The sequence below is a fragment of the Trichosurus vulpecula genome, chromosome 7, assembly GCF_011100635.1.
Source record: "Trichosurus vulpecula isolate mTriVul1 chromosome 7, mTriVul1.pri, whole genome shotgun sequence".
Taxonomy (NCBI): Eukaryota; Metazoa; Chordata; class Mammalia; order Diprotodontia; family Phalangeridae; genus Trichosurus; species Trichosurus vulpecula.
The window spans coordinates 49,432,402-49,576,580 of record NC_050579.1 but is presented as its reverse complement, the minus strand read 5'-3'; the positions used below and the strand labels follow the sequence as shown (position 1 = coordinate 49,576,580).

General features: G+C 40.0%; 2 protein-coding genes and 1 long non-coding RNA gene across 8 annotated transcripts; 2 read left to right on the top strand and 1 right to left on the bottom strand.

Annotated features, from left to right (window-relative positions):
- Positions 1–30,456: 30,456 nt before the first annotated feature.
- On the bottom strand, positions 30,457–57,709 carry LOC118857368. 2 transcript variants are annotated; one of them, XR_005010916.1, is made up of 3 exons: positions 57,626–57,709; positions 45,802–45,913; positions 30,457–30,740 (listed from the first exon to the last, which is right to left on the bottom strand). It is a non-coding gene; the product is annotated as an uncharacterized LOC118857368 (long non-coding RNA). The 2 variants fall into 2 exon arrangements; XR_005010917.1 differs by lacking the exon at positions 30,457–30,740 and adding an exon at positions 42,579–42,626.
- A 1,370-nt stretch (positions 57,710–59,079) lies between these two features.
- On the top strand, positions 59,080–103,667 carry HAO2 (hydroxyacid oxidase 2). Of its 5 annotated transcripts, XM_036766799.1 has the most exons (9): positions 59,104–59,267; positions 76,257–76,456; positions 76,609–76,752; positions 78,363–78,514; positions 82,120–82,403; positions 86,070–86,279; positions 86,714–86,872; positions 90,814–90,883; positions 103,249–103,667. In XM_036766799.1, the coding sequence occupies exons 2-9, from the start codon at positions 76,377–76,379 to the stop codon at positions 103,302–103,304; spliced, it is 1,155 nt and encodes a 384-aa protein (XP_036622694.1). In that variant the 5' UTR covers positions 59,104–59,267; positions 76,257–76,376; the 3' UTR covers positions 103,305–103,667. The 5 variants fall into 5 exon arrangements, with proteins under 5 accessions (XP_036622697.1, XP_036622696.1, XP_036622694.1 ...); XM_036766802.1 differs by lacking the exon at positions 76,257–76,456 and having other exon boundaries at positions 59,080–59,267; positions 82,123–82,403; XM_036766801.1 differs by lacking the exon at positions 76,257–76,456 and having other exon boundaries at positions 59,091–59,267.
- A 14,790-nt stretch (positions 103,668–118,457) lies between these two features.
- HSD3B2 (hydroxy-delta-5-steroid dehydrogenase, 3 beta- and steroid delta-isomerase 2) lies at positions 118,458–126,450 on the top strand. The gene is made up of 3 exons (XM_036766797.1): positions 118,458–118,640; positions 121,346–121,510; positions 125,251–126,450. Exons 1-3 carry the CDS (start codon positions 118,484–118,486, stop codon positions 126,060–126,062), a joined length of 1,134 nt encoding a protein of 377 aa, XP_036622692.1. The 5' UTR covers positions 118,458–118,483; the 3' UTR covers positions 126,063–126,450.
- Positions 126,451–144,179: the final 17,729 nt, after the last annotated feature.

Here is a 144,179-nt window from a genome sequence, read left to right as displayed (position 1 = left end):
GAAAGAGGGAGAGAGAACATAAGAACTGAGCCAAATTTCTGCTGCTCTACTCAACCTGAGAGAATAGAGTAGTTCTAGGGAGAGAGCATAAGAGTACAGCCAAGCCTCTATTTCTTTGTTCAGCCTACAGAAAAATAGGTAAGGTCAAGAGAAAGACCCCAAAAGACCTAAGTCTTGAATTCAAGACTACTACTTCTGGTTGAGTCAGGTCACACATTCCTAGTCAAGTTTCTTCTAGCTAGTACCCATGCCTACTCCCCCAAGGGTGAAGCAATATCTTGTCTTATAGTGTGGTTTAGTGAAACGAGCAGTGGAGCTGGAGGGAGAAGACCTGGGTTCAAATCCTCCTTCTGTTATTTCCTGTATGATGTTGGTCAAGTTCCTTCTCTTCTCTGGGCCTCATTTTCTTCACCTGTAAAATGGTGGTGGGGGGATGGATTTCTGGCCCTTCCATCTATAACTCTATTCTTGCATTCCAATTTCTGCTGTCAAGGAAGGTCGTGTCCTTTCTTTCAAAGAATGGATTACTTTTTAATTGAGGCAGTCCTATATCATGAATAAACAGAAAACTGCCTCCTCAGTCAAGTCCAACTGGCTCATTTGGGATTCCAATCTTTAATCAAGGGTGTCTTGCTCTAATTCGTAGAAGAAAGTTGGCCCCCTCAGCATGTGATCCAGTTTAAATCATTAAACTAAAGTTAATAAACAAAGTTTTACTATTACAGGAAGAATTAAACCAAATGCCAGAAGGGAAGAGTCTGGAGTAATTTTTCAAAAAGAAAGGAAAAATGTTATCAGTAACAGAGTAGAAAAATATATCATCAGAAGGGTTAGGAAAATTGAAGGTGAGGTGGGGACTTATAAAATATTGCCTTTCAGTTTCGTTTCCTTAAGGGAAGGGGGAAGAAGCAGAAAGGTTTAAGAGGAGATCATATTTGCACAGGGATCAGAAGCAGACTTTGAAAGTGTATCCCAAAAATTAGGTCCTCAGCAGCAGTACCTACACCTGGTTTTGAGTGACAGAGGGAGATCTTTTGATACCAAATTAAGTTAGATGAATGAAAGGGGCTTACTCTCGCTTTAAAGCCAGAAACAGGGAAAAATGAGGAAATAAGGCTTGAGATGAAGATCAGGAATAACAGTTGAAAGCCTTGAGAAGAAAGATGCTTTAATGAACCTTCAAATTTCAATGCTTTACACCTTGGTATCAAATTCTTTGATTTTTTTTTCAATGTTGGTTTACTCTCATCTGCTTTAATAAGGAGATTTAATATGACATAACAACTAATGGCTAACAAAAGCAGACGAAAGCAGAGAGTGCTAGCCGGATCTCAGGCAACGTAGGCATCTTTTATTTCAAAGGGAAATTTCGGGGACCGTTCTGTGACCATACCCAGGTTTTTCTGAGTGCATGTCTTTGTTTTGTATCCCCAGTACCCGGTACAGTGCCAAGCACATACAAGGCACTCAGTAGATGCCTATTCAATTGAATTATGTATTGTAGGAATTTGTATATTATCATAGCCTCCTATGGGAATGGAAACTCCATGAGTGCAGGGTGAAGGGAATTATGTATACATATATATATATGCACACACACACACACACATATATATACATATATATACACACACTACATACACACACATATGTATATATATATACATATTATATATATATATATATATATATATACATAGCACCTACTATGTGCTAAGCACTTTATAAATATTATCTCATTTGATCCTCACAACAACCCTGGGAGGTAGGTGCTATTATCATCCCCATTCTACAGTTGAGGAAATTAAGGCAGACAGATTAAGTGACTTGACTGGGGTAACACGGCTATCTGAGGCTGGACTCAAACTCAAGTCTTCCTGATTCCAAGTGCAATGCTATCTATTGTGCCATCTAGCTACCTCAGGAGTGCTAGCACTAGTCTTTATTTGGGGCATATATGGATTTGGAGTGAGGAAGAGTTGACTTCAAATCCTACCGCAAGCATTTATTAGCTGTGTGGCCACATGCAAGTCACTCTCTACATCTGAGCTCTCTGGTCTGTAAATGAGGTTGATAATATCTATAGTAACTACTTCAGTAGGTTATTGGGCTTGAATGAGATTGTGTATTTAAAGGATCAAAGCCTCATTATTAACTCATGAAAGATCATAAATAAATACCTATGCACTTTTCAAAGCTAAAACACTATATAAATTTGAGTTACTCTTATTAAAGGCCAGAGCTATAACTAGGAACTGTTTGTACCTGGGACAAATTAAGTTGGGCAGGGATCAGAGAGGTCTTGCAAAAAAAAGGACAATCAGAGCCAGGTGCAGTCATGCCGGGAAAGAAGGTGATCCATCCCCCCAGGGAGTCTGCTCCATGATGTCAAAGCATGATGAATGGTCCCCAACCCCACTACCCTAATGGAGGAGGCAAGATAGTGTGGCAGTGGGGGAAAGTGGACCCCAGAAGAGGGTCTCCACAGTGTCAGATGTGTCCCAGGACTAAACAAGGGAGCATGGTCAGTCATGCCAAGTCCAGCCAAGGAAGCATTTATCCCCCTCCATCTCCCACCCACACCCAGAAGTTAGTGCCCCGAGACAAAGTCTGTTGCCCTACCCTCCTTATAGTTCTGTTAAGCTCCCTTAGAGCCTCTAAAGGGCTCTAAGCTTACTTAGAAACATGAGAGAAGAAGTTGTACGCTGTATTTGCACCCAAAGAGAAGAGAAGACTGACGTTAAAAATATGTGCATTGATAAGGCAATATTTTTAATGTCCCTTATGTTCTCTTCTGCATATTATGTACAAATGAATTGACTACTTTGCTTACTCCTATTTCTAGTTCTCTTCCTTGATCCTGGACAAATCAGATCATGTAAACAAGATATCATTCCACCTAAGCCTAAGGTTTATCCTTTGATCCACCTAGCCCCCTCCCACCTAAACAGAGACTTCTTTCTCTCTAGGCTTGCAAGTCTCTGATTCCCAAAAGAGACTGAGAAAGGAAAAGCTTGATGGACTGGAGCCTGCTAGAATTTGCTTTTTTAAAACCAAATCTCTGAGGAGCACAGATTTATGTCTCCGAGGTAGTATGGCATGGTGGAAATGTCATTGAACTGGGAATTGAAGAGATCTGGGTTCAAATCCTAACTCTACCACTGACATTTTCTTTTCTTTTTTTTTAAACATGCAGTTTTAGTTCAGTATCAACTACTTTAATTTTCAAAATGGGCTTCTCTTCTTTTTTGTAGCTCTTGCGAAGAGACGTTGGCACAAGTCTATTTGCCTCCAAAGTTTACCTCCTAGCTAGCCCATTCCCTTTTCCTGCCAACACCTTTGATCCTCCTATCTTCCCAGACCCACTACAAAAGTTGAAGTCATTTCAAAACTTCATCCTCTTCCCCTTATGTGATTACTTAAGCCTATAGCACTTCTAGTCTAAGAATATTTAGAGGGCAGCTGGGTGGCACAGTGGATAGAGTTCTGGCCCTGGAATCAAATCCAGCCCCAGACACTTACTTAAATGATCCTGAGCCAGTCAGTTTCCTCATCTCTAAAATGAACTGGAAAAGGAAATAGCAAACCATTCTAGTATCTCTGCCAAGAAAACCCCAAACGAGAGAGTCCAACCTGACTGTGAGGGGTCGGCAACAGACAGAGATTTTGAGGGGCAGCTGGGTGCAGTAGATAAAGTGCTGGACCTGGTATCTTTGCCAAGAAAACCTCCAATGAACTGGAAATGGAGGGCACATTCATCCATGGGGGAACGGTTAAACAAGTCATGGTATATGATTGTGATAGAACACTACTGTGCTGTAAGAAACGATAAGCAGATTGATTTTAGAAAAAACGCAGAGAGAGAGCCCTCCATAAAATAATGAAGAGCGAAATGAACAGAATAAAGACAACACTGTATACAGTAATGGCGATATTGTCTGAAGAATATTGTGAACAGCTAAACTATTCTGAGTATTATAAATATTCAAATCAACTTTCCTATCCACCTCAAGAGAAAGAACTGATAAACGAAAGTATGCATAGTATGGTTGTGTGTGTGTGTGTGTGTGTGTGTGTGTGTGTGTGTGTGTCAAATGGTGGCCTTTTCTAGTGTGAGATGGGGAGGGAGGGAAGGAAGCCAGTTCAGAACTTAAAAGATAACAAAAAATAAAAAAAATTAAATTTAAAAAACCTAAACAGCGATATTATGGTGATGATCTCCTGTGAAAATACACTCTGAGACAATTCTGAAGGATTCATGATGAAAAATGCTATCCACCTCTGGAGAGAGAATGGATGAACTCTGAGTGCAAACTGAAGTATAATTTTTTTTCACTTTCTCTATTTTTCTTGTCTCTTTTGCAACATAGATAATATAGAAATATGGTTTGAATGATTTCACGTGTATGATTGAAATCATATTGCTTGTCTTTTCAGTGGGTAAGGAGGTTCTGGAGGAAGAAAGAATTTGGAAATAATCAAAATGAACAATTAAATAATTAAGAAACAAAGAAACAAAAAGAAAACCTCCAATGAGATTGTGAAGGGTTGGACACAACTGAGCAACAGCAACAACGGTCTTTAGCATTAGAAATTATATGAAAACACCTTATATACTCCAAAGTATTTTAACACCACCTTTTGTGGTAGCAAAACAGTAGAAACAAAGTAGACGCCTACCAATTGGGGAATGGCTAAACAAATTGTGGTTCATGAATTGTAAAGGACTATTTCTGTGCTGTAAGAAATGATGTGAGTGATGAATACAGAGAAGCATGGGAAGAGCTTTATGAACTGATACAGAGTGAGAGCAACAGAGCCAAGAAAACAACATACTCAGCAACTACAATGTAAATTGAAAGAACAACCACACATCAAAAAATAAAAAATGAATGCAATAAAATTACAAAGATCAAGCAGGATTTGAATGAAGAAATGTGATTCATGGAGGTATTACACATTGCATGTGTTTTCAGACTTTCTCTAAGTATCAATCGTGTTGACTTTTTTTCCTCTTTAAAATAATACTGTTTGTCCTATGAGATGGCTCTTTGGGAGGGAGAGGGGGAATATGTGGGATAACTATGGTGATAAAAGAAGCAGAAAATATCAATAAAAATTTATTTTTTTTAAAAAAATTACAGAAATTATATGAAAACATTGGGTAAAAACAGCAAACCAGGGAAAAGTCACCAAATTAGAAGAAGTCTTAAAAACATTATCTAAGAAAAATGATATCTTTCCTTGGGGAAAGAATTGCAGTGAGGCATTGGACTGACAAGGTCTGTTCTTGTGTCTATGTCCAGGATCCAGAGATGGACTGCCCTAACCACAGGATGACCATAGAGCCTGACTAGGGGACTCCCTGACCACACTCCTCCAAATGTTTTACAAAGTTCTCAGAGGCCAGGACAAGGCACAAAGTCATTTCTACTGTATCTTAGGCAATGTATCCCCAAATAAAATTGTGGAATATGATTCTCATTCTGCATATTAATCCCTTACCTCTAAGTCATGAGGTACCAGGGTTCTCAATCAGTCCTTTGATATCATGGTGGATCATTTTGTTGATCCAAGTTCTTAAGTCCATTATTTTATAATATCGATGTTATAGTATAAATTGTTCTCCTGGTTCTGCTCACTTTACCCTGTGCCAGTTCACACAACTCTTCCTAGGTCTCTCTGATACTGCACAACGAAAAACATATTTTTGGAAGTGGCCAACTTGGGAATTTGTTTTGCTTGACTATGAGTATATAATACAAGCATCCTGTAGTTCTTATTTTGCATCTTTCTTTTTTCCCACTTAATAATATTTTATTTTTTCCAATTACATGTAAAGATAGTTTTCAACATTCACTTTTATAAGATTTTGAGTTCTGAATTTTTTTCTCCCTCCCTCTCCTCTCCACTCCCCAAGATGGCAAGAAATCTGATATAGGCTATACATGTATGATCATATTAAACATATTTCCACATTAGTCATGTTGTAAAAGGAGAATCAGAACAAAGGGAAAAACCACAAGAAAGAAAAAACAAAACAAAAATAAGAGAAAATAGTATGCTTTGACCTGCATTCAGACTCCATAGTTCTTTCTCTGGATGTGGATAGAATTTTTCATCATGAGTCTTTTGGCATTGTCTTGGATCACTGTAATGCTGCGAAGAGCTAAGTCTGTCAAAGTTGGTCATTGCACAATGTTGCTGTTACTGTGTACAATGTTCTCTTGGGTCTGCTCACTTCATTCAGCATCTGTTCTTTCCAGGTTTTTCTGAAACCTTGCATCTTTCTTTCATCATCCTTTTTTCCTGCCTTTCCTCTTCCTTTATTTTTTTTCTTTCTTTTCAGGGGTGGAGGGACCTGGGGGGAAGAAAAGAAATAAATGCTTAATAATTGAAAAAATGGAAACTGGCTTTGGAGTCAGTGAACCTGGGTTCAAACTCTGACTCTGATGCTTACAATCTGTGTTTTCTTAAACAAATCATTTCCTTCTTTCTGGGCCTCAGTTCCTTCATCTGTAAAATGAAAAGTTGGTCTAGATGACTATAAGCTTCCTTCCAGATCTAAGTCTTTGAGTTCTCTTAGCTTCCATTTCCTCATCTGTAAAATGGGGATAATAATCCTTGTATTATCTACTTTACAAAATTGCTGTGAAGATCAAGTGACAAAATTTATAAAGTTTTTTTTCTAGTATTCATAAAGCATCATATATCAACAAGTCAAATCAGCAAACATTTATTAAGTACTTACTGTATACCGAGCACTGTGCTAAACGCAATGAAGAAAAAGAGAAGAAAAAAAAGACAGTCTCTGTCCAAAAGAAGTGTGCAGTCTAGCAAAGGAAAAGACAAAGCATAAAATAAAACTGAAAAGGGAACGAGTGGGGAGATATTTGAGGGCATGGAGAAGGGGAAGGGGCGACACGGCAGAGAAAGAAGTCTAGAAATTAAGGATTAGAGCCAAAAAAGAATGAAGGAATAAACCAGCCTGAGTTCTTTCCTTAAAATGACAGTTCCAAGAAGAACCGACTAATCAAAAGTGGAGGGGGATCTTCTAGGGTGAGAAAGTGGTTGGGGAGGAGTGATCGTATTCAGATTCCTGCGTTTATGGGAAAGGCCCAGTTGGAACCTGTTTCTTCAGTTCTTGTTGAGAGAGAAGGCTTCAATATTTTTCTGGGAATGTTACATGAAGGGAAGGCATCCTGCTCATCCCTAGAGAGCTAACTACAACCATATTGGGCCCTCCCCACCCCACTTGGGGAAGCAGCTTTTCAAGGAGTGAAATGTTTCATTGAAGAAACTCCAAGGAGGGAGGGAAGGAGCCCAGGAGAGGGGCTGCCTGACAGGTTAGCAGATGGAAACAGCCTGGCTCTTGCATGTGGCCAAAAGCTGAAAAGCAGCCCGCCTAAAGGCAGAGCAGTAGTTTACATATCTTGGTGCCTTTCATCTGGAGCTTTCTAAGCATTTGACTGATGGGAACTGAGTAAGATTCACCCCAAGCCTGTGAAGAATGAAAATGGTATTTTATCCACTTTAAGAATCTATAGTCACTGGTGGATAGAACAAAAGACCTGTATGTAGTATACAGACTGCCTTGTTTTCGTTCACATCTGCTACTTGCATCCCAAGTAGCCACAGACAAATAACTTTTCCTTCCTTGAACCTTATTGTGCCACCTATAAAATGGGTGCAGTAATCCCAGCCTCACCAGTATAATGTAAGGATTTGTTAGGAGCGCTTTATAAAGCACTTTGAATTGTCTGGGAAGTTAGCCAGCTCAAATCCTTACCCTAGTGCTTCTGATCACTCCCTTGATGCTGGATTCATCCAAGCCAATCCTTAGTGACATCTGCAAACACCACTACACAGAAGAGTCACTCGAACCCTACTACTAATGATAATAATAATTGATATTTATATTATGAGAGGCAGTATGAGAAAATAGAGTTCTGACCATGGAGCCAGTAAAACCTGGGTTCTGGCCCCTGCAACATGACAAGTCACAACTTTTTGGAGCTCTAGGTGCTTCTCCAAGAATATAAGTTACAAAGAAGGTGATGGTGTTCATCAGTAGAGAGAGTTTCCTCATCTGGGGAGTTCCATATACTAATCTATATTCTTATCTATATTATGTTCTATGGTCATACATACTTTCTATACATTATAGTACAGGTAATACTGTCCCCATCTTACAGAAGAGGAAACCAAAGCTCAGAGACCTTTAAGCAAACTGCCCAAGTTAACAAGTGAGGAAGCAGGGTCTCTCTGATCCAGATTTTCTAAATCTTTCCACTATAACAGCTCTTCTAGAATATAATTGTAGAGGATGCACACAGGTGTTGCCCTGGATCCAAGTATGAAATCCCTATGTAGGTACAAAAGACCTTTCTGTCCACAGATAAGATCTTTGTTTAGGAGGTGACTTGATGGGGCTTCTTAACAAAGTATGAAATCTCCTTGACAAGGTTACTTTTTGAAAAGTCTGAAGCTTGCCTCTTCCTGGTACCATTAACCATTGTCCTGGAGCATGTCCTTGAACTTTAAGAGATGTGGAGGATGCAAAGAAAGGGGAGAGGAGCTATACAGAAAGAGGGGATTTGGGCTTCTGCTCATTGACCTTAAAGAAGCTTTTGTCACCAGAGATGACAGCAGTATATACTGAGTTCCTGGATCAAACAGGAACAGAGGCACAATGTGGAGTAAATACATGGTTTTCTTGGTTTTCCTTGGTTTTGTGAGTCAGGTGTACTGTATAGGTCTATGGAAAGGGGTGAGGAATCTCAGTCCTAAATTCTCTCCCCTTCCAGGGAAAGATCTCAGCTTCGGTATTCTGGAGGTGACTATGGAAGTGGATGAAGGGAGTCAGCTCTGTTGTGATGATAAATTCTTTGTGGAGTAGTCCTCAACCTTGAGATAGTTCTGTAAGTCTGGAAGACTGTGCAGGTCTTTGAGGAGAGGTAGGGATCCACCAGAGAGAAAGGGAGAGTTGTCCTCCTTGAATCACCGAATCTCAAGATCTCAAAGGGACCTCAGAAGACACTTAGTCCAACCCATCCCTATGGAAGAATCCTACCTATAAAAATACCCAAATGTTCATCCAGCCTTTTCATGAAGGCCATGGGAAGGGAGCATGTTGCTTTATACAGATCTGGACAGTCCAAATTGTTAGAAAGTGTTTCATGTCAAGATGCCCTGTGTTTCCAGGTTCAACAATCGACTTTCCAGGGAAAGAAAAGTGTACCAGCACACACTAGTTTAATCTGGATGATTGACATTTTTCTCCATCACCTTTTTAAGTCTAAACAATCACACAACAGTAAACCAAGCCCTGATTCATAGCATTTTCTGGTTTCCCAGATGTAAATAAATGCTCACACTGAACATTGAACGATCCCTCCTCTTACCCTTGGCCCCTCACCATCTTTCCCCCTAGTTGATAAGTTGCCCTATAAAGGTATTCTCTAGTTACTTCATTGTGAAGTCTGCTCTCAGCCAGCCTGAGGTAGGGACTATGTTGTGTTCTTTGCATCCATTTCCAGTGCTTAGCACTGAAGCCTGTTCACTGACTTACTGGCCAGCACAGGGAGAGGAGTAGGTCTCCCCAAGCTGCACATATGTGCCATGCCACAGCCCCTGGCCCACAGCCCATCCTAGGGGTGTGACTGGAAGAGAGGAGAATAGCATTCATGGCTGGGATTCTATAGGGAGAATTTTCTAGCAGCTGGTTTCCCTGCATAGGGCTCTCCCTCTGCACAACAGCTGTTCACTCGATGCTAATCTTCTACATAGCAGGAGAGGAACGCCTTGGAGGAGAGCCAGCTAATTCTTCACCCTCCCAGTCACTGCCCCCAAACAGAATGAAAAATGCAGAAGGGTGGGAGAAGGGTTTTCTTCCTTCTGCATCCAGGGAAGAAGTAGTCCCAAGTATTTTGCACATAGTAGGCACTTAATAAATGTTCATAGAATGAATGAATGAATGTGAGAACTTGGCTCATTAATAATATTTTCTGCTCTTGATCTTCTGAAAATGAGCGTGGTGGAGAGCCATGACCTAGGGAAGAGAACAATGAGCTAAGGAGGTCAGGAGATTTGGGTCCCACTCACAGTTTTAGTGCTTTGTGACTTAGAATAAGGCATTTGTTGGTGGGAGGTTTGGGGGGGAAGAGGACAGGTAGAGGAAAATGATACAGGAGAGAAAGAAAATAAGTTTGTGTTCCAGATTCCCTATTAGTGAAACAGACCTGGAAATAATGACACTGTGTGATACACATGAGAAGCTTGAATAGCAGATAGCAGGTTAGCTTTGGATTCAGGGAGATTTCTGGTCAAGTCCTATCTCAGACATATTGATTGTGCGGGCAACTCACTTAACTTCTTAGTGCTTCAGTCATGAACTACATATCTGGAAACCATCCATCTTTCTATCTGTCTATCTGTCTGTCTATCTATCTATCTATCTATCCATCTATCTATCTACCTGTCTGTCTGTATGTACGTCTATCCAACTATCCATCTGTCTGTCTATCTATCTATCTATCTATCTATCTGTCTACCTGTCTGTCTGTATGTCTGTATGTCTATCCATCTATCCATCTGTCTATCTGTCCATCCGTCCAGCTGTCTGTCTATATGTCTGCCTATCCATCTATCTATCTACCCATCTATCCATCCACCCATCCATCCATCTACACAGATACATGTTTGTATACACATATGTATGTGTGTATGTGTGTATTGGACTGGGCTGCTGTGAAATCTTTCTTCATCAGATAATCTTTATATACACCCATTCTGTCTTATACAAGTCCCCAAAGCTTTAACATAACCCTGAACAAAGACTCTGGGGAAATGTGTGTGTGTATGTGTGCAGACACACTCACCTTTGGGATACGTATACACACATTGTATGTATACATATATGTACTGTCTATATAGACATATGTGCATGCTATGTGTGTGTAAACCTATAGAGATATGCCCATACATACAGGTACATGTCATGCATGTAGACATAGGTGTGAACACCCTCACCAAAGCACTCCTCTACAGGGATCTGGTGAGGGCTAATAGTGTGACTGACATGAGCCATTGTTGTTGTTCAGTCATTTCAGTGGTGCCTGACTCTCCATGACCCCATTAGGGGTTTTCTTGGCAAAGACACTGGAGTGGTTTACGGTTTCTTTTCTCCAGATCATTTGACAGATCAAGAAAAAGAGGCAAACAGGGTGAAGTGATTTTCTCAGGGTCATACAACTAGGACATGTATGAGGCCGGATTTGAACTCATCAAGAGGAGTCTTCTTCACTCCAAACCCGGCACTCTATTCACTGCACCACCTAGTGGTCCCTTTTATGAAATACATAGTGTTGCCTAAAAATTAGCGAGCGGCCAGGTGGCAGGAAGAGCATGGCAGACTGGAGGTTAATATGGAGGACTGACGGGAATGTAGCCTAGGTGTATTGCTGGCTGCTGAGCCACTCTATTACCATTGATTGGAGAAGAAATGATCGAATCATAGCGCTGGAAAGGGACGTCAAGATTATCCGGGGCTTCTTAACCCGGGGAGGCCATGGGCTTGTTTTTCTAAAAAGTATTTTGAAAATTGCATTTCAACACAATTGGTTTCCTTTGTACTTCTATGTTTTTTATTTCATGCATTTAAAAACCATTATTCTGAAAAGGCATCTGTAGTTTGGACTGCTAAAGGGGTCTATGTCACAAAAAGATTAAGAATTCATGCTTTCGTTCCTTCATTTCATGGAGAAGGCAACATAGGCTGGAAGAGACAAAATAATTTTTTAATTATTTTCTAAGGTCTCGGAGCTTTGGAAGAGACAGAGTCAGTCAGGACTGGAACCCAAGTCTCTTGACTCCCAGCCCAGGACTCCTGCTGCCCAGCTAAGCTTTGTTCAAGATGGAATAGCCTTGGAGTGAATTCTCTTCCATATGACTCGTGTTAATAGGGAGGCCACAGGGGATATCCTTTACATGCTAAACTCCTCGTAGAGATCTCCAAAGAAGAGGCGATCTGAATACTAGCCGGCCACCCCCCAGTGAAGCCGGATCAGACCAGAGAATCCACCTCCGCGTCAATCCTGAGCCCAGCCCCAGCCACCTCCAAGCTTCAAAGGGAAAGGGGAGTCGGCGAAGGGGAGGAGGTGTAAATTTTCACTGCTTTGCCTCCAAACTGCGAACATCGGCCGAGGACTCTCTCCCCAGCTCCCCTCCAGGTGGCATTCCCTTTGCTCTCAGATCCCACTTATTCCTTGCCCTGTTTCCCCATCCCCCTCATTCCCTTTCCCTCCCCCCGTCTCCCATTTCTCCATTTGCTTTCATGTGGATCAAGGTCTAGGAAATGACAAGCCTCCTGACTGATAGATACAAGGAGACGTCTCTGATGATTTATCAGCTTTCTGCACCTGACTAAAATCACTAGGCCGACGTGAGGAGGGAAATATATGGGCCTCCCTGACTCCAAGTGGCAGCCCCAGGGCAAGCATGTGATCTCAAGCTGGGCAGGAAAAGCCGGAGCTGTTCACCGGAGCTGCTTTTTCTAAGAGGGGGCCTGGGTCGTAAAAGTGTCAGCAGGTGATATATTTCTTGAGGGGGATCCTCTCTGCTTTATGGACAGAGCCTTCTCCACGGCAGCGGGCCCCGAAGCCTAACCCATCTGAAAGGCCGGTGCCATCTGCGTCCCTCTGGCCAGTTGGTCCCCTCCCTCCCATGATCCCCGGTCCATGAATCACAGTTGGATTAAGCCAGGGCCAGGGCAGCCTCTGCCTCAGGATGCCCCCATAGCCGCATTCTTCCTTGCCTATTTCTCGTGTATGTCTTCTGTCAAAATGGGATCTAAGAAATACCAACGGGGCATTGGCAACTATGTTCATGCCTTGGCGAGCCGGTTCTGTAGCATTGCATTTGACCCAAAGTTCTGCATGTAAACCCAACGTTATAGCTGGGCATCCTCCCCTCCCCTTTACAATGTATATATGGATGCACATGTTTGTGTATCTATATATAGATATATGTATGTGTGTATGTACTTGTATGCATGCAAAGGGGTGTGTCCATATGTTTGTGAGTGAGAATATGTATAAACCTGTGTGTTATGTATCGTAGGTGTGTATTTATGGGTTATAGATACCCACATATTGACATGCACGTACATATGCACAAACATCTACATATACAAACATGCACATGCATATATTCATATACAGACACATATATGCGCATATTTTCTATTGTCTTCTCAGGGCACCAACAACCCCATTATTTCCTTCCTCTCCAGTCTGTACTCTGGACCTTCCTGCCTTTTTCTCTACCAAGAAATACTCCTACTACCACCAGCCCCGCCATACACACCTTTTAGATTCCTTTATATAATGTCTTCCCTCACTAGAATATGTGCTTCTGGGGGGCAAGGACTGCCTTTCTGCTTGTATCTGTATCCCCAGCACTTAGCAGAGTGCCAGGTACATCATCATCCTCATTATTATCATGAATAATAGCCAACATATAGCACTTAACTATGTGCCTGGTACTGTGCTAAGTATTTTATGGTCTTTATCTCATTTGATTCTCAGAACAACCCTAGGAGGTAGGTATTATTTTTATCCCCACTTTATAGAATAGGAAACTGAGGCAAACAGAGATTAAGTGACTTGCCCAAGGTCACACAGCTAGTAAGTGTCTGAGGCTGGATTTGAACTCAAATCTATGCTGACCCCTGGAGCAGATAGGTGCCACAGTGGATAGAGTGCCAACCTTGGAGTCTGGAAGACCTGAATTAAAATCCAGCCTCTGGCACTTACTAGCTGTGTGACCCTGGACAAATCACTTAACTCTTCCTCAATGACTTCTTGCTGGAGGCAAATATTGTCCATGTCTTCTGCAAATGGGAAATGATCTCTCTCAGAGACTAGAAAAGGTGAAAGGGTTTAAGGATTGCCTTTCTATAGGTTAGCTTTTTAGAAAAGATTAAAAGTTTTAAAAGTTTCAAAATATATTAGAAGAAATCATCCATAAATCAAAGTCTTTGTACTTGTAAAGATAAATAGATATAGACATATATGCATATATAACATATATGTGTGTATATACATATAGAAGGGGAGAGAGAGAGAGAGAGAGAGAGAGAGAGAGAGAGAGAGAGAGAGAGAAAGAGAGAGAGAGAGAGAGAGAGAGAGAGAGAGAGAGAGAGAAGGAAATTATTCTAAACAGGTAGAGGAAAACCAAAACTAGTATAAAGACACTGGTAGGAATAACAGTAGCTAGTATTTATATAGCGTTTTAAAGTTTGCAAACATAAACATCATCTCATTTTATCCTCACAACAACCCTGAGAGGTAGGTATTGTTATCTCCATTTTATAGATGAAAAGACTGAGGCATGGGAGCTTTTAAAAATTCTTTTTTTCAGTCCTTGATTCTGGGTATAGCAATCCCCAAAGAGAAGGAGAATTCCTGGGCAGAAGCAGGCTCCTGGGGGAAAAGAGTGTCCTATCCATGGCTTTATAGCTGGAAGAACAGGAGAAGAGTTTTTGCTATGATATGGGGGAAGAAAAGACTTGTATTTTGCCTTCTTCTATTATGATGACTTCTTTGTACAGATCATGGTCAGCTAGGTGGCGCCATAGTGCGTAGAGTACCAAGCCTGGAGTCAAGAAGACTCATCTTCCTGAGTTCAAATCCAGCCTCAGATGTTTACTAGCTGTGTGATCCTGGGCAAGTCACTTAACCCTGTATGCCTCAGTTTCCTCATCTGTAAAATGAGCTGGAGAAGGAAATGGCAAACCACTGCCAAGAAAATCCTAAATGGGATCATAAAGAGTCAGACAGGACGGAAAAGGGACTGAACAACAACAAAAAGGACTTTTATAAAAGAGAGTTACTTCTCATTTATTTTATGAGGGAGCCCAATCCCTCAAACTAGTACCATAAGGCTGGATGACTGGATGGGAGTCTGGAATGAAATAGATTTGCTGGAATGTTAGAGAATTGTCTCTCTAGAAACCCCAAGTTCAAGAGAAGTCTATGATTTTAGGATGATACCATAAGGCTTAATCCTTCTGTGGCTTTCTGGGATGAAAGAGATTACAATTTGGTGAGGTTGCCCCCCTAGAAACCCCAAATTTATTTGCCTTCTCACTGGAGTCCAAACCCCATACTAGGAGTATGGGAGACTTTAGGACTCTGGGGGGAAAAAAGGGACTCACTAAAGGGAAGAGAATTTGTTTATGAGTCTTTTATGTGTTTTATTCACTTTCTATGTGGTGAAACTTGCATCCAATATAAGTGTTTGTTATCTCAAATGCTTGTATGAGATCTTCAGACTATTTGCCTACATGAATGAGGGTGTTGATACAAGCCATATTTGAGGTTTTCATACATTCATTCATTTATCAATCTATCTATTTATTTATTTGCTTATTTATTTATTTCTGAGATTTTCCACAAGCCACTCTGAGTAGGGATAATATGAGCTAAATAGTTGTTGATTCGGGTGGGTGGAAGTCCAATATTGAACCTGGTCCGTATAATTTCAGAAGTTCAGGTGATGGGCCACGGGTTATACAAGTATGTTGAGAGAGAGAGAGAGAGAGAGAGAGAGAGAGAGAGAGAGAGAGAGAGAGAGACAGAGACAGAGAGGTTAAACTACATGGTCCCTTCCATCTCCTAGGTTTGGGATTCTGAGGTTCCATGATTATGAAGTCCTGGTCAGGAGACCGAAGAATGAAGGTACAAATTTGCACCATTTCTCCCATTTATAGGTTGGAACTTTGCAAGGGAAAGGAAGAAATAGCAAATAAATACCTGGCTAGCAAGATATTCTAGCAAGATTTTGTTATAAAGATAGATCTTTGCTGTCATGGGAAATTTGGGTTCAGTAAAAGATCTTTTCGGTTTCCTGAAAGCGATCCAGTCCATTCTCCTACTGTTGATAAACTCTAGGTCCAACTCATCATCCATCTGTCTTGTCTATCTGAGATATACTTACTTTTGGAGGAACTCTAGAGAGTGTCCATCCCGATGCATGCTGGGCAACTGTCTTCCCTGTGTGCATGGAGAAGCCAAACTCTCAAGTGAATACAGACTTCTTCCAGAAATTTCTTCAGTATCTTGGGACTTGATGCAATCAGCAGAATTTTCATCCATAAACAGGAACCTCTGATTAATATGATGAAAATGGAGGAGGAGGGAGAAAACTACAAAGCTAAACCTGTCAAAATACAAAGTGAACCTGATATGATATTGAAAGAATGACAAGGAAGGTGGTTAGTAACTCATAGGATAAAATAATTGGCAAAAGGGAACTGGATAATATGTACATATTAATACATAGAGCATGAGCAATAAACAAAGCAAACTTGAGATTTTTTTACCCAATAAGGTAAATACACTTTGTAGGTATAGCCAAGATTTTATGAGGTAAGATTTAAGATTAGGTTAAAGGATTGGGAAGATATGCTGTGACATATCTTTATGAAAATTCACGAACTTAAGGGGGTGTGGTACAACATCATAGACGTCATTTAGATGAGAACAAAAGAGAGAAAAATAAAAGCAATATCATTACGGTATTGTGCTATGGGCCAAGTAACTAGAGTGAGGAAACATATAACGAGTTCACAAAGGAAGTAGAGAGGCAAGATAGAGTAGTGATGGAAAACTTCAATTATCCAGACATCTGCTGGGGATCTGTTCTTGAGACAGAGACTGAAAAATTCTTCACTTGTTTGGCTCACTGTTTCATTTTTTTTAGAAGGAACAGGAAGAAACAAAGGGACTTCCTCTATATCTAATTATAACTAACAGGATCAAACAGGTGATATGAAAATCATAGGAACCTTGAATTTTTTCAGAAAGCAGATAGGTCATCATGATTATTGTTTGTGAAAGGCAAGGAGATGAACCTGGTGGTGGTTAGGTTTACATCTTAGACTTAAGGAGAGCAGATTTCAAAAAGATCCTCAAAAAAGATCCCATGATCAGAGATTTGAAAAACAAAATTCAAATTCAGCAAGCTAGTGGATCTTAAAGAAAAAAAATTTTATTAATTTATTTTAAACTTAAATACACAATAAGAAAAGAAAAAGAAACATATTATGAACTTAAATACTAACACTTAAATACAAAATAGAAAAAAGGCATTGCCATGTGCACCACAGAACATAAGAGAGGATTCAAAATATAAAGCAACAAATTTCCATTTCAAGAAAGCTCACATAATAAATACTACACATTGTGTTCCTAGTTTTCCATCTTTTCTTTGCTTCCTTGTAAGTTTTCTTTTGTTCTTTGCTGTGTAATTTTTACTTTGTTCTTTTTTTCTCCCTTCTTCTCACCCCTCCCCCAGGAAGGCTACAACTAAGCATGGAGATATATATATATATATATATATATATATATATATATATATATATATATATATATATATATGTGTGTGTGTGTGTATATACATATATATGTATAAAATCCCTCCCTTATCCTCTCCCTTTAGCCTTTTATTTCTTTCTGAATTTGAAAACTTTTATACCCTTCTAGGTATACATGTATTGATCTCTCTTTAACCCATTCCTGATGAGAGTAGGGTTCCAGAACTCCCAGCCCTCTTCCCCCTTCTAATTCCTGTGTCAGTTCTTCCTCTCTCACCTCATTTGTATAAGATAATTGCTCTTTTTACCTTTTCCTCAACAGTATTACTTTTTAGAATCCTGTCATACTCAGCTCTACCCCAATCTGTCTTTTGAACTACCTAATTACTAATTACAATCTTAGACACACAATTTACATGTCCTCGCACAAAAAGTAAACAGTCTGTCCTTATTGAGTCTTTTGTAATTAGTCTTTGGTGTTTATCTTATATTTCTCTTAGATCTTATATGTCAAGTTTTCTATTGATTTCAGGTTTTGTTTTGGGTTTTTTTTGGCAACAAAATCCTGAAAGTTTGGCAATGCATTGAATATCCACTTTTTTTCATTCAAGATTATGCTTAGCTCTTCTGGGAATGATATTTTTGGCCAGAAGCCCAGTTCTTTTGTTCTTTGCTATATAGTGTTCCAAGTATAGCCACTGCTAGGTCTTGTGTGATTCTAATTGTGGCTCTGCCGTATTTGAATTGGCTTTTTTTCCTCATTTTTCATAATATTTTCTCCTTGAGCTGGGGATTCAGAATCTAACTATGATATTAAAAAAAAACTTTTGACAATATAATTCAATGAACATTTGCTAATTATTTAGTATGTATGAGGCACTATGAGGCATAGGAATGCAAAGATAAAAATAAAATCTAAAAGAACTACTGGGGGAATGCACATGCCCACAGACACATAAATAATTTGAGGAGCAAGAGACAATTTGGGGAATCTGAGGAGATTTCACAGAGGAGGTGGCATCTGAACTGAGCCTTGAATAAAGAAGAGTATTTTTAAAGGAGATGAGGATGGAATATAGTCCAAGAATGCACTAATATGAATGCAAAGAGGCAGGTGGTAGAATGCTGAGGTCAGGAAACAATAGCCAGTAGTCCAGCTTAGCTGGAGTATAAATGGGAGGGGAGAGTAGGGGTTAATTATGACAGCTGTGGAGGAGGTAGAATTGGTGAGATTTGACACCAACTGATTACATGTAGGGGTGTGAGAGAATGAGAAGTAATGGGTGACCCTGAGTGACTAAGAGGATAATGGTTCCCTCAATGAAAGTGGAAAAAGAGTGGGTTCCATTTTGGCTATATTGAATTTGGGACCCTGATGGGACAGTTAAGTGGATGTGTGCATTGAATAATGCTGATGAGGAAGAAGTCAGGGGGAGGAGTCCAAAGACATCGATGTAGCTTCATAGAAGCCCACTATGGAGCTCAAGGTCAAAAAGGTTACCAACAAAGTATTAATGCAAAGGGCATGGCTAAGGAACAGTATTAAAGAGTGGCAAGGATGGCAAGAACAGTGTCATCAGCCAAAGCCTTTGAAAAATGTTAAGAGCCACAAGATCACCCCCTCCCCCTTGAAGGCAAAAATGAATTAAAAAGGATTTGCCTTCTGCTTAGGGTTGAAAGGTGTAATCTTCATGACTTAGTGAAGGGGTGGGGAACCTGTGGCCTCGAGACCACACGTGGCCTCAAGGGCACAGGTTCTCCATCTCTGGCCTAGTTGATAAGGCACTGGTCTTAGACTCAGGAAGACCTGGGGTTGAATCCTGCTTCAGATATATACTAACTGTGACTATGGGCAAGCCAACGAATCTCTCTGAGTCTCAGTTGCCCCATCCATAAAATGGGGACATTCATAGCATCCATAAGGTTGTTATGAGGCTTAAATGAGATGATGGACACAGTATAAAGCATTTTATCACTTTTTCCCTCTTCGGTGGTCTTGAGGAGAAGTGTGGTGTAGTGGAAAGGTTGCTGGACTTACAGTCAAGAAGATCTGTATTCAAATCTCAGTTCTGACACGTACTAGGCTCTTGGAACATTAGCAAGTTATTAAGCTTCCCTAAGTCTCAGTGACTCTATTCCTTACCTGTAAAATAGGGATTGTAGTATCTTTAAGGTTATTATGAACAGCTTTATACATCTCAAACCTTCCAAATGTGAATTGATGTAAAGTTCTACACTTACATTCAAAAAAAATCAATCATAACCCATTCTGGACCTCACATGCACTTTGTTCTAGAGGTTTATAATGGCTTTATCATATAGAACTGGGTATTGGAGCTTTCTGTATTCATATTTTATCTTCTTATTATTCTGTGAGAGCATAGACTATATGTAATATAAACTATATATTTTCCCCAAACCTAACATACTTTCTCTCTCTCTCTCTCTCTCTCTCTCTCTCTCTCTCTCTCTCTCTCTCTCTCTCTCTCTCTCTCCCCTCCTCTCCTCTCCTCTCCTCTCCCTCTCTCTCAACATATATATATATATATAAAATATATATATATATTATATATATGTATATCTTAGATGACATGTTTGCTGAAAGACTAAATGAATGAATGAGTGGATGGAAGGATTATTTATTATTTGTCAAGAGTTATAGCCTGAGCTTTAGCCTGGAAAGGGACTTATTGTGTGTGTCTCTCTGCTAAAATCCCCTGCCCCCAAATATTATGTCTGATATATGCTAAGTTGCCCATACTCCTGTCTGTGGTAGAAGAGAATCCTCTAGCTTTTCCCCGTGGCCACTTTAGTGTTATATAGCCCACAGGCCTTTTGGTTAGATCAAAAGGAAATTGTGGGAAAAGTTCCATTTGTTTCAAAGGCCCCCAACTGACCAATTTTTGCATATATTTCTGTGCAGTTTTTCCAGGGTTCTGACCCAGGCTTCTCAGTTCTCACTTTCCCTTTTATATGTCCTTTACTGTAGAAGGCTTAGGGAGGTTTTAAGTTTTAGGAGCTTAAAGTACTTTCTATTTATACATAAACATAGAGAATAGGAGGATATCCTTAAAATGCAATATATATGCATGCAGTTGTTGTGGTGGCTGTTTGTTGTGTTGCCCATGAGTTGTTGAGACAGCCTGACAGAGTAAATAGGGATCCAGCCTCAGAGGCAGAAAGTTCTGGATTTGAGTCTTGTCTTTGACAGATACTGATTGTGTGATCCAGTTGTGTGATTTTGTAATCTAGTTGTTTGCCCTCCCAGCATCCCCGAAAACTCCATAAGATTGAAATTCAGAGAAGGTGCCGATCTGTATTCAATACAAGGTGGTTCTGTACACACGCACGTATATGCATGCACATTCACACATACCTAGACACACACACACACACACACACACACACACACCCATTACAGGACTCAAGACTTCCTCTGGACCTGGGATTAGGTACTTTTGTGCTTATGTTACTCTGTGCTCCAGTCTCTAGCCTCATCACAATGTCTTTGGCAGAAGGCTCTGGGAGCTTTAGACCAGCTCATTGAAACCTATGGAGAAGGAACTTTGTAAAACATAACGAACGAGAGAAACGCGAATGATTCTGAGCATAATGAATTATCATTGCCGTTGTCATTGTTATTTTTAAGTCTATTAGGGAAATCAGCAGGGAGTGGGGAAGACATGTCCAAGCCGGTCATTCACACTCTACAATCTAGCCATACTGACTCCCTTACTATTGCTCACACATAATGCTTCTTATCCCACCTTCATGCCTTTGAACTGGCTTTCCCCATGCCTGGAATGTGTTCTCTCCTCACTTCTGACTCTTAAGCCCCACCTCCTTCCTTTGAACACTCCACTTAGGTGCCACCTTGTACCTGAACCCTTTCTTGATATCACTAGCTGCTAATGCCTTCTTTCCCCCAATTACCTTATATTTTTATATTTTAAAATGTACATGCTGTCTTCCCTAAGAGAATGTAAATTCCTTAAGAGACTATCTTACTTTTAAAATTTGTATCTTCAGCACCTAACCCAGTGCCTGGCACAAACAAGTACTTAACAAATAAATGCTTACCGATTGACTTCTTGATGCCACTTCCCAGTTTTGGTCTAGTATCTCATACAGGGCTGGCAGCGTACTGAAAGGGGCCAGAGAAGATAAACTATAGGGTCTCCTTTGTCTTCTCAATCCCCATCTACCCAGAAAGGAAGAAAGCAGGGTAGATTTCTGGCACTGCCACATATTTTCAGCGTTATCCAATGTCCCCCACTTTAGGGCAGGCTCTTTCTATCATGACTTATCACCTGTGACATGACACGTTCTACACATATGGGCATGTTGTACACATTAAGACACGTTTCCTGCATTAAGGGATTTTCCCAGACCGGGCATTTTCCTTGTTCAGAATTGAAGATGGATCTCAGCATTCAGATGTATGCAGGGGATACCAGGGGGAGAGAAAAGATATTCCTCTCTTCAGAAGACACTGTCACTGTTACTCCCACCGTAGCCACTATTTAATGAAGAATAATGGTCATCTGTGTTTATATAGAGTTTTAAAATTCACAAAGTGTCTTACATGCATCATTTCATTTTATCCTCACAACAGCCCTACAAGGTAAGATTTACATTTTGCAAGAAACTGAATCTCAGAGGGGTTCAAGAGTAACTCATCCACAGTAGCTGCATTTGAGAGAGTTTTGAACCCGTATCCTCTGAGAGTGGCATTAATGAGAAGAAACAATCGTTCTGTGTCCACTTTATCTCAGAGCATGATGCCCCCCATGTGTGCTCTCCCACCTCAAATCTAATCCTGGGCATCCCTACCGAATGTTGTTCCATCCCAGCTTCTAAGGTCCAGCCCCCTCTCCCTCTTCTTCCAAGTGGCAGGCTGGGGCAGTCTATCCCCATGCTTGCAACACACTCAGCTCACCTGGAATGCCTCTGTTCACTGATGGGCTGGCTAGAGATCCCCAGACAACCTAATAGATCATCTCTCATAAAGAGAGCCTCCAGGAAGGAAAAGAACATTACACCAGCAGAATGCACTTACGAGAAATAGATATGTGCAGCCGCGGGATAAAAAGCTTTGATATTAAAATTTTTATAACTTAAAAAGGCATGAAAAATGATACCGACCACTAACTAATCAACATTCCTCTGTGAATGCAGCTTCAGTTCCTAACCAGAAACACATCTCTGCTATTGTCTTGTCTGAATCCAGATGCAAACATGATTAATTAAGTTTCAGGCAAGGAAAGGGAGGGGGAATGGCTCAATATATCATTCGATGAGGAACATTCCTACAAACAACAGCTTGGGCAGATCTTGCAGCTTGGCTCCTTGTTTTTCTTATGCTGAGGTTGTTGTTATCTTTGTTACCACGTCAGCCTCTTATTTTTTAACCCAGCCCAAAGGACCAAGAGGTTGAGTAATAATGCAGAAGGGAGAAAACTCTGGTGCCCCCAATAAGTCTGGAAAATGCCTAGGTTTCCTATAAAGGAGCCCAGGAGACGTGGGAATGGATTGTCTCAAAGGCAAATAAATGTAAGCAATATGAAATCAGTGGGAAGGTCATGAGGCTGAGAGTCATGAAACCTCAGATTTGAGTCTCAGCGGTTCCTTCGTGGCTTTGTAAAGTGCTTAGCTCAGAGCCTGATATATACTAGGTGCTTAATAAATGCTCATTCCCTTCCTCCCCTTTTTCCATTTGTAAAACTGAGACAAGAAACTCTTGTACACCTGGCCTCTCAGGAATGAGAATGGAAATAGGTGTTTTTCCCTATTCTCCAAAGGAGATGATCAGGCTGTAAGGGACCCAAAAAAAAGATGGTCCAAAAAGGAGCAATGACTTCATTCCTGGGATCCATGGGTAACAAAGGACCGGTAGGGAGGGAGGTAATAGGGAAATGGCATCTATAGATCTTCTGCGGGTATTGGAGGCATGTTGAGGAATGGCAACATGGTTAGTCATACCAACAACCACTGGTAGCAAGCCAAGGAAATCAGGTGGCAAGCTGGGGACTTGAGCAGAATCTGACAATCAGTGCAATTGGCTTATCCTTTGGAGTTCAGAGTAGATCTAAACTCTGTGTTGGTGAGAAATATCACAGAAGCCTAGCTTTAGAGGGGCCTTCCTTAGAGGTCATAAAGCCTCTCATTTTTTTTTACAAATGAAAAACTGATACCTAGAGGGATTAAGTGACATCATGTCTACAACAGAATTCAAACCCAAGTCTTCTCGTATCCAAGACTAGTGTTCTCTCCACTCTGCCTCACTGCATCTCTTTGGAATCATGGAAATAAGCTAGGATAACACCGGTGCCCAACACAAGGATCATCACACTGTCTATGAACCCACACATCATAAGGACAGCACAAGGAATTGGACAGTATAAGTCCAAAGCTTAGGAAAGTGCTATTTAATGGGGTCTACCTATAAGACCTTTCTATTTTCTCTGTTTCACCATTCAGCCACTCTATTCTCCTAAGATTTATCTTCTCCTTAGTGTTGGCTGTAAATTACTGATTTGTTTTTTAAATCCAAATTTATATGCCTAATCTTGGGATTTTTTTTATTCCAGAAGTATGAAGATAACTTGAGTTTGGATGTATGTATATGGGTATACCTGAAATTATATATACACATATATATACATACATATATACATATTCACATGCATGTATGTACACATACATATGTTGTTTTTCAATTGTGTCTGACTCTTCATGACCCCATCTGGGGTTTTCTTAGCAAAGATACTGGAGTGCTTTGCCATTTCCTTCTCCAGTTCATTTTTACAGATGAGGAAACAAGGCAAACAGGGTTAAGTGACTTGCCCAGGATCACACAGCTAGGAAGTATCTGAGGCTGGATTTCAATTCATGAAGATGAGTCTTCCTGACTTTAGGTTCTAGCATTCTATCCACTGTGCCACCTAGTTGCCCCCCGCCACACACACACACACACACACACACACACACACACACACACACTTACATATACATACATATGCATATATGTATACATTTTATGTGTATATATATATGAAATCAGAATCTTTATTCCCTAAATGTCAATTTACAAACATTACTATGAATCCTCTACTCTTAAACGTTTCTAGGAGGGAGTTTATTATCCCCATTTCATGGACTGGGGCACTAAGAACCAGGGGATAAAAATATTTTCCCAGGGTCAAAAAATGAGCCAGTCAATGGTTAAGCCAAGTCAGAACCCAAATTTCCTGACTCTCAGCCTGTTGTAAGCATAAAATGACTCACCCCCAACCCATCCCCCACCAAAATTTGCTGACCTATTAGATTAACGTGACTAAAATTTTGCCCTCCAAAGGGCAAGAGGATTTACAAAGGAAGAAAGATATCCCTTGGAATGTATCCATGGCACTGCAACAAATGCCTCTGCTTTTGTGAATAACCCACTAAAATATTACAGGTTTTCCTCTCAAAAAATTCATTTCCAGGTAAGCAATCACACATGTATATATCAGCATCCAGACTTCTACCAAGTGCTGGAAGTGGGGATGAGTTACCTGAAGAAGACCTGATAGCATCCTATAGCCTTGACTAAAAAGACAAGGCCTGAGCAGACTTCCTCCCTTCCTAACCATAAAATATCCTGCTTTATCCATCTCTAGCCCTAACACTTAGAATGGCCTTATCTCCTCTGCTGTCTCCATCTCTGCTGGTTGATATTCTACCATTTTTTTAAAGTTTTCAACATTCATTTTTTACAAGATTTTGAGTTCCAAATTTTTCTCCTTCCATCCCTCCCCCTCTCCTCCCCAAGAGAGCAATTTGACATAGTTTATACAAGAGCAATCATGTTAAACATATTTCCACATTAGGTATGTTATGGAAGAAGAATCAGAACAAAAGAGAAAAAACACGAGAAAGAAAACAAAAACAAAAAAAAAAGTTAAAATAGCATGCTCCGATCTGCATTCATACACCATAGTCCTTTCTCTGGGTGTGAATAGCATTTTCCATTGTGAGTCTTTTGGAATTGTCTTGGATCATTGTATTACTGAGAAGAACTAAGTCTACCAAAGCTGATCATTGCACGATGTTACTGTTACTGTGTACAATGTTGTCCTGGTTCTGATCACTTCACTCAGCATCAGTTCATCTAAGTCTTTCCAGGTTTTTCCAAAATCTGCCCTCTCATCATTTCTTATAGCACAATAGTATTCCATTACAAATATTCACATAGCACAACTTGCTCAGCCATTCCCCAATTGATGGACATTCTTTCAACTTCGAATTCTTTGACACCACAAAAAGAGCTGCTCAAAATATTTTTTATACATGTGGGCCTTTTTTGCTTTTTTATAATCTCTTTGGGATACAGACCTAGAAGTGGTATTGCTGGGCCAAAGGGTTTGCATGGTTTGATTCCCTTTGGGGCATAGTTCCAAGTTGCTCTCTAGAATGGTTGGAGCGGTTCATAACTTTACCAACAATGCATTAGTGTCCCAATTATCCCACATCTTTTCTAACAATTATCATTTTCCTTTTCTGTCATATTAGCCAATCTGATAGGTGTGAGATGGTACCTCAGAGATGTCCTAATTTGCATTCTCTAATCAATAGTAATTTAGAGCATTTTTTCATATGACTATAGAGAACTTTAATTTCTTCATCTGAAAACTGCCTGTTCATATCTATTGGGGAATGACTTGTACTCTTATAAATTAGGCTCAGTTCTCTATATTTCTGAGAAATTGGGCCTTTATCAGAAAAACTGGCTGTAAAAATTGTTTCCTAGCTTTCTGATTGCCTCCTAATTTTGGTTGCATTGGTTTTGTTTGTGCAAAATCTTTTGTATTTAATGTAATCAAACTTATCTGTTTTGCATTTTATGATGTTCTCTATCTCCTGTTTGGTTGTAAATTCTTCCCTTCCCATAGATCACACAGATAAACTATTCCTTGCTCTTCTAATTTGCTCATGGTATCACCCTTTATGTCTAAATCATGTACTCATTTTGATCTTATCTTGGTATAGGGTGTGAGATGTTGGTCTTCACCTAGTTTCTGCCATACTATTTTCCAGCTTTCTCAGAAGTTTTTGTCAAATAGTGAGTTCTTATCCCAGAAGCTAGAGTCTTTGGGTTTATCAAACAGTGGATTACTATAGTTATTTCCTATTGTATCTTGTCTACCTAATCTATCCCACTGATCCACCACTCTGTTTCTCAGCCAGCAACAAGTAGTTTGATGATTGCTGCTTTGTAATATAGTTTTAGAGCTGGTATGGCTAGGCCACCTTCCTTCGCACTTTTTTCATTAATTCCCTCGATATTCTTGACGATTTTTTCTTCCAGATGAATTTTGTTATTGGTTTTTTCTAGCTCTACAAAATAATTTTTGGTAGTTTGATTGATATGGCACTGATATTCTACCTTTCTTTAAGGTTCAATTCGAATTCAGCCTTTTTGGTGAAGCCTTCCCTGATTTCCTTCTCCACCACCAGTCAGGGGAGATGCTAAGCTCTCCCGTGAACTCTTGTAGCACTTTGTTTATATTCATCCTATCATTTAATCAATAAAAATTAATTAGGCACTTACTAAGTGCCAGATATTGGGGATATAAAGGCAAAGGTCAATCAGCCCCTGCCTTCAAGGACCTTATAATCTTTGGGGAGAGGAAACATACATTCATATAAGTATATTAACATCCTAAATGAATACAAGGCGGTTATTACAGAAGGGTAGGCACCAGCAACTGTGAGACTCAGAAAAAGGCTCTATGGAGAAGGTGGGCAGCCCCCAAGCTGAATCTTAAAGGGGACCAGAGACTCCAAAGAATCAAAGAAAATTAGAGCTGGGAAAGATCTTTTCATATGCTTTCCTCACCATCTTTGTTTATATTTTCATCTGTGAGTCCATCTTATCTCTCTTACTAGATTGTGAACCCCATAAAAGCAGAGAATAAATCTTTTTTTTTGGCAAGGCAATTGGGATTAAGTGACTTGCCCAGGGTCTCACAGGGTGTCCAATGTCTGAGGCTGGATTTGGACTCAAGTCCTCCTGACTTCAAGACGGGTGCTTTATCCACTGTGCCACCTAACTGCCCCCAGAGAAAGGATCATACCCACACAACTGGAGAATCTCTAAATTGGAAGGAACCTCAGAGGCCATATAATCTCAACTGTATTTAAATAACCTTCCCCTCCCTTCCCCCATGAGATCCTGCTCATCCTGTGTGAAAATATATTTCCTGCCAGCCCATTTCCACTTGAAGCCAGCTCTAGTAATTACTCCCCCATCTTGTATACATGTCTTTTAATAGTCTAAGTTGATGGAGTTCACTCTGCATCTACATCAGTTTTTTGAGATAACTCTCCCTTTCCTGATCATCTGAATTATTTTTTAGAATTCTATCTTTAAGGACTTCCTGTCCCACCCGAGCTGACATCCTTTGTGGAATTTTAAGCCATGATCTTTTCCTGGCCCCTTTGAAATCCACTCTCCCCAAATCAGGCAGCAGCAACACCAATAGATAGTAGCAGCATTTAAATAGTGCTTTGGGGTTTGCCAAGTACTGAACACATCTTATCTCACACTTGGCTTGACTTTTCTCTCCTCCTTCATCACAGATTCTAAGATGGTATCTTTCTCCTGACTCCCATCATTCTACCTCAGTAACCGGTTTCTCCTTGTTAGTGAGAAAATCCAAAATAGCACCTCTTGCTCTTTGGTTTCTCAGCCTTTTGAAAGCTAAAATTATTATTCATGCCAGACAAGAACTTCTGAGCTGCTCAGCTCTTGGTAGAGGGAGAACACCTGTAGCTGTCCAGCAGGCAAGTGAAGTCTTCTATTACTACCATATCAGAGCAGTCAGAACCACGGGCTCCCATTTGGGCTGGGATCTCTGCCCTGCTTAGTTCTCTGCAGGCTTTAGGCTGAGGTAGAAGCTGGAATTGAGAGACCTCACTCTGTTCCCAGGGTCTGAGCCACATGGTCACCACTGCCCTCTGGACTTGCCTCTCTCTTAGTACATTACTGAGGGCTTTTGACAACTCCCTAGCCCAGAATGCCAACCCTGGGCACACATCACCTTCTCAGTACACCCTGGATCTGTGACCTGACACTGAGTAGTGGGAAACAAAAGGGCCCATTGGCACATGTACCCAAACCCTGCATGCAGTACCCCAGAACAGGTTTGGGACCTCCTCTTGCCCTGCTATACAGCCTTTCCCTGCACTGGGACACTCCTCAGCGTGCTTCTGGCCCAGTGCCCATAAACCTGTCTATCTCCCTACACTGACCTGAGCTGGGAAAAAAAAAAATCATTCATTGTGACTCCTTCCTGGGTTTCCCAATCACGATTCAGTCTGGTACATTTTCCAGATCAGTTCTTAGGATATTTTTGAGGGGAGGTTGGACTCACTATACTGCTTCTTAATTTCCATGCTATATTGGCTCCAGTTCAGTTAAGTCCTACTTTTTGTAGAATTTCATTATTTAAAAATTTTCCTTTTTTAATCATGAACTTGACTAATTTGAATATTTCAATATACGTATAATAGGATGCACGAAACTCTGACTTTCTATTACATATGGAGGTCTTCTTTTCATTGGAGTACTTTTTTGAATTCCAAAGACCCCACCCATTTTCTAACCTGGACCGCACCTATCTCTCCAGCATTCTTGTAGTTTATTCCCCTCCACATACTCTGCTATCCTGTGACACTATTGTTCTTCATAGAAGATCCTTCATCTCCTGACTCTGTGAATTTTCACTGGATATCCCCTAGTCCTGGAATTGTCTCACTCTTCATCTCCATCTCCTGATGTCCCAGTACAAAGCATTGTGGTAGGTGCTATAATTGATACATTGATTCATTTGTATTCAGAAACACACACATACACACAAGAAAAGTGAGAAAGAACTAAACATTTGACCCAAGAAGATAGGAAACTGATTTTCAAATAAGGAAAATCCAGTGATATTAGAATCTGTACCCTGCTCTATTCAAGAAGACATTAAATTGAATTTGAGTACGGTGGTTGAAAAGAGAAAAACTACCATAAACCCTGGCACCTAGGTGACATAGTGGATCGAGTGTCAGGCCTGGAGTCAGAAAGACTAATCCTCCCAAGTTCAAATCTGCCCTCAGACAATGACTAGCTGTGTGATCCTGAACAAATCACTTAATACTGTTTGCCTCAGTTTCCTCATCTGTAAAAATGAGCTGGAGACAGAAATGGCGAGCTACTCCAGTATTTTTGCCAAGAAAACTCCAAATGGAGTTGTGAAGAGTCAGAGACAACTGAAATGATTAAACCATGACAACAACAAAAACTATAAACCCAGATACTATGGGGGATTTGACAGGAAAAAAGTAATTACAGTGGAAGGTCCACATAGCAAGTCACAGGAAGTTGTAAAGGGATCAGATATAATATTTATTCTTTCAGATATCTACCCACCAATGAAAAGACCATGAGTAATAATGAAATGAATGTGAGGTTTTAGGGGAAGAAAACCAATATGACATCATAGAAATCATTAAAATTTGAAGAAATGGAATCTATGACTGGAAAAAAGTAATGAAAAAGGAAGCATTATTTTAAGAAATAGAGCTAATTGAAGAGACAGAGGAGTAGCACTGTATCTACACCTATATAGAAATCCATAAAATTAAGGAGAATCTGGGTAATAATCAGTGTGTTGTGGTGGAAGTACACTATAGGAAGTTAATGTTATATAGCACTTACTGAGTGTCAAGCACTGTCCTAAGCATTTCACAACTATTGCCTCATTTTATCCTCATAGCAAACCTGGTAGATAGGTGCTATTATTATCCTTATTTTACAAATGGGGAAACTGAGGCAAACAACAGTTCAGTGATTCTCCCAGAGTCATACCACTAAGAAGTGTCTGAGGCCAGATTTGAACTCATATCTTTTTGACTCCAGGCCCAGCGCTCCATTTATCCACTGTACCACTTAATCAGATAGAGGAAATAGATGATGAGTTCTTAATTCATATCAGAGAAATGATATTGAAGCATAATATAGCAATATAGTTCATTAGTTCTCTGTTGAATGATGTCATTCAGATTGCCCTGCATGATGATGTCTGTCAGCCTCTCTTCCAATGGCCTTTCAGGAACTTGGTAGAGATTTTTCAATTCCTTGTTGGCCTTTTCTTGGATTTGGCTTTAGTTTTGTGTGTACATATGAATAATCTTCAGCCTCTTATTATAATGGAATTTTGATAGCAACATTGCGATTGGAGGGGTGAGCAAATTACAGTATTTTGATGGGGCACATAGCATTCTTTTGCACACTAAGGCCAATTCCACCCAGCTGGGCCAAATTCTTGTAGGCCTTTCCAGAGAGAACACAATAGTCATGACATGGTAGACCATATTCACTGCATTTCACACCAATAATATTGGCCATGGTTTTGAATTGGAGCTTAATGTTGGAATCCTTCAAAATACCAGACAACAGAGTTCCTTTTCTATAACTCAGCTATGGGGTCTTTGACCCCTTTAATTTTCATTTTATTTAGCCCATGGTGCCAGAAGCTAAGATTCATTTGTCATTGTGTTCAGAATTTAGCAGTTAATTTACAGCAGACCATTCTAGTTACCAACTCTCAGGGATCCTCCATACCACTAGAGACCAGTCCTTACTGGACCTTCAGTTTGTTCCTGCATTTTGTCAGCAGGCTACACAACCCCTCTACTCTGTTTTGGAGAAGGGAGTAGTATGAGGGAGAATACCAAGCTTCCTCAGATGGTGGCTTCCACCAGCACCAGAACAGATCATAAATCAATTGTTTGGCCACCCTAGGAGGAAAACACTTTACTGGGTGAGTTGGATAATGTCAATAGATGTGTAAAACCATATGGAGAAGTGTTCAAAGTCCGCAAGGCCCCTTGATGGGAGCTGAAGATTTCATAATCGTTTGCCCACTGGAAATTTCATAATTAGGATGGGCAGGAAGCAGATACCTGAGCTTTAAGTAATGAACTTTATGCTGCAGTCAGCAGAGTAATATATAGTCAACTTGAAGCCCCAGAGCCAAAGCTGGTGTGGTTCTATGATATTTACTGTTTTAAGCCAACTCTTCCCTCCCTGCCATGTGGCGTACGAGCATGCACATACACACACACACACACATACACACACACACAGACACACACACACTTCATTTACTTACTCTCTGAGAATCTTGATTTGATTTCTAAATAACAGGATAGCTACTTTCAAGTATTTAAAAGAGTATCATGTGAAAGACAATTTGTTGTGCTTGACCCCAAAAGAACACAACCAGGAGCAATGGGTGAAAGCTATAGAAAGACAGATGAAGGATTGGTGCAAAACAACAACTTTCTAACAATGGTAGCTATCCAAAAGGTCAACGGGCTACCTCAGGACCTCACTAGAGGTTTTCAGGAAAAGGCTAGAGGACCAGGATGAGGTAAGCTGGGGAGGTCACTCATTCAGGTACAGGTTGGACTAGATAGTATCATAGGCTCATAGACCTAGAGCTGTAAGGGACAACCCCCAATTTTACAGATGAGGAAACTGAGGCACAGAGAGGTTACATGACTTGCCCAAGGTGACACAGGTAGTATGTGTCTGAGGTTGAAATTGTACTCAGGTCTTTCTAAATCCGTGTCTAATGCCCCATCCTCTAAGCCAGTGACATCAAACTGAAACAGAAATAGGTTGCTAGACCATACATACATCTCTGCAGGCCACATATTGACTTAGAAAACCACAAATTGTCTTTATGTTTAATTGTATTTTCTGTTAAACATTTCCAATCACATTTTAATCTGGTTCTGCAGTCTTCAATACCTTTGTGCAAAACCAACTGAGATTCTTTGTTTCTGGAAGGATGCGCAACTCGCACTTCAAATTTACCACTCTAGGTTCCTCCTAATGGTTTATTTCCACCACCTCCATCTCCCAACTCTTTTGCTTCCCTGTTGAGGAGCTCACTTTGATTTCCTAATAGCCATTCTTGTTTGCCTCTACCTATTAATTACTCAGCCATTCTTGGCTTTTGTTTTCCCTCTGACCACTTCCAGCCTCCTCTCTCACTTACATCAGTATGTCAGCACTTTAGCACCCACCCACTGTCACTCATCCTGGCCCAACAGGCCCCAGATGGATACAAAACCAGGCATTGGGCCAGGCTGTGGGGCAAGGAAGGAGTGCTGACAGGCTCTGGGTGTTGGAGTTAGCCCCAAAGGGGAGACAGGGGAACATCAGTCACTTCTCTAGCTAATCTTCCAGAGCTCTAAGCTCCAGACACACAGCCAGAAAGCACTCATCAGGGTACCCCATATCAGCCACTTTGGAAGTTGGGACAGAGGGAGGAGGAATAAAAGGAAAGGGAAAGAATGAAAGGAGGTCAGGAGGCCCATTGCAAAGGACTTTGCAGACATTTAAGTGGGTCAGTGTAATTAAAGACCAAAAAGAAAATAGCGCCCCCTTTCCTCTCCCTCTAACCCACATATAGTGTATTTTCATTTTAAGGCCCTATCCTAGCTACTAAGCAAAAGGAAAGAGGAAGTGATGGTCTCTGATGGGATGTGGCGCTGAAGCTATGTGTGATGCAGCCACAAATGTGTCACAACACTTAGGCTGGAGAGGTTTTGGTCATTGATCCCAAGAGGACTAGACCTGGACAAAATCTAGGTGCTTTGAAGATGGAAAGAATGGTAAGGTTTATCTTCCCATTTCCTCTTCAACCTTTCATCCAACAGGCGCTCCATTTGATCATGCTCTCTCCACCCTCCTTGTTTACCCTAAAAAACCTGAGCACCCATCATTCATTTGCACTAGCACAGAAATGACTCACAATTCAATTCCCTCCCTCTTGGGTAGCAGGGAACCCAAGGAGCATCTGGAACAGCCCTTTCATTTTACAGAAAAGGACACCGAAGACCAGAAGGAGGAAATTATTTGCCTAAGATCACCTAGCAAATCTAATTTCCATTCTAAACGCATTTATTATCAGGCTAACCAAACCCACTTCACACCCCGAAACCGATCTAATACATCTCAAAGCCAAGATAAAATCACTGTGAACTGACTGTTGGCAAAGACACTAATATAAAAGGGACTGGAGCCTTATGTTAAAGGTGTAAGCCATCTACGAGGGATGCCTGAAGCCGAACCACATACCATGTTACCTAATGCGTAAGGAGGCCAATGACCCTCAACTGAGTGAATCCCATTTGTGTTTCATTATTTCGCTAAGAAACTTAGCTGTTATAGTATAACCCTCTTTATAGATCTAGCAATGACTTTCCAGCCCAGAAGGAGCTGTCCATACTCTTTTGGAACAGTCTAAGGCCCCAGGATACTCTGCCAACATATTCGACTCTCATCCTATCATCAGACTCTGGATGTTTAAGGGCTTAGAAATTGATAGATTAATTCCTGAAGCCACTAAAATGAAGGATCCCCAAGTGCCAAAGCAATCCATAAAATAGGTGGAAGCCAGACATGGTTCTCATCATACGCTGTCCCCACCATTTTGCTTTAGCTACAGTGGAAGAAAGAGAAGGCAGTGTTGGTGGGGAGGTGCAGGCTGTGTGTATGAGTATGTGTGTTTGTGTGTGTGTGTGTGTGTGTGTGTGTGCGTGCGTGCATGCGTGCGTGCGTGCGTGCACGTGCACGTGCATGCACATGCACTCTAAATTGCATTCTTTGGCTGCATCTCCAACAGATGATCAAAGAACCTGAACTTTTTGGAACAAGCTCAGCCAAAAGCTAGAATACGCTTTGCTTTTCCAATGTGGTTTTCATTTGCTCTCAACCTCATTCATTTCTTGTTATTTGTCTGTCAGAGAAAAAGGCAACAAGGGGAAAAAAATCAACCTTGGGGATCTCTAATTAGGGACTGCATTCTTGTTCATGGATTTATTCTAAGACAGTTGGCTCCCTTCTCCCACTCACTGAGAAACTTAAAACACATTTACCAGGGATTGGTGAAACTTACAGCCTATCACCTCTGCAAAATCCTTCTCATTTTGGAATAGCGTGTATCATCATGTCAATTATCTCCTTGCTTTTAATTATTTAGCCCCTTTGGGAAGAGACTCCTCTCATGTCATCTCTGCCATGGATTTCTATCTCACTTGAGAATTTAATAGTTAAAGAAGGAAAAAATGCGTCAGATCATTCTTCCCCGAATGTGAAGCATTCTAGCTCCTTCTCATCTTCATTTGGTCTGTGAGGCTTTGGCTGTGTCATTTTACAGGTGAGGATATAATTTGTGTGATCCCTAAAGTGGGTCATATTCAAGGATCCTTAATCTGGAGTCCAAGAACAAGAAATTTTAAAAAATATATATTTTGATAACTGTTTGCTCTGATCTTAGAGTTACCATGATCCCCAAGCTTTCTTACCTACCCCAAAGCATGGACCCAGAAGTCCCAATGAAAGTTTGGTGTAAAAATGTACCAAGTCCTAGCAATGGTGTCTTGCTGTGCTATTACAAATCCTTTCTTCCTGCTATGGCCTGAACACTACAGTACCTGGGGCTACCTGATTATATCTCTACTAGTGTTCTTTCCACACTATACCCATTGTGGAGGAGTTAGTTCACCCCAATGTGAGGGGGTGATATACTGCCTTTGTTTGGCAGTATCAGTCCTGACCCCAGTGTAAAGGAAGGGGGTGAACTGCCCTAATACCCTTCAAGTGTTGTTCCTATCTTTTGCTCCCTAGGTTGTCTCCCACAAAGGTATACATCATTTTCCTCTGGGCCTTCCCTTCAACATGCCAGATAAAGGGATTTATTGTTTTCATCATTGTTGGGACCATCTAATTCTTTAGGGAAGCCCAGCAACAGATCCTAATAAGGGTCTATGCAGGACTCTGACATTTTGATTCGTCTGAGTTGGCTGATATAACACATATTCTAACAAGACAGACAAGTTAGAATAAAAGTCTTGGAAGAACCTTTTTACCTTCCAATATTACTTGGCACAATCAACCAAAGGTAGGAGAGCCTTATCCATCATCTTTTTGTCTGGTACATAGTAAATAATTAATAAATTCTCGTTGACTGATTAATTGACTTACTGTCTGCCAGAGTGAGAAAAGAAATGAGCCAGGCTAGAAGCACAGCCAGCAACTGGGTATTGACCCTAATATGTGCTGAGTTAATCAAACCCTGATCCTAACTAACGCCTTCTTCCCCCACTGGAATGAATTCTTTCAGGGCACCAAGACTCCCAGTGGCCTCTCCTAGGATTTCGTAATTAAGCTGTTGCCTTGTGGGGCCTCAAAATACTATTAATATGGCCATTACCAATGCTGACTTCATGGCCTTTGGACAATCAGTGAACAGATCAAAATTTCCAGTCAAGCAAACAGAATTTTTACTGCTTATTATCTATCTCTTCTGAGTATACAGGAGTGAATCTAAATGGCCTGTCTTCCTACCTAAATGTTGGTGAAGTCAGGTTCTGGAGTAGCAGAATGACTGCCTCACCCTCTTTCAAGCCTCATTTTTTTTACACCTATGAAGCTTTTGACACTGTGGGCCATTTATTCTTCATAGATTCTCTCACCTTCCTGGGTTTTCAAGATACAATCATCTCCTGGTTCTCTTCCTTTCAGTATTCTTTGTTCTATGTCCTGCCCCCATGTGTATCTGAACATTTGGACTCTTTCCTGGGCCCTCTTCTATTCTTTCTCTTTCCATTCTTTCACAGTTAGCTCTTTAATTCCTATGTGTTCAGTTATCATCTCTATACAGATGACTACAAAATCTGCTCATCAAATCTGCATCTCCTCTGAGCTCCAATCACATGTTACCAAGTACCTGATGAAAATGTCTACCTGTGTATCAATCGATCAACAAATATTTATTAATTACTACTGGCCTAGCACTGTGCTAAGCACTGGGTGTACCAAAAAGAGGCAGAAACAGTCCCTGCCCTCAAGGAGCTCACATTTTATTGGAGGAAGATAACATGCAAACAGCTTTGTACGAACAAAATACTTTTTTTCTTTCCCCATGACCTCTCAAACGTCTTCGTAATGGAAGTTACGTGCCAAAGATAAAGCAACTTCAGCCACGTCCAAGGTCTAGGACATCTAATACGGGAAAGAAGGTAAAAACCAAACAAACAAAAATCCAGGAGCTAACGATCACTGGCCCTGAGCTCATTCAGCACCCCTCCCCTAACTCCCACATTACCAGCAGTGAGGCTTCAATAGAAGGTCCAAGGACATGACAAAACCATCCCTACATCCTGATCCCCCTTTTCTATTTCCTGTGCTGTAGAGACACTGGCTCCAGGCTGTAGAAATTTGCTTGAGCCTCGATAGCCTGTTTGGCCACAGTTCTTCAAGGAGCAAAAGTCCCCTGGGGGCTGCAAATCTCTGAATTGACAGTGCCAGGTTCTGAACTGCCAGTGCTGGGCTGGATAACTCAGAAACTGAAGGAGTGGGATGGGTTACTAGGCCAGGACAACCTGAATGTGGGGGCAAGTTCACGCTCCATCAAGCCTGAGGAAAGAGCACAATATCCAGCTGAAGCCAGTTCTAATCATCCCAAAGTCTACTGGGGCAGACACCTGGGCTAGTGAGCTGCAAATTGCCCTGTGTGGAAGGAAACTGAGACATTTTGAGATCTAGCCTCCAAGGAAAACACAATCAAAGGAGAGGGCATCTGTAGGAGAGTGATAAGCAAAATGAGGGAGAGAGGAGAAAACTGAAAATATCAATGATTTTAGGAAGAAAACGCAAAGACCTTGAACACAAACAGATAAATTATCAGGAAAAACAGTAGCAAGAGACAGAAATGTGGCCCCCAGATCTAGTAAACATGGTCAGGTATCTATGGCTGAAAACTGCAAAATGAAGGAAAATGACCCACCCCTTGATGAGACAGAGGACCCTATGGAATTTGAGGAGAACATGGAACCACAACATGCTGTTCCTAAGTGGTTTTTAAAGAGAAATGAGAATTCGGAGAACAGAACTTATGTCTTGCATAGCAAAAATAATAAGCAGAATAGAAAAAACTTAAATTTGCAGTGGAAAGCCTCACCAAAGACATGAGAGAACAATAGATTAAGAAAGCAAAAACAGAGAAGTGAAGGGCAACCTAAAAGAACAGAAGCAAAAAAAAGAACATTAAAAGAAAATACTTTCACTATGCAAGTAAAACGTATGGATGTAAAGCCTCCTTTCTTTCCCTCTCTTTCTGATCCTTACCCCTCCTCCTCACTCACTCCTCTGCACACTTTTCTCTTTCTAAGGCCAGAGAGGTCACCTTCCCTTCATTGCTAGCCCTTGATTTGACCCAGTGCATCACAGTTTTCTCTATCCCCTACTTCTCCCCCCTCCCCCTGCCCCCACTCTTTTATGTTTCCTTCCATGTTTTAATGTAGTCACCCAAAAGAAGCATTTACCTGTAGGCAGGATGTTGCCAGGTTCTGTCCATAATGCCCTCTGTCTGCCTTTTCAATGTTATTGCCAACAGATTTCAGTCTTCACCCCTTGTGTCCTTATGTACACTTAGACAGAGATCTCTTACTGGTCTCTCTGCTATCACTATGTTGCTGTTGCTGTCCTTGGCTTCTTCATTTATTCACTCTTCTTATGCTGCCCTTCTTTTCTCTCCAAAAAATACTGTTGTCATTTGGAATGGCCCACTAGGAGGGGTAGAGGGAGGGATACATGGAATACTATAGTGATATAAGAAACAGAAAATATCAATAAAATCCCATTTTTTTAAAAAAAAAAAGGGGGGGACTGGGAAAGCTGTCTTGCAAAAAGTAGGATTTTAGGCACATGTGCAAAATAAAACTCATTTCCTTCACCCGAAAAGTCCCCTTCCAAGAATTTTCTATTCCTGCTGAGCATTCTTTGCAGTACATCAAACAACTTCAGAAGAAGGTAAGCAGTTTCTACAATTGAATGCCTCACTGACCCAATCAACCACTACACAGGGGAAGGCTTCCTGACTGTCAATGTTTTCCTTTATTAAGCTCTGTAATTTATTGAGAGGCTTAAAATCATTGTCAGAGAAGTCCTGTGTTACATTTGAAATTTTAGGTACAAGTTTCTGAGCACAATCAGTTTATTAACAGTAATTGAATAACTGTTAACAAAGCAGATTAGACTGGCAACCTCAGTAAAGCCCCAATGAGAAGGAGAACCTGCTTATTAACACACAACAAAGAAGAGGTCTTGGTAGGCATGGAGAAAAGTGATAGATTGTAGGGTTGAAGCAGAAACATTATGATTGCCTATTCTAAGAAAGGTAAGCTGGCATTCATGAGAGGCTAATCACTGCCCCTCTCAACAATTAAGGAATATTAATTGTTTTATGGGATCTGTGTGTTGTAATTCCCTAGCAAACTAAGGAATCAAAACTACCAGACTTGCTGTCTTCCTGGAAGAGATGAAAAAAACCTCCCCTAATTGCACAAGAACAGGCAAGGACAGATGACATATCTTTTGGAGATGGTGCCAAATTAACTTGTAGGGTTTAACAATAACAAACATGTCCTGGATGTATCCCAGGGGTTACCAGTATGAGAGGTAACAACTCTTCTTTTAATTATAATTTTAACTCAGAGGGAAAGCTGATTCCTGGGCTCAACTCAAAGACACAGAAAGGAAAACTTAGGAAACAATATAATATTAATTTAATTTTCTTCACAAGGGAATGAGACTTCAGTCTTTTGCAACAATCATTGGCCCTAGCTCTCCTCATTCCTGGAGAACAAAGTAAATGGCCATAGAAATGAAATTCAATTCATCTACATTGAGCACATACTAGATTTCGGGCTATGCTACATGCTGGAGACACAAAAACAAAACAGAAAGAATAGTCTCTGCTTTCAGTGAGCTTACTTTTACTGGAACAAAATAATACATGCACGGAAGAGTAAATACAAAATGACACAGGACAGGAGAGGTGGGGTGGCAATTACTAATAACTTGAAGAGTTAAAAAGGGCCTTCTTAAGGAGGTGGCACCTCAGTTGTTTTTTTTAAAGAAGCTAGAATTTCTTCAAGATGGTACAGGGGAAAGAACACTGACCCTGGAGTCCAGATATCTGGGTTCCAATCCTACCACTGACACTATTTATGTGACCCTGGTCGCACTTAACTGCTTTGCCCCTTAGTTTCTCCATCTGTAAAATGAGGGAGTTTGGCCAGATAATATATCCAAGTTCCCTTCCAGCCCTAGATCTAGGATCCTATGACCTGAGTTCAAATCTCCATTCTGCCATTTATTACTGGCAACACTTTGGCCAACTTACGTAGCCGCTCTATTCTTAAGTCCCCCTTTCTACAAAATAAGAGAGTTAGAGTAGTCAACCTCTGAGGTCCCTTCCAGCCCTGGTGTTGCTCAGTACCTGGCCAGAGACAGCAAAGTCTTGAATGTGAACTTGGTACTTGTCTCTGAGTTCAAATCTGGTCTCAGACACTTGCTAGCTGTGTAAGCCTTAAAGGCAAGACACAACCCTGTTTGCCTCAATTTCCCAATCTGTAAAATGAACTAGAAAAGGAAATAGCAAACCACTCCAGCATCTTTGCCAGAAGACCCTAAATGGGGTCATGAAGAGTCAGATAGGACTGAAACGACTAAACAACAACTCCTAATAGGAAGTACAGTACCTCAAATATAGTAGGGTTTAATAAGTATTTATTGAATCAAAACATATATCCTTTGCACATATATAACATATCAAATTGCTTACTGTCTTAGGAGCAGGGGAAGGGAGGGAGGGAGAAAATTCGGAACTCAAAATTTACATAGGAAATGAATGTTTAAAAAATATGTATCCCTCTTTCAATAGATAGGTACAAAAATGTAACATAGTCAGTCAACAAATGTTTATTAAGTACCTATTTTGTGCCAGGCAACTGTACTAAATTCTGGGATTACAAAAGAAGCAAAAAACCAGTCCTCGACCCTCCAAGCCTACCATCTACTCTGCATTTATGCCCTACAGTGTCCTGGTGCGGGCATCTTAACTACTCAAATAACTTAAGGACTCCTGGACCTTGCCAAATGCCCCGCGGCAGGACTTCTTCCTCTCAATCAGAATTTGAACTCCTTGAGAGGAGGGGCTGTCTAACGTTTTCTATTTGTATCCCCAGTAATTGGCACAGTGCTTGGCATGCAGTAAGTGCTTGATAAATGTTCTTTTATTCATTTGTGTAGTTGCTTTGTTGGTCATTCTTACTTAACTTTTTTTCTTGTTACAACAAGGATGGGCAGTCAATGAGTGAGTGGCTAGACCTTTCCAGTTCTAAATTCTACAATCCTAAGAAAAGAGATACGGTTATGCCTGAAAAATCTAGGAAGGGACTGAAAAACAAGATAAACACAGACAAGGTCAAAGCGGCTGATGAAGAAAGAACATAATGTTATGTGCTACTCAGGGTGAAGGGGGAGGAGGTGACGGAATGAAAAGAGCCAGGGCCAGCTGCTAGGAACGGTGCTGGCTTGGGGCATTTTAGTCTAAGGTCAAAGCAAACCATAAGCCAGAGAAATAAATGATCAAGGGAGGAATAGGAAGAATGATTTGGAGTTAAAAGCAGGTCAGGCACTGAAGGAGCAACCAATCTGGGAGCCAGACAAGAACAAAGGAGCCTGGATTCCTAATCCCAATCCTAAAGTGAATTGTAAAGCAGATGAGCAAAGTCGACATAAGGAAAACGTATGTTATCCCAGGTAAGGGAGTCAGATCTGACCAGAGGACAATTCAGTTTGAACTAAGATTCCTTCCAGCAACCTCATCCTTTATCCTGGGAGGGTACGGTGGGGGTGATGAGGTAATACAGGAGACAGATCAATGGATCTGGAGTCAGGAAGACCTGAGTTCAAATCCAGCCTGAGACACTTTTTAGTTGTGTGACTCTGGACAAATCATTTAACTTCTGTTTGCCTCCAACTCCTCGATTATAAAAAGGGAATAATAAAAGCACATAGATCCCAGGGTTGTTACGAGGATCAAATTAAATAATATTTGTAAACCACTTAGCACAGTGCCTGGAACATAGTAGGTGATTTATAAATACTTGTTTCCTTCATGGACCAGATGACCTCTAATGTGCTTCTAACCCTGAATCTAGGATCCTAGATTATTATTCTCCCAGTAGTTAAGTGATGTGTCCATTGTCTCACAGCTAGCAAGCATGAGAGTCAACATTTGAACCCATGGCCCACCTGACTCAAAGTCCACTCTCTCTACTGTACCACCCTAGGGTTCTTGATGCTCAGGCCACTGGACTCCCCACCATATTCTGCTCCTGCACAGGTGTGATTATGGAGGGTTCAGTCACTGAATCACGTCTAGTTTGTAGGACTGTCAGAACACTAGACCCACTCAAGGGCAGAGGTTAACAATTTGGATTTAACTCTAGGCTTTCCCCTTCTGTAGCAACCTTGTGTGTCTAGATCACCATGACTGCAAGTTACAGGCCCATTCTCCCCAGACAGCTCTAAGCTAAACCACTTAGCAGGTTCATTGTGCCTAAACATGCCAGGAGCAAAGCCTATCCTCCAAGCTTACCCGGAATGTGCATGGGCTCTGGAAAGGCAGCTTGTCCTTTCAGCCTATTGGGGTGCAATGGGATGGGGGAGGAGCACAGGACTCTCTTCAGGTGTCTCTCATCAATTCAGCAGCACAGAAGGTTCCCTTTACCCCAATGTACCTGGTATATTAGCCAGCATGGCAGGTGCAGTCAGTTCATTTATACCTGGGGAAGTTCATTTCAGCAACTGAACATATGTGACCCATCTGGAGGCAAGCGGTGCATTGGCCAGGGGGTTAGGGGAGGGCGTCTGTTCAGGAGTACATACCTCACCAATGCTGCAGACCATTAAACTCATTATACCCACATGTCCCAGTACATTCACTTGGAGGCCAGACCCTGCTTGTCTTGAGATACAGAGGACCATGGGAGCACGGAGGCATCAGCCTTCAACCATGACTGCCCAAAGCCACTGTCTGGATTCAGCCATTGAATCCCCATAGGACTTTCTTTAAGGGTAGAGGGAAGGCAGAAAAGATGAGGGAACTTTAGACAATGGAAGGTTTCTAAACACCGTCGTCCTGTGCTTGCTTGATACACTTCTTTCTCTGTAAATGATGAATTTTAATTGGCCCACCTCTTCATGGAGGCTGAGTATTGGACTCACCTTAAGATTCTAGACAGCAGAGCTTTACCTAGGGCAGGGTGCCTGGAGCTTTGTTCCTGGGCACTGAAATTGAGAGGGGAAAAATTTCACATACACACATACACACAAGAACTCTCTCTTTCTCTCTCTCTCTCTCTCTCTCTCCCCCCTTCAGCTACAAAGAAGTCACTTAAGATTACTAAATTCTCCCCTCACTCAACTAAATTTGGTTTAATTGCCTCTTGTGTGGTTTTTATTACATTTTCAGACTAGCTCCAAACCATGCCCTAGCCACTAATAATAATAATAGCTAAAGTTTATGTGCCGGGCACAATCCTAAGCTCTTTATAATTATTATCCTGTTTGATCTTCAACAAGACTGGGAGGCTGATGCTATTATTATCACACACCCCCCTCCCCATTTTACAGATGAGGAAGCTGAGGCAAACAAAAGCTAAGTGACTTACCCAGGGTCACATGGCTAGTGAGAATAGCAGGCTAGATTTGAATCCAGGTCTTCCTAACTCCAGCACCATCTAGCTGCCTCAATGGGGTCCTCCTTCACCTCACGCTGGAACTCACCTTTCTGCCTTTGTCCCCTTGGGCTCTAAGTGAATTCTCAACTTATCTTGCTCAGAACAGGCGCACCACCCTACTTCTGGGCCAGCTCTAACCAATGCCACTGAGGATGTAGTCTCAGTCACCCCCAAGCTTCTGCTTTCCCACTCTAGCTCCAGATCTGGTGTCTCTTACCATTATAAAGGAAGTTCTTTTGTGGATTGGTCCAGCCACTCCAGAAAGCAATGTGGAACAGTGCCCCAAAGTTACAGAATTGGACACGTCCTTTGGTCCAGCAATAACACCACAAGCCCAATAACCCCAGAGAGATCAAAAGGGAAAAGGGCCTTTATGTGTATATATGTGCATGAATGTATATTTGTATGTGTACATATATGTCTATTGTGTGTATGTATATTTGTGTGTATATACATATTTTATGAATGTATATTTGTGTGTTTACATATATGTATATTGTGTGTGAATGTATAGTTGTGTATATACGCATATTGTGTGTATATATGTTTTTGTGTGTATATACATATTACGTGAATGTATAATTGTGTGTGTATATACATCTTGTGTGAATGTATATTTGTGTGTGTATATACATGTTGTGTGAATATATATTTGTGTGTATATACATATGGTGTGCATCTGTATCTGTATGTATACACACAGATATACATTCATACATACACATTTGTAGCAACTCCTTTTTCAGTAGCAAAGAAGTGGGCAACTCAGGGAGTGCCCATCAATTGGGGATCGGTTGAACAACTTACAGTATATCGATGTAACAGAATACTAATGTGCCATAAGAAATAATGCAAGGACCAGTGTTAGTGAGAACTAGGGAGATTTCCATAAGCTGGGACAGAATACAAGGAGCAGAATAAGAACAGTTTGTACAGCAACCACTGTAAAAACAAATCGTGTTGAAGGACTTGGGAGGCCTGATCCACGCCATGACCAGCTGTGACCGTTCCAGAGGCCTGATGATAACGCACGCTACCCAACTCCTGACGGAAAGGCGATAGACTCAAGGCCGCACACTGAGACATGTTTCAGGGCCATGGCCAACATAGGAATTTGTTTTGCTCAACTATGCATCTTTGTTATGAGTTTGTTCTTCTTTTTTTAATGCTGGGGAATGGGAAAGAGAAAAATTTATTTTTGTCCACTGAAAGAAATAAAGTTTAATTTATAAAAAGAAAGATCTTTGAGGGAAGAGACTGTCTTTCTTAACTTCATTGCCTCAAGGCTAAGCACAGGGCTTAAAATATTTGCACAAACTAAATAATAATATCTGTGTGCCAGGCCCTGTGCTAAATACTATACAAATATTTGATCCTCACAGCAACCCAATGAAGTAGGTGCTATCATCATCCCCATTTTACAGTTGAGGGACCTAAGACAAACAGAAGTTAAGGGATTTGTTCAAGGTCATACAGCTAATAAAGCATCTGCGGTCACATCCAAACTCATGCCTTCCAGACTCCAGACCTAGCAGTCTGTGCACCACGGCACCACCAGGCTGTCTCCTCCTCCTTCCAGCACCAATATTCAAGGCTTATCTGAACTCTTGAAAGATCACGTGTAGCAGCTATTTTATGCTTGGAGTATCCTGCCCTCTAGTATGTATATTATTTCGTATGTGTATGTCTTATCTCAAAATAATTATGGCTATCTTGGAGTCAGGAAGACCAGAGATCACATCCTCTTCTGAATTTTACTCGTCGTAGGACCATGGGCCAATCACTCATCTCTGAGACTTAAGCAACTGTTTCAGACTATACATTATTGAGAGTTTACATTCTGTGTTGGCAGTGGGGGTACTCGCACTGATAAAATCGGAGGTCCCAGGGCAGGGATCTAGTTCTACTGTCTCGAAGAGTCACAGAATCTCAGACACAAAGGTCTTCAGTAGCTTTCTTGTCTTTGTTGTTGTTCAGTCTGACTCAATGACACCATGGCCCATTCTGCCCATGGGGTTTTCTCAAGGAGAGGAATTAAGTAAATGAGATTGGTTACTTAGGATTTAGAATATAGAATATAGACTACAGATCTTCAGTCCAGAAAAGGATTTCAGATAATCTGTCTGGACTCATATCTAGAGGATCAGAAGGAATGCTTGAGATCAAAGTTTAGCAAGAGATCAAAAATTCTCACTACATGAGTGGGATGGGAGATGTACCCAAGAAGCAACTCATATGACCCAACTCATCAACACCTGACTGACTATTCTGGGAAAGCTCTAGAAAAAAATCCTTTGTGATAAATGATCTTAGAGAACATCTCAAATAAGTTGCCTGGGCAAGTTAAGACTGATGGGCATTCATCTCCATGGACTCTGAGCCAAAGAGATAAGAGGTCTCCTACCAGTCATACAAAGTTGGCCTAACCCAGACTGGTTCAGAAATAGACATTTCAAATGAAGAAGATTCTGTATATTGTACCTCGAGGATTCCTAACACTTGTGGGTGACTTGAGCCCTCTATGAGTTCAGGTTTAAGAAACTAATGCAATAGTTCTAATGAGAATTATGATCAGCCAAATGCCATCAACTGGCAGTGGCATGGGGCAGAGAGGTCAGTGGGTCACAGAAGATCAGCGCTATCAGACCAGATTAACTTAAGATATCCAGAGAAAACTACAGAACCAGTTACACATGTAGTCAGACAATAACACTGATGCTTACCTATGTAATGTATACCTTGCATGTAACTACACATGTTCCTTGAGTGTCAGAGGCAAGATTCGAGTCCTCTGGATTCCAGGTCCAATGTTCTGTGTATCATGGCTTTACCTAGCTGGAGATACGTAAAATGTTAAAGCTGGAGAGATCATCACCTAAGACCCAGAGAGCTAAAGGGCCCCAGATAGCAGGACTACTTAATAATAAAGTCAGAAGTAGATGCCATGTCTCACATCACTTCTCTGGGCCTTTTAATTTTTCATGTTCGAAATGAGAGAGTTCAGAGCAGATAACCCCGACTGACTTACTGTGTTCTAAGTCCTAAGGCTTAGGCTTCTGACCTCTACATTAGTTTTCCTCCTGCTATAATGACACCACTTTTATCCACTTTTTTTCCTTCCTGGTGTTATTTTCTCTGGAGCTGGAAGAACCCCAGAGTGATATACCTTTAATCTACCCTGAACATCCTTTTCTAGGAAAGTAGAAAAAGAGGTTAGGAAGGAAGACTATCACTCCCTCCACCAACAGACATACAGAGATCACCTTCCTCCTTTCTTTTCCTCTTACTACCTGGTGAAGGAATATTTTTTGTGAGAGCAAAAAGGCAGAGAAAGCTCAGTAAAAACTGTTAATGGGCAACCTTTAATACTCTGAGACAATGAAATGTGTTTCTCTGCTTGCCTGGACAAGCTGACTTCCTTAACTCTCCCCTAGACTCAGAGCTAGATTTGAAAATAATCAGAGTAAATCTCAAAGTCCAACAGGGAGCTTTAAATTTTCTTTTCCCTTCCCCTTAAAAACAAAACCTATCACTGATAGTATGAATGAAATTACATTATTATCCTAACTTTGGGCAGGATAAGGATGGAATTCCCATCCCAGTTTAGGGTTTGATTCTCAATTTTGCCAGCTCTGAAATTCTTGCATTTCAGCTCCTTTTTTAGGTTCAAAGTGTAAAGTATCTGAGTGTGGCTCTTTGTTAAAATTGCAGTGAAATAAAACCCACCCACCCCTGCCTTAAAATCATGAGCTAAGGCTCTTCCAAAATATAGACATAACCTCAAAACGGGATCAAGTCCTAGTTCACCATGGCGTTAGCAACTCGTTTTCGCTATTCCATTAAAGAGGTGAAAGACCACATGAAGGAAATGTTTCAAATCTCAAAGCTTCATACGGTTTAAAAATTCCTCTAAAATCAACAAAAGAAAATTTAATCATGGCCATCTAATCATGAAATTATATTAGCTCAAAGAGATAAAAATAATGGAGAATGTTGTTTTGATTTCCTAAATAGCAGAGAATAATGGCTAGAATGCAGGATTTAGAATCAGTGAGTTCCAAGTTCAAATGCTCTGGTACTCAACAGTTGTCTGACCATGGGTGAATCATTTAGCCTTTCTGAAGCACAGTTTCCTCATCTGTAAAATGGTACCTTGACCAAAGTCACAAAGTGGTTGTCATGAGATAATGCACGTAACATAGGTGAGATAATATATGTATATATATATATATATATATATATATATATATATATATATATGGTATTTTCCAAACTTTGAAGCACTATGTAAATACCAGTTATTCTAATGATCACCTAATAGTTTCATCCCAAAATCTGACTTCTAATCCTGGCTCTGCTACTTATTATCTGCGGGATCTTTGACAAATCACTTAATCTCTGGGCTACAGTTTCTTCCTAGAGGATTGTTCAGTCATTTTCAGTCTAGCTCTTCGAGACCCCATTTGGGGTTCTCTTGGCAAAGACACTGGAGAGGCTTGCCATTTCCTTCTCCAACTCATTTTACAGATGAGGAAACTGAGGCAAATAGAGCTGTCACTTGCCCAGGGTGACACATCTAGTAAGTGTCTGAGGATGGATTTGAATTCAGGTCTTCCTGACTCCAGGCCTGGTACTCTATCTATCGTGCTACTCAGCTGCCATAGAGCATTGGGCTGTATCAAATAAGATGAAAATCCATAGGGATAAATACAGTATAAGACACAAGAGATGGATGACCAGCATAAAGATGGAGGGTTCTGAGGGTGGGAGAGGTGGTGTTAATTGACTACAAGCTCAAAAGGAGTCTTCAAGTGACTGCTGGATAATTACCTATCAAGGATGAGAAGTCTTGGGGAAGCTAGGTGGTGCAGTGAGTAGAGCACTGGCCCTGGAGTCAGGAGGACCTCAGTGCAAATCTGGCCTCAGACACTTGATGCACTTACCACTGTGTGACCTTGGGCAAGTCACTTAACCCCAATTATCCTGCCTTCCCCCCTCAAAAAAAGCATGAGAAGTCTTTCATGCTTCTTATATGTTAAAATAAATTACTTCCTTGGTCCCCTCCATCTTTAAGAGTCAATGATGCTACGCTATCAACACCACTTCAGATAGCCTTAGCTTCAATGACTGCCATGCCACCTTCTTGCCCCAGTGGTTTGAGGCAGCACAGTCTTTGCAACTTAGCAATAATTTATGGAAGCCTGTGGGGGGAAAAGATTTCAAGGAACTCAAGGGAACTGATTGGGGACTGTGGCCTTGAGGCCCTATAGTTTCCTCAAGTGCAGGCCTTTGACCAAATCCAAACTTCATAGAATAAATCCCCGTAATAAAAGAATTTGTTCTGTAAAGCTTGGGCTCAGTCAAAAGGCCACACCCAAGGACCTAGAAGGCCACTTAAGCCCATAGATTAGACCCTTATTGCTATATCATGTTATTTGATGTTGGGACATGACTGTGGCCTAACCAAGCTAAGGCAACCTTTCAGAATGTTTTCACTGACTCCAGGGAGTAGTATAGGATTCAGCAACAAACACCAAATGCACATTTATTACGTATGTACTGTGCACTGAGCGCAGTGCCTGGTAGACCCTGGGAGAAATACAAAGATTAAGGCTCAGTCCCTGCCCTCGTGGAATTTATAGTCTAACAGGAAGATCCAACACTCCTCCTAAAACTTTCTTTCATGTTCACCATGGCCCCCAATCCCGACATTCCTCAGTACTATTCCTGTCCTGACTAACTCTCCTGTCTTCTGAATCTAGACCTCCTGTTGAAGCAATTCAATTACATACCATCCTCTACTCTTGGATCCCTTGTTCTCATTGTTCTCTCACTGATCACATCTTGCCTAATCCCAACCCTGGAATATTAATTACTACCTTCTTCCTCCTTTGCTCTTACTCACGCTGCAAAATGGAACTGAAAAGAAATCATAAAGTCCACTACAATTTCAGCCAACTAACCTCCATTGGGCCTTCACTACAGCAAGACAACACCACTCTTCCTCCCTAACTGATTCTCTACCTCCACTCACCACAACAGTGGTTCCAAATCTTTTTTTTTCTTTCATCAAACCTCCAATGCCACTTCTTCTCCCTACCCTCACTGCTGAGGACCTCTCCTCAGACTTCACAGAAAAAATTAAAATCATTCTTTGGAACCTTCCCTTTTTCTTTGGCTCACATCTCTCTGATATTGTCCCTCACTGTTGCTTCCTTTACTCTAGTCTCTGATGAGGAGGTGGCCCTTCTCTTTGCCAAGGCAAATCCTTCTACATGGACCCTTGGTCTCATCCTCTATTATCTTCTCCAAGACATTACTCTCACCATCATCCCCACTTTCTCTAACCTTCAATCCCTCTCTTACTTGCTGCCTACAGAAACACCCATGACTGCCCCATGCTTTAGGTAAGAAATCCCCATTAGATTTGAGTGTGCCTCCCAGTTTTTATCCTTTATGTTTCCACTTTCTCAGCTTTCGTTTTGCTGTTGTTCGATCTTTTATAAAAGTCCTTTTTGTTATTGTTCAGTCCTTTCTTGGTCTTGTCTGACTCTTCGCGGCCCCATTTGGGACTTTCTTGGCAAAGGTACTGGAATGGTTTGCCATTTCCTTCTCCAGCTCATTTGATAGATGAGGAAACAGGCAAACAGGGTTAAGTAACTTGTCCAGGGTCACATAGCTAGTAAGTGTCTGAGGCCAGATCTGAACTCAGGAGGCTTAGTCTTCCTGACTTCAGGCCCAGCACTCTATCCACTGTACCACCTAGCTGCCCTTTCTCAGCTAAACTCTTTGAGAAAAAAAAAACACGTCCCATTAGGTGGCACCACTTTCTCTCTCTGCCTCTGTCTCTCTCTGTCTCTGTCTCTCTCTCTCTTTCTCTCTCTCTCTTTTCCTTTCCCTCTCCCCTCCCTCCCCTAAATACAATATAAATATAATCTGGCTTCCAATCCCATCTTTCAACTGAAACTGCTGTCTCCAAAGTTGCCAATGCTCCTTTAATTGCCAGTTCTAATGGTTTCTTCTTGATCCTCATCCTTCTTGACTTTTCATCAACATTTGACATTTTGACTGTCTTCTCCTCCTGAATACTCTCTCCATGGAGTTAATTTCACCAAAGACCTTTAAATTGGTTTCTCTGAAACAAGTTTCTCCTGTTTCAATACATCTTCTCAGTTACCAAAGCAATTTTCTTAAAGGGTAGATCTTACAACATCCCACCCCAATGCCCATCCAATAAACTCCAAGGGCTCCTTAGTATGTCCAGGATCCAATTTAATGTCTTTTGACATTTTTTCTGACTGATCTCTCTTGTTTCTCCTACTATTTGACTACTCCTTCTCAGCATTTTTTGGTTGGATCTTTACCCAAGTCACATCCACTAACTAGGGGTATCCCCCAAATCTCTGTCCTAGCTCCTCTTCTCTTTTATTTCTGTGCTCTACCCTTATCAGCTACTATGGATTCAATGGTCATCTCTTGGCAGAGGATTCCCAGAGCTATACATCCAGCACTAGTATTTCCCCTGAACACCAGTCCTGTTGGGCATTTCAAACTAGGTATGTCTTAGGCATCTGTGCCTCAACATGCTCAAAATAAAAATCATTCTCTTCCCTGCCCTACATCAAGTCCTTCCCTTTTCTGAACTTCCTTGTTACTGTCAAGGGCAGCACTGTTCTTCATTTCCCAGGCTTACCACCTACATGCCATCCTCAACACTTTGCTCTCTCACTCATTCCACATATCCAGTAAGTTGCCAAATCTTATATTTCTTTCTCCGCAACATTTCTTGCAGAGGCCTCTCCAGCACTGCTCTAGTTCAGGCCCTTATCACCTGGATGTTTAATTAATTAATTAGTTAATTAATTTAATTTCACCAAGGGCCTTTAAATTGTTCTCTCTGCCACAAGTTTCTCCCATTTCAATACATCCTTCTCTCAGCTACCAAAGCAATTTTCGTAAAGGGCAGATCTTATGATGTCCCACCCCAATGCCCATCCAATAAACTCCAAGGGCTCCCTAGTATGTCCAGGATCCAATTTAATGTCTTTTGACATTTCAAAACTCTTCACGACCTGGCCTATTCCAACCCTTCCAATCTTCTTCCATTCTGCCCCACCTCCACAAATGAGGGCACTTAGCTATCCTGGCCTAGTTATTATTCTTCTCCCATATCACTCCATTTCCCATCTCTGTGCTTTTGCACTGGCCATCCACCATGCCTGGAATGCTCTCCCTTCTCACATCAACCTCTTGGAATCTCCTCCAGGATGCCTTTCATGATCTCCCCAGTGGCTAAGGTCATCTCCTCTAATCATCTTCTATCGTTTAGTGTTTACTTTGTGTGTTGTGATGGTAACTCTCCATTTTCTACCAGCTGCTTTGCTTGCCTCACCCATGATAGATCACCTGAAAACTCATCACTATGCTGATTGACTTGGTTTTTGGTACTCAACACTTTTCTTTGGCACCCTCAGTTGTCTCTCCCCTCTGATTGGAGGACTAGAGGGCGGAGCAACAAACACCTCCCAAAGGCTTCCTTTTTAGAGGAACTTTCCAGGTAACTCCATTCTCCACCAGTAACTCTGCTAAGTTTTGACTCCCCAGATCATCATGCCCCTGGACTGGGTCCTTCTTAGTGTCCCCTACCTCCTCTTTCATCTTCCTTTTGTGTGTTGCTTTCCCCCATTAGATTAGAAGCAATTTGAAGGCGGGGACTTTCTTTTTCTTCTTTGTATCCCCAGAGCCTAGCACAGCACCTGGTGTGCAGTAAGTGCTTAATAAATGTTCATTGAACTGAATTGAAATATTTCTTCCCCGTTAGAGTGAACTCTTTGAGAGCAGGAACTGTTTTTGCTTTTTCTTCGTAGTCCCAGAATTTAGCATAGTTTCAGACACACATAAAGCATTTAATAAATGGGTGTTGATTGATTGAACATCTTGCCCAGAGTCACAGAGTTGGCAAGTATCTGAGGCAGGATTCAGACTCAAGTCTTCCTGAATCCCAGTCCAGCATTCTCTCCACAGTACCACCTAAATGGTCTGCTCTATAGCCCAATAATAAAATCATGAGATTTTGGAGGTGGAATGAATGTTATGGATACTCCAATCTAACCCCCTCATGCTAAAAACAAAGAAACTCAGGCCCAGAGAAGTTGGGACTTGTCCAAGGTCTCACAGTTAGTTGGTACCAGAGCCAAGACAAGCATTAAGGTTTCCTGACCCTTCTCCCACCCCAATCCAAGACTCTCCATGGTACCATCTTCTGAGGCTCAACTCTTTCCTTCTATTAAAATTTATGACACACTCCACAACCAACTCAAATCATTAAGGTCTAACTTATGTGGGCAAATATCAACCCAGACTAGCACCATTTCCTGTGAAGCTGTAACTGATGTAAAGCAATTTCCACAACATAGAAACGGCCTCAGCCAGCAAACACTTGATCTTCTTGCCAAGTGAAAAGACAAGGTAGCCAAGGGAAACAGGCTTAAAGCATGAAACATAAAATTGTTTGCGAAACCAAATGGAGGAGGATATACCAGGATTATGAGCAGTATGGGTCCATAAAATAGTGAGAAACAGGGGAAGGAAAAATGAGTTTGTAGAAAATCTGGCATGAGATTAAGCAACAAACCCCCCAAGAGAATTTATAGAAGAAACTAGAAAGAGGAAAATAGTCCTCAAAATGGAAAATATCTGCCATATTTTGTGTAACAAACTATTAGGCAGCTATGCGGTATGGTGTTAAGGGAATGGAACTTGAAGTCACAAAGACTAGAGTTCGAATCCTAACTTAAACACTCCCTAGTTTCACGACCCTGGGCAAGCCATTTAACCTCTTAGCTTCCGTTTTCTCATCTGTAAAGAGGTGATAATAATAGCACCCACCTCATAAGGTTGTTGTTAAAGTCAAATGAGTTAAAATATGTAAAGTGCTTTGCAAATCTTAAAACACTATGTAAATGCTAGCTGTCTTCTTCATCAATAACCTTGGAGTCACTACGTTTGACCTTCACATCAGTCCCCAACATGCTACATGTGAAGTAAAAATGGCACCAAAGAAAACAGACAAGACAAGCAATGGATTAGATTAAGCATACATAGAAGAGGTCCATGCTTGAGTTGACACAGTTTTTAGGGCATCGAAGGACTGGTTCTAAAAATTTATTAAAAAGGAAAAGCTACCAAACCACTGGAAAAAAAATACTGTAGGATTTAACTACCCAGAAAGAATGATCAAAAGGCATATCAATAACTCTAGACACTTTTAGGTATTTTTTTCCTCACCCTTACAAAATTTTTAGGGAAAAAAAACTACACATATATTAAGGGTGTTCCTGATGAAACTATAAGAAGGCAACAGGAAAGTGTTCACAAATGTTATTCTAGAGAAACCATATTTTTCCAGTTCCACAACTGCCTGAAAAGTGCAAAGAATCCAACTCTCAATACTTCTCTTGCTTCTGAAGTTTTGCAAAGCACTTTTTATATATTATCTCATTCAATTCTCACAAAAGCCTTGTGAGATAGGTGCTATTATGATCCCCATTTTATACATGAAGAAATATAAGCTGAGAAAGGGTGAGTCACCAACGGTCACGCAGCTGGTAAATATGAGAGATGAGATTTGAAGCAGGTCTTCCTAACTCCAAGTCTAGCATTCAATCTTCTGCACCACCTGGCAGCTTATACCATATTTATTGTTTTAACAGTACAGTAGCATTTGATCTGGTAGAGCAAAAGTCAGGCATAAATGAGGTCCTTCAAACAGGTGTCTCCCAAGCACATATTAAGATTATAGAAAATTCTTTGGGAGATAAATAGAATTTTGTTGGAGGATTCTCCACTTATTAATATCAAGCAAGGCATGAAACATTAAGTTGTATGTTTCCAAAAGGTGTTTGCCATTGTCATAGAGAAGATCCAGAAGAGGGTTCAAACAGAAGAGATTTTTCCTACAGATGAGGAACTTCAGATGTTCCTGTTTGCAGATTATGTGCTAATTGCAGCCAACCCTGTGATATTGTGGATCCCTGGCCTCTCCCAGGGTAGATTTTATTGGTCTCAGGGAAGGGGCTTTTATCATCTATTCCAATACTCTTAGAGAGGACGGCCACTGAAAAGAGGATTGGCCCAACCTGGACATTTTAACAGTAGTCACATACAGGGAGTTGTTTGGGCAATACAAAGAGGAGGTGAAATATTAATATAAATAAAATATAAATATATATGTATATACATACAAATGTAATATAGTTAAATATAAATGCAATAAGCTAATTAGCAGTCCTGAAAACTGCTTTATGTCCCAATGAGGTTTAGGTATCAGCCTTCTGCCAGATTGTAACAATATAGTTACAAACTCAAAAGAATTTGATATTTCATATAGAAAAAAAACCACATTAACAAACCTGCTGAACGAGGGGAACACCCCTCCCCAACTTTCACAGTTTTTTAATTTGATGCTCCCTTAAATCCATTGGGAGAAATGACTGTAATTTTTTTTTGGCTTTGTTTGTGGCATACCTATTAAATTGAACCACATAACATAATTACACAGTTTTGCTTTGGTAGAACAGTTATTTAGTGGTAACCATTCTCTTTTTTTCCCCAGGGGTATTCTTAATTCAGTAAGGAACATGCCTAGATGCTACAGCTTTCCCCTCTTAGGTTACTTGCCAGGTAATTTGAATGTATCATATATATATATATGTAAAATCTCTCATTAGAATGTAAACTTCTTGAGGACAAGGGCCGTTTTTGCCTTTTTCTTGATATTTCCTTTGTTGGTAGAGTAAGAATGTAATAAATGTTGATACCATTTAACAAACGAATCCTGAAGTCAGCTGTGGAAGAAGGAAGAGAAGCTAGAAATTCTGATTCCCTATCTTTCCTTATCATCTTCTCCTCTGATTCCACAACTTTGTCTTCTACATTCCAAGTATTCGTGACTGGAGTCTTGCTAGAATTACCCCCATCTGGGTTTTAGAAAGCCATGTATAGAATAATAAGCATCTAGGTGGTGTAGTGGGATAGAGCATCGTACCTAGAGTCAGGAGGACCTGAGTTCAAATCCAGCCTCAGACAGGTATGAGCAGTGTGACCCTGGGCAAGTCACTTGACATCTGTCTGCCTCAGTTTCCTCATTTGTAAAATGGGGATAATAATAGTACCTACCTCCCAGGGATGTTGCGATGATCAAATGAGATAACATTTGTAAAGCACTTAGCACAGCCTGGCAAATAGTTGGTGTTATAGAAATACTAGCACCTACTATGTGCTAAGCCCTGGAAACTCCCCTGTCCATTTCAGTATTGAAGTGCTTGGTTCTATAATTCAAAGACGAAAAATAGCTCCTACGCTCAATGAATTTATAATCTAATGGGGGACACCGTGTATATAGATAAGGATAATACAAGGTAGTATGATGGGGGTGCAGAGAACAGGTAGCACCTGGCCTTGACTTTGAAGGGAAAGAATCTCAATAGGAAGAGATAGAAGGAGTATGTTCCAGGCCAGTTTAGACCTGCTAGAACATGGAAGGGTCGGGATTCAATCAAAGAACAGCCAGTCATTTGTTTGGGCTTGAATGTACTGATTATGTAAAGAGAAGGAATGTGAAAGAATCAATCCAGAAAACAAGTCAATGTGCCAGGCACTGAAGATGCAAAAACACAAGTTAAACTGGCTCACCTCTGAGGCATTGAAGAACAGTATTAAAATGGAAGTGAGATCTGCAAGAGATAACACAGCTCAGCCCAGCCAATCGAAGTGGCAGGACCTGATTCGAATCCTGACTCAGCCACTCACTCCCTGTGTGACCTTCGACAAGTCACGTCACTTCTTTGGGCCTCAGTTTCCTCATCTGTAAAATGGGAGAACTCCACTAAATTAACTCTGAGTTCCCCTCCAGCTCTAAATCTGTGATCCTGGAAGTCCCAAAAGGAAGAAAACACAGACTTGGAAAGTTCATAAGAAGAGAAGACCAAAGGAGAGGGGAAGGTCTGGCCCTTTGACTACATATACCTATACGAGAGTGGAAGACTCCTTTGGAGAGGCAGTATAGTGAGAAAGAGAGGGCATTATTAGCCTTGGCATCAGGAAGAGCTGGGTTCAAATCTTACCTTACTTAGACACTTCCTGGGTGAGCCTTGACAAGTCACATAACCTCTCTAGCTCTCAATATCCTCTCCAAAAAAAGAAGGGGTTCACTTGATGACTTCTAAGATCCCTTCTAGCTCTTAGTCTACCCTTGTGCACCCTCACCATTCATTTTAATGAATTTAATTTAATGAATTTTAGATAACAGCTAGCATTTATGTAGCACCTTAAGGTTTGCAAATATTTTCAAATATCAGTTTACTTTATCCTCATAGCAACCCTGGAAAGTAGATGCTATTATTATCCACATTTCACACATGAGTAAACTGAGGCAAAATTTTTATGTGTGGATAACGAGCATCTTTTTCCCATTCTTTTGTTTCCTGGGATGCTTGCATAGGGCGGAGCAAGAAAAAAAAAGGTTAAGAAAAGAATTTTAAGGAGGCTCCTTGGAGCCTGCCCCTGAGAATGCCTTGGGCCAAGTTTGTGAGGCAATATTGCCATCTAGCGTTCAAACAAGCCCAGGTCAAACTTGAAAGGAAAGGAAATTTAGAGGTCAGTGGCTCCTTTAAGCCCCAGATGCAACCATGGGTAAGACACTTACACCTCTGCAAGCATCATCTGTTTGAAAAAATGAGAAGAATAATGTTTGGTCTTCCTCCTTTTATTCCCGGGTGGTTATGAGAAAAGTGACTTGGAACTGGTACCAAGGAAACATGACCTACTCATAAAAGAAAACCATTGGTGATTTCTTTGAAACAGGTGGTCTTCAATGATGATTGAAGATGTGTTTTAAAAAATATTTACATTATAAGATATTTATTGTGTTTTCTCATTTTATGTGCACAGCAACCCTCTGAAAAAAGTCATAAGTCTAGAATTGCAAGGGCACCTCAGAGTCCAATGATCTCGTTTTGCAGTTGAAGAAATGAGTCCTACAAACACAGGGATCAGTTCTTCAGAATGGATGTGTAATCCCATGGACCCAAAGAATCACATGGCACTAGAGCTAAAGATTACTCAGGCCAACCCCCTCATTCCACAGATGAGTGAGTTAGGTCCAGGTGGATGATGCGACTTTATCGTAGTGATTGAGTCGGTTAGCAATGGAGCCAAGATAAGAACTCAGGTCTTCTGACTCCTAGTCTAGTGTTTCTGGTTTGTTTCCTACTATGCCAAGCTGTTTCCAATATGTTTCATGAGCAGGTCATATCTAGTCTTGTTTATTTATCTGTTATAAAAAGGAGTGGGAGGTGAAAAGAAGGAGAAGGAGAAGAAGAACATGGCGGCAAAATCCAGAGATTCAGAAGCACAGCCAGGAGAGGTGTGATGAAAAAAAAACCCAACCACAAATCTAATCTGTCCTCATTCTAGCTGTTCAAATATTTAAGGATAGCTATCATCCTCCCCTCTACTAGGTCCCCAGTTCTATGAATTAATCCTCACCTTCTCCATCCTGGTTGCCCAATTATGGACGTTCTGTAGTCTATTGATGTCCTTCCTAGAAATGAGCACAATCCTCTGGATGTGGTCTTACCAGAGCAGAGTACAGGAGAGCTAGAATCAATGGTGTGTTGGTAAATGTTTAACAACCAGAAGGGGGGAAAAGTGTTACATACGTACGCTTTTAAGTATAATCTGCATCATTAACATTTTCTGCATCACATAAGTCTAGAATGTCAACAAAATAACAAATCAAGCCCAGATTTGTACAATTTATCAGTTTCTAACATATAAATGCTCTCATTGAAAATTTAAGAACCGGCTTTTCTCAAGATGATTCAAGTTGGCTCAAGTACACCCTTATAAAGAACCTAGTCTCTTTTAATCCAGTCCCAGAATGCATTAAGCTTTGTTTGGCTGCTGGGTCACACTGCTAATTCCTGCTGGGCTCGTAACGCGTTAAAACCCTGACTTTTTTTTCAGACAAAATTCTAACTTGTGCCTCCTCTATCCTGCACTTGTGAAGTTGGTTTTTGAAAGTATAAGACTTTAGATTTGTCTCTATTAAACTTGATCTCTGTAGAGTCAACTCAATTGTCAAGATTTTTAAAATCCTGTCGCCTAATGTCTCAGCTACTCTTCCCAGACTTTTGTCTGGGAAGAAACGACAAGGTGGCACAGTGGATAGAGTATTAGGTCTAGAGTCCTGAAGAGTTGAGTTCAAATCCTGCCTGATAGTAGGCAAGATACTTAACCTCTGTCTTCCTCAGTTTCCTTATCTGTAAAATGAAGATAATAATAGCACCTACCTCCCAGGGTTGTTTTGAGGATAATGTTATTTATAAAGTGCTTTGCACATCTTCAAAATGCTATATAAACACTAGCTCTTGTTGTTAATAAGTAAAATATTAAACAACACAGATAAAAGGGGCACTCCACCGGAGACCTTCTAAATTAACATCAAAACCAGTAACACCTATTCGACCAGCTCTGAATCTATTTAATTATGCTAACATCCAGCGTACATTTCTCCACTGTTTCCATAAGAATAATATGAATTTTTCTGGAGGCAATCAGGGTTGCCTAGAGTCACACAGCAAGATGATTTATTTTAGCAAAATCATTGCTAAAATCTTGGTTAGTTATATCTAGAGCATTCCCCTGTTCCCTCCACCTTAAAAGAAAAGGAAATATAATTAATCTGTCACGGTCATCTCCATGGAAGCTGGGCGAGCCCTCTGTGATCACCATGTTCTTCTCTAGATGTTTAGAGAAACTGACTTCTTACTAACCTGTTCTAGAACTTTTTCCAAGAACCAAAGCCAAGTCCTCTGGCTAGTCTGTGAACTCCCTTCTGTTTGCTTTTTTGACAGTTGGAATATTTCTACACAGTAAGACAAAGTTCATTTGCAAATTAAACTTCAATCTGGTTTCAAAATTTGTTGACTCCCAGAACAAACACTACACATGTTAAAAATGCAGACAGTGAACCATGGTTAACTTTTTTGTTGTTTTCTGTGATCTGGTCTAGGAAATCCTCAGCTTCCCACACAATCCTGCAGCGAGCTAACCAGAGTACTGCTAGAGGGGTCCAAGTGGTGTCTGGGCAGCCCTGTCCCTTTCTCCCTACGGAAACAGGAATCAGGTTTGCTTTTTTGTCTATTCTTTCAGTGACTTGGATCACCAAGAGATAAGAGGTGGGACAGGGGCAAAATCCGGAAGTTCCCCTCCCTTGGATCTTCTGAATTCTGTCAGGGCTTCTCCTGGCACTGTAGAGAATCCAATCTTAAAAAATCAAATTGGGGAGTGGGGGAGGAAAGGCACTCCCAAGGAAGACTGATTTTCGCTTTCCTTCAAGTGTAAGCCTACATGGAACAAGTAGTGGGGGAGATGCGTAGAGGTGGCCTGGAATTGTAGAAAGGTTATTGGTAAGAAGGACCTCTAGAATAGGACCATTTGGGGCTACAGATCAGCAATGCTCTTTATTTTATCCTGTTTTAGAAGTGATTGCTATATTTGTTTTTTGTTCTCATTCATATGTTTTTATTGATATTCTCTGTTTCTTACATCACCTTGGTATCCCATGTAGCCCTCTCCCTTCCCTTCCCTTCCTAGAGAGTCACCACGTATGACAAATAGTATTTTTGAAGGGGGAAAAAAGTCACCACAATTGATTGAGGCATTGAAAAATTCCCAAAATATGTGCATTGCATAACACCCATGGACTTCCATCTTTGTCAAGGACAAGTTGGGAGCATCCTCTCATATGAGACTTATGGCATGAAATTTGTCAGCTCTATTTTTTTAACTAGGGAGTAATAGGAAGCACTGGAAAAGAGAAAAGAAAAGAGAGGAAAGGGTCTAGAGAAGGGGCACATGTACATACAAAAATACAGTGTACCCATTTCCCCTTCCCTGGTTGTGTCCTTTCTTTGGTCCCTGATGAAAGGTATGGGATAGTTTGATTCTTTATGTCAGCAGACCAGTGTCTCTCTAGACACACACACACACACACACACACACACACACACACACACACACATACACACACACACACATACTCAACTGAATTTGTCTCCAGTGTTAGAATTCTCAGTCATAGCTTTGCTTAGGCACAAAGTACCCAGTCCCTCCTCATCATCCCCAGAGTAAGAGTAGTCATGGGATATAAGATACTGAAAACTCACTCTTTCAACGGGGTAGGATGAAGAATCCTGAAAAGGTCCTGTTGATACATAGCTTCCACATGGCCAAAGACTGGTCATTTAGTAAACTCCTTTCTCAGTACAACTTGCTTTACCCAACTAGGTCCTGAAAAACATCCTTCGATCCTTTTTATGCAATGCCTCATTCTCTCAAGGACATAGGAGGGGAATAGAAGAAACAACAAATTCTATTCTGACACACAAAGGCATGATACATTCCTCCCTCAGTGAATTCTTACCTCCTTGAGTCAACCAAGGGCATCTGGATGAGCCAAGCTCATGCATGCCTTCGCTAAAACTGTAATATCCAGAGCCATAATTTTATTTTTTTTATTTTTATTTATTTATTTAATATATTTAGTTTTCAGCATTGATTTTCACAAGAGTTTGAATTACAAATTTTCTCCCCATTTCTACCCTCCCCCCCACTCCAAGATGGCATATATTCTGGTTGCCCTGTTCCCCAGTCAGCCCTCCCTTCTGTCACCCCACTCTCCTCCCATCCCCTTTTCCCTTCCTTTCTTGTAGGGCGAGATAAATTTCTTTTTTTTTTTTTTTTTTTTTTTTTTTGCTTTTTGGCAGGGCAATCGGGGTTAAGTGACTTGCTCAAGGTCACACAGCTAGTACATATGTCAAGTGTCTGAGGTCGGATTTGAACTCAGGTCCTCCTGACTCCAGGGCCGGTGCTCTACTCACTGCGCCATCTAGCTGCCCCGTGAGAGAAATTTCTACACCCCATTGCCTGTGTATCTTATTTTCTAGTTGCATGAAAAAACTTTTTTTTTTGTTTTTGAACATCTGTTTTTAAAACTTTGAGTTCCAAATTCTCTCCCCTCTTCCCTTCCCACCCACCCTCCCTAAGAAGTCAAGCAATTCAACATAGGCCACATGTGTATCTTTATGTATAACCCTTCCACAATATTCATGTTGTGAAAGACTAACTATATTTTGCTCCTTCCCAATCCGTCCCCCTTTATTTATTGGTGATGAATTTTCTCCCTTGACCCTGTCCCCTTTCCAAAGCGTTTGTTTTTTATTACCTCCACCCCCATCTGCCGTCCCCTCCATCATCCCCCCTTTTTCTTATCTTCTTCCCTCTTCTTTCCTGTGGGGTAAGATACCCAATTGAGTATGTATGGTATTCCCTCCTCAGGCCAAATCTGATGAGAGCAAGATTCACTCATTCCCTCCCCTCACCTGCCCTCTCCTCTCCTCCCACAGAACTGCTTCCTCTTGCCACCTTTATGTGAGATAATCCACCCCATTCTATCTCTCCCTATCTCCGTCTCTCAATATATTCCTCTCTCATCCCTTAATTTGATTTTATTTTAGATATATTCCCTTCATCTTCAACTCAACCTGTGCCCTCTCTCTCTCTCTCTCTCATCTCTCTCTCTCTCCTCTCTCCTCTCTCTCTTCTTTCTCTCTCTCTCTTTTTCTCTCTCCTCTCCTCTCTTTCTCCTCTCTCTCTCTCTCTCTCTCTATATATATATATATATATATATATGTATATATATATATACACATACATATATACATACATACACATTCACTTATATATATATATATATACACACACACATAAACATATATATGCATATTCCCTTCAACTACCCTAATACTGAGGTCTCACAAATCATACACGTCATCTTTCCACATAGGAATGTAAACAAAACAGTTCAACTTTAGTAAGTCCCTTGCAATTTCTTTTTCTTGTTCTTTTTCTTGAATACCATTTCATGCTTCTCTTGATTCTTGTGTTTGAAAGTCAAATTTTCTGTTCAGCTCTGGTCTTTTCACTGAGAAAGCTTGAAAGTCCTCTATTTTATTGAAAATCCATATTTTGCCTTGGAGCATGATACTCAGTTTTGCTGGGTAGGTGATTCTTGGTTTTAATCCTAGCTCCATTGACCTCCGGAATATCATATTCCAAGCCCTCTGATCTCTTAATGTAGAAGCTGCCAGACCTTGGGCTATTCTGATTGTGTTTCCACAATACTCAAATTGTTTCTTTCTGGCTGCTTGCAGTATTTTCTCCTTGATCTGGGAGCTCTGGAATTTGGTGACAATATTCCTAGGAGATTTCTTTTTGGGATCTATTTGAGGAGGCGATCGATGGATTCTTTCAATTTCTATTTTGCCCTGTGGCTCTAGAATATCAGGGCAATTCTCCTTGATAATTTCTTGAAAGATGATATCTAGGCTCTTTTTTTGATCATGGCTTTCAGGTAGTCCAATAATTTTTAAATGATCTCTCCTGGATCTATTTTCCAGGTCAGTGGTTTTTCCAATGAGATAGTTCACATTGTCTTCCATTTTTTCATTCCTTTGGTTCTGTTTTATAATATCTTGATTTCTCATCAAGTCGCTAGCTTCCACTTGCTCCAATCTAATTTTTAAGGTAGTATTTTCTTCAGTGGTCTTTTGGACCTCCTTTTCCATTTGGCTAATTCTGCCTTTCAAGGCATTCTTCTCCTCATTGGCTTTTTGGAGCTCTTTTGACATTTGAGTTAGTCTATTTTTTAAGGTGTTGTTTTCTCCAGTATATTTTTCAGTATTTTTTTGGGTCTCCTTTAGCAAGTCATTGACTTGTTTTTCATGGTTTTCTCGCATCCTTCTCATTTCTCTTCCCAATTTTTCCTCTACTTCTCTAACTTGCTTTTCCAAATCCTTTTTGAGCTCTTCCATGGCCTGGGACCAGTTCATGCTTTTCTCGGAGGCTTTTGTTGTAGGCTCTTTGACTTTGTTAACTTCTTCTGTCTGCATGTTTTGGTCTTCTTTGTCACCAAAGAAAGAATCCAAAGTTTGAGACTGAATCTGGGTGCACTTTTGCTGCCTGGCCATATTCCCAGCCAACTAACTTGACCTTTGAGTTTTTCAGTGGTGTATAACTGCTTGTGGAGTTTAGAGAACTATGTTCCACACTTGGGGGGATGTGCCAGCTCTGCCACACCAGTACTCCTCCTTCCCCAAGAACCCCCAACCCAGACTGGACTTAGATCTTCAGCAGGCTCTTCACTCCTGCTCTGATCCGCCACTTAATTCCTCCCACCAGGTGGGCCTGGAGCTGGAAGCAACTGCAGCTGTGCTTCTGTAGCTGCCCCACCTCCAGTGCCCCGGGGGTGGTGGCTGAACCGTGAACTCCTTCCACTCCCGCAGCTTTTCCCACTAACTTTCTCCATTGTCCCTGGTGTTTGTTGGTTGAGAAGTCTGGTAACTGCTGCTGCTCACTGATTCAGGGCGCTAGGGCATGCTCCGCCCTGCTCCTGGTCTGGTTGGTCCCTGCTGGGCTCTGCTCCACTCCGCTCTGCTCCCAGCTCCATGTGGGATAGACGTCACCCAGAGACCATCCAGGCTGTCCTGGGCTGGCGCCCTGCTTCCCTCTGCTGTTTTGTGGGTTCTGCAGTTCTAGAATTGGTTCAGAGCCATTTTTTATAGGTTTTTGGAGGGACTCGGTGGGGAGCTCACGCTAGTCCCTGCTTTCCAGCCGCCATCTTGGCTCCTCCAGAGCCATAATTTTATATGCTGGTGACCCTGCTTTTGAAGGATGGGGATCATGGAATAGCGGAAAGATCACTGTATATGGAGGCAGGGTGAACTGGGTTCAAATCTCGATGGCATATCTGTTGGGAAAAGAGCTGAATCTCGAGTCAGATGACATGTGTTCGAATCTGAGCTCTGCCCCAAAACTTCCTCCTCTATAAAATGAAGGGAATCACTCAGTTAAGTAACATGTATTAATCACTTACTACTATGTGCCAATCACTGTGATAAATGCTAGGGAGACAAAGAAAGGAAAACAAAGTGACTAGAACATGCCATTTAGAGCTGAAGGACCCGAGAGGTCATCTAGCTCGGGGGCAGTTTGCAGAGCAGTGGATAGAGCACTGGGTTTGGAATCAGGAAGACCTGAGTTCAAATCCAGCCTCAGACACTTATTACCAATGTGACCTTTGATGAGTTATTTGACCTCAGTTTCCTCAACTATAAAATAGTGATAGTAATAGCACCTACCTTGCAGAGTCATTATGGGGATCAAATGAGATGAGTATTTATAAAAAATCATTAGTGCAATGCTTAGTACACAGTAGGAGCCATATAAGTGCTTATCCCCTCTACCCCATACCCCCGTTTCACTAAGGAGAAAGCTGAGGCCCAGAGAGGTTAAATAATTTGCCTATTCTCATATAGTATAACAACCCATAAAGTCCCTCCCAGCTCTAAATTCTAAATTCTATGATCTATATGTCAAATGTTCTTTGTCCCAATTTTTCCATTCTCCTGACCTTCTTTGTGCATATCTGTTTCTCTTCGACCTTGCTAAGTTTTGCAAAAGCCACATATTTCCATCACTGACAAGGCCCTTCATTTTTAATTCTGTGAATGCCTGTGCTGTTATCAGGAAACGGCTGATAAGTTTGCCCCATGGAGATATCTGCTGTCTAACAAACATCTAAGCTTTTAATCCAATGAAACTAGCATGGGGAGTTCCTCACTAGAACATCACAGGAAGAATCTATTAAGTAACTGGTGTGTGTATTCTGGCTGGAGATAAAAGGGTAAAAATACAGATATCCTTGATCTTCAAGGTACATCCTACTCTGTGGTTTGGGCAGAAAGCAACACTTATGCAAGCAAGGAAATGGAAAACGTGTACAAAATAATTAAAAAGAAATTTCAAAGAAGGGTGCACTGATAGCAAGAGAAGCAGGAAAGGGAAACAGAATTTGAGCTGAATATTGGAGGCAACCGGGACCCCAAGAAGTAGAAAAGAGGAGGGAGGATATTCCAGGCAGGGGGTATAGCCCTGTTGCGCTTAGTGGGGAGAGCAAAGAGGCCATTTTGGCTGGAATGAAGAGTAAAGGATGGGGATTTCTAAAATTGTCTTAGAAAGATAGTCTGGAGCCTGATTGTGAAAGTCTGTAGAGGCATCTGTATTTTACCCTAAAGGCAAGAAGGAATTATTAAAGCTTCCTGAGCAGGAGAGTGAAGTGGTCAGACCAAATGGTCAGTCTTTGACCATGTGGAAGCTATGTATCAAACAGGGCCTTCTCAGGATTCTTCATCCTACTCCGTTGGAAGAGTGAGTTTTCAGTATCTTATATCCCATGACTACTCTTACTCTGGAGATAATGAGAAGGGGTTGAGTACTTTGTGCCTAAGCAAAGCCATGACTGAGAATTCTAACACTGGATTGGTTAGAAATATCTATCTATCAATGATGTGGGAAATGGATTGGAGATGGTTTTTGGGCAAGGAGTTTACTTAGGAGGCAGTAATCCAGGCAAGAAGTGACAAGGGCTTCAGTGAGGGTGGTGGTTGTATGAGTGCAGAGAAGGAAGCAGGTGTGAGAGGTATGGAAGTAGAACCAGGGCTTCTTTGTACATGTGGGGTAAAGGAAAATGAAAGTTACTGTAGACACTATAAAATATTTGGGAGTCTACCTGCCAAGACAAACCCAGGGCCTATACAGTAGCTCAAAAGAAACTTGAGATGCACAAATTTAGAGCCATCTCCATTCCAAATGTTTATGTGGATTGTTTATGCCTGACCTGTGGTAGAGTCTTCTGAGCTCATATTGGTCTGATCAGCCACAGTCAGACACACTGTGCATCATTCCAATATAGTGATGTCATTTTGGTCCTCTTTGAGAACGAAGGACAACAACCAACCAATTAACCAACTAATCAACCAACCAATAATGATGTAGTGATCAGAAATTAGAAGGAATCCAATTTTATTCCCTAGACTAAAAATATTTAAAGGATCAGACTGATACAATCTTATCTTGGTGCCCCTTCTCTTAGAGGATAGCAGAGTAGCCTTGGGCCCCAACTTCCTGCTTCCTCTCCTGGAGGAAATTAGTCTCTCTTGGAGAAGGGTGGGAGGAGAAGAGGCTAGAGATGTCTATTCTGCCTCCCTTTGAGCCCCACAATGGCAGCCATCACCACAAATGGGCCTTTCTCTATAGGTCTCTCTTCCTGCGTGCGCACACACACACACACACACACACACACACACACACACACACACACACAAACATACTACTGGTCTATGATTCTGTGGCTATGAATTGAATCCTTTTTCCATTACAATGTGTTCTTTTCTGGCTTATGCAGCTGATTTATTATTACAGTTATCATTTCCACATCACTGGGGTTAGGGGCATGTTTTCTCTTTCTGTCTCTTGCTGTTCAGGGTTTTGTTAGTAATGTATAGGAATACCAAGGATTTATGTGGGTTTATTTTATATCCTGAAATTTTGCTAAAGTTGTTTCAAGTAGCTTTTTACTTGATTCTCTAGGATTATCTAAGTAAATCATCATATCATCTGCAAAGGTGATAATTTAGTTTCTTCTTTGCCTATTCTAATTTCTTCAATTTCTTTTTCTTCTCTTATTGCTACAGCTAACATTTCTAGTACCAAATTGAATAATAGGGGTGATAATGGACATCCTTGTTGCACCCCTGATCTTATTGGAAATGCATCTAGCATTACACATAATGCTTTCTGATGATTTTAGGTAGATGCTGTTTATAATTTTAAGGAAGGTGCCATTTATTCCTATGATTTCTAGTATTTTTAATAGGAATGGGTGTTATATTTTGTCGAAGGCTTTTTGCTTTCTGCTACTTTTGTTGTTGTTATGATCGATTATGCTGATAGTTTTCCTAATATTGAAGCCTTACATTCCTGGAATAAATCCTACCTGGTTGTAGTGTATTATTCTCGTGATAAGTTGCTGCAATCTTTTTGCTAATATTTTATTTAAAATTTTTGCATTAATATTCATTAGGGAAATTGTTCTATAATTTTCTTTCTCTGTTTTGACTCTTTCTGGTTTGTGTATTAGTACCATATTTGTGTCATAAAAAGAATTTGGTAGGACTCCTTCTTCAGCTATTTTCCCAAATAGTCTATAAAGTATAGAAATTAATTGTTCTTTAAATGTTGGATAGAATTCACATGTAAAACCATCTGGCCCTGGAGATTTTTTGCTAGGGAGTTCATTGATGGCTTGCTCAATTTCTTTTTCTTAGATGGGGTTATTTAGGTATTTTACTTCCTCTTCTGTTAACCTGGGCAATTTATATTTTAGTAACTATTCATCCATTTCCCAAAGGTTGTCAAATTTATGGGCATACAATTGGGCAAAATAATTCCTAATTATTGTTTTAATTTCCTCTCCATTGGAGGTGAATTCATTCTTTTCATGTTTGATACTGATAATTTGGTTCTGTCTTTTTTTTAATAAAATTGACCAGAGGATTATCAATTTCATTGTTTTTTTTCATAACATCAGCTCTTAGTTTTATTTATTAATTCGATAGTTTTTTTATTTCAATTGTATTAATCTCTCCTTTGATTTTCAGTATTTCTTACTTAGTATTCAACTGGGGATTTTCAATTTGTTCTTTTTCTAGCTTTTTCAGTTGCATGGCCATTTCATTGATCTCCTTTTTATCTATTTTATTCATGCAAGCATTTAGAGGTATAAAACTTCCACTAAGAATTGCTTTTGCTGCATCCCATAAGTTTTGGTATGTTGTCTCATTATTGTCATTCTCTTGAATGAAGTTATTAATTGTTTCTATGATTTGTTCTTCAGTCCACTCATTCTTTAGGATTAGATTATTCAGTTTCCAATTAATTTTCAGTTTATTTTTCCATGGTCCTTTATTACAAATAATTTTTATTGTATCATGATCTGAAAAGGATGCATTGACTATTTCTGCCTTTCTGCACTGGATTGTGAGGTTTTATGCCCTAGTACATGATCAATTTTTGAGTATGTGCCATATACTGCTGAGAAAAAAGTATATTCTAAACTGCAGAACCCACAAAATAGCAGAGGGAAGCAGGAATCCAGCCCAGGACAGCCTGTATGGTCGCTGGATGAGGTCTATCGCGCACTGAGTGGAGGGGAGCAGAGCTCAGCATGGGAAGCAGCAGGACCAACCAGACCAGGACCCAGGCAAGACAGGCCCTAGCACCCTGAATCAGTGAGCTGTGGCAGTTACCAGACTTCTCAACCCACAAACACCAAAGACAACAGAGAAGGTTAATGGGGAAAGCTGCGGGGGACAGAGTTCTTGGTTCAGCCACCGCCCCAGGGGCCGTGGGGGAGGTGCAGCTACAGAACTACAGCTGCAGTTACTTGCGGTCCCAGGCCCACATGGTGGGAGGAATTAAGTGGCAGATCAGAGCAGGAGTGCAGAGCCTGTTGAAGATTTGCATCAGGTCCGGGTTGGTGGTTCTTGAGGAGGGAGGAGTGCTGGTGTGGCAGAGCTGGCTGTGTAGAAATAGCTCTGAAATCAATGGCGCATCCCCTCAAGCTTGGAACAAAGTACTCTTTGCTCTACAAGCAGTCATACCCCGACGAAAAACTCAAGGGTCAAGTAAGTTGGCTGGGAACATGGCCAGGCAGCGAAAACACACCCAGATTCAGTCTCAGACTTTGGAATCTCTCTTTGGCGACAACGAAGACCAAAACATAAGCCCTGAAGAAATCAACAAAGTCCAAGAGCCTACGCCAAAAGCCTCCAAGAAAAACATAAACTGGTCTTAGGCCATGGAAGAGCTCAAAAAGGAGTTGGAAAAGCAAGTTAGAGAAGTAGAGGAAAAATTGGGAAGAGAAATGAGAATCATGTGAGAAAACCATGAAAAACAAGTCAATGACTTGCTAAAGGAAACCCAAAGAAATACTGAAAAAAATTGAAGAAAACAACACTTTAAAAAATAAACTAACTCAAATGTCAAAAGAGCTCCAAAAAGCCAATGAGGAGAAGAATGCCTTGAAAGGCAGATTAGCCAAATGGAAAAGGAGGCCCAAAAGACCACTGAAGAAAATACTACCTTAAAAATTAGATTGGAGCAAGTGGAAGCTAGTGACTTTATGAGAAATCAAAATACTCTAAAACAGAACCAAAGGAATGAAAAAGTGGAAGACAATGTGAAATATCTCAGTGGAAAAACCACTGACCTAGAAAATAGATCCAGGAGAGGTAATTTAAAAATTATTGGACTACCTGAAAGCCATGATCAAAAAAAGAGCCTAGATATCATCTTTCAAGAAATTATCAAGGAGAATTGCCCTGATATTCTAGAGCCACAGGGCAAAATAGAAATTGAAAGAATCCACTGATTGCCTTCTCAAACAGATCCCAAAAAGAAAACTCCTAGGAACATTGTCGCCAAATTCCAGAGCTCCCAGGTCAAGGAGAAAATACTGCAAGCAGCCAGAAAGAAACAATTTGAGTATTGTGGAAACCCAATCAGAATAACCCAAGATCTGGCAGCTTCTACATTAAGAGATCGAAGGGCTTGGAATGCGATATTCCGGAGGTCAATGGAGCTAGGATTAAAACCAAGAATCACCTACCCAGCAAAACTGAGTATCATGCTCCAAGGCAAAATATGGATTTTCAATAAAATAGAGGACTTTCAAGCTTTGTCAGTGAAAAGACCAGAGCTGAATAGAAAATTTGACTTTCAAACACAAGAATCAAGAGAAGCATGAAAAGGTAAACAAGAAAGAGAAATCGTAAGGGACTTACTAAAATTGAACTGTTTTGTTTACGTTCCTACATAGAAAGATGATGGGTATGATTCATGAGACCTCAATATCATAGTAGCTGAAAGGAATATGCATATATGTATATGTGTATACATACATACATATGTGTGTGTCTATGTATGTATATATGTAGGTATATATATATATACATATATATGTATACGTATATATACACATACAAAGGGCACAGGGTGAGTTGAATATGAAGGGATGATATCTAAAAAAATAAAATCAATTTAAGGTATAATAGAGGAATATATTGAGAGAAGGAGAAAGGGAGAGATAGAATGGGGTAAGTTATCTCACATAAAAGTGGCAAGAAAAAGTGGTTCTGTAGGAAGGGAAGAGGGGGCAGGTGAGGGGGAATGAGTAAATCTTGCTCTCATCGGATTTGACCTGAGGAGGGAATACCACACACACTCAATTGGGTATCTTAACCCACAGGAAAGAAGGAGGAAGTAGATAAAAAAGAGGGGATGATAGAAGGGAGGGGAGATGGGGGAAGGAGGTAATAAAAAAAAACATTTTCAAAAAGGGACAGGGTCAAGGGAGAAAATTCAATAAAGGGGGATAGGTTAGGAAGGAGCAAAACATAGTTAATCTTTCACAACATGAGTATTGTGGAAGGGTTTTACATAATGATACGCATGTGGCCTATGTTGAATTGCTTGCCTTCTTAGGGAGGGTGGATGGGGAGGGAAGAGGGAAGAGAATTTGGAACTCAAAGTTTTAAAAACAGACTTCAAAAACAACAACAACAAAAAGTTTTTGCATGCAGCTACGAAATAAGATACGCAGGCAATGGGGCATAGAAATTTATCTTGACCTACAAGAGAAGAAGGGAAGGGGGGATGGGAGGGGAGTGGGGTGACAGTTGGGAGGACTGACTGGGGAATGGGGCAACCAGAATATATGCCATCTTGGAGTGGGGGGAGGTTAGAAATGGGGAAAAAATTTGTAATTCAAACTTTTGTGAAAATCAATGCTGAAAACTAAATATATTAAATAAATATGTATAATCAAGCAAAAAAAAATAAAGTAAAGATCATGAAAAAAAGTATATTCCTTTTTATCTCCATTCAGTTTTCTCCAGAGGTCTATCATATCTGCCTGTTCTAAAATTCTATTCACCTCCTCAACTTCTTTCTTGTTTATTTTGAGGTTAGATTTATCAAGTTCAGAGAGGGCGAGGTTGAGGTCCCCACTACTATAGTTTTGCTGTCTATTTCTTCCTGTAACTCCCTTAATTTCTCCTCTAAAAATCTGCATGCTATACCATTTGATGCATATATGTTAAATAATGATATTGCTTCATTGTCTATGGTGACTTTTAGCAGGATATAGTGTCCTTCCTTATCGCTTTTAATTAGATCTTTGCTTTTGCTTTGTCTGAGATTAGGATTGCTACCCCTGCTTTTTTTACTTTAGCTGAAGCACAATATATTCTACTCCATCCTTTTACCTTTACCCTGTGTATATCCCCCTGTTTCAAACATGTTTCTTGTAAATAACATATTGTAGAATTGTGGTTTTTAATCCATTCTGCTATCCACTTCTGTTTTATGGGAGAGTTCATCCCATTCACATTCAGTTATGATTATTGTCTGTATCTTTTTCTCCATCCTATTTCTCCCCTGTTTATGCTTTTATTTCTCCCTTCTCCCTTCCACTCCTCAAAACAGTTTTGCTTTTGACCACCACTTTCCTCAGTTTACCCTCCTTCTTGATTCCCCTCCCTTATCTTACTTTTTTCCCCTTGTTACTTCTTCCCTCCCTTCTGACCACCCCCTCCCTTTTTTCCCCTTTCCCCTCCTACTGCCTGGAGGACAAGTTTTATTTCTATACTTATCAGAGTATGTTATTCCCTTCTTGAACCAAATCCAATGAGGGTAAGGCTCAAATACTGCTCTTCTCTCTCCCTTCTTTCCCTTACTTAAATATATTTTTGTGACTCTTCATGTGATGTAATTTACCCTCTTCTACTACCTCCTTGCCTCTACTCCTAGAACTAGTCCTTTATATCCCTTAATTATTTTTATCATTATATCAGTTATTTTATACTGATACCCACAGTCTATGTATATCCCTTTCAATTGCCATAATAACTGTACTATTCCCAAGATTAAGATATACATATATGCATATATATATTATATATATAAAACAATATAATCCCAAATAAGGATGTAAACAATTTGCCCTTATTAACAAGGTTTTTTCCCCCTGTTTACCTTTTTATATCTCTCTTGAGTTTTGTATTTGAAAATCAAATTTTCCTTTGAACTCTGGCCTTTCATCAGGAAAGTCTGGAATTCCCTTATTTCATTGAATGTCCATCTCCTTGCCTGGAAAATTATGCTCAGTTTTGCTGGGTAGTTGATCCTTGGTTGTAGTCCAAGCTCTTTTGCCTTTTGGAATATCATATTCCAATTTCTCCTGTCATTTAATCTAGAAGCTGCTAGATACTGTGTGATCCTGACTGTAGTTCCACAATATTTAAATTGTTTCTTTTTGGCTGCTTACAGTATTTTCTCCTTGACCTGATAATTCTGAAATTTGGCTTTAATATTTCTTGGAGTTTTCAATTTGGGATCTCTTTCAGGGGGTGATCGGTGGATTCTTTTGATGACTATTTTACCCTCTGGCTCTAGGACCACAGGGAAGTTATCCATGATGATTTCTTGGAAGATACTGTCCAGGCTCTTTTTCTCATCATAGCTTTCTGGTAGACCAATAATTCTTAGATTATCTCTCCAGGATCTATTTTCCAGATCAGTTGTTTTTCCAATCAGATATTTCACAATTTCTTCTATTTTTTCATTCTTTAGATTTTGTTTGACTGATTCTTGATGTCTCATAGAGTCATTAGCTTCTATTTGCTCAATTCTAATTTTTAATGAATTGTTATCTTCATTTTGCTTCTGGGTCTCCTTTTCCATTTGGTTAATTTTACTTTTCAGGGCATCATTCTCTCTAATCAGATTATGAATCTCCTTAGCCATTTCACCAATTTTACTTTTTAAAGATTTCTTCTCATCAGTGAATTTTTTTTCCATTTTTTCTTTTACCTCCCTAATTTGGTTTTTAAAATTCTCCTTGAGTTCTTCCAGGAATGCTTTTTGGCCTTGAGACCAGTTCACACTCCCTTTTAAGGTTTCAGATGTGGGTATAGTGTTCATGCTGTCCTCTTCCAAATTGGTATTTTGATCTTCTCTGTCTCCATAAAAAGAATCAATGGTCCTTGGTTTCCTTGAGTGCTTCTTCATGTTGGTTAACTTTTTCCTGGCTTTAAAGTGGACTTCTGCTTCTGGGGCTCAGAGGGCTCTGTCCCAGGCTTCTTGTTTTGGGAATTGTGGGCATAGCTACTGGCTTTGTGTGCAATGGCCTCTGGTTTCATGAGGTGTGGAGCAGGGGTGGTCTCAGCCGTTGTATGTCCTGGTGTCTGCCACTTCCTCATGCTGTGCAAATGCACCTCTGGGTTCCTGGTGTTGACCCTTGCTGGCTCCACTTCCCTGGGGCTCAGGAATTCCTGCTATTTGGCTACTGAAGCCCCACTTCTGGCTCTTCTATTTCAGGGTTTCTCCTGGGGAAGTATTATCTGGGTGAGGAAGGGAGGAATGAGAGCCATTTTATTTCTTCATCATGTCTCCCAAAAGTTCAAGAAGGCAAGTTTCAAACCTTTAGGCTGTGAACTGCAAGCCTCAGGAGTAGTTGTTCTTGTGGCCACAAGCACTGTGCTGTTACCTCCCGTAGCTCCAACAGACTCCCATCCTGGGCTGGGAGGCCTGGGGATCACCACCAGTTTTGCATGCCCAGCCTGGATTGCTGGCTGATTTCCACAGCTGATTCATCTTTGGTGTGGTCTGCTGCAGCTCTGTGCACCAAGCACTCTCCCTGCCTACAGATCCATCCTGTGGACCCTGCAGACTCTCCTGGCTTGGAAATTTGCCCTACTGTCTACTAGTGGATTCTAATTCTCTCAAATCTGTTCATATTCACTTTTTTAGAGGTATCTGACAGAATATGTGAGAGAGCTCTGGTAAAATGCTGTTTTCACATGGCCATCTTGGCTCTGCCCCCCATGTGTGAGACTCAAATTTGTTCTTAAAACAATATTGCTATTATTGTATTCGACATTCTCTCAGTTTTGCTCATTTTGCTCTTCATTATTTCATGCAAGTCTTTCCATGTTTTTCTTAAATCATTGATGCCCATCACTTGGGAAATGGCTAAACAAATTATGGTGTATGATTATGATGAAATACTACTGTGCCATAAGAAATGATGAGCTTGATGATTTTAGAAAAGCATGGAAAGATTCGCATGAAATAATAAAGAGCTAAACAAGACCTATGAAGAAAGGTGCTATCTGCATCCAGAGAAAGAACTTATAAAAAGAAATATAGTATGGTTTTACATGTATAGACATGTTTGTATATAATGGTAGCCATCTCTAGGCAGGGGGTGGTGTGGTCAGGAAGGGAAAAATGTTACATGATAACTTTATTATATATTTAAAAGGAAAAGCAAGTTGCACATAATAGATTTGCAGTTTCACGTGCAGTCCTCTTTTTTCTATTCTACTTTGCTGTGGAAATGCTTGCTTTGTTTCTTAAGTTCAGAATAATAAAATTTTTTTAAAAGATGGAAGCCAGAAGCACCCAAAGCAACTTGATGCTTGAAGGAGACTTGAAGCTTGAAAAATCCTGAAGGAGGCTGGAGCTTTCTTTAGTGTCTCGAAGGACAGGGCTTTCATCTCCACCAATAAGGACAGAATGTCATACCAATGAGCTTTGAGACAAGGGTTACATTTGTGTCTGTCTCTATTGTTATATTATTATTATTATATTATATTATATATTATACTATATGGTATTGGGATATATATGCACATATGGAAAATCAAACAATTGTAGGTAACTAAGTATTGGTGCAAAAATATAGCATGGTCAGAAGGGCTAAATATCACAATAAACTAAAACTGATTTGGGGAAAGATATGAGGAAGAATTGCAGGGGAGAAGGAATAAAGGCAAAGTAGAAGGGGTATGACAGATCTAAGTAAAAACAGGAATATTGAAGTAATTATAAATATACTTTCAAATAGTATTTTCCACTATTCTCTTATATTTACCATTATCCCTTCCAGGCAGCCAGATGTAATGATTGTCCCTCCAATATATCATAATATTTCTGCCACCACAACTTTGCTCATGCCATTCCACCTCTACTGCGCACCCTTACACTTCATCCACTCATATTTACATTAAGCTTCTCAAGTCCTAACTCCTCCATGAAGACTCTTCTGACCACTATGACCAAAGAGACTTCTTCCCACATTTAACTCAAAATGCCTTTTATCCATGCCTACCACAGACCTATGCTATGTTTGTAATAGATCCTTGGTGAAAGTTTGTTGAATGAATTAATGAATTAATCTTACACAGAGATATATTACTTACCATTTCATATGTGTGTGTGGTGGGGGAGTGATTCATTTTCAAAAGATACCATTCTTTTTCTTATCTAAATGCTTCACTATTGTATACTTTATTCAAATTTCTAGAACATCCTTGGTATTCTAGATTATGACAGTATACTTTGAGGATTACCTACAAGTTTGGGAGCATGTCTCTTTCTCCTGTGGTAAGTAGTAGATAGCTAAGGACTGGATCTGACTGTGCCTTCCATCATTCATTGCCTACTCCCTCGATTCTGGCACACCTTTCGGGGTAAGCTCTGCAGCATCATGAGCCATCATCCTAACACCTACTTTATTTTGTGCCTCTATTGTGTTATGGTTATCTGTATGTGATATCAGCCAACTTGATTGCAAGCTTCACATGGGCAGGGGTCAAGTTTTAGCTAAACTTTGTTTAGCTAAACTCAGCATACATTGTAGGAATTTTCAATATTTTCACACTCCCTGGGGTGAAAGACAGTTTCATTTTTGTCTTTTTACACATAATAAGTGCTTGATGCATTTTTATTAATAGATGTTTTTTAATTTAATTTTTGACCCAGGACACACTTGAACTCCTACATACTTCAACTTAAACATGAGTGAAGTAAGACTTAGCGCTGAACACGCTGAACACCATCACTGCATAACTCCTGTATTCACTCTATTAATCTCACCATGGTCTTTTTCCACTACAAAGGAAAGGCCAGTTTGATCCAAGAGGGACCAGTCTCCTCACTATTTGGTGATCTTAAGTACTGCTGAAAGATATGCCAATGTGGTCATTTTCCATTTAATTCACCTATTTCCCCTAGCTATGGCAGCACTTTGGGATGCATTCCAGGAAATCTCCCTTGGCATTAACCTCACTCTCTTCTTTCTCCATTTTAGTGCTCCTGTTCTTCTCCCCGTTACACTGCCAACCTTACAGGGGAAAACACATGATCTGCTACCCTGGCTACCTCATGGCCAGGGTCAACTCACTGGCAATGTTAATCGACACACACAGTAATGGGCAGAACCTATGAGAAGAGCAGCATTACCAAACAACTAGAATCATACTTCTTACTCTATGTTAGCAATGCTAGCATGTTAGTATATCCCTTACTCTATGATAGTAAAAGTCTAAAGTGGCCATTATTGCAAACACAGGCAGGGATAGCTTTTTTCTTCTTTAATTATCATTTCTCTTTCTCTCATTGCCCTGTACCTGACACATTTTGACTGTTCTTCCTTTTCCAAGAGCCTTCCAGAAAATGGCTTTCGTATGCCTAGCTGACTTTCAAGCATATGCCAAAGACAATCTTCCTAAGCCCACTTGGGAATTCATTGAAGGAGGAGCGGATGAATGCATCACAAGAGATGAGAATATCTCAGCATATAAAAAGTTTGGTATTGTATATCCATTCTCTCTCTCAGTCTCTCTCTCTCTCTCTCTCTCTCTCTCTCTCTCTCTCTCTCTCTCTCTCTCTGTCTCTCCCCCCCCTTCTCCCTCTCCCTCTCTCCTTCTCTCTCCCCTCCTTTCTCTCTGTCCTTCTCACTCTCTTTTCTCTCTCCTTTATCTCTCAGTCACTGTTTTTCTGTCTCTTTCTGTTCATGTTGGGTTTATTGGTCAGTCACAATATTCTAGATATACAGAAAGTACATGCCTCAGCCTTTTACACTCTTAAGAACTTCCTTCTTTGGTTCCTGGTGATAACAGGTTGAAGGGAAGTGACAAAAGACTCCACTCCAAACTCCAGCAATGAGAGGTTGCCAATCCATTAAGAGGAGAAGAGAGTTAAAGGGCAGCACCAGTTACATGGTCATTTATATACAGTGGATGAGCCAAATTTTCCTCTATAACCCATGCAACACAATTCCATTCTCCTGTCCTTTTATTAGACCCCCTGAGTACCTGTTGTGAGGGAGAAGAGGAAAAGAAACAGGGGTAAATTTAGACTAAATCATAAAGTACAAAAAATTGGGGGAGAGAGGTAGTAGAGATGAAGGAGAGATCGCTTGAGTATGAAGCCTAAACAAAAGGGAGTAGGTGACGGACTAGGTGACATTGAAAAACTGGAAAGGACTAGGACCAGAAATGCCATTGTATAGCAATCAATATAGCAAGTATTTTTCTTGGAATATAATAATAAAATAATAAAATATTATATAATAATAGACACAAAGGGGCACAAAAAGACATAAGTTATGATCTGGTCCCCACCTTCAATGTGTCTATAATCTAGGTCGGGAGACAAGATAAGGCACGATGGTTTCAGAAGGACATTGATGACCAAGAAAGGACAATTGGGACAGTGAAGGGTTTTGAGTCTGTTACAAATGATGGTCAGCTGAAGGAACTGGGCAGGTTTACCTTGGGAAAAAGGAGAATGGGAAGAAGGGTACAGGAAGGGTGAGAAGACATGACAACTGTTTTCAAGTGATAATAGCTAGCATTCATAGGGCACTTCAAGGTTTGCAAAGTGCATTACAAATATTATCTCATACTGTCTTCGCAACAACCCTGACGGGTAGGTGCAGCTCTTATTCCCATTTTACAGATGAGAAAAGTAAGGTTAAGTACTTGTCCAGGATCACAGAGGTAGCAAGCGTCTGAGGGGGGATTTGAACTTCCCAACTCCAGCAGCAGCCCTCTCTCCACTGCACCGAGTAGCTGCCTTCAGATAAACATCCCCACGTGCTTAAGTCGATCCTTTTTATGTTACTGCCACCAGTTCTGTTGCCAACCATATCGTTCTCTAAATATGCTCCACCCTGCCATATTCTTTCTAAAATGGGATGCCCACAGTCAGAAGACTTGGCTTCAAGTCCCAGCTCTAGCACTTATGGGCTGTGTCACTTTGCACATGGTATTCCCCCCCACCTCCCAGAAAACAAACAGACCACAAGCTTTTAGAAGTGAGGCACTTCCCATCTCAGAATCTCTGATCTGAAGAGCCCGGGACTCAACAGTACATTTACTAAGGAAGTCACCTTGTGGTTTGTGTCTTGCAGAATCCGTCTCCGTCCCCGCTTCCTAAGAGACATGTCTGTGGTAGACACCAGGACAACCATCCAAGGGTCTGAGATCAGCTTCCCAGTCTGCATTGGACCCACTAGCTTCCACTGCCTTTGTTGGCCTGATGGAGAAAAGAGTACAGCTAAAGGTACTGACAGACTCCAAAGATTCCTTCCTGTTTGCACAGAGGCATCGAGCTCTGGAGAGAAACCATGCTGCAAGGAGTATAGCCCAAGCCCTTATGGAACACACTGTTCTCCCCACATTCAGCCCTAAAAAAAAAAGATGAGCTATATATTCCTGAATAAAATCTACTGTTTTCTGGTATGAGTCACAGAATTTGAGTTGGAAGGGACCTCATTGTCCATCCAACCCAACTCACTAAATACAATCTTCACCAAAATATACCTTATAGGTAGTGGTTATCTAGTCTCTTCTTGAAGACTTCCAAGGAGGGAGAACCCACCATCTTTGGGGGCAGCCCCATCTACACTTACATAGCTCTAATTGTTAGGAACCATTTTTGTGGCAAGTCTAAATTTGCTTCTTTACCCCTTCCATCCTGGTTCTGCTCCCTGGAAATATACACAACCTCTAATCCCTCTTCTAAGTGGTTAGGTAGTACATTGGCTGGAGTGCTGGCCTTGGAGTCAAGAGGACCCAGGTTTGAATCCTCCATCAGGCACTTCCTAGCCATGTGACTTGGGCAAGACACTTAACCTGTCTGTGCCTCAGTTTCCTCATCTGTCAAATGGGGATCCTAATAGCCTCTATATTGTAGGGTTGTTGTGAAGAGTAGATGAGATAACGAATGAAAATAGTGTTTCAAACTTTAAAGCACTATATAAATGCTAGCAATTATTCCAAATGACAGCCCATCAATTCTTCATCTACTTGAAGACAGCTGTCATTTCTCTCTTGAGCATCCTCTTCTCCAGGATAAACATACTCATGTTGGTTTCTTTGACGGATCCTCATATAACATGAAGTCTAGCTATTAACAATTCTAGTTGCTCTCCTCTGGACACTCTCCAGTTTGTCAACAATACTCCAGGTAAGGTCTGACGAGGGCAGACTACAGAGAGACCATCACCCCTCTGTTCCTAGAACCTCTGCTTCTCGATGCAGCCCAAGACTATGTGAGCTTGTAGGGCTGCCACACCGCATTGTTGACCCCATGCCGCTTGCAGTACCCTAAAACCCCAAACTCTTTTTTAGAACTGTTGCTTTCCAACCATGCTTTCATCTCCATAGGCAAGGTTGGTGTTGAGCAATAATCCCCCGACCTTAGGCTAAACAAATAATCCCAGTCATTATTGTAGAACCTCTCAGTTTCCACATAGCTCCCTGAGTGACGAGTTGCCCATAATTATCGGGTTCTTTATGTTGCTTGTTAATATTTGGTTTTTATTACAAAACTAAAAAACCAAATACGGTGGTCATTCCCACGTGTATGCTAGAACAGAAAGGAAAGAAACAAGCATTTATTAAGTGCCTACTATATGTCAGGCACTGTGCTAAGTGTTTTATAAATATTATATCATTTTAATCCTCACAGTACCCTTGGAGGTAGGTACTAATATTATCCGCATTGTATAGTTGAGGAAATTGAGTCAGACAGAGGTTAAATGACATGTTCAGGGTAGACCAGCTATTAAGTGTCTGAGACAGATCTGAACTCATCTTCCTGATTCCAAGCCCAGGGCTCAATTCACTGAACTACCTAGGTGTCTGTGTGTGTATGTGTGAGTGTGTGTGTGTGTGTGTGAGAGAGAGAGAGAGAGAGAGAGAGAGAGAGAGATTGTGTTTGAAGTTTGAAATTGAAGACCTTAATTAGGTAAAGCTTACTTTTCTTTTGAAATATATAATAAGTTCATCCTTTAGCTTTGACACTTGTCCTGCTTATCTATGCTTCTTTCTGGACTTCTGTTCTCTGCATTTGAAAAATTATTATCTTAAAATTATTATTTTTAAAATTTATTGAAACTTATTTTAAAATTCTTTTTTAAAAATAATACCTCAAAGCCTGTCTTCCATTTTTTTCCATGGGGGGAAGGCAGGGCAAATTGGGGTTAAGTGACTTGCCCAAAGTCACGCAACTAGTAAGTATGTCAAGAGTCTGAGGCTGGATTTGAACTCAGGTCCTCCTGACTCCAGGCCCGGTGCTCTACTCACTGCACCATCTAGCTGCCCCTGTCTTCCCATTTTTACTTCCAAAGGAAGCAGCTGGTTTAACTTTTGTCAAATCAATGTGCTATGACTAGCTTATCCCGCTTCATAACTCATTCCCTGGCTTTCATATGCCAGTATCCTGCCCTTGGGCACTTATCTTGACTCTGGCTCTTCCTGAGTCTGGAAGTACCTTCCCCATCCCCAACTTTCCTGCCCTCAGTGTTGTATTGCTTCCTGATTTTATCTCAGACTTTCTGACAGCTGCTTATAAACATTCCCTAGTTGATACCAACTGTTTTCTTCTATATTTATTTTGCTCCTTTCCATCCATCCCTTACTCAGTGTCTTCCATAATGTGTTTATCTCTCCACTATCACCTCTCTGAAATTGGTGGCAAACACACTAGTAGCCTGGGGAGATCCCATCAGTGTGGTCCCTGAAAAGCTATACCCAACATTCAAGATCCTCTTTGGATCAGTATCAGTTCAAAGACTACAGTTTGTTAGCATCATCCAATTCTTTCTTTTGTCAAGATCAAGGGAAAGGGCACATTAACTCAAAACAAAGGCATTAATTAAACAGACTATCAAGGTCAATAGCAAGAAACTCCCCATACACCCAGGGACTCACTGTCCTACAGATTTTTGTAACATCAGTGGGAAAGGGAACACGGGTAACTCAGAAAACTCACACTCCTTGGCTTGCATCTTAGCTAGAACACCTCTCTGCCCTCAAAACTGCTAATGTCATATGCTGGGCTACTTTCTCTGCTGAAATGCTTTGATAGAATTACAGAATGTTTTTGCCTATCTTCTTTTTCTCCATTAACTTGATTGTCCCAGCCACTGCTTGTCCTTTGAATTGTTATTAGGCTAATTTCCACAGGAAATATCTGTATTTCTTTCATGAGTCAACTCTCAAAAATACATCAGCTCTTTTAAGCATCATACCTTAAGCTATCTTAAGCTATACCGTATACCATAAGCTATCCTTAGTGAGTACAACAAAGAGTCCTTTAGGTCAGTGGTATCAAACTCAAATAGAAATGGATCCCTGTAGGAAGAATATTGAGTTAGAAAACCACAATTATCTATGTCATATTGTATTTTTATTTATTTCTTTTACAATTGCCCAATTACATTTTAATCTGGTTAGACAAATGGGTAAGTTTTGTAGCCTGCCTGTTTGTCATTTCTGCCTTAGGTCATAGCTGTCTTTTTGCCTGCTTCTCTTTCTCTTCTGTGGGAATTCACTCAAGCCCATTCTATATGTGGGTTAGTAGGAGTAAATTCCCTTCAACTCCTATCATGGAACCATTATATCCAGAACCATTTAGATTTATCATGTAAGCACACTGGAAGAAGTAGATGGAACTGGTGGCTTTTGTCCTGCATTCCTGCATTCCAAATACTTTCTTTGGCATAGAAAGAAACTGAGGCAGAAAGGCCAAATGACTTGTCTCAAATCACACCACAGACTATGGTCAGAGACTTAACTCTATACCAAGGGCTTCCCACTTCCAAGCCAAGACTCCTATGTCCTCTCCAACAATTCATTTCTCATGTTGATTTTCTTTTGTAGCAGCACAAGCCATGAATATCTGCTATGTTACCAGTACTTTTTCCACATGCTACTTTGAGGACATCGTGGCTTGTGCCCCCAGTGGTCTCCGATGGTTACAACTATATGTGCAACGGGACAGGCAAATAACAAAGAAGCTGATACAGGAAGTGGAAACCCTAGGCTACAAAGCTCTAGTCCTCACTGTAGATACTGCTGCTTTGGGCAACAGATTGCAAGATAATCGCAACAAATTCTCTTTGCCAAAATCAATGTCAGTGAAAAACTTGCACGTGGATATTGAGGTATGGGGGATACTTCATGTTGGGGAGGAGTGAGAACCAAGGGGTGACTGTTACAAGAAAGCAGATTTGACTCAGTAGGAGAACAAACCTTCAAACATTTAGCAGCTGGACCAGTAGAATAGGTTACCTTATGAAAGAGGTTTCTGGAGGCAGGACAGGTAGAGGGGAGAATGTGTTTAAGCAAAAACTGAGTGATCCTTCTGACATGTAGCAGAGGGGATTCTGAATTGGATGGAATGTTAGACTAGATTACCTCCAAAGAGTCTATGGTCCTATGAGACAGGGTTTCCTAAAGAGAAAAGGTCATAAAGGCAGAGTTGCTTCTGATGATACTAGTGTTTCTGGCAATAATTTTGCAATTCTACAAGACTTTTTCAATAATTGGGCACCTGTGGTAGCAGTATAAAATGCCCAGATCTTTGACTCAGTACCTCTGGAGTTGTCAGCTTGACTTGGAATGTGCTGTTTCATTGCTGTCCTTTGGTCACCAGAGACCAGGAAGGGTCTCTGAAGAAGTGTGCTGTACATAGCTGAAGAAAAAGTAGACGTTATATAATAATGAAATTAGGATCGTTAAAGTGGTGTACTTGGAACCTACAGAATTTTAGCGTTGGGAGAACTGTCCTCCAATTAAAATCTGGTCTAACCTGTACCATAGAAAAATCCCTTTTACAGCAAACATACTCAATGTCTTAACAGAATTCCTGCTTTTCTTTAAGACTTGTTCGAATACCACCTTCTTTCTACATCAAAACTTTCCTGATCTCCCTGCCCACTAATCCCCTACCTCCCAAAACTAACATGCTTTCATTTTGTACACATCATATACACATTTAGATATGTTCATGTTGTCTCCCCCATTCAAATGTAAGCTGTTTCTCAAACAAGACATTTCATCTCCACTTTCTGGGGATTTTCACTGGCAATTCCCCCTTCCTGGAGTTCCTACCTCCTCAGCACTGCCTCCAGACTTCTTTGGCTTCCTTCAAGCTCCAGCTAAAGTCTCACCTTCTGCAAGAAGTTTTTTCCTGATTCCCCATAATTCCAGTGCTTTCCCTCTGTGATTTTCTTTCATTTACCCTATCTATAGCTTGTTTGTATATAGTTGTCTACCTGTTGTCTCCCCCATGAGAATGTGAGCTCCTTGAGGTCAAGGACTATCTTTTGCCTTTCTTTGTAACCCCAGCACTTGATACAGTGCCTGGAATGTAGTAGGTGATTAATAAACTTTAATTGATTGACCAACTGACTGACTCTTTGAGTGAGTAGTTCATATGTGGCCCTCTATATGCAGGAGGGCTCTGGCAATGCTTCACTTCACTCCCTGTTTATCTTCTCACCAGTTCCTTGCTGCCACACCTGGACTTTCTGCCCCTTCTCTCTCTCTACTTCAAGAACTATCATCAAATCATCACCACCATGCTCCTGGAGAAGGTGTATCAATCTATTCTTCTGTGGCTCTCCTAACATTCTTATAACTTTCAATGATTCCAAGACTACTACTCCCCTATAAATGTCGAGACAACAAGCATTTATCAAGAAGGCATTCTTGGAAGGAGGCCTCAGTAAATATGAAGGAAGTTTCTCACCTGAGAAGGTGGGATGAGGAAGAGCCATGGGAGATTTGAGGAGAGATGAAACGATTTGGAAATGCCATTATGGGTGAGAGGGATATTGAAGCAATTAGGGAGGTGTGGAAGGATTGCCTAGCAGCAGTGAGGGCCAGTTTGAGATTATATAACTTAGATTTTTAGTGGACTCAGATAGTATTGTGTTGTATCAAGGGGTCAAGATGAGGAAGGGAGGAGAATATAGCCAGTGCAGGAATGATAACCTGGGAAAGAACTGAAGGGTACAGGGTACATCCTGTATAACTCATAACCATAGTCTTCTAAAAGTTCATCCAAAGGGCTAGAGGGCTTCCTCACCTCTTTACTTTCTCCAAACATCACAGTATCACGGGTGAAGCCCTCTGGCTGTCCACTTGTCTCCCTTCAATCTTGCCTCTTGGCCATCTTCTACTTCTTCTCCAGAGTTCCTCATTGGTCATGTGTTTCCAAATGCTCACATCCACCATCACATACGTCTCCAATGTCCTGAGGGTGATACTTGTATTTAGTTGTTTGGAGTGAGTTATAATCTATAACTTGCTATCATATAGTAGCACCAATAAAGTATTAGTATTAAAAAAGTGGGCCTTTGTTTTTATGAGAAGTTTAGGGTCAGTGAAAGAGCTTTACAACATCTCAAAGGCCATACAGCCCACTCACCCCTTCCTTTTCAACTCTAGTCCCAGCTCATTGTATGTCTATGCTGCCTATCCCAAATATAGATACTGTTGGGCAAGCCCTATAGGTGTCCATTCAAACGCATGTTGAAATCTGGGCAATGGATATTCTTCATCCACTTTGTCTTTCCTGTGTGGATGAATAGGCCAAGCTTCTTTAAGGGATTACAGAACAGGTAGCCTCATGGCTTCTTTGGATATTCATCTCCAGGAAGGAATCAAATTGTCCCCTTGGTGAGGAGTGGGCAAGATTCCTGAGATGTCTGTCAAAGCCTTCCCAAGAACAACATTCAGGCGACCTATGTGGACATGCACATACAACCTACACTAACCCATCTCCCAGACTAATATTTTTACTGATTTTTTAAAGTTTGCAAAGTGATTTATGTATAACATATCTTTTGATCTTCAAAATATGCCCATGAGGTAGGTGCTATTATTAGTGTCCCTGTTTTATAGATGACTTACCTAGGATCACACAGCTATTAAGTGTCTGAGGCGGATTTGAAATTGGAACTTCTTTTCTCCAAGTTCAACATTCTCCACTATGCTACTGATTCTTAGTTCCTACTCTTCTATTGGGGGAGGCAACATGTACAATTATAAGGATATAGAGAAAGGAGAACAGGCATTTAAATGCTTACTATGTGCAAGGCATTATATCTAATTTTATCCCACAACAACCCTCGAAGGCAGGTGATATTATTGTTCTATTTTACAATTGAAGAAACTAAGGCACAGAGAGGTTAAGTGACTTGATCATATAGCTAGTAAATGTCTGAATCCAGATTTGAACTCAAGTCTTCCTGACTCCAGGCTCAGCGTTCTCTCCACTGAGCCATTTAGATGTCTCCACCCCTTCGGTACCACCCAAAGCTTCAGTGAAATGTGGATTCTCAAAAGTGTGTGTTGCTTTTTTTGGTCTCTTCTGGTTTTAGATGGAAAAGCAAAAAGGAGGGATGGAAAATAGGGAGAAAGAGGAGAGAAAGAGACAGAGGGAGACAGAGAGAGAAAGAGACACAGAGTCAAGAGATATGGGGTCCCGTGTGAGGAACAGGTAGTAAGTCAGTACTGCTGGATAATAGAGTATGGGAGTGGTCGTAGGAGCAAAGTATAAGATTTTGAGGTAGGAATGGGCCAGGTTGTGAAGGGCTCAAAAACAAAACAGATTCTATATTTGATCCTAGAGGTGAGAGGCAGGGTTGTGAAGTCAGTCTATCCAGACTGGGAAGGCAAGAAAGTCCAACTACTAGGGAACCCTGTTAGTGGGACTAACAGTCCATAGTAAGCCTGATTCTATAGGAAAAGCTTTTATCTGATATTTTTTTTAGTACAAAAATGTGGTCCACAATAATGCGTTCTTTTCTGTCCCACTTAAGGAAAATGCTGAGTCTCTCCTCCCAGTCTCAAATATTGATCCGTCCACCTGCTGGAAAGACATTGCCTGGCTAAGAAGCATCACACAAATGCCCATCATCCTGAAAGGGATTTTAACAAGGGAGGATGCTGAGCTGGCCATAAGACACAATGTGCAGGGCATTCTCGTCTCCAACCATGGTGGAAGACAACTGGATACAGTTCCAGCCACAGTAAGTTTAATAACTTCAGGTTCATGCATACATGTATGTGACTGTGCATTAAACAGTATATTAGCACACCTGTCTTCCCACAAAAACTCCAACACTGTTTCTACCTTTTGTCATCTTTGCCAGTTTGCTAGATGTGAGATAAAACCTCAGAATTTTTCTTTTATGGATGTAGCTCTTTTATTCATTATTTCCCTTGACTTCCTTAAGTTTTTGTTGTTCCATATGAATTTTGTTTAAAAAAATCCCTAGCATATCAAGTAAGCCTTTGGTAGTTTGGTTGGTATGGCATTGAAAGTGAAAATTAATTTAGGTAATGCAGCACCAGTGGATGTTCCTCGGGTGCTACCCACTGATGCCCTTCTTTCAGCCAGAACCACATCTCTGCTAAGAAAGAATCAAGAGCCATAAGGACCAACATGAGCTTTTCTTTCCAGATTGATGCCCTGACAGAGGTCGTGAATGCTGTGCAAGGAAGAATCGAAGTCTACTTAGATGGCGGGATCCGAACTGGAACAGACGTATTAAAGGCACTAGCCCTTGGTGCACGGTGTATCTTCCTTGGAAGGCCAATCCTATGGGGTCTCACTTACAAGGTGAGGTCATAGAGAGGAACACGTCAGGTAAAAATACAGCTGCTCACTCATCTGTTTGAGACACTACCCGAAACATAGGATCCCCAGATCTAGACCCAGAATGGCAACTTAGAGGTCATCTCGATTTAGATATATGGAAACTGAGACCTGGAGAGATTGAATGACTTATTCAAGGTCATTCAGCTAGTAAATGGAAGAGCTGAAATTTGAACCCACGTCTTTGGACTCAGAGAAAATCCAATGCTCTTTCTATTATACCACATTTATATCAAACTAAAATCTATTCTATACCTTGGCTGCCCTCTGAGGCCAAATCTGTAATAAAGAGAAACTGAGACAAAAAGTTCTAAGGAGAGTCAGTTTATTAGCAAACCTAGCAATTGATATTAAATGAAGTCAATGGCTCCTCAGTAGTCGAAAACAAACTAGGACTTTACAGAGCTTATTTTTATACTAGTAAAAAAGAGAAGCTATACTCACGAGATTAATACATATTCATGACATTAACAATTATTTGTATTATTTTCAGGAACAAGGAAGCATAACAAGAACAGGGAAGTAGTTCAGTTTGCAATATTGGATACTGGACATGTTAGGGGCATAACAGGGCATTTTGGGGGCATGACAATCATCTAGTGATCTGATTGGTTATAGCATAACAAAAATCAATCTTGATATCATAGAATTATTGTGTTAGCTGAAAGGTGGGGCAGTTGCATGGTTGAAAGTGCCATCTCAGAATACCAAAAAGGGAAACTTAGACTACTCTGACATGAAGAAACAGCCATGGCAGCTCAGCTTAGCCCTGCAGGAGCTCAGCTCAGTGGTACATGGGCTCAGCTCTACAAAAATGATGAACTTAATATTTTACTACAGCGATTATTTAATAAGAGATATCTCTTATTCTAAAAAACATCTGAATTAGGTCCAATAAGCTGAAATAAATCATCAGGATGATCAATACTAGCTTAACTAGGGCTTATTTTTTTCACTAATATGGGAAGACAACATGCAAATAATTATGTACAAACAATATAGAGACAGGATAAATTGGGTAATAATTAATAGAGGAAAGGAACCAGAATTAAAGTAGATCAAGAAGGGCTTCCTGGAGAAGGTGTGACTTCAGCTGGGATGTGGAGAAAACCAGGGAACTTAGGAGGCAGAGAAGAGGAGGGAAAGCATTCTAAACATGGAGGACAGCCATAGAAAATGCCCAGATCTGAGAGATGAGTAGTGTCTTATGTGAGGAGCAGCAAGGAGACCATAGAGTCAAGTGACTTCTCCATCCTTCTGGGATTAGTAAATGTCAGAGTTGAGAACAAAAGCCAGATGTCTCTTGACTCCAAATGTAGCACATAAGACACTCCACCACACTGTTCCCTATAATTCAATGTTTGCTAATCTTTTGTTACGTAGCCTCTACTGATCTCAGCTTCTCCTCCATTCCACACTTCCTTCTGCATAATTACACCAAGTCCTAGAATCCTTAAGTCCTTAAGTCCTAAACCTTGAATATTTTTTGGTCCTTCTACTAGATGATTCTACAAGATTTAAGTATACCTGCCCCATACCCTTAATGGACAGATTCTAGTGTTCAGTGGTGTCATGTTTGGCCTCTAGACTCAGTCAGAAAACCTTGGTTCAAATTCTACCTCTAATAGCCTCTCTGGACTTCAGTTAATTTGTCTATAAAATGTCTATATTAATTTAATATCACAAGGTTAATGTTTATCTATTAGTTACCCACTGAGACAATATATATAAAGTGCTTTGCAAAATTTAAAGCATCACATAATTGTCATTTATTATTACTTATCTCCCTACCATACATTTCTCCCCTCTCTAGTCCATTCTCTACTCAACTCTCAAAGCGATCTTCCTAAAGTGTAGATCTGACAACGTCACTGCCACCACCTTCCCCTATAACCTCCAGGATCAAATATAAAATATAAAATCTTCTGTCATTCGAACTTCTCTTCTTACACCATATACCTGTTTCAACAATCCAGCTAGCAGCTGTTCTGGGGGTGAAAGACCAACACAAGCCCAACAAAAGCACACTACCAGCACGCTGCAGAAGCCCAGGTTCTTTTGATCTGCTTTACTAAAGAAAGCTACATTAAGGGGTTAACAAGCTTACTTTAATCCGGCATACAAATACCATTCACTTAGTTCAGGGAAAAAAACCAGCATCCTGAACTTCAGAGCAAATACAAACAAATTATAAACATTGACAGACAGACCAAATATAATTCATGGTTACCAACATCTAGGTTCAGCCCAGGAGCTCATAACAAGGGCTGACCAAGAGTCACACACACCACCACTGCTGTGGGTAAGAGCTCCGAAAAATAGAAAGCCAACCCCTGGTTTTATATCTTTTTCAGGGTCAAGGGTGAGTCACACATGCGACTCACTCACCTGACCTGAAATTGTCACAAAGAGGCTACTTAAACTCACGTGGTCTAAAAGTCTCTGATGTCCCAAACATGCCACTCAAACCCATGTAAACTAGGCCCTCTGCTGAGGCAAGGAGGTCACCAAGGACTCCCAATCTAATCAAGGAAGCAAAGGCCAAACTCTTCAAGGGCACTTGGTTGAACTGAGTACTAAGAGCCCATTTTGATTACCAACACAATACCCCCCATTGTATACTCTGTGACCCAATGACACTGTCCTCATTATCATTCCTCAAATAAGACCCTCCAACTCTCAACATTGGGCATTTTCTTTTTTAAAAAATAGTATTTTATTTTTTTCGATTATCTGTCAAGACAATTTTTAACATTCATTTTTTACAAAATTTTGAATTCCAAATTTTCTCCCTCCCTCCCACCCCTCTTTCTAAAATGGTAGACAATTTGATATGTTATATATGTGCAATTATATAAAACATATTTCCATATTAATGACAGTTGTGAAAGGAGAAACAGATAAAAAGGAAAAAAAAAACATGAAAACACATCAGTGTAAAAAGTAGGCTTCAATCTGCATTCAGAGTCCATCAGTTCTTATTCTGGAGGTGGATAGCATTTTCTGTCACAAGTTCTTTGTATTTGTCTTGAATTGTGTTGCTGAGAACAGCTAAGTCATTACTAGTTGATCATCATACAATGTTGCTGATACTATGTACATTGTTTTCCTGGTTCTCCTTGTTTCATTTTGCATCAGTTTGTGCAAGTCTTTCCAGATTTTTCTGAAATTTGCCTGTTCATGATTTCTTATAGCACAATAGTATTCTATTACATTCATATATATACCACTACTTGTTCATCCATTCCCCAATTGATGGGCAACTCTGGGCATTTTCACCTATGCCTAGAATGCTCTTTGCCCTCATCTTAGCCTCCTGACTTCCCTGTCTTCCTTCAAGTCCTAGCTAAAATTGCACCTATTCATGTTGTCTCCCTCATTAAACTGTAAGTTCCATGAGAGCAGGAATTCTCTTTTCTCCTTCTGTATCCCCAACACTTAACATATAGTAGTCACTCAATCAATGCTTACTGAATGACTGACTAACTTGGTAAGTAGTAAAATGGGTTGGAAAGTGATTGAAAGATTGAGAATGGGATAGAAACGGTTGCCTGTTTGTGAGCTAATGATTTGAAGAAATTATCTTCCAAGTTGGTTAACATAGTTAGAAGAAAAAAAACTGTTTCTGAACTTCAGGTGAAATGCTTCTCAGAAGGAAAGGCTGGGGATGGGGTTGGGGGGTTGCCTGTATTCAGCACTTTCAAATCATGGCATCATAGTCCTGATGTCATGGTCCTCTTCGAGAATGAAGGACAAACCACAACCACAACCACAATTCATTAAGTGACTTATTCCAAGTTTCCTAGAACATAAGGTCCTATTTGAAGGCAAACTCTTCGGTCAATCAGATCACATGTCCAAAATGGTCAAAAATATTGCCTCATATTCTCTCCATTTGGAAACAGGGTGAAGAGGGAGTTCGACAAGTTTTGAACTTATTAAAGAAGGAGTTCTATAAATCCATGATCCTTACAGGTAAGACTCATTTTGGTTCTGGGTTAAATGTAATACATACAAAGAACAGAGTCCCTATTTTTTTTATTCCATACTTTTCTTTCATCGTATATTCCTCCCTAGAAAGAGGTATAAGGGACAAAGAAAAGAGGGAGACTCTTAACATAAGCAGACAGTTTAATGAAAATGCTACATTGGTTGATAAAGCTTGCAATGCTCAATTCAATCAATAAGCAGACCATACCCACAGGAGTACTGTGTCTAGTTCTTTAAAAAGCTTTTGACAGACTAAATAAAGGGTTTCCAGAAAACAAAAAGAGCACAATAAGGGACTGGGAGACCTTGGCATATAAGGGACAGTTAAAATTCTACATGTTTAGACTGTAGAAAAGGAGACAAAGAGGAGACTTGCTAGCTGTCAGCAAGCATTCTATCATGTGGAAGAGCAAAGACATCCTACTGTCTTTTTGTTTAGTCATTTAGTCTCACTCTTCGTGAAAACCTCTATCTGGGGGTTTTCTTAACAAAGATAGATTTCCTTTTCCAGCTAATTTTACAGATGAGGAAACTGAGGCAGAGCTAAGTGATTTGACCAGAGTAACATAGCTAGTAAGGGAATGAGATTGGAATTGAACTCAGATCTTCCTAACTCCTGGCCCGGCGCTCTATCCACTTTACCACCTAGCTACAAAAATTCAAAGAAATTAGAGGAAAGGAAATTTCAGCTCAGCAGAACAATGGAAATGCCCAATAACTGAAAGGGCTGCCATTTGTACAGTGCCTGACACAATATCTACTTACTGAATTGAATTGGATTGGATTGAATTGAAGCAGTGAGACAGAAGTGCTTAAGTAGTAGTGCTATTCAGGCTGCTAAAGGTGAGATTTCTGTTGCTCTTGATGTTAGATTAGACTACTAATGCCTTTTGTAGCTTTAAAATCTTTGTTCTTGTTTTATTTTGCTCTGGACCTATGAATCCATGGGGGCAAGGAAATTCTGATCAGGAAATTCCCTTATGAAATAAGCAATATCTGTTTAGAAATAAAAGAATAAAATGAAGTATTTTAAGGAAGGAATTGTAATGGGAAGAAAAGTGGGATTTTTTTGCTGTTTTTCTTTGGGAGTTCAGTTTCTGAGCTTCAAGCTAAATTGTAAACATCTGAGGGATCCACATTAAGGGTGGAGGCCCTGGCATTTTCATGCCTCTGGGGCACAAAGCCTGTCAGAAGTTGAGTTTCCACACTAGGCAAGAGTGCTGAGCCAATCAGAAGCCTAGTGAAACAGTAGATAAGCTGGAAGCTAGATATGGCCTTAGGACTCACTCCTGAGAATAGAGAAGAAGAAGAAGATGAAACTCTGGGTTGCCATTGTTTGAAGGACCCCCTGGCTATGAATGTGAACCCAAAAGAAAAGATGAACATTCAGTTTTGGGTTCAGAATTAAGCCTTGAGTCAAGACGAAAGAGGACTTTACTTGGACACTCTATTTGGATCTAGGGGATTGTAACTTACTGTGACCTAGGGCTGGACAGTGTGGTATTTTCTGCTACCCCTTAAGGTTGTGTTGTGCTAGGGAAGACCCTGGCCTGGGACCTCCTGATTGTATAAACTAGTATTTGGGGGAATGCCATGTTATATACTGAATGCACTGATATATGCTGTGTGCCATGTTACATACTGGGTGTTATGATACATATTGAATATGTTTTGTTTAAGGATGTTGCTATGAATGTTATGCTTTAGTTTCTTGAATAAGGTTTAGTTTTGAATAGGTACCATTTGACCCTAAATAAATGTGTGTTCATAGCAGCCTTCAAGTGTGCTATTTTGATGGGCATTACTTAACTTTGCGATCCCATCCTCATCGCCATCTTGACTCAAGGCTTAATTCTGAGCCCCATGGCCTCTTCTCCATGCCCTGACCACTCTGGCTCTCACCTGGGTTCACATGCAAGCAGCTCTCTGCTCCTACTCCTAGTCTCAGCTCATGGGGGAAGGGACTGCTCCACTCCAAGCTCTCTCTGCTCATGTCTGACAGCAAGCTCCAGGGCCTGCTGCCTCCAGCTTCTTTCTCTGGGAAAACAAAGCTTAACAGGGCAATATTGACACACATTACCAACACCACCAGCTCAATTCACCTTCAAAGCCCAGAGGCTCTGTGATAACAGCTCTTAAAGGAGGCTTAAGCTAAGCCTCCTTGGCGTAGGCCAGTCTCTGCCCTTCAGCTCACTTTCTGGGAGTCTCCTTCAGGGAGTCTCTGCTGCTGCCACTAGCCTTCTCAATGCTCTATGCTCAAAGTTCATTTTTTTTCTTCATGCTTGTTTTTCTTCTTCACACTCTACTCTCAATGCTGAATCCTCATCTACTTCCTCTGGGTTCACATTCATAGCCAGGGGGGCCCTTCAAACCTTGGCTACCCAGAGTCTCATTGTCTTCTTCTCAATTCTTCTCAGGTGTGAGCCCCAAAGCGTTATCAAGCTTCCAGCTTGTCTACTGTTTCACTAGGCATCTGATTGACTCAGCACACCTGGCTAGTGTGAAACTGTTTCTGACCAGCTTAGTGCCCTAGAGGCATGAAAATGCAGGGGCCTCAGCACTTAACATGAATCCCTCAGATGTTTACAATTTAGCTTGAGGCTCAGAAACTGAACTTGAAAAGAAAAACAGCAAAAAAATCCCACTTTGCTTCCCATTACAGAAATACATTTCCCTTTCTTTCTACCTCACACCAAAATGTATTGTGATCCACAGACTCAAAGAATCTTTGTGTTGGAAGGGATTTTATTTTTTAATTGAAAATTATATTTTAATTACATGTAAAAAATATTTTAACATTCATTTAAAAAATGTTTGAATTCCAAATTCTCTCACTTCCTTTCTCCCTATCCTTTCCTTGAGAAGGCAAGTAATTTGATATAGACTATACACATGCAGTCATGCAAAATATATTTCCATATCAACCATTTTGTAAAAGACAACACAAACAACAAAAAGACAAAAAAAAATTTGAAGTTTTTTTTTTTTAAAGTATACTTCAATCTGCATTCAGAGTCCATCACTTCTTTCAGCACCTTTCACCATAAGCCTTTCAGAATTGTCTTGGATCATTGTACTGCTGAGAAAAGCAATGCCATTCACAGCTGATCATCTGCAATATTGCTGTTATGGAGCACAACGTTCTCCTGGTTCTTCTCACTTCACTTAGCATCAGTTCATATAAGTCTTCCCAGGTTTTTCTGAAATAATCCTATTCATTGTTTCTTACAGAATAACAGTATTCTACCACAATCATATACCACAACTTGTTTAGCCCTTCCCCAATTGATGGGCATCCCCTCAATTTCCAATCCTTTGCCACCACAAAAAGAGCTGCTATAAATGTTTTTATACATATGGATCCTTTTTTTCTTTTTTTTAAATCTCCTTGGGATACAGACCTAGTAGTGGTATTACTGAGTCAAAGGTTGTGCAGTTTTATAGCCCTGACATAGTTCCTCTCCAATATAGTTGAATCAGTTCACAACTCCACCAAAAGTGCATTAGTGTCCAAATTTTTCCACATCCTCTCCAACATGTTTCATTTTCCTTTTTTGTCATGTAATCCAATCTTACAGGTGTGAGATGGCACCTCAGAGTTGTTTTAGGTGGCATTTCTCTAATCATTAGTGATTTAGAGCATTTTTTTCATATGACTATAGATAGCTTTGGTTTCCTTGTCTGAAAACTTCCTGTTCATATCCTTTGACCACTTATCAATTAAAGAATGACTTATGTTCTTCTAAACTTGACTCTGTTCTCTACATATTTGAGAAATGAGGCTTTTATCAAAGACACTTGCTATAATTTTTTCCTCAGTTTTCTGCTTTCCTTCTAATCTTGGCTGCATCATTTGTGCAAAATCCTTTTCATTTAAGGTAATCAAAATTATCCATTTTAAATCTTATAATGCTCTCTTTCTCTTGTTTGGTCATAAATTCTTCTCTTCTCCGTAGGTCTAACAGGTAAAATATTTCATGGTCCACTAATTTGTTTATGATATCACCCTTTATGTCTAAATCATTTGACTATTTTGGCCTTATTTTGGTATAAGATGTGATGTCAGTTTATACTAGTTTCTGCCAAACTGCATTCCAGTTTTCTTAGAAATGTTTGTTACATCTTGAGTTCTTACCCCAAAAGCTCGGATCTTTGGGTTTATCAAACACTAGATTACTGTGGTCATTTACTACTGTGTAATATATACATAATCTATTCCACTGCTCTACCACTCTATTTCTTAGCCAGTACCAGATTGTTTTGATGATTACCTATTTGTAATGCAGCTTGATATCTGATACTTCTAAGCCACCTTCATTCACATTTTTTTCATTGATTTCCTTGATATTCTTGACCTTTTCTTCTTCCAGATGAATTTTTTTATTATCTTTTCTAGCTACGTAAAATAAGTTTTAGTAATTTGACTGGTATGTCACTGAATAAATAAATTTTAGGTAGAATTGTCATTTTTATCGTTTTATTTTGGCCTACCTATGAGCAATTAATATTTCTCCAATTGTTTATCTCTTACTTTATTTGAATGAAAAATGTCTCATAATTGTGTTCATATAGTTCCTGGGTTTGGCTTGGCAGGTAGACTCCCAAGTATTTTATATTGTCTGGCATTTCTCTTTCTCTCTCTTGCTGCTGGACTTTACTGATAATTTAGAGAAGTGCTGATAATTTGTATGGGTTTATTTTATGTCCTGTAACTTTGCTGAAGTTGTTAACTATTTCATCAAGCTGGGTTTTTTTTGTTGTTGATTCTCTAGGATTCTCTAAGTACACCATCATATCATCAGCAAAGAGTGATAGTTTTGTTTCCTCCTTGCCTATTCCAATTCCTTCATTTTCTTTTTTCTTCACTTATTGTTATAGCTAACATTTCTAGTACAATATTGAATAACAGTGTTGATAATCCTTGCTTCACCCCTGATCTTATTGGGATGGACTCTAGCTTATCCCCATTAAAGATAATGTTTGTTTGCTGATGGCTTTAGATAGATGCTACTTATCATTTTAAGGAAAGCTCCATTTATTATGATGCCTTCTTTGGTTTTTAAATGAAATGAGTGTTTTATTTTGTCAAAAGCTTTTATCTGCATCTATTGAGATAATCATATAATTTTTGTTGGTTTTGTTATTAATATGGTCAATTAATCCAATAGTTTTCCTAATATTGAGCTAACCCTGCATTCCTGGTATAAATCCCACCTCATAATAATGCATGATCTTTGTGATATATTGCTACATAAAATTTTTTCATCAATATTTATTATGAAAATTGGTCCATAGTTTTACTTTTCTGGTTTAAGTATGAACACTAAATTTGTGTCATAAAAGGAATTTGGTAAGATTTCTTCTTTACCTATTTTTCCCAATAGTTTATATAACATTGGAATTAATTGTTCTTTGAATGTTTGGTAGACTTTTTATGTGACTCCAGCTGGCCCTGGGAATTTCTTCTTAGGGAGTTCATTTATGGCTTGTTCAATTTCTTTTTCTAAAATAAGGTTATTTAAGTATTTTATTTCCTCTTCTGTTAATCTGGGCAGTTTATTTTTTTGTAAATATTCATTCATTGTAAATATGCATTCATTCACTTAGGTTTTTAGATTTATTGGCATATAATTGGGCAAAGTAGCTCCTAATCATTGCTTTAATTTCCTCTTCTTTGGTGATGAATTTGCATTTTACTTTTTGATACTGGTAAAGATAGATCTAATTAAAAGAGATAAGGAAGGACATTATATCCTGCTAAAAGGCACCATAAACAATGAAGCAATATCATTGCTTAACATGTATGCACCAAGTGGTAAGGCATACAAATTCTTAGAGGAGAGGTTAAGGGAGTTACAGGAAGAAATAGACAGCAAAACTATAATATTGGGAGACCTCAACCTCCCCCTTTCTGAACTTGATAAATCTAACCTCAAAATAAATAAGAAAAAAGTTAAGGAGGTAAACAGAATTTTAGAAAAGGCACATATGATAGACCTCTGGAGAAAACTGAATGGGGATAAAAAGGAATATACTTTCTTCTCAAAAGTACATGGCACATACTCAAAAATTGACCATGTACTAGGGCATAAAAACCTCACAATCCAATGCAGAAAAGCAGAAGTAGTCAATGCATCCTTTTCAGATCATGATGCAATAAGAATCATTTTTAATAAAGTACCATGGAAAAATAAGCTAAAAACTAATTGGAAACTAAATAATTTAATTCTAAAGAGTGAGTGGACCAAAGAACAAATCAGAGAAACAATTAATAATTTCATTCAAGAGAATGACAATAATGAAACAACATACCAAAACCTATGGGATGCAGCAAAAGCAGTTCTTAGGGGAAGTTTTATATCTCTAAATGCCTACATGAATAAAATAGGGAAAGAAGAGATCAATGATCTGGGCATACAGCTGAAAAAGCTAGAAAAAGAGCAAATTGAAAACCCCCAATTAAATATCAAATTAGAAATAATGAAAATCAAAGGAGAGATTAATAAAATTGAAACCAAGAAAACTATTGAATTAATAAATAAAACAAAGAGCTGGTTTTATGAAAAAACCAATAAAATTGACAAACCTTTGGCCAATTTGATTAAAAAAAAGAAAGAAGAAAATCAAATTACCAGTATAAAAAATGAAAAGGGTGAGGTCACCTCTAATGAAGAGGAAATCAAAACAATAATTAGGAATTATTTTGCCCAACTGTATGCCCATAAATTTGACAATCTTAGAGATATGGATGAATATCTACAAAAACATAAACTGCCCAGACTAACAGAGAAGGAAGTGAAATTTCTTAATGACCCCATATCAGAAAAAGAAATTGAGCAGGCCATCAACGAACTCCCTAGGAAAAAATCTCCAGGGCCAGATGGTTTTACATGTGAATTCTATCAAACATTTAAAGAACAACTAATTCCAATACTTTGTAGACTATCTGGGAAAATAGGTGAAGAAGGAGTCCTACCAAATTCTTTTTATGACACAAATATGGTACTAATACCCAAACCAGGTAGAGTTAAAACAGAGAAAGAAAATTATAGACCAATTTCTCTAATGAATATTGATGCAAAAATTTTAAATAAAATATTAGCAAAAAGATTGCAGCAACTCATTACGAGAATAATACACTATAACCAGGTAGGATTTATTCCAGGAATGCAAGGCTGGTTCAATATTAGGAAAACTATTGGCATAATTGACCATATCAACAACAAAACTAGCAGAAACCATATGATCATCTCAATAGATGCAGAAAAAGCCTTTGACAAAGTACAACACCCATTCCTATTAAAAACACTAGAAAGCATAGGAATAAGTGGAACCTTCCTCAAAATTATAAATAGCATCTACCTAAAACCATCAACAAGCATTATTTGTAATGGGGATAAACTAGATGCATTCCCAATAAGATCAGGGGTGAAACAAGGATGTCCATTATCACCCCTATTATTCAATTTGGTACTAGAAACACTAGCTGTAGCAATAAGAGAAGAAAAAGAAATTGAAGGAATTAGAATAGGAAAAGAAGAAACTAAATTATCACTTTTTGCAGATGATATGATGATTTATCTAGAGAATCCTAGAGAATCAAGTAAAAAACTACTTGAAATAATAAACAACTTTAGCAAAGTTGCAGGATATAAAATAAACCCACATAAATCCTCAGCATTCCTATACATTACTGACAAAGCCCAACAGCAAGAGATAGAAAGAGAAATTCCATTCAAAGTTACTGAAGGCACTATAAAATATTTGGGAGTCTATTTGCCAAGACAAACCCAGGGCCTATATGAACATAACTATGAAACACTTTTCACGCGAATAAAATCAGATCTAAATAAATGGAGAAATATCAGTTGCTCATGGTTAGGCCGAGCTAATATAATAAAAATGACAATTCTACCTAAATTAATCTATCTATTCAGTGCCATACCAATCGAACTACCAAAAAATTTTTTTACTGAGCTGGACAAAATAATAACAATATTCATTTGGAAAAACAAGAGGTCTAGAGTATCTAGGATATTAATGAAAAGACATGCTAGAGATGGTGGTTTAGCCACACCAGATATTAAACTGTACTACACAGCAGCAGTCATCAAAACTGCCTGGTACTGGTTAAGAAACAGGGATGTGGATCAGTGGATTAGGATAGGTACACAAGTAGGTGAAATCAACAAGTTTAGCAATCTACTTTTCGATAAACCCAAAGAGGCCAGTTTCTGGGCTAATAATTCACTATTTCACAAAAACTGTTGGGAAAATTGGAAAATGGTAGGGCAAAAACTGGGCATAGACCAATATCTTACACCATATACCAAAATAAAGTCAAAATGGGTTCATGATTTAGGAGTAAAAGTTGATACTCTAAGTAATTTGGGAAAGCAAGGAATAGTTTACTTATCAGATTTGTGGAAAAGTAAAGAATTCATGACCCAACAAGAGATAGAGAGCATTACAAAATGCAAAATGGATAATTTTGATTATGTCAAATTGAAATGTTTTTGTACAAAAAAAGCCAATGCAACAAGAATTAGGAGGGAAGCAGAAAATTGGGAGAAAATCTTTGCAACTAGTATCTCTGATAAAGGCCTCACCTCTAAAATATACAGGGAGCTGAGCCAAATATATAGGAATACAAGCCATTCCCCAATTGAGAAATGGTCAAAGGATATGAACAGGCAGTTTTCAGAGGAAGAAATTAAAGCTATCTACAGGCATATGGAAAAATGCTCTGGATCACTGCTGATTAGAGAAATGCAAATCAAAACAACTCTTAGATACCACATCTCTCCTGTCAGATTGGCTAAAATAACAAATCAGGAGAATGATAAATGCTGGAAAGGATGTGGGGAAATTGGAACATTGTTGCATTGCTGGTGGAGTTGTGAGCTGATCCAGCCATTTTGGAGGGCGGTGTGGAACTATGCCCAAAGGGCTATAGAAATGTTCATACCCTTTGACCCAGCAATACCACTTCTAGGGTTGTATCCCAAAGAAATCACGCAAGTGGGAAAAGGACCCATATGTACAAGAATATTTATAGCAGCTCTCTTTGTGGTAGCCAAGAATTGGAAAGCAAAGGGATGCCCATCAATTGGGGAATGGCTGAACAAACTGTGGTATATGAAGGTGATGGAATACTATTGTGCCATAAGAAATGGGGATGATGCAGACTTCATATCTACCTGGAAAAACCTACACGACATAATGCTGAGTGAGCGGAGCAGAGCCAGGAGAATGTTGTGCACAGCCACAGATATATGGATTCCGTGAGGACCAACCCTGACATACTGCGCTTTTCTCAGCAACCTAAGGGGCAAGGACAACTCCAGGGGACTCACGATGGAGAATGCTATCTTCATCCAGACAAAGAACTGCGAAGTTTGAATACAGACTGAGGCACACTACATGCTCGCCTTTTCTGCTTCTCTTTTGTTTTTGTTTTTGGGGTTTTTTTTTTTTTGGTTCTGTTTCTTCTTTCTCATGATTCATTCCATTGGTCAAAATTCTTCTCCATGACTTGACTAGTGCATAAATTAATTCAATGCAAAGTCATTCATGACAGTTATATGAGACTCCATGCCGTCTTGGGGAGGGAGGGGTGAGGGAGGGGAGAAAATCTGGAACTCAAAACTATGGAGAACCGTGTGTGGTAAACCAAAAATAAATAAAGAAATTTATTTTAAAAAATCCAATTAATCAGTGGTTTATCTATTTTATTGGAATTTTTTTTCAAAAAAACAGCTCCTAGTTTTATTTGTTAGTTCAATATTTCCTTACTTTCAATTTTATCAAATTTTATTAATATCTCCTTTGATTTTCAGGTTTCCAATTTGGTGTTTAATTAGATATTTTTGATTTGTTCTTTTTCTGGACATGAATTGCATGTCCAATTCATTGATCTGCTCTTTCTCTATTTTATTGATATAAGTGTTTAGAGATATAAATTTTCCCTCCAGTACTGCTTTAGCTGCATCCCTTAAATTTTCTTGTGCTGTCTCATTATTATCATTTTCTTTAATGAAATTATTGTTTCTATGATTTGTTCTTTGACCCACTTAATCTTTAGGATTAGATTATTTAGTTTTCAATTAAGTTTTAATCTATACTTCCATGAACCTTCGTTGAATGTAATTTTATTGCTTTATGATCTGGAAAAGTAGCATTTAATGTTTCTTCTTTTCTGCATTTCATTGTGAGGTTTTTATGTCTTAATGCATGGTCAATTTTTGTATAGGTACCATTTACCACTGAGAGAAAGATATATTCCTTTCTATATCCATCCAGTTTTCTGCAGAAGTCTATCATGTCTAACTTTTCTAAAATTCTGTTAATCTCCTTAACTTCTTTCTTGCTTATTTTCTGGTTAGATTTATCTAGTTCTGAGAGAGGAAAGTTGGGGTCTCCCACTAGTATAGTTTTATTATTTCCTACTGTAACTCATTTAATTTTTCCTTTAAGAATTTGTATGCCATACCATTTGGTGTGTGTATGTGTATACATACATAGATACATACATATATACACACATATATATATGTGTATATATATATGTGCATGTGTATTATATATATATATATACATATATATGATACACACACACACACACACACACACACACACACACACACACACATATAGTATTAACTTCATTGTCCATAGTATCTTTGGCAAAATGTAATTTTCCTGATCATCTCTTTTGATTATATCTATTTTTTGCTTTTGTTTTGTCTGAAATCATAATTTCTCCCCCTGCTTTTTTTTTCTTTTTTAACATCAGCTGAAGCATGATAAATTCTCCAGCCCATTATTTATACTCTGTGTGTGTTTTTCTCCTTTTTAAACATGTTCAAACTCTGGTTTTCAATCCACTCTGCCATCCACTTCTGCTTTATGGGTAAGCCCATACCATTCACATTCACAATTATGATTACTGAGTATTTTCCTTCATTCTATTTCTCCTCTCCCTTTTATCCTTCTCTCTCTCCTCCTTTTATCCTGTCTCTCCTCAAAAGTCTATTTCATTTCTGACCACCATCTCCTTCAATATTCCCTTCCATCAACTCTCCGTTCTCTGATTCCCTTCTCCTCCTAACTTCCCTGTAGGGCAAGATAGATTTCTGTGCCCAGATAAGTGTGTATGCTATTCCCTATTTGAGTCAATTCCAATAAAAGGTTCAAGTATTGCCTGCTACCCTCCCACCTTCCCCTCCATTGTAAAAGCTATTCTTTTCACACTCCTTTTATATGAGATAATTCTCCTCATTCTAACTCTGCCCTCCCCCTTCTCCCAGCACATCCCTCTTTATCACTCCTTCATTTTATTTTTTTAAAATTATCCAAGCTTGAAGCATTTTTTTTACTTTCTTTATTTTTCTGAGTTTTTTGCTTATGTTTCCTTTCACAACATGATTATTATGGATATATTTTGCATGACTACACTTTTATAACCTATATTGAATTGCTTGCCTTCCCAATGAGATGGGGTGAAGAGGGAGAAAGGGAGAGAATTTGGAACTCAAAGTTTTAAAAACAAATGTTAAAAATTGTTTTACATATAACTGGGGAAAATAAAATATTAAATATAAAAAAGAAAACTTAAAGTCAACTTCTCAGAATTCATAGTCATTTCCCCTAGTCAGAATATACAGAGTTGCCCAAATATATTACTACCTGTATGCCTGAAAAGACTGAGCCACCAACTTAAACCAACAAGGTTTAAGATAAGTTCAAAACATCTACCAAGGGAGTCAATCTGCAATTCAGACAAGGTAGACTGGCCAATCTCCTGGGTGGACTGAATCAGGAAACTCAGATTTCCAGGCATCACCTCCTCCCCGCAAATACTGCTCTTACTCAGGTATCATATGGAAAGAGACTGTGACAGAACTCATAGAAATAGCTTTTCATTGCCCAATGAGAAAAGGGTCTTGAAATGCAAAGAATTCTGGGATCTAAGCTAACTTAGAACCGTCCTCACTAGGTCTAGTGAAAGAAAACCAGTCTAAGTGATAATCATTTTTAAAGAAATTAACTATATTACTTTCCATAGCATATAATGCCTATGATAAGGCCACTGCAATTTGCCCAATAGAGATCTTCTGAAGACTATCTGAATGAAGAGATAAAAATGACTTGTAATTCTCATAGCAGAATTTCCTGTTTAAATTAATGCTTCAAAAATACTTGAAAAGTACTTGCCCTTTCAAATAGGTTAGGCATTCCTAGGATGATATAAAAGTCAGCCTAAGTCTGCTTCTGTATGAATTAGCATAGGCCCTTGATTAGCTCATTAAAGAAGTCCAGGTGAATGTGGCTGTACTTTGTCATTTTAGGTTGCCGATCAGTTTCAGAGATCAGCCAGGACTTGGTACAATTCCCCAGACTATAAGAGGTGACCTTTCCAAGGGGATCTGAGGACTGGATGCATCAAGCAACCATATGGACCCACCCTTCTCAAGGCATGCTTCCAAGTGGCTCTCTAGAAGATCTTCACTGACAGTCAGACTTCACAGTTTGCCTCTTTCCAGGCATCAATTCACTATCTAGAGATAGTCCATACCCATGATCATGATTTCTATTCTAAATATAGGGAAAATATTAAGCAACTATGTATTTTTTTATTCTGAACTTAAGGAATAAAATAAGCATTTCCATTATAAACTGCGTAGAAAACCAGAGGATAGCACTTGAAATTGCAGATCGATTATGTACAACCTGCTATTTCTTTCAAATATACAACAAAGTTATCACATGACTGTCTTTTTTTCTTTCCCTTCCCCCACCCCAAATTTTGAGATGTCTACCACTAGACACAAATCTGTATGTGTGTGTGTAGTAGCAATTAAATTTGAAGATCTTTCCCACCCATTAATAGAACATGCGACCTGCTTACATCACAGGAAGTCTAAGACACATATGGTGGGAGGAGCTTCCTGACAGGAAAAGGAGGTTATGTCACAGGAAATGCTGAGAGAGAGAGAGAGAGAGAGAGAGAGAGAGAGAGATGTTATGGCTGCCAATGGCTGGTAATGGCCACCTCGTGATTGTTAGAACTGAACATGCTGAATTAGCTGTACTGTGAATTTGTTTGGGGAAGACTCCAGCAGGGGGTCAGAGAGGTTTTGGGATGGTAAGGTGAAACGGTAAGGCAATAAACACAACATCAACGATAATTGTGAATATGCCTATGTAGCTCTGTGTCACAAAGTATATGAGACTCTCCATAGAGAAGGAAAAAGAAATATACCATTTATTCAGACACCAGAAAATCATACCCCATAGCCAAATGCTGAGCTCCCACAGGCAGTCAGCCCACTTTATCATAACAACAAGGAACTTAAAACACCATATCACAGCCTGGAAACTCACCATCCTAAAACCTCTTTGACCCCCTACTGGCGTCTTCCCCAAAACAAACTCACAGTACAGCTAAGCCTGTTCAGTTCTAACAATCACGAGGACAACCATTAGTAGCCACCAGTTGCCATAACATCTTTTTCTCTCTCTCTCAGCATTTCCTGTGACATAACTTTCTTTTTCTGTCAGGAAGCTCCTCCCACCATGTGACTTAGGCTTCCTGTGATGTAAGCAGGTCACATGGCCTATTAATGGGTGGGAAAGATCTTCAAATCAAAATTGCTAATACTTTCGGCCCCAAGATCTTTCCTATCCATTACATAGGGCAATGGGAATTCTGGGATAACTGGTGTCAACAGAACTTTAGACAACACAACAGGGATAACAAAAGATAAGCATATAAAACAATGTCATCATTCCCCCTGTGAATGAATGAGGCTCAAAACCTTGGGGTAAGGGGCAAAGGTCCCATCCCCCAAAGCTTCTTCCTGCTGAAATTGTACATAGAGCTGTCCCTACCCCAAAAGATTAAGAGTCCTATTCGAGAGGTCAGTTCATTAGCAAGCTGGCATCTGGAACTCAGTTGATGCCAGGTCCAGGATGGACACATCACAGTCGTGGACAGGTCCAGAGGTGACATCCAAACATATCAGAGGGTGACATCTGGCTTAAGCGATTAGGCATCTGCAGGTAGATGGTACTAAGCCTGCAGGAAACAAATCTCACAAACAAATTTAAGAGACAGAAGTCAAAAAGAAAAAAAGAGACTATCATAGCCTCATTCACAATAGAATACAAGAGTCAAGGGTACAGTTTCATAATCATTTTCTCCTGGGTAGACTACTGTTACAGCATTGTTTTTCCCATGTGCTATAGTTTCTGCAGCCTTTGGAACATCATCCAGCTTCCATTTTACCCATACTGTAGCTTCCAGTTTTATTTAGTCAGTAGAACCAAATCCTTCCTTCCCTCTGATAATTATTTTGGAAGGAGGGTGAGTTTTCACAACAGGTATTGTTTCACAGGGAATAATAATCAATTGAACTATTATATCATTGTTACACAACTGTATAGGTTCTTCACCTAAATTCTGGAATGTTACGCTCTCTGGAGCAAAGTTTGAATGTTTAGCAGTTTAGTTCCAGAAAGGACCTCAGTGTCTGGTATCTTATCCTGCGAGGTAATTTTCAAAATCTTCCTAAGACAATTCAAATGGAAATGATTCAGTTTCCTGGTATGGTGCTGGTATACTGTCCAGGTTTCACAAGCATACAACAATGAAGTCAGCACAATGGCTCTGTAGACCTTCAGTTTGGTAGTTAGTCTAATACTTTTTCTCTCCCATACTTTCCTTCGGAGCTTCCCAAACACTGAGTTAGCTTTGGCAATGCATGTATCAACATCATTATCAATGTGTACATCCCTGGAAAGGTATCGTGTCCAAATAGCAGCCCTGAATGAAACAAGGCTGGCAAATGAAAGCCAGCTTACTCAAGTTGGAGCTGGATACACATTTTTCTGGAGTGGCCACAGTGAAGGGGAGAGCCATGAAGTTGGCATAGGTTGTGCAATCAAAACTAATCTAGTCAACGAGCTTATGTGCTTACCAAAAGGAGTGAACAACAGACTCATGACAATGCAATGCCATTTGCAGGAAAATGTCACACCACCATCATCAGTGCCTAAGTTCCCACGGTGAGGAACCCTGATGAGGTCAAAGAAGAATTTTATGAAAACCCAGAGACCCTCATCATCAATGTGCCAAAAGAGGACAAGCTTATAATTCTGGGTGACTTTAATGCTAGAGTAGGCTCAGACTACCAGACTTGGCAGGGAATCCTGGGAAGGAATGGAGTTGGAAACAGCAACAGCAATGGTCACTTACTACTGAAGACTTGTGCATCTCATGACCTTCTCATCACCAACACTGTCTTCCATTTACCTGAATGCAATAAAACTTTGTGGATACACACATATGCACATATATGTACATAGATATACACACACATACACATACATACTTATGTGTAGTGTGTGTGCGTGTGTGTGCGAGAGAGAGGGAGAGAGAGAGAGTGTTAATTTGGGCATTTATAATAGTCAGAATGACTTGGTTGCTCAAAGCTGTTCTTAAAACAACACTGCCGTTACCTGTATACAATGTTCTCTCGGTTCTGTTCATTTCACTCTTCATTATTTCATGGAAGTCTCTCCATGCTTTTCTAAAATCAGTGAGCTCATCATTTCTTATAGCAGAGTAATACTCCATCATGAACACATGCCAAAATTTTTTAGCCATTCCCCAATTGACAGGCATCCACATGATTTCCAATTCTTTGCCACCACAAAGACAGCTGCTACAAATATTTTAGAATGTAAGTTCTTTTCCATTTTCCCTAATCATATTGGAAAACAGACCTAATAGTGGTATTGCTGAGTCAAAGGGTATAGACAATTTAATAACTATTTAAGCATAATCCCAAATCTCTCTCCAAAATGGTTGGATCAACTCACAGATCCACCAACAATGAATTAAGGTCCCAATTCTTCTACATCTCCAACATTTGTCACTTTCCTCTTCCATTCCATCTGATAGGTGTAAAATGGTATCTCAAGGTTGTTTTAATTTGCATTTCTCTAATAAATAATGATTTAGAGCATTTTTCATATGACTATAAATTGTTTTAATTTCTTCATTGGAAAACTGTCTGTTCATATCCTTTGACCATTTATCAATTGGAGAATGACTTGCATTCTTATAGATTTGGCAAAGTTCTTCATATATTTGAGATATGACCTTTATCTGATGAAATGTCTATAAAAAATTTTCCCATTGTTCTGCTTTCCCTCTGATCTTGGTAATGTGTTTTATTTGTAGAAAACCTTTTTAATTTAATGTAATCAAAATTATTCATTTTACATCTCACAACACTCTCTATCTCTTGTTTGTTCATAAATTGTTCACCTATTTATAAGTCTGATAAGGTAATATGTTCCATGTTCTTCAAATTATCTTGTAATATTTCCCTTTATATTTAGGTCATGTATCCATTTTGACCTTATCTTGGTAAATGATGTAAGATTTTAGACTATGCCCAATTTCTGCCAGACTGCTTTCTAGCTTTCCCACCAATTTTTACCAAGTAATGAATTCCTGTCCCAAAAACTTAAGTCTTTACACTTGTCAAACACTGGTTTACTACATTTGTTTGCTGTTGTAGATTGTATGTCTACTTTGTTCTACTGATCTACTTTTCTATTCCTTAGACAGTACCAGATAGTTTTGATAAATACTGCCTTATAATATAATTTAACTATGCCCAGAAGTCTATAAAACCGTGCATACCCTTTGATCCAGCAATACCACTTCTAGGTCTGTATCCCAAAGTGATCAAAAAAATGGGAAAAGGACTCACATGTTCAAAAATATTTATAGCAGTTCCTTTTGTGGTGGCCAAGAATTGGAAATTGAGGGGATGCCCATCAATTGGAGAATGGCTGAACAAGTTGCAGTATATGAATATAATGGAATACTATTATTCCATAAGAAATGATGAGCAGGTAGGTTTCAGAAAAACCAGGAAAGATGTACACAAACTGATGCTGACTGAAGTGAGCAGAACCAAGAGAACATTGTATATAGTAGCAGCAACATTATAGGATGACTAACTTTGATGGACTTACCTCTTCCTAGCAATGCAAGGACCTTAGACAACTCCAAAAGACTCATGATGGAATATGCATGCACATCCAGAAAAAGAACTATGGAGTCTGAATGAAGACCAAAGCATACTCTTTGCTCCCTCTTTTTTTTTGTTTCTTCTTTCTCATGGTTCCTCCCATTGGTTCTAATTCTTCTTTACAACATGACTAATGTGAAAATATGTTTAATATGAATGTAAATGTAGAGCCTATATCAGATTGAGTGCTTTTGAAGGGTGAGGGGAGGGGGAGGAGGGGAAGAAAATTTAAACTCAAAATCTTATGGAAGTGAATGTATAAAATTAAAAATTTATTAATTAGTTATTGTTTTTTAAATAGCATAGTTTCAGATCTGGTACTGCTAAACCTCCTTCCTTTATATTTTTTCCTATTAGTTCCTTTGATATTCTTGACCTTTTGTTCTTCTAAATGAATTTTATTATTATTTTTTCTAGCATTGTAAAACAATTTTTTGGTAATTTGATTGAGATGTTATTGAATAAGTAGATTAACTTTGGTAAAAAAAATTGTTGTTTTATTGTATTTGCTCTGCTTATCCATGCATGATTAAAATTTCTCCATTTATTTAGATCTCGTTTTTGTACGAAGTTTTTTTTTACAATTTTGTTCATATAGATCCTGGGTTTGTTTTGATTTTGCTCATTTCACTTTGGTAGGTGTATTCCCAGTTATTTTATACTGTCTAGAGATATTTTAAATAGGGTAGTTCTAGTTATCTCTTCATGTAGGATCCTGTTGGTGATATATAGGAATGCTGATGACATATGTGGGTTTACTTTATCTCCTGCTGCTTTGCTGAAATCATTAATAATTTCATTTAACTTTTTTAGTTGAGTCTTTAGCATTTTCTAAGTATATCATCTGCAAAAAGATATACTTTTATTACCTCATTCTCTGTTCTGATTCCTTCTATTTCTTTTTCTCCTCTAATTGCTATTGCTAGGATTTCCAATACAATATTGAATAATGTGGGTGACAGTGGGTATCTCTGTCTCACACCTGATCTTACTGGAAAGGCTTCTAGCTTATCCTTATTACAAATAATGCTTGCTAATGGTTTTAGGTAAATGCTTTCTATCAATTTTAGGAAAAGTCCATTCATCTCTATATTTTCAAGGGTTTTTTAATAGAAATGAGTGTCGTACTTTGTCAAATTCTTTTTCTACGTCTATTGGTATTATCATATGATTTTTGTTACTTTTCTTATTGATATAATCAATTATTTTAATAGTTATCCTTATGTTAAACCATCCCTGCATTCCTGGTGTGCATCCCACTTGATCATAATGTATAATCTTTGTAACATATTGTTGTAATCTTTTAGCTAGTATTTTATTTAGGATTTTTTTCATCTACATTCATTAATGAAATTGGTCTATAAGTTTCTTTCTCCGTTTTTAGTTTTCCTGATTTAGGTATCAGCATTATATTTGTTTCACAAAAAGAGTTTGGTTGGACCCCTTCTTTGCCTATTGTTCCAAATAATTTACTTAATATTGGAATTAGTTGGTCTTTAAATGTTTCATGGAATTCACTTGTGAATCTGTCTGGTCTGGGTGCTTTTTTCTTAGGAAGTTCATTTATGGCCTATTAAATTTCTTTTTCTAAAATAGGTCTTTTTAGATATCTTATTTTCTCTTTTGCTAATCTAGGCAGTTTGTATTTTTGTAAATATTCTTCCATTTCACTTAAGTTGTTAAATGTATTGGCATACAATTGGGCAAAATAACTCCCTGTAATTGCTTTGATTTCATCTTCTTTAACAGTATAATCACCCTTTTCATTTTTGATACTCATAATTTGGTTTTCTCTTTTTTAATCCTATTAACCAATGGTTTATCTATTTTACTGATTTTTTTCATAATACCAACTTCTAGTTTTATTTATTAACTCAATGGTTTTCTTATATTCAATTTTATTAATTTCACCTTAACTTTTAGGATTTCCAATTTAGTGTTTAATTGGGGATTTTTAATTTGTTCTTTTTCTAGTTTTTTTTTAATTTATATACCCAGTACAATGGTCTGTTCTTTCTCTTTTTTATTGATATAAGCACTTAGAGATATAAATTTTCCTCTGATTTCTGCTTTTGCTGTATCCCATAGATTTTTATATGTTATTTCATTATTGTCATTTTCTTCAGTGAAATTATTGATTGCTTCTATCATTTGTTCTTTAACCCATAAATTCTTTAAGATTAGATCGTTTAGTTTGGCTGTCTCCCAACCCAGCTGCCCAGCTGGTTTCAAATCCTCTGTGTTATACTTACTACTTATGTGACCATAGATAGATCACTTAACTTTTATGTTTCAGTTTATTCACATGTAAAATCGCAATAATAAGACCCATCACACCTACTTTGCAGGGATATTATAAAGCTCAAACAAAGCCAAGTTTGTGAAGTGCTTCACAAACTTGAGAGCCCTCTATAAATGAGGCATTATCATTACCCACCCTTGAAGGAGGGGAGAAGATGGGGAAGGAAAGACGGAAGGGAAGACCTGTGCAGGACATCCAGGAGTGACTCTCACTCCTTCTGATGCACTACCTATCCTAGTGACCTTGAGAAAGTCACTTCATTTGTATTTTCTTATCTTTAAAATAAGGAGGTAAGACCCAATGATCAGTAAGATGCAGCCCAGCTCAAAGATCCTATAAAAATAAAGACTTGCCATCATATAATATTTTAAAGGTTTACAAAGTAATCCCCTCCCTACCATTACCTCACCTGTAAAAGGGAATTAAAGTGGAATGGGGTGCAGGGTGAGTGGTAGTATGGTGTTTATTAGGTAGGCAATGCAAGTATCATTTTCTCCATTTAGAAATTTAGAAACTACAGAGTCCTGTGGGAAACCCACAGTTAGCAGGCATGACTTAGATGACGATCCAGCAAAGGGGACCGAGGAGTGGTAAGAAAAGTAAGAGAACTAAGAGAGTAGAGTCCTACAAACCTAGAAAGAAGAGAATATCAAGATAAAGAAGGTGATCAACAGTGTCACAGGATGCAGAAAAGCCAGGAGGCACGAAAATTAAGAAAAGGCCATTGGATTTGGAGAGAGCAGTTGTGAACCACATATGAACATCCCTACAGATTAGGTGTAAAAGACTTTGATTGTATCTCTCTTTGGGAAGTATCAACACACCTACTGACACCTCTTTGAGACCTTAAGATTACAGATCTAGAGATATAAAGGACCTCAGAGGTCATCCATTCCAATCCCCTAATTTTGCAGATGGGGAAACTGAGGCCCAGAGAGGGAAGTGATTTGCCTAAGTTCACACAAATTGTAAGCGGCAGAGCCCAGGTCTTCTAACTTCAAATCTGGTGGTCCATCCACTATAACATGCTGCCTCTGACTAAAAACATCTTGCTGATGAATTAGGAGAGAACCCTGAGCAATGGCAGTAGTCTACACATTCATACACCACTGATGGTTAGACAAGATCACCTTCCAAGTCTGAGATTCTGGGAATCTAAGGATGAGTAATTTTTCATTTCAAGATACATGATGAAGATCAAATTCAGGTCCTCAAGACTACATGTTCTAGAGTTTTCCTTCAATCAACTCATATATTTATTGAGGCCTACTATTCCTCATGACAAAGCCTACTGTGGCCTATCTATAAGCAGCCTAGGTTTTAGCAAAGTGTGACTCTTTCTTTGTAAAAGAAATCAAATGACACATATAAAGGGCTTTGCAAAACCTTAAAGTACTATAAATGCTGGGTAGAATAAAAGTAACATCTACTTTATGACTTTGGGCAAATCCCTTACCCTCTATCAGGGCCAGTTTCTTCATCTGTAAAATGAGGAGGTTGGACCAGATGTACACTGAAAACTCTTTCAGGGTTAAAGCCTATGGTCCTATGATCAATAGTTGCTCCAAAAGGGTAAGCCCAGCTGATGATTTCGTTGATTCAACTCCCTAAGGGAATGTTAAGTCCAATTGATGTTGGCTCAAACAAAACGGCTTCAACGAGCTGGAAAAGAAAGCTTGATTTCAGGTTCCTAAGCGATTGTCATTGGAAATAAAAATAAGAAGTTTGAAAAGAAGGGGAACCAAGCACCCAATCCTTAGAAAACTCTGAAACCAGGCCTCCTGATTCGTTTCCCCACCAAGTAGCAAAATAGCCCAGCAGTCATCATAAACCTGACACTTTCTCTACTCTGGACTAGGAAATTACAAGTGATTTTCCAAGGTTGCTGATGCCTGGTTTAGCCCTCCAATTTCAGATTTAGTTTGCAGAGGGAGCTGAAAGTCAGGGTGTAAACAAGATGCAAACAAGAAACCAGTTTATTTGTTTATTTTCAAAGGAATCTGGTCTTGTGACTGGTTAGTTTCTCCTTTGCTTCTCAGAGATGTTGGTTTGGGAGTGAGACAAGGAGAGCAGGCCATGCCTGATGAGAGTATAAAAATGTAATACAAAGAGGGGCAGAATCCAACAAGAAGCTGAGAAGTATTCCCTTTCTCTATACCCCAAGTTACAGGAATTCCAAAGTTAAAATGACAGATCACATTTAGCCTAAGAAGTCTGTATTTATGCTCAAGTAATCAAATCACCTCTAAGTCGGAAGAGACCTTAGAAACCATCTAGTCTAAGCTTGGAATTTTACAGATTGAGAAACCAAGAGCAGCCATTGTCTCTTATTCATTTTTGTATCTGGATTAAATGAGATAATAAACATAAAGCACTACATAAAAAAAAGAAATGTAGAAACTGGTTTAGAGAGAGATAATTTGTTAATGAACTTAATGCCTTTAAGTGTCACAGGTACTATCTCCACAATACAATGGTGGCTTTGTTGTTAAATTAAAGTTCTCCGGAAAAATTTGAAGACACTATGCTAGGCTTCTAGTCCCAACCCATCCCCCTCTTCCATTCTTCTTCCCTTTCTAGGCCTTGCATACAAAGACGAATTTCTGACCTTGGACTCATTCTTATCCTGCTCCTCCCAGCCAACTAAACTTTCCAACTACATATTGGAGATAAAAAAGGACTTTCTCAGGGCCAATGCATTCTTTGACATGAAAGAGACTTGAAAACTTGTATGCAAGTCAAAACACGTATTATAATGTCTTCTTTCCCCACTGTTTCATAAGTCAGAATCTGTTTCCAGGTCAGTTGATTTTGCTGTGAGATAACTTATATTTTCTTCTACTTTTCAGTACTTCAACTTTGTTTTAATATTTCCTGTTTTCTCATGAAGTCACTGACTTTTATTTAAGCCATTCTAACTTTCAGGGAGTTTGATTTTTGAACGAGTCCTATGTACCTGTTGCACCAAGCTGTTAATTCCCTTTCCAATTCTTTCTTCTACAGCTCTCAACTTTTTTTCCCAATTTTTCCCTAAAGTGTTCTCATTTAATTTATAAAAGTATCTCTGATGCTTTTATTTTAAACTCTTGCTTCATCTCTTCTAGGAATTCTAATTCAGTTTGTACTCAAGCTTTGTTTTTCTGAGGCTTTTTTTGTAAATGTTTCGGAATCATGCACTTCTGCATCTGTTTCTTAAATATCTCCACCACCATAATACCTCTTTATGGTGGAGTTATTTTTTCTGTTTGCTCCTTCTTCCAGCCTACTTTCTGACTTCAGATTTGATGTTAAGGCTAGGCTCTGTTGCACTCCTGGACTGAAAGTCTGGACTGGTCCTGTTGCTACTTTCTTTGGGTATTGAGTATTATGTGTTTCCAGTATCTCAGAGACAGGCTGAGAACCAGCAAGCTTTCAGTGGTCCCATAGAGGTCTGATCCAAGGCACAGTATCATTATTATCCCTTCCCCCCTAGTCCGAGCTCTGAAAGTTCCTGACCTGACTTTGGGTCTGAGCAACAATAGACTACTGCTGGACTCAGCTCCTATTAGTCAGCTAGAATGTTCTGCTGGTTCAAAGTGACAGAATTGTAGGTTCCCCTTTGGTCTGGGATTCTTAACCTGGTTGTGAAGCCTCCCCAAGCTTCAGACTAGTCTAGAAGCTAGAACTGAAACCCTGCTCTTCTCTTGTGATCTGAGACACACTACTGCTACTTGCTTTTGAATTTACTCCTTTCTCGGTACACAGTCCTGGACCTCACTACCCAGAAAGGTAACCTAGGTAGTGGGTGCCAAAGCTGCCAGTGGGCACCTGCTCCTGCACCTCTCACTTAGTGCTGTGATATGGGTCTGGGATCGCCTCTTGACTTGATGCATAGCATCTCGCTGGACACTAGAGTATCTCATTAGCTGTGTGCTCCTGACCAGACCCCATTCGCACTGTCTGCAGACCTCTCTGTTTCTCTCTGCTGATCTGTGTGGGAGAAATGAATCACTGTGACTTTTTCTGGATGTCTCCATCAGGCAGGATTCAGTCTGATGTGTTTTCTAGATCTGTTAGGAAGCTCTATCTCTCTCTTCATAAATTTTAAAGAGCCATAGAGATGCTAACTATAATCATTGTCACTATCATCGTTGCAACTAAGAAAAAAATCATCAAAACTACTGGGGTAAGGCTAAAAAGAAAGAAAACAAAGGGGATCAATGGAACAGACTAGATAGAAAAGAGGATGAAGTAATCAAAAACAACTGTACAGCGTTCGATTCAAGAAGATAAAATTGGAGGGACTCTTTTTGACTAAAATACTGAAAAAACTAGAATTCAGTTTGATAGAAATTAATTTTAGCATAACAGCTTAACTCCCAGTGCCACAATAATCTGAAAATATATTCCTGATGACCTGAATGTAAAAGGTCATTTTAAAAAAAATTTAAAGACAAGGGAGAAAAGAACTTGTTGCTGGAGGAGAATGACTCCTTCCTCCTAGAGTCTGCGATAGAGAAGGAAAGCAGACAGTCTGATATGCAGCTTATGTTAATGGAAGCAATTTTAAAGGATTCAGAGGAAGAACAGGTAAGATCCTAGGGACTAATGATGGAAAGATGTAGGCTAGCTGATAAGAACTTTTATTCAAATAATATGTAAAATTTAGACACTTAGAGGTAATATTATTATTATTCATTTCAGAATTTTCTGATATATAAATACCTGATGATAGTAAAATATAATAACAAATTTAAAATACATTCATATATGCATATAAATAATAACTATATAATTTGAGCAATTTTGTTACTCCCTTAGGTATATTTAATATGCACACAAAAAACTACCAAACAGAAGTTCACCATTTCCTATAAAACATCTTTTTTGTTCTTTTTCTATGGAAATGTTTGTTGATAACAGTTAAGTTCATAATTTTTAAAATGAGAAAAAAAGAAAAAAACACAGGGGATAGAGAGACAGAAACAAAGAGTTAGAGACAAGAGAGACATAGATAGAGAGACAGGCAAAGAGACAGATGGGTAGTGTCCAGGACTAGGAAGGGGATAGTTCTGCACTCTGCCCTACTCAAACGATTTGTGGAGTAGTCCTTTTAGTTCTAGGGACAGGCACATTTTGGGAAGGATTTTAGGAAGCTGAAAAGGATCCAAAAAGAATAAGCAGTTGCCATGCAAGATCATGCCATACAAGGCTTGGTTGAAGTTTAGCCCAAAGGAGAGAAGCCTTGAGGCTAGGAAAAATAACTTCCCACTAATTAAAACCATGCAAAAGTTGAATGGGCAACCTCAGGAAGCACAGGATCTCTCTCTCTCTCTCTCTCTCTATCTCTCTCTCTCTCTCTCTCTCTCTCTCTCTCTCTCTCTCCCTCTCCCTCTCCCTCTCTCTCTTCTCTTCCTCTTATCTCTTACTCTCTCTCTTCTCTCTCTACTCTCTCTCTCTTCTCTCACTTCTCTCTCTCTGTCTCTCTCCTCTCTCTTTGTCTATCTCTCACTATCTCTTCTCTCTCTCCTCTCTCTCTTCTCTCACTATCTTTCTTCTCTCTCTCCTTATCTCTCTCTTCTCTCTTTCTCTCTCTTTCTTTTTCTCTGTCTCTCTCCTCTCTGTCTCTCTCTCACTATCTCTCTCTCTTCTCTTCTTTCACTCTCTCACTCTCTCTCTCTCTTCTCTGTCTCTCTGTCTCTCTCCTCTCTATCTCTCACTATCTCTTCTCTCTCTCCTCTCTCTCTTCTCTCACTTTCTTCTCTCTCTCACTATCTCTCTCTTCTCTCTCTCACTATCTCTCTCTTCTCTCTCTTTGTCTCTCTCTGTCTCTCTCTCACTATCTCTCTCTCTCCTCTCTCTCTTCTCTCACTACCTCTCTCTCTGTCTCTCTCCTCTCTCTTCTCTTCTCTCTCTCACTATCTCTCCTTTCTCTCTCCTCTGTCTCTCACTATCTCTCTCTCCTCTCTTCTCTCTCTCTCTCTCTCTCTCTCTCTCTCTCTCTCTCTCTCTCTCTCTCAGCAAGCAAAGGCAGTATGACCATTTTCTTGAGAATGGGATGGAGGGGATTCTTGTTCAGGCACGACTTGGACAAGATGGCAACTAAAGTCCCTTTCATCTTTGAGATTCTGTGATTCTGTGGACTCTGGGAGTCTCTCTCCCTTCAGAGACCTCTCCCTGAAGAGAGTCTGGAATTATGTGAGTCCTCTGTTGAAACCACAAGCCCAGGATCTCTTCTCTCCAATGATGTCTCACTGATATCACCTCACCCCACAGGGAAGCAGCCTCAAATAATTGTTCTCTCCATCAATGAAGAGAGCTCGAACTTTATAAAGCATCATTTATAAGGTACTATGAGAGTCGTTTGTAGAGTTATACCTTCCCTCAACAAGCTTATAGTCTAAATAGGAAAATAACACCTAAACACATGAAAAGATTCACTAAAAATATCAGATGGTATATGCCATGGGAACAAAAGCAGAGAGACTCTCATGGTCAGGGAAAGGCTAAGAACAAGGACTGGCCATGTCATTTTAGTGATGTAGGGAACCCACAGAAAGGGAAATTCCCTCTACCAATTCAGGTCAGTACCATCTCAAAAACTCTCTAAGTCTTAGAGAATTGCCTAGGACCCTGAGAGATTAAGTGATTTACCCAGGATCACACCACTGGTGTATGTCAGGTCAGAGAAAGATTCATGAAAAAATGTGGAATGTGAGCTAGATGCTGATGGATGGGTAGGATTTTGGTAGTGGTAGAGGAAGAAGGACCTGCCAGGCTAGGATAAAACCTAAACAGGTACTTAGAAACAGGGAAAGGAATAAGTATATACATAGTTGATACACATATAGTTTATATATGTATAGTTTTATATATATATATATATAATTTATACATACACAGTTTATATATATAGTTTATGCATATGTAGATTATATATAGAGTTTATACATATATATTTATATAGTTTGTATTGTGTCTATATGCATATATATATATACACAGAGAGAGAGAGAACCTACTGTGCCAGGCACTGTGCTAAACACTTTACAAATATTATTTCATTTGACCTTTACAACAACAACCCTGCGAGGTAGGTGATATTTTTATTTTCATTTTACTTTTGAGGAAACTGAGACCAACAGGGGTTAGTTAAGGGATTTGCCAAAGATCACACAGCTAGTAAATATCTGTTGCTGGATTTGATCTCAGGCCTTTCTGAATCCACTCCAAGTATTCTGTCCACTGCTCTGCCTCGCTGTCTCTAGCTAAACAGAAATGCTCAAAAGCTCTTCCGGAAAACCGGAAGCTTTCAACCTTACTCCCTTTTCTGAATCTCACATTGCTTGAATCTGGTTCTCTTATGACCTTCCCTCCTGAACCGCAGCAGAGTGAGCCTGTGACCTTGGGATGAGCACGAGTTTGTTGGGCAGCCTGAGGGTCATAAGGAAGTTGTCACTGAAAAGTTGACCTCGCTTAAAGGGGGAGGAGAAAGCCTGAGAAGTCAAAAAGAGAAACAATTTTGTAAGAGCCTACATTCCAAAGCAAGGAGGAGGACCCAAGAGGCACCTGTCTAGCAGAACATGAAACGAAACTAGTCCTATCTGCCTTTAGTGATAAAAGGACAACTAGCATCCAGGCTGGTTTAAAGGATTGCAAGATTTTAAGCCTTTTGACAACTAACAGGAGTTAGGTCTGTCGGGTGTGTGTGTGTGTGTGTGTGTGTGCGCGCGCACGCGCGCGTGTGTGCATTTCCCTTCTTGACCCCCTATTTCACTTCTAGTTTTGGTGGGGCTGGAGATCCTCTAGGAACAAATGCAAATGAAGGAATCAGATCAGGACCAAAATCCATAAAGTCTTCAAACAGGAAGGGGATTGTAAGGTCAACTGCTGAGATATGAAGCTCTTCTCCAATGCCTTTACCATGTGTGGCCGTCCTGATTTTGCTTGATATCATATGATGACTACCCAAGGTAGCAGGATGATTATATCATACTACCTATGCTCCCAGTCCATTCTAATTTGAGCCCACTCTAACCATTTTCTCTGCAACTTCCAGACTTCCCACAGCCTGAATCTAGTTTGGGGTTTCTTTTAGAGGTCCTTCTGAGATCAGACTAGGTGCCCCCGGCTGATCCCGAGTTCTCTGTGTCTCCATCAGCCGGAGTTTTCTGCCAAGAGGTATTTGGTACTATGCCATCTACAGAGAGGTGGAGCTGTCTGGTGACAGGAGGAGGAGGATTTCTGGGGCAGAGGATTGTCCGAATGTTGCTGGAGGAAGAAAAACAGCTGGAGGAGATCCGGGTCCTGGACAAAGTCTTCAGTCCCCAGTTGCTATTGGAATTTTCAGGTAAGTGAGCTCAATAGTCATATATTCCTATAAGATTTAGAGTCAGGAAGACCTGGGTTCAAATCCCATGTTAGACACTTATTAACTGTGACTCTGTTCAAAGCACTGAACCTCTCTGTGCCTTAGCTTCCTCACCTATAAAACAAGAGGGTTAGACTCAGTGGCTTTCCTTTTTAGCTCTAAATCTATGCTTGTGATTTTAATCATTCTGGGTTGGAGTACCTCCCCGAGAGCCACAGATGTTGATGAACCTCGCTGTTGGTTAATCTGATTTCCAAAGCCATGACAACAACAAAAATTCATATGAGAGAGAGGAGGAAGTATCAGACTGAGAGTCTAGAGACCTGGCTTCTAGGTACAGCTCTGTCAACAATGAAGTTAAGTGAGTTTGGGCAAAGCACCGGCCTTTCAATTTCCCATTTGTCAGATGGGAGAGGCTAGGGAGACTCAGGAGATCCAGAGAATAACTCAGAAGATTCCTTCCCACCTGAATAGTCCATGAGTATATATGAATTTCTGCTTCCTGCTACGACAAAGGACATGGGAATCTTTGATGCCCTGGGGCTTTTTCTGGTTTGTTTGCTCTATTTCCTCCTCCTGTTGCTCCCTTTTCCCCTATCTCCTCATCACTCAGCCTGCTATTTTTCACTCCTCTCTTTACACCTTTTTTTTCTTTACACTTTTCTTGAAGTGAAAAAGTAGAAAATAAAAATACAGCCAAAATGTGTTAGCAATAGAGGGCCTGGTTAGGACATTGGTTGGGAAGTTAAGAGGTGGAATCACTGGGCCATAAACTTCAGTGATTATCTATAACTTAGTCTGGTCCTGTCCTTCCTCACCAGAATTGTTTAAATTTGGCTAAAAGAGGAGAGTCAATTTTCTAGCTAGATTTCATTAGGCCTTTCTTAAAATGAGTCTCTGTGGTACAGGACAAAAACCGAACAACTCCTGGCACTGGCTTTTTCAAAGACTTTTTGCCTTCTCCCCACTCACACTCCATCCTACTCCCTACAACTCTATGAGGGAGGGAGGGCAAATATTAGCTCTATTTGGCAAATGAGAAAACTTAGGCCTGGAGAGAGATGAAATTACTTGCAGGAACCATTGTGATACAGCCAGGAATAGAATCCAGTTCTCCTTCCCGCTCAGTTTTCTGTGACCTGAATCAGCTCACTTTTTAAAGTTGTAGAAATGACTGGGATGTGAAATAATATTTTGACTTGTTCTTGGTAAGGGAAGATGATAGGACATCTTTAAACCATGGCCTCTAAGCACAATGCTTTGAACATAGTAGACATGCAGTAATGGTTTGTCAAATAACTGAGTGAATAAATGAATGAATGAATACTATGCCAGACCAGGTCAGAAGAGGTGTCTTCTTTGCCCAGATAGACCTATGACTTGCTTGGTTTGGTGCTAGGAGAAGGGCAGATGGTAGAGATGATCTTTCAAGGTTTTGGTGTGGTGAGAACTGTGACCAGAGAAATGGGTGCCAGGGACTCCATCTTCCTTTTCCCTTAGCTTCTTGCAGGCAACCTCTGTTGCCTTAGCACAGTGCTAGACACATGGTAAGCACTTAAGAAACACTTGTTTTTACCCCTTTCTTTTCCTTGAGCACAAAATGCAGGGGAACATGCTTGCTTCCCATTATTTTCCCCTCATAAGCATAAAAAGGCAACATTCAGTAAAAGCACACGTGCATCCATGAAGAAACCAGCTAGCCAGGTTCAGACTCCAGGGCTCTCAAGGCAGTGAAACTGGGCAGCACCAAGGGGTCTCATCCATAGAGCTGCGCCTAGGGACACTACACAGAGTCCTCTATGGCACTGTTTAAATTTTTCACTTTCCAAAAGCCTTTCCATCTTTTAATCACATATGGTCATTTCAATCCCCTTGAGAGACAGATATTTAGGATCTATCTTACTACCCCTATTTTTTAACCAGCCCTATGATTTCTTTGATATAGGGAATTTCTTATGTGGAATGTCTCTCTCTAGCAATGTAGGATTGTATCAATGTATTTGATTTGTAATTTATAGTCTAAGAGCTCAAGTTCCAAACCTGCTGGGATCTGTGAACTTGGGGTTTTTTTTAAAAAAAAATTGATAATTACATTTTAGTATAACTGGTTTCCTTTTTAATCCCATGTATTTTATTTTGTGCATTTAAAAACATTATTCAGAGAAGAGATCCATTGTCTTGACCAGATTGCCAACACAAGAAAGGTTAAGAACCCCTGTTGCTTGAGCAATGAGAGGTAGCGGGTTTGATGGGGGTCTCATTCTCAGAGGCAGGCCCTGAATCTCTTCCTACCTCTGAAGACAGCTTTGTGTCCACTATGCCACACTGCCTCTCACTCCTCGGCAATTTTATAGGTGAGGAGCTAATGGCACATTAAGGTCAATTAACAGTCCCAGGGTCACACAGCAAATTAGTGTCAGCTCTGGGAACCAAACTCCACTCTTCAGACTCCTCTCCTTTCTTCATAGTTGGGTGGGGTCCTTTCAAAGTTGGGTCCCACTCAAAAGTGAGGAGTATGTGAATTGAGGGCTAGGAGCAATCTCTTCAATCAGCCATGCCCTTCAGAGACTGACCGACCTTAACAGGAGTTAGGCCTTTACAGGAAATAGAAGGGAATAGGGTGGATCACAGCTGTCCTCTGGTTTTGAGAGTCCTCCCTACTAATCCACCTTCTATTCCTGCAGAGCTCAAGCACAAGACCAAGGTGATTGTGATGGAAGGAGACATTCTAGATGAACAGTTCCTCCACAAGGCCTGCCAGGGCATCACTGCCGTCATTCACGCTGCAAGCATCATTGACACAGGACTATGGCTCAGGAGAGAGGCCGTAATGAATGTCAATTTGAAAGGTATGATTGTTACCCAGGCTGGGGTGGTATCCTTCCCCACCCTCTTCCCAACTTAACACTGTTGCCAGTGTTGGGAGATAGAGACATTCTTTTCATCACATCTTTTAATAATCATCAATCAATCGACAGATTAAATACTTACTATATGAGGTAGCTAGATGGCACAGCAGATAGAACACTGGGCCTGGTATCAGGAAAACTCATCTTCATGAATTCAAATCTGGCCCCAGATACTTAAAAGATGAGTGACCCTAGGCAAGTCACTTTACCCCCATTTACCTCAGTTTCCTTATCTGTCAAATGAGCTGGAGAAGGAAATGGAAAACCACTCCAGCATCTCTGCCAAGAAAACCCCAAATGGGGTAACGAAGAGTCAGACATGACTGAAATGACTGAGCAACAATAACTGTGTGCCATACATTTAAAAAGTGAGATAGGATATGTGGACTTGACCTATGACTTCATCATGGTGTAGGGAATTCCTGATAAGCAAACTCCCTCTACTGATGCACATGGACACATTCTACAACATAGAGATTTATCTAGGAATGCTCACAGCTTAAGTGATTTACCTTGGGTCCCAGAGCCAGTGTGTATCAGAGGTGGGATTTGAACCCAAGACCTCTCTTGCTTTGAGATCAGCTCCCAATCCATCACACCATGTTGTCGCTACTTATTATATACACAAAATAAATAAATATAAAGTTATTGGGAGGTGGCGGTGAGAGTGGGAGTGAGGACGAGGAAGGCAGGCACTAATAGCTGAGAAACTATTAGAAGAAGAGGGGCAGCCAGGTGGCACAGTGAATAGAGCACCAGCCCTGGAGTCAGGAGAACCTGAGTCCAAATCCAGCCTCAGACACTTACTAGCTGTGCAACCCTGGGCAAGTCACTCAACCTTGATTGTTTCAACAACAAAAAAGTAGAACTTTAGAACTTAAATCCTTGGTGACAGCTTTTTGTTCTACGTGTGGCCTTAATCTTCTTTTTTAAAAAAATCAGAAGACTGAATATCTCAAGGGCCTCTGCCTTGTAATCACCATTGTCTAGTCTTGGCAGGGCCGGTCTCTTGGTAGGGTCAGTCTCTGGCACCAGAGCCATCAAGGCGGAAATTTTCACATACCTAACTGATCACAATGGAAAGGGATGATTGTTCATTTACTTCTATTTTTAAGACCTCTTCCCCCAGACTTATCCTGCCAAGGTTCCCAGAGCTCAGAGCTTGGGGTGCCCTGGGAGGCTTCAGGCAGATCTCTTTCCATATAATCTTCAGGATTTCCAAGGTTGCATAATAATGGTGCCCCCAGAGACTCTAGTCCTATTCTAATGCCTTTGGGACATGAGTGAACAAAGTTCCACCCACCTACCCCATCCCCAATCCATTTAGAAAGAAAACTGAAGGTCTCTCCAGAAAATCAACTTGAAATTTCCCTGCAAATCAGGGGATGAAAATTAGCTTTCCCATAAGGCAGTCTCTTGAGAGACAGGAGCTTCATCTTCTTCAGACACATACATACACACATATGTATTCCTTCACAGCTGAGAGGTTTCTTATCTCCCAGGAACTCATTTCAATGCTCCCACTAGATTCGCCCTCCAGAAATATTATTGTTGTCAGTCATTTTAGTCACGTACAACTCTTCATGACCCCATTCGGTGTTTTGACCTCAGATACTGGAGGGGTTTGCCATTTCCTTCTCCAGCTCATTTTACAGATGAGGAAACTAAGGCAAGCAGAGTTCAGTGACTTGCCCAGGGTCACACAGCCAGTAAGTGTCTGAGGCTGGATTTAAGCTCAGGTCTTCCTGACTCCACGCCTGGTGCTCTATCTATAATGACAAAAAGGGGCACCTAAACCTATAATACTCCACATGTGGGCTGACTGGGGCAGAGGACAGTCAGACTATAACCTCCTTTGTTCTAAGTCTGGAGCTCTTAGCTTAGGAAGCAGACCCCAATGAATCTATGAATATAATTTAGGGAATCTGTGATTTTAAAAACATTTCAATAACTGTATTTCAATATAATTGTTTCTTTTTGTAATCCTATTTATTTTATTTTGCGAATTTAAAACCATGATTGTGAGAAAGGGTCCATAGGCATTACCAGATTGCCAAAGGGTCCCATAACACTAAAAAAAAATGTTAAGAACCCTGTTGTTCAAGATATTATGCTTCTCATGCTGTTTTTCATTTTTTTCTTTTATTCGAATCTTCTTGTACAAAATGACTAATATGGGAATGTTTTACATAATTGCAAATGTATAACTTGTATCTGATTGCTTACCATCTCAGGGACGGGGCAAAGGAGAGAGGGAAAGGCGGATAGAATTTGGAACTCAAAACTTTAAACAACAATGTTTGAAAATTGGAGGGAGGGTACTATGCTTCTTTGAGGGACCCTAAATTATTTTTTTGGCTTCTATGTAGATTCATATTGAACTAGCACTCTCCTAAGAACTTCAGATCCTTTTCATATGAATATTCTGTCCATGTGTAGTTAATTGTTTTTAGTCCATTTGGAACTTTACATTTGTCCCTATTAAATTTCATATGTTGGATATGATCCATCATTCCAGCCGGTGGAGACATTTTTTTTAGATTCTCATTTGGATTCTCATTATGTCATTTGATTTGTCATCCAGATCAGTGATAAAAATGAACAGAATAAAGTGAAGGTTAGAGCTCTGAGGAGTGTTAGGTCTCTCTAGGTTGATGTATCTTTCCACTTCCTACCTTTTCAGTCTTTTTATACTTCACTCCCCATCACAAACTCTTTGATCCAGTGATACTGGCTTCCTGACTATTCTACAAATAAAGCATCCATTTCTCTGCTCCAGGAATTTTCTCTTGCTGTCCCCCATGTCTGGAATGTTCCCTGTCAACTCTTTCTACTGATTTCCTTGGCTTCCTTTGAGTCCCAACTTAAAATTTGGTCTTTTATAGGAAGCCTTGCCTAACCCCTCTTAATTCCAGTGCCTTCCTGCTATTAATTATTTCCACTTTATCCTGTATATAGTTTGTTTTGTATATATTTCTTTGCATGTTTTCTCCCCCAATTAGACTGTAAGCTCTTTGAGGTCAGGAACTGTCTTTTGTATTTCCAGAGCTTAGCACAGTGCCTGGCACTTAATAAATGCTTAATAAATGTTTATTGATTGATAGAAGTAGAGATAACCAGCAAGTAGTTGGAAAATGCTGGGCTGGAGCTCAGGAGAGAGGACTGGATATGTTGGTTTGGAAGTCCCCAGCAATGAGGTAGTTGAATCCATGTGAGCAAATAATATCACCAAAGAAGCATAGAGAGAAAAGAGAAGACAATGTGGGACATTAGCCTGGGATGCACCTATATGTCGATTACTACTCCTAAAATCCAGTCATTCAATCACTTTTTAGTCCTCTGACTAACGTTACCTAGCCTACATTTCTTCAAAGATCTCACATAAGATTTTGTCAAACACCCGGCTAAAATCTAAAAACACTACATCTTTGAGACCTCACTGAGATAAGAGTGCAGCAACTAACACTTGCTTAAAAAATCAAATAGAAGTAAGTGGATTATTTTACTGTGATCTGTTCTTAATGAAACAATGGATGGGATATATAGGTTCACTGTCATTTTTGATGCAACTGAGCTGTATCCAGACTGAAAATGTCTGAGCTGTGTTCCTTGTCATTTCGGTTGACTTCTTAAGGTCTTTCCCTTCTGTCACTCACCATTCCCATGTGCTTCTTTTACAGGTACTCAGCTCCTGTTGGAAGCCAGCATCTCAGCTAGTGTGCCTGTCTTCCTCTATACCAGCACCATAGAAGTGGCCGGCCCCAACTCATATAGGAAGACCATTCTAAATGGGCGTGAGGGTGATCTCCTTGAAAGCAAATGGCACAATGCATATCCCTATAGCAAGAAGTTGGCTGAAAAGGCTGTGTTGGCAGTTGATGGGCAGCTTCTTAGGAATGGCGCCATCATGCACACCTGCTCCTTGAGACCTACATACATATATGGGGAAGAGAGCATTTTTCTCCAATATGAAATGACTAAAGCCCTTAACAATGATAAGACCATTAAAAGGAGGAGGGAGGGTTCCATGGCCAACCCAGTCTATGTTGGAAATGTGGCTTGGGCACACATCCTGGCACTCAGAGCCCTGCGGGACTCTGAGAAGGCCCAAAGCATTGGTGGTCAGTTCTATTACATTTCTGATGATACACCCCCCAAGAGCTATTCTGACTTTAACTATGAATTGAGCAAGGAATGGGGCTTCAAACTTGGATCAAAAGTAGGCATCCCTCTCACATTACTATATTGGGCAGCTTTCCTATTGGAGATGATAAGTTTAGTGCTATACCCTATTTTCATTTATGAACCTCCCCTCAATCGCCATTTGCTAACACTGACTAACAGTGTTTTTACCTTATCCTACAAGAAAGCCAAAAAGGATTTGGGTTATGAGCCTCGCTTCAGCTGGCTAGAAGCCAAACAGAAAACCAGTCAGTGGATAGGCACATTGGTGACACAGCAGAGAGAGTATCTGAAGACAAAGGCCTCCTGATCTGGACACAATTGGAATGAGGGGGCAGGAGTTGATGAAATCACTGCTTTAGGTCCTTCCCTTAATGGGGCATATTGTCCATTGCCCTCCCTGATTAGCAAACTTCTGTCAATGCTTCACAAGCAGCCCTCTCTTCCTCCCCACCCAGTGAAGCCCCTAGAAGCCAGGATGAAAAAGGGAATACAAGCTCATTTATTCAGTTCAAGGCTTGTTTTCCAAGCTGCACATCTTTTCTCTGATAAAGATATTAGAAAATGGCAATGTTTCCATGGCTTCCTCTTTCTTATGTTTCTGTCCTACTCGTGGCATGGCATACTTTTGAAACCATTTATACACTAAGCTGTGCAAAACTTTTAATTCATATTTAATAAAGATGATGAAAAATGTCTACTATATCTATTTTGCCTAGGATTTAGGATAATCCCCACCCAGACTTTCTTCCACTGCCAGAAAAATCAAGAGTCTGCCCTTACCATACTGAAGAATGGAGTTTCATCTCTATTTTAGAATCAAACCATGGCAGAGCACCCCAAGCACCCATGGGTTTACAAGGGCCAGATTTTGAAGATTTTCTCAAAACAAACAAACAAACTCATCTCTTTGGCTCATTTTAGCCTCACTCTCAAGGTAGATGGTGGCTCAGTGGTTGGAGCACTAGGCCTGGAGTCAGGAAGACCTGAGCTCAAATCCAGCGTCCAATAATTCCTAGCTGCATGATCTTGGGCAAGTCACTTAACCTCTGACTGCCTGACAAAATGGATCCACTGAAGAAGGAAATGGCAAACTACTCGAGCCTCACTCTTATTTCCTTCTAGGAACCACTATATATGTCTCTAAAAATCTCAGTAAACAGTCCCCCAGTTCCCATGAAAGTCCACGAAGTTGCAATGTATTTTGGTAATAGGGTGATCTTTATTTCACCCCACAAAAAAAAAGGCAGAAAACCCATAGGGTCCACTGCAACCTGTCAACGACTGGCACAATTCTCCCATTCTGCTGAGTCCTGCCTTCTCCTGATAAAATATTTCAGACACACAGTACTATCCTCCTTTTTGGATTCCCAATTTGGAGATGGCAGAGAAGCTCCCTTGCTCTCTAATAATCTAATGAGTCTCCCCCAGGGGTCTATAAAGTCCTCCAAACTTATGGTACTGCCCTAAGAGCTTGGAGTCACCACATCAAAAGGAAATCATCTTAGGGCTATTCCAAAGGCATCTCCTTCTCACATGATACAGAACAGTGAAGTGCAGAGACCAGGACTTTTTGCTTTTCTGTATCATGGCTCAATCTCTTGAAGTTTTTCCATCAATAGTGCCACCTTTCCCATCTGCCCCTAGAGGATGGTACTCACACAAGCTCCCTCTTCTTTCTCTGTAGTGGGTCAACGATCCCTGAAAACTGGGGTTACAAAAAAGATAGCCCCCTCTCCATCAAGCCTGCACTGTTCAAATAACTCACAAGGAGAGTGGAGGGAGGAGTCCATGGGCTTTTGCTGTTCCATGTTGTGGTTCAGTCCCTTGCTGCTCTCCACCTCTGGGGCCACTTGCATGTTGCTTTTCTTCCCCAAGAGGCAGGTGTCACCCAAGAGCTTCTGTATCTACAAGGCCAAAGTTTCAGGAGTTCTTAATATTCTCCCCCAACCTGGGGTTCAGGAAGTGGCTACTGGGGGTTCCTCTCCTGTGTCTCATCATTGACAGTGAACGCAACTGAAACATGCCACTATCACTGGCCTCTCCATGGCTGGGTGCAGGCACTTAGGCCACTGCCTAAGTTGGACAGTGGGGTAGTCAGTCCCTAAGAAGCTATGTCACTCTACAGATGCCTCCAAGTAACCAACATCCACTCTTAGGTCTCAAGAGGTCTCTCTCTGTCTCTCTTTGGTCTTAGAGCCATCAAAATGGGAATTATAACTTACCTCATTCATTGGCTTCTACTTTTTAAGTACTCTTCCCCCAACCCCATTCTGCTAAGGTTTCCATAGCTCAGAGCTTTGAGTACTCTGGAATGCTTCAGGCATATCTGGCCTTGTGTAATCTTGAGTAATTCCAGGGTTGCACAATAATGGTGTGTCTAGGAACCAAAGTCCATGCAGATCTATTCTCGGATCTATGCTTGATTCCCTCAGGATCTCCCTGGAACTGGGATAAAGAAAGGAATAACTTAAAGTACTGAAAGTGATCTTTACCTGTTTCAGCATCATCCTTAGACATACTTATCTGGGAGAATAGTGCTATCCTTACTAGTAATATGGAAGAGAGGAGGGTTTGAGAGGAAATGTGATTATTTTTGTTTTGAACGTGTTGAGTTTGAGATGCCTAGGGGACATCCACTTGACATGTCTAGTAGGCAATTGGTTCTATGGGACTGTACCTCAGGAAAAAGAATAGCTAAGGATATACAGGTCTGGGAATCATAGCATTGCTCTGGTAACTGAACCCTTGGAAGCTGATAAGATTACCAAGTGAGTCAGTATAGAAAGGGCCCAGGATATATCGTTAAGGGGTACTCATAGTTATTGGATGTGATGTGGATAAAGATAGAAAAAGGAATGGGGAAAAGACAATTCCAAAAGATTCATGATGGAAAATTCTATCCACATCCAGAAAAAGAACTGGTGGAATCTGAATGGAGATCGATACATATGATTTTCACTTTATTTTTTATGGGCTTTTTTTCTTTTGTTCTTTCACAGTATGACTAAAATGGAAATATATTTTACATGATTGCACATATATAACCTATATCATATTGCCTACCATCTTAGGGAGGGGGAGGTGAAGGAGGGAGGGAGAAAATATGGAATTCAAAATTTTATTTAAAAATGAATGTTAAAAATTGTTTTTATGTGTCATTGGAAAAAAATAAAATACTATTTTTAAAACAAGAAAGGGAATGGGGTAGAGGACTTTACCCAAGACTTTCCGTAGGGTGAAGGATATTGCAAGACCAAGAATAACAGCTTACATCTGTGCAGAGTAATAGGATCATCATCATCAATATCATGATGAAGATGATGATGGTGGTGGTAGTGGTGGTTGTGCTGATAATAATGACTAGCCTTTATCTAGCTCTTTGAGGCTGGCAAAGTACTTTTTATATCTTAACTCATTTGATACTAACAATAACCATGCAAAGTAGGTGCTATGATTATCCCCATTTTACAGATGAAAACCAGACACACAGAGCCATTAAGTGACTTTCACAGGGGTCACACAGCTAGGGAGTGTCCAAGGCAGGATTTGAACTCAGATATTCCTGATTCCAAGTCCTGTGGTCTGTCCACAGTGGCGCCACCTATCTGCCATGCTTTATCTCATTTGATCTTTAGAACAACCTACCTGGTTTTGTCCAGCAAATATTATTCCCATTATTATCACTGCCTAATTATTACTTGCTGATGAGGAAAACAAAGTGAGTGGTAGAGACGGATATTCTCAGTAAGTCCGGGTCTCATTCTGCTTTACTATGGTGCCATACTAACAGGATACTGTCTGCCCAGTTCAGTCTCACATTCCTCATTTGCACATATTTCCCATTTTGGGGAGAATACACAAAGTATAAAATGAGGTTATGGGTTGAAGTTCATCTCTAGACAGTGGGCTGGATTAAACGTGTGTGTGTGTGTGTGTGTGTGCGCGTGTGCGTGTGCACGTGTGAGAGAGAGACAGACAGGCAGACAGAGATAGAGAAATAGAGAGAGACACAGAGAAAGAGACAGACAGAGAGAGAGAGAGCAGATGTCACAGGCCCATGGTTTATTGGGGCAATATTTGAACCATACAATCTCAGAGTTGGGGAAAAAAACATTAAAGGTCATCTCTTCCCAACTGAAGCTGAACTGGAATCCTTTATAAAATGTACTCAGAATGTGGTTCACTTGCCCTCCAGTGACAAGGAGCTCCCTACCTCCTGTGGTGGCACATTCTACTATTAGACATTTCTAATAAACAAATAACAAAAATGAGCCAAAAGCCCACACATTTACCAATCACATTAATTTTTTCAAAGTGCTTTCCTCACAGATGTGGTAGGAATGATGTGTGTTTCAGTGTGGCCCAGTATAGTGTCTCTCTGAGGGAACAAAGAGACCATCTTTAGGATCTGACTAGTTCCATCCAACTCTTCCTTGTCATATGAGGTATAAGAAGCCTAGCCTGTTCTAAGATCAGGGTTCCTGAGGTTTGCGGAATTCCCACTTTTTAGCTGGGTATGTTTTTGATCCAGCATTGCTGCCCTGGCAATTTTGGAGGCAAATGAGAAGAGTGTCTGTTTTTAATAATTATATCTTTCTAATTTTTTTATTACAAGTAAAAATCATTTTATTGGATTTTATGGTCCATGAGTGTTTCATTGTAATCAGTCTGGACTGGCTTGAGTTTAGGCCAGGCCTAGAAAGGCAACCTTCTTTAGCAGTATAAGTTATTATCATTCCCATTTGGAATGAGAGTTAAGTGATTTTCTCCTGATGTAAAGTAGGATTTAAACCCACATTTCCTGACTCAAGGACAGCTGAGTGGCTCAGTGGAAGAAGATAAAATCTTCATGAGCTCAAACCCAGCCTCAGACACAGCTGTGTGACCTCAGACAAATCACTTACCCCTGTTTGCCTCAGTTTCCTCCTCTGTAAAATGAGTTGGAGAAGGAAATGGCAAACCACTCCAGTATCTTTGCCAAGGAAGATTCCAAACGGGATCACAAAGAAAAACTGAAACTGAAAACTTAACTCCTGACTCAAGGTACAATACACATTTTCCTATACTATATAGGAACTTCTTTACAATCAGCCTAATAAATTTAATCCTTCTTCCATATGACAACCCTAAAAATCCTTGAAGACAGTTATTATCCTTCTATCCCCACCTCTAATCTGGGGGTAAAAAAAAAGATCCAAGGAGAGAAAATATCATTGCTTGGGGTGGGTGGCCCCATGATCATCGCCAACAGATATGCAGAAGAAATTTTCAATTCTTATCATGTTTCTCTACCAAGGTGAATGACTTTTGGACTAGACAGTTTAGAATAAAAACAATTACAATGAAAACAAATGGAGAGATGGTAAGAGAACACCTTGTTAACCTCAGTGAATTCAAGGTGCCAGGCCCAACTGTCTGAAAGATCATGGAGGGTGATAGGGGAAGCAATAAAGGAATCCTTATTTTTTGTCCTTATTTTTCAAAGATTGGTGGAGTCTTTGGTTTGAAATGTAGAAAATAATATTAAAAGGATAAACTATGGACATTTACAAAAGGAAGCACCGATCACTAAAAGTAGCATGACTGCATCAAACACATCAAACTAACTTCATTTCCTTGGTTCTCAGAGTATCTAGATTTGCAGATTTCAGTACACTGTAAACCAGTGGTCAGTTGTTCCATGGAGCCCTTTGTCAGACTGGTGAAGCCTGTGGAACCCTTTTCAGAATAATGTTTTCAAATGCATAAAATTAAATACATTGGACTACAAAGGAAACTAGTTATATTGAGATAACAGTATAATTTTTTTCCTGTCTAAGTTCATGGAACCCTTGAAACCTCTCTGCAGATCCCAGATTAAAAAACCATTCTTATAAAAAGAAACTTCCTAATAATTAGAACTGCCCTGAACTCCTCAGGAAGTCATGTTCTCCCCATCAGCGTAAATCTTTTAAGCAAAAGCTAGGTAAGTGTTGTTTCTCCCTCCATACCCGTCCCCCCAGAATGTGAGCAGGACTGTCTGTCTTTTCTATTATTTTTCCCTGGTGCTTAACTCAGTACATTGCACATAGGAAGTGCTTAATAAATGCTTCATTCATTCATTCATTCATGACTAAGTGTCAGGGATGTCATAGAGGGAGTTCCCGATTAGTTAAAAATTAGACCAGATGACTTAAGAAATCACAGAACCACAGGTTATACCTGGAAGGGACCGTGGAGAACCATCCAGCCCATTCCCCGTATTTTACAGAGGACAAAGCAAATGCCCAGAGAAATTAGGTTTCTTGTCTGAGCTCACACAGCACATGGCCAGAATAATCACCCAAGCTTTCTGACCCCAAAGTCATCAGCCCGCAAGACTGTTGCATCACCATCTCTGAAATGGTGATTTATCCAGCCTTCCTGAGTTACTTCCCCAGACTGAGCCATCCATTCTAGGCATCGGGTGTAGGGGAGGGACAGGAGTGTCCTCGGATCACGAACCCTGTGGGTTCAGTTTACTGTGCTTGCAATGGCTCTGTCTGAGGATAAGGCAAAGCAGATGTTATAGATGTTATCTGACATGCAGTTCAAAAGCCAAACTGACTAAGGAGGGGTGAGAAAAGCAAGCTAGGCGGCCAGCCACACGATGGCAGCAGAAACTTGCAAATGAAAGAAAATCTTGGGTCTATTTCACCTTGTTATTTTCATAGAATTAGGTTGGCTTCTCAACAGTACAAGTGTGATTATCTAAATGTAATGGAGGGGCTGGCCAATAATTCTTAGAGCCCCAATTCTTAGAGCATGCTCAGATTTGTCCTTCCTAGTGAGTTACACAGCTCATGTGCCAACACTCCCTGCCTGGTTCCATCACATGGAACTTTATGGCACCCTGTGATTTGGAGATGATGAAAAGTTTTCTAATTGCAGAGCCAGAAGAACCAAAGACTTGGGGAGGGGTGGTAGCAAGGGAAAGGGTTCCCTCAGAGGGAACTGAGATTGAACATAAAAGGGAGAAAGCCCATCATTCAGTCTCTTCCTCCTCCTTGGTGGTTAGTGAAGCCAGAAGAGCTATGAGCTGTCAGGTGAGGGCAAAGACAGATAGCGGAGCTCCCTTACCATTTGGCCCTATGTGTCTATGGTCACCTTGTGCTTCTGTTTCTTTTGGGTTTATTCTTTCCTGACTCTAGGTCAATGAGTATTCCAGAGAAGGAAATGCCTGACCAGGAGACCCTAGGAGTTCAAGGATCAATCCAGCCATCAGAAGTCCCCTGTAGCAGTCTTAGTGACCAAGAGAGGAAGTACCTGCAACAAATGTAGGATAAGTCACCCTGTGTCAGTTCAAACATGGTACCAGGAAAGAAAAAGTGGCTGAAAGATCTACATCATCCGGCCCTTCTTTTTTAAGCAAACATTTCCTCATCCTTCCTGAGAGACTGAAGTAGGAGGATTGGGGAAAGGCAGATTATGTCTCCAATGTGTTGGAGTGCGCTTGTATATTTGTGATTATACCTTTGGAAGTAAACATATTTCTATCAATAATCTCCACTGTGTTACACCATTTGTAGAGAGACCCCACATGTAGTGAGGCTCACGTGGAGTAAGGGCTGTCCCCAACATGTAGACGCAGTGTCATTGTGTGTCTGGAAGAGAGGTAGAATAGACATTTTTAGTCTCTTCTTCTTCCACCCTTCTCTAAGAAAGCCTTTCATTTCTGCCAGGAATGGAAGCAGGAAGTCATACCTAAGGCTCTGTTCTCTTTAGAGAGACAATGTACCTGACTTGAATTCTATCTATCTGCTCCTTTAAATATTGTTAGTCTAGCAGGGGTGGGAAACCTGAGGCCTCAAGGCCACATGTGACCCTCTAGGTCCTCAAGGGCGACCCTTTGACTGACTCCACCCTGACTGTATACCCTACTAGGGATGGGGAACCTTCGGCCTCAAGGTCACATGAACCAGCTCCAGCACACCCCTGCTAAGGACCTTCCCCCCCTGGACCTCACACTTTATTTTCCACCTCTCTCTGAACAGTTATCATTTAATATCACTTGGGGTCACACAGGTAGCGTCCAAAGCAGAATTAGTAACACCTATCTTCCTGACCCCGAGTCCAATAATACTATATCCACTGCAGTCACTTAGCCTCTAAGTAGCTCTTAAGCACCCAGATTGAGTTGAAAGTTGCTGCCCTGAAATATCCCGCTAGTGTGGATAGTCCCCTCCTAATTCTAGTGCCTTCCCTCTGTTGATTATTTCCTATTTATCCTGTTTGTTTCAGTCTGTTTGCATGTCCATTCCTCCACCAGATTGTGAGCTCTTTGAGGGCAGGTCTTTTTCCATTCCTTGAATCTCCAGAACTTAGCACAGAGTCTGGCACATAGTAAGCACTTAATAAATGCTTATAGATTTACTAACTGACTCTAAGAACTCCCAACCTCTTCCCATCAGCCACACTGGCTCTCTGATTTCTCACTACTGCCCGACCACTTCCCAGTTTTGCTCCTCACTCAGATAGATAGATTAGATAGATAGATAGATAGATAGATAGATAGATGGATGGATAGATAGATGGATAGAGATATACTCCTAAACACACAAATGCACACATGTGTATATACACAGATAGACATATGTATTTGTGTATATGTATGTATATGTCTATATATGTGCACATATACATACATACACATATATAATTTCTGTAAGAATGGATTATATTTAATATATAGCAATATTTAATGTTATAGTAATTTATGTAATTTATAATACAAAATATAGAAATCTATTTTCATAATCTATGTTTGTGTATATTTATCTATGTTATATACAATAAACCAATATAAACATTTATTAAGCACTTACTATATGCTAGGTATTGTGATAAGCAAGTAGGTGGCACAGTGCATAGAATGTTGGGTCTAGAGTCAGGAAGACCTGAGTTCAAATCCTGCCTCAGACATTTACTACCATGTGACCCTGGGCAAAGCATTTGACTCCTGTCTGCCTCAGTCTCCTTAACTGTAAAATGAGGGAAATGACAGCATCTAGCTCACAGGATTATTCTGAGAATCAATGAGACATTTGTAAAGTACTTAACACAGTGCCTGGCACTTGGGAGGTGCTTAATAAGTGCTTGTTTCCTTCCTTTTGAAGTGGGGATACACGTTGTAACTGTGGATACAAAGAAAGGGAAAAGACAGTCCCTGCTTTCAAGGAACTCACATTTAATGGGGAAACAGCATGCTAACAACTACATATGAAAGAGTCATATAAAGGATAAACTGGAGATAATTGATGGAGAGAAGACCTTAGAATTAAGAGAGAATAGGAAACTTCTTGGAGAAGGTGGGACTTTCTATGAGAGTTGCTGGGAGCCAAGGAAGCCAGGAGGCAGCAGTGAGTGAGGAGGAGTGAGAATTCCAGGCATGGGAGACAGCCTTCTGAAAATGTCCAGAGTCAGCAGACTGTTTCTTGTTGGAGAAAACCGGCAAAGAGGCCGATCAAATCCCTGGTCTGCCTCAATATGACACTGGAGGAGGCATATCATCTCTCCGGGTCTCGGCCTAGTAAAATGAGGGATCAGGTTCCATAGGCCCTAAGATTCCTTCTAGATCATAGTCCATGTTAAGGAAATGTTGAAGACAAGGTGAGCCCCGAGGGTGGCCTTGGCGTCAGTAAGTGCATGGAGATTGTAGGAACTGAATGAACAGACAGAAACTGGGAGGGTATTCCGGGTTAGGGGAACAGAATAAACAGAAATTCAGGCATGGTACAGCTAGAGGAAATCTGCGGGTTTCTGGGAGGCAGGTTTCTCCTTGATACAAGAGAAAACAATGAGAGCCACCCCAAAGAGAAACGGGTGGCCTCGGGAAGTGGTCCCCCCTCAAGAGAGGTGTTCAAGGAGAAGCTGGAGTACCACTTGTAGACGGGTATTCCTGATCAGGTACGAGTTGCACTAGATGGTCTTAGTCTCTTCCCACTCCGAGATTCTTCAGTTCTCACTCTCTTTGCTGTAATCTCTGCCTCTCCCCACTCCGACCCCCAACCTCGCACGTTCCTAACCGTCTGTGGTGCGCGGGCAGGCGAGTCCAGAAGGGGCTGGGGATGAGCTGAGGAGGAGAACCGGGGCAGCTTTGGCCTGTCCAGTCGTGCCCAGTTGGTCGCAGCATCGCCTGCACCTCGGCTACTTCGTCCAGTCCCCGGCTTCAGGAGGCGTTGCTGCTTAAGTTCAGCCAGCATGGGGGCTGAGGGGACTGCGTCCTCCCTGAGTGGCTTCCTCTTACTGTTCAGCCTGGGAACACTCCTCCTCGTCCTGGGCTGCCCCGCACAGGACTTCATTTTCCGTCCAGAGAGGGACTTTGTCTCCAGCGAAGTGAACACCCCAGAGCAGCTGGGTTCCTACAGTGGAGACCCCGAGGCGGCAGCGGGAAGGTTGTCCTACCTCCTGGGTATGGAGGGCAAGAAGCATATCGCCACCTTGTTTCCTTGGGCAAAGGGAGGAAAGGTGATGTCCAACCAGGCATGCGACGCATTAACTGCCCAAGAAAAAGTCCACCAGTGGACCCCCACCCAGACTCCTGACAAGACCAGTTTATGTCACCTGCCCCAGTACTACGCAGATCTGGTGATGATGGTGAGCAGTCATAGTGAAGTAAGGTGCACTCGGGAGGGCTGCTGCTCCCGAGGGCTTTGCCATCTCCAGGGCTGGAGCCTCCTGGCAAGAAGAGCCAGCGAATCGCCCCCGGCTTGCTACGAAAAAGAAGGACCCAATTCCGGCAGCCTTGGGTTCGGGGGTCTGATTTACAAGCAGTGTGAAGGCGAAGACGTCTTTTGTGGGAGGCTGCTGTGTGCAGAAGCCAAGCTTGTGCCTATCCTGACCGACGGGTCTGTCATTCTGAACCTCGTGAGAAAATCGGGCATTGTCTGCTGGGGTACAGATTACCGCCACGAAATGGTCACCGTGCAGATACCCGATGTGGAAAAGGTCAAGGACTGCAACCCCTGTGGTGAAGGATTCTTGTGCTTTAACAAAACCTGTAACCCGGTTTCCGTTTTCAAGGTTGGCTGTGTCTCAGACAAGTGTATCAAGGGAGGAATTTGCAAAGGTCATAGAAACTGCCGTTGCAAACACCAAAGTGACCTTCCATTCCTTGAGAGGTTTAAATATAAAGAAGGCAGTGACGGTTTGGCTTCTGCCAAGTGGAAGAAACCCCTAAGGAAAAGCATGCTACCTGTAGTCATGTTCCATATGCGACTTTTTCTTTTAATTATATCAATAGGTCTGGCATTCTTGGCTAAAATGATAGCTCTAGTGTTTGTTTAAAAAAGAAAGGACCGAAGGACTGATCCCCACCAAAAAACAGATGGAAAATCTGCCTAATTGGAAATATATATATATATATATATATATATATATATATATATATATATATATATATATATATATATCTTGCATAATTTGGAAGGTCCTGGGGTAGAAGTAGAGTGCTGTCTATTCTGTTGGAAAATATGCATATTCACTTTACAGTTAGATGTTGTTAGTGTATATTTTAAAATAAAAGTTAATTTTATGAGATTTTTAATTATATTTTCAGATTATTTTCTGTCCCCTAACGTCTATTAAAGATGGGGGATCTTATTTGCTTGATCTTCAAATTCCCATAAAATTTTCAATATTGGAAAAAATTTCCAGTGTTGAATTTGTAGATATTGTTTCCAAGAAAACACTTCATGATCCATTAGACACTTGAACTTACAGAAAAGATAGGGTTAAAATCTGATTTAGCCTGCAGCAATAAGTATTTAGAGAATATCTTCTGTCTTTCTGACAAAGTATCGGTCATGTAATCTTGGGCAGATTACTAAATCTCTCTGGGATTAATTTTTTTTTAATCTGTAAAATGGGTTTTATTGAAGTAAATAATAAAATCCCTTCTCACCCCAAGATATTGTGATTCAATCAAAATACCACAAGGGAGTTTAATGAAGATGGAAGAAACCAAGAAGATGATTTGCTGTGTGGCAGCCTGCATGCTGACCATCATCAGTACTAAAGATTTAAAGCTAAGGGATCTTAGACGCCAGGGAATCCAAACTCCTTCATTTTACACACAAAGAAACTGAGGCCCAGAGAGGCTAAGCAACTTGCACTTGGTTACATACAGGGGCAAGGACTTAAAACCCAACTCTAAATCCAGCACCCTTTCAACTAGACTAAATGGTGTCCCAGGCTGAACTTAAGATTTGTAAGGCTACTAAACAATTTTCACTTTATTCACCCTTTCTACCACCTATATCCTTTATAGGACACAAAGACAAGCACCACCACCACCCCCCAATAGTGGGGAAAATGAAATAAAGGGAGGCAGGAGCACTGAAGGGAGGAAAAGAATCAGAGGGACAGATCATAAGGAAGAAAAACAAGAATATAGGGTCTTCTATTGGATTATGCTAAGCCTTGCCATTATAACCTGAATCATTACATTCATCATGGTAGATGCCAGTATTTATGCAGCACAGGTAATCCCTGATAGATTTGATGAGTAAAATTAGCAATCTGTCAAATGGTCTTTTTGCTCTCTCCCAAACATAGGAAAGACAAACAACATCTGATGAGATCCATGTATCCAACTAGTCAATATTCTAATTCGAGGGATACAGCACAAGTAAGGAGACCAAGCTTCATCTTATTTATCCAAATAGAGTTCAAATGCTTTCTTAATGCAACACGCTTTGACCCTAGATCTTTTACACATGCCCAGATCATTTAAAATAGGCTCTCCCCACATCCCAGTCTGACAGTTTTAAAAAACATCCTGTTTTGGTTATGAGACCAGTGGAAAAGGCTACACTCACCCATGTGGTATGGGAACAAATGCTTTCTCCCAGAAGCAGGTCCATGGTATCTCCCAGGTAGCTGTCTCATCTCTGGTGATCCAGGCATGAGTAAAAGCCCTATTAAACTTACAGCAGAAGAAAAGTTCCATCTCAGATTTATAGTTCATTGTATATGCAAAAAAATAATTCAGATAATTGACACGATTAAAAGGCATACTAAAAAAAATAATCACATCAACATTTATAAAATACAAAACACTTGAGACACAGTACTCATGGGACCCAAGATGATGGAGTAACAGAAGTATGGCTGAGCTCCTCCCCCCATATTCTTCCAAATAGATCTAGAAAATGTGCCAGACCAAATCCTGAAGGGGAGCAAGAAAAATTCAGTGAGTCATTTTTCCAGCCCAGGTCAGCATACAGAGACAAAGCAGTTTGTGGAAACTGAGGATGGGATGGGGTCTGGCCAGGAGCTTATGGGCAGAGTACTTCCAGCACAGGGAAAGGCTCAGCCCAGAGGCAAGACACAGTCCCAAACCATCCCAGAGCACTGTGACCCAGTACAGTCAACAGGAACTGGCAATTTTTTCTTGCCTACTCCCCAATTCTGGATCACAGATCCAGAGAAGAGAAAAGAGGGGACCTAAGCATTCAAGGATGAGGAGTGTTGCAGAATCTAGGCTGTGTACTGAGAAGAGGAAGTTCAGAAGTAAGCAGCAGCATGGTAACTTGGATCCCCAGGAACAGAGCAAGGTCTCCATTCCAACTTCTGGATCAGCCTGAAAACTTCAGAGGAATAACCAGGACAGGAATCCCATAACCAAAGGGAGCCTGCAGTTCTGTCTCTCTGAACCAAAGGAGCTTCCCAGATGGTTGATAGGTGTTGAGTCTAGCAACAGTCTGCTATTGCTCAGACCCAAACCCAGATGAAGGTCTTTCAGAGTTTAGACCAGGAGATCAACAGACAGATCAGACCACTAAAAGTGACTGCTACCCCTTACTCAATAAACTTCCTTTGTTCCTTTTCCTCTCCAGGACAAAATACAAAAGACTCTCTTTGACATTCAGAGTCCTTCATTGACTAACTCTCCAACTCATACACACACACACACACCTTTCCAATCTTACATCTTACAACCTTCTCCCCACAAACTCTTCAATCCATCAATATTGACTTCCTTGCTGTTCTCCAAACAAGATTCCCCATCTCTTGGCTCTGGGCATTTTCTCTGGTTATCTCCTATCCCTGGAATGCTCTCTCTCTCCATCTCTACCTCCTAGCTTTGCTGGAATCCTTTAAGTCCCAACTAGAATTCCACCTTCTACAGGAGGCCTTTCTCAATCCCTCTTAATCCTAGTATCTTCATTCTCTTGATAATTTCCTATTTATCCTTTACACATTTATTTGTACATATTTGATGGTATGTTGCCTCTGCTATCAAATTGTGAGCTCTTCAAGAGCTGGGATTGCCTTTTGCCTTTCTTCATATATCCAGCACTTAATACAGTGTCTGGTACTTAGATGATGCTTATAAATGCTTATTGACTGACTAACCAAAAGTGTGCAGGTCTCCAACCTAAAAACTGTCCCTGAGAGCCTGGAAAAACAACAGACTCACTACTCCAAGAAGACAGAAACAAGACCACCCCAGAGTTTTACCATAACATCAAGATTGAAATCAGAGAGTAATTTGGAAAAATGAGCAAAAAAAAAAAAATTCCACCATAGAACACTATTATGGTGAAAGAGACATTCAAGACAAACCCAGAAAAAGAGTATTCCAAAACATCAACAAGCAAGGCCTCAAAGAAAAACACAGCTTGTACACAAACTCAACTAGAATTCCTAAAAGAAATGAAGCAAGAAGTTTTTTAAAGAATTAAAATATTTTTATAAATGAAATGAGAGTGCTAGAGGGGAAAAAAGAGGAAAAAAATCAGAACAAAGAATTGGAAAGGGAATTAATAGTTTAGCACAAGAGGTACAATACTTTTCCCATGCCACAAACTCTCTGAAAAATAGAATGGGATAAATAGAAGCCTCCATGATATGATGAGAAATATTAAGACAAAGTGAAAAAACTGAAGAAAAATAGAAGAAAATGTAAGGTATCTTGAAGCAAAAGCAACTTACCTGGAAAATAGATGGAAGAGAAAAAAATTAGGAACCATTGGACTACCTGAAAGTCATGACCAATAAAAAGAACCTAGATATCATACTACAAAGAAAATATTAAAAGATAACTACCCAAATCCCTTAAAAGTAGAGAACAAATTAGAAATAGAAATAATCCACTCATAGCCTCCTGAAAGAAAACCCAAAACCAAAATTCCCTGAAACATCATAGCCAAAATCTAAAGATTCCAGCTCAAAGAAAAAATATTACAAATAGCCAGAAAAAAAGATAATTCATGGACCAAGGACCCACAGTCAGAATCATACATGATTTAGCAGCCACCACCATCAAAAAGCAGAGAGCTTAGAATGTGATTATCCAGAATGCAAAGGATATATAGGCTTATAGCCAAGAATAACTTAACCAGAAAAACTGAATATAATCTTACAGAGGGAAAAATAGACCTTTAATGAAATAGAGAACAACTAAGTATTCCTGATGAAAAGACCAGAATTGTATAGAAATGCTGAAGGTCAAACACAGGAGTTAAGAGAAACAAAAAATGGTAAGCATGAATAAGCAACTATAAGGGACTAAAAAGGATGAACTTTTAATATTCAAACATGGGGAGATGACACATGTGACCCCTTAGAACTTAACATGATCAGGGTTCAAAAGTGGAATCTAATTAGACAAGATCTGGGAGTTCTGTTATACCTTGATGAACTTAAGACAAGAGTGGAAAGAGGGGAAGAGGAATACATTGGGGGAAGGGGGAAAGGAAAGGAAGGAAAGTTATGGAAAATTATCTCACATAATCAGGATGCGCAAGTAGACATCTACAAAAAAAAAAGAAAAGGGGCCTGGAAGGTAACAGCTAATACTTGAACCTCACTGTTATCTGGTCAAAAAAGGGAAGAATTAATACACAGATTTGGGTATAGAAATACATTTCAGTTAACCAGGAAGCAGAGGGAAAGGGAGAAGGGAAAAGAGAGAATTAGAGAGAGGGTAGATTAATGGAAGGAAGTAGTCCTAAGCAAAACAAACTCAAAGGATACATGAAAATACTCAGAGCCCAACATGGCAAAGGATGGGATGCCCACGAATTGGAGAATGGCTGAACAAGTTTTGTTATATAAATGTAATGGAATGCTATGGTGCTGTAAGAAAAGATCAAGGGAATGGTTTCAGAGAAACTTGGAAAGTTATATACGAACGGATGGATAGTAAAGAGAACAGAGCCAAGAGAACGATTTATACAGTGACAACAATATGGTAAAGAAAAGCAACTACGAAAAAGTTAAGAACTCTTACCAGTGTTATGACCAACCATTGATTACGAAAGACTAATGATGAAACCTCTCTTGATATAAAGGTGAGGGCCTCAAAGTACATGATGAGATATTTTTGCAGTAGTGAGGGGAGTGGTCTAGGCAATTTTTTATTCAGCTATTCTTGAATATTAGCCCAGACTATATTTTAATATATCTTTTCCTTGTTCTAGATTCCTATAAATATTACCTAAAATTTTCTTGCGGCAGAGTCATGTTGGAGGACACGAGAGGAGAGGCCAGTTTAGACACGTCTCTCTCTCCAAGCTCGAAATGGTTTAGATGTGGAATGATGATAACTCAAATAAAATTGTTTCTGGCAGTCTTGAGCCTAAAAAAAAACACAGAGTACAGTATAAGTGTTAATATATTTTTTCTTTGATATCATCTGTGTCTGAAAGTATGTTCAATATACCACACTCACAGACCCTTTATCTCCTTAAATAAGAGAGATATATATTTTTTTCTTCTCTAGAACCAATCTTGCTCATTTAAACTATTTAGCATTCAGTTTCTTTTATAAATATACATGTACGTATACATACATACATATATATACACACATACACATATGCGTGTGTATATATATTATATGTATATACATGTGTGTATGTCCATCTCCTTTCCATTGATATGTAGTTATTCTATCCATTGTTTCCTGGTTCTGTTTACTTCATCCTGCATCAGTTCATTAATGCTTTTCTACACTATTTAGAATTCTTCATTTTCATTTTTTTAATGACAGTAATATTCCATTAAAGAGTTTTAATCAGTTACCAAGTATCAAGGCACTGTGAACCAGGGACTATACAAGGTTCTAGGAATACAAAGGCCAAAATAAGATCGACCTAAAAAAGTTAATTGTTCTGGATAGAGATAAATGTACATACAGCACTAGGAGGGGCAATGGTTAACTAGTTATGGTTAACTAATTCTAATCATTAGAGCACTAAACTTGGAGTCAAGGCAACCTAAATTCAAATCCTGCTTCAAACGCTTCATGGGGCAAGTCATTTAACTGCTGTGAGCCTCAGTTTCCACATTCATAAAATGGTGATGATAATAACATTTACCTTGTAGGGTTATATAATAAATTATAATAAATAAATAATTAACGATTGGATAAATATGATAAACAATATATAACATTGTTTGCAATGTAATATGTTATTATATAATATGTTTCATATATAATATATTTTCTATAATATATAATATAAATAAATATAAAGACTAAAAGAATAAAGAATAAAATGGGATAGCTTATGTTAAGTGCATTTTACAAACCTTAAAGCACTTTATAAATGCTAGCTATTTTATATGCATATATAAACACATATATATATGCATAAACATACAGACACATAAAGTATGTTCAGAGTATGCACAAATATCGTGTGATTATTTCCTATCTGCTTTCTGCATGACAGAGAAAAGCCCTTTAGTAAGCTGATAAATCAGAATTGAGAGTACATACAAAAGTTATTAACTAGCCATCTTCTTTTGCCTTTTGGTGACTGAGTCGAGGAACAAAATAAGTCTCCATCTGGAAAGAGAAAGCACCAGTGGCGTCCTCTCTGGGGACTGTGAAATACATGGCCTCATGGCACGGCCATTTTTCTATCACGTTTGTGTTTTATTATTTGCTGCTCTTAAGGAGAGCTGACTAGATCGTGACTATGTGAGCTTTGAAGGGTCAGGAGAGCCAACAAATATCCAGGAAATGTAGTCTACGCCAGAGTCTCCAGCAGCAGAGCAAAGTCAGTTCACGAATGCGTCCCTAAGGAGTGAACCACAGGCAGCCAAGACATTGTGTCCTATGCACAGGGAAGTACCTCGTCCTCCAGATATGCCACATTTGGAAGTGAACTTGGTGGGGTGAAAGGACCCTCTTTGAAGGCCATGTGCGAGGTATGGCAAGAAGGCTTACTGTCATGTATGGACTATTTTGTGAGTCAGGAGACCATGAACCCTATCTTAATTCATGGGAATGATCCTGGTGCCTGAGATCCAGAAAAAGAAATAAAGATAAGTACTTCAATACACACACACACACACACACACACACTCACACACACACACACACACACACATATATATATATCTGACACCACAATAAAACCATTTGGAGGGCCAGTAGAGTCCCACAAGA

What these genes read in the sequence shown, in the direction of transcription:
- HAO2 (XM_036766799.1), top strand. Translation starts at nt 76,377, where the DNA reads ATGGGCAGAACCTATGAGAAGAGCAGCATTACCAAACAACTAGAATCA. An exon ending in AATATCTCAGCATATAAAAA is followed by an intron (nt 76,753 to 78,362) that starts GTTTGGTATTGT and finishes TGTGTCTTGCAG; the next exon opens with AATCCGTCTCCGTCCCCGCT. An exon ending in TGGATACAGTTCCAGCCACA is followed by an intron (nt 86,280 to 86,713) that starts GTAAGTTTAATA and finishes TTTTCTTTCCAG; the next exon opens with ATTGATGCCCTGACAGAGGT.
- HSD3B2 (XM_036766797.1), top strand. Translation starts at nt 118,484, where the DNA reads ATGCCATCTACAGAGAGGTGGAGCTGTCTGGTGACAGGAGGAGGAGGA. An exon ending in GTTGCTATTGGAATTTTCAG is followed by an intron (nt 118,641 to 121,345) that starts GTAAGTGAGCTC and finishes CTATTCCTGCAG; the next exon opens with AGCTCAAGCACAAGACCAAG. An exon ending in AATGAATGTCAATTTGAAAG is followed by an intron (nt 121,511 to 125,250) that starts GTATGATTGTTA and finishes CTTCTTTTACAG; the next exon opens with GTACTCAGCTCCTGTTGGAA.